Source organism: Callospermophilus lateralis, chromosome 12, assembly GCF_048772815.1.
Source record: "Callospermophilus lateralis isolate mCalLat2 chromosome 12, mCalLat2.hap1, whole genome shotgun sequence".
Lineage (NCBI taxonomy): Eukaryota > Metazoa > Chordata > Mammalia > Rodentia > Sciuridae > Callospermophilus > Callospermophilus lateralis.
Genome location: NC_135316.1, coordinates 86697479 through 86841657, shown reverse-complemented (window position 1 = coordinate 86841657; position 144179 = coordinate 86697479). Strand labels below are relative to the sequence as shown.

At 38.9% G+C, this 144179-nt stretch overlaps 1 protein-coding gene and 2 non-coding genes across 5 annotated transcripts; 2 read left to right on the top strand and 1 right to left on the bottom strand.

Moving 5' to 3' along the window:
• Positions 1 to 147: 147 nt before the first annotated feature.
• On the top strand, positions 148 to 250 carry LOC143411929 (small nucleolar RNA U13). Its single transcript, XR_013092931.1, has one exon. It is a non-coding gene; the product is annotated as a small nucleolar RNA U13 (small nucleolar RNA).
• Positions 251 to 65655: 65405 nt separating this feature from the next.
• Ubl3 (ubiquitin like 3) lies at positions 65656 to 128239 on the bottom strand. 3 transcript variants are annotated; one of them, XM_076872090.2, is made up of 5 exons: positions 127092 to 128239; positions 77302 to 77410; positions 73389 to 73475; positions 68896 to 68973; positions 65656 to 68593 (listed from the first exon to the last, which is right to left on the bottom strand). In XM_076872090.2, the coding sequence occupies exons 1-5, from the start codon at positions 127116 to 127118 to the stop codon at positions 68541 to 68543; spliced, it is 354 nt and encodes a 117-aa protein (XP_076728205.1). In that variant the 5' UTR covers positions 127119 to 128239; the 3' UTR covers positions 65656 to 68540. The 3 variants fall into 3 exon arrangements, with proteins under 3 accessions (XP_076728205.1, XP_076966789.1, XP_076728206.1); XM_077110674.1 differs by lacking the exon at positions 127092 to 128239 and adding an exon at positions 126941 to 127045; XM_076872091.2 differs by lacking the exon at positions 127092 to 128239 and adding an exon at positions 126733 to 126884.
• Positions 80741 to 80814, top strand: Trnaa-cgc (transfer RNA alanine (anticodon CGC)). The gene has a single exon. It is a non-coding gene; the product is annotated as a tRNA-Ala (tRNA).
• Positions 128240 to 144179: the final 15940 nt, after the last annotated feature.

The following is a 144179-nucleotide window of genomic DNA, read 5'->3' as shown; positions in this document are numbered from 1 at the left end:
CTCAAATTAACTTTTCTCATCTAATCATTTAGCTGGTCTATTTAGTCACAGTAGTGAAAAAGCTGACTCCAACAGTATGGATGTATAGATTTATTTTTACATAACAAGAGTGATACTATACAACCAACTTTTAAATGATTATGCCCGATGCTTTTGTGGTCCCTAGGCATGATGATTGATTTTTCTCACCACTGTAAGAGACGTGTCTCCATCAAACCTACTATGATGTCAGCACATTACCTGTTTGACATAAAAAAAAATAAGAAAAACAAATTATTTTTCTCATAATCAATTCTCTGATTTTATTATTTTTCAAAAATTTGTTTATTTATTTTTTTAGGTGCTAGGGATCAAACCCAGAGCCTCACACTTACCAGGTAAATGCTCCACCACTGAGCACATCCCAAACCCTGTTCTCTGATGTTAAAAATAGTAAGTAATCGTGTTAATACCCATGTGGCCCTCGCCATGAGGTTGGTGGAATTCTAGAGTTTTATGTATATTAACTCATTAAATAACAACCTCACAGCAATTCTGGGAGATTTTTTCATCCTCATTTTATAGATGAAGAAAATGAGACACCCATCGGCTAAGTGTGTCACTTAGACTTTTATCCATCTTGATACTTGATAAAGCGATAATGAGTCTGATGAATTTGGGTTTGAACTATACAGTCTTGTTCCCAAATCTACACTTCTCATCCTGATTCTACGTTATTCCACTTTAGTTCATTCACGAAGTGTGAGACCATGGTAGTCAACGTCCTAGACGATGCTCACGTCCTGGAATTCATTCCCTTGGGAAGTCTGTGTGACTGGTGGGACACTGCCGAAGTAGCAGTGTGTGACACTTTAGGTCATGAAAAGTCCCGGGGGAGGTCCGCGGCTGTGCTATGAGGATGTTCAAGCACAGCCATGGAAAGGACCTGGCTTGCTGCCATCTGAGTGAGCCGCGCTGACAGTGGGTCTTTCAGACCCAGTTAAGCCTTCCGTCACTGCAGCCCGGGCTGACAGCTGACGGATCTGAAGGAGAATCTCAGGCAAAGAACGATGCAGTCAAGTTGTCCCAGAGTTCTGACCCACAGAAACAGCGAGGAAAAGGAAAGGTTTTCATGAACTGTTGGTGTTACTAAATTTGGGGCAACTTGTTCTCAGTGCTCCCATTTAGATCTGGAATGCCCCCACGGGTCTCTGTGTTTAAGGCTTGTCCCTGGCCTGGGCTCTAAGGGGGGGCACTAGAACCTATAAAGGTGGGGCCTAGTGGAAGGAAGATAGGCCATTGGGGGTGTGCTCTTGAAGAGAACAGGGGTCCCCAGCTCATCCTCTTTCTCTTTTTGTGTCCTGGCCATGAGATGAGTAGAGTTTTGCTCCACCATGCACTCCCTATCCTGAGGTACTACTGCCTTGCCACAGGCCCAAAAGCAATGGCGCCAACCAACCAAGGGCTAAAGCCTCCAAAAATATGAGTCAAAATAGACTTTCCTCTTTACCACTTTATCTTAGGTGTTTGTTGTAATCATGGAAAGCTGACATACATGGCAATTAGATAATTGTCGGGGGCCGCCCTGGACAGGAGCTATGCACAGGAGCTAAGTCCAGAGTAAAGAGGTCGTGGATTGGAATTGCACCCTGCAATGCAAGTGGACTTTACCTCCGATGGAATAAGAAAGGTGCAGCTCTGGGAGAGGGTGATACCTGATGGGGTTGAATTACACCCACCTGCTTGTTGTAATCCTACCCTTTTGAATGTTCCATGGATTAGCTCCCCCCATTAATAAAATTCAGGTTTGAGGCATGCTCCTTCTCTTTCTTGCCTGCCTTGCCTCCTTTGTGGGAGCTGGGTCAGAGGGGCCGTCCTAAAACCCAAGGAAAATGGTATTTGTCTCTGTGTGCCAGCCCAGTTCACCTGGGGTGACCCTGACTGGTTTATTCGAGTGTCACAACAGATGATGAATACAAAAATACTAACTAATACTAAGAATGAGGAAAAACAATCATTTATAATCATATGATTCCAAAATAAATTCATTTCAACTTGGGTATAATCCCTTCTTTTAATGCTTAAACATACTTAAACTAAATGTATATAATTTTAAAAAAACCTGGAATCATACTGTAAGTTCATTATTATATATTGGTATTTCCCCCTTTGAATGTATAAGTAAATTATTTATTTATCCATGCCATTAGAAAAATGTTCAGAAACATATTTAATAGTTTTATACTACACTAAATGGATGATCCACACGGCGACATATTTTTGGATATTTAAATTATTTCTATTTTTCCATTTTTATAAACATTACCATAATAGATGTCTTTGAAAGACACCATATACTTAATGGTACAGAGCATAGGCTTTGAACTCGCTGTTGTGTGTGCAAATTCTAGTATGAAAATTGTATTCCTCCTTAGTTCTGCAACTTTGAGCAAGTTCCCTGATCTCTGTCTTGTTTTTCTCATTAGTAAAATAAGGAATGCAGTGCCCTTGCCGGCACTTTATTCTTTTTATCATGGTTTAAACATATCGAACATACAATGTGCCACTTGAACCATTTTCAAGTGTATATCGCAGTGACATTTAGTCCCTCCACATTGGTGTGTGGCCATCACCACCATTCACACCCAGAACTTTTGCATCATGTCAAACTGAAACCGTGTACACATTGAACATGAACTCCCCATTGCCTCCTCTAGCAAGCTCCTAGTAACCACCATTCTACTTTCTGTCTCCATGGATTTGGCAATTTTAGGTATAATATTTATCCTTTCATGTCTGACTGATTTCACTTACTACAGTGTCCTACCTTTTAAAAACTGATCAATAGTCCATCATAGGTACGCACCACATTTTCCTTGCTCAATCTTCCAAGGATGGACATTGAGGTTGCTTCCACCTTTTGGTTATTTTTTTTTTAACAACATCCATCCTGATTAGTGTAAAGCAGTATCTCATTGTAGTAGTTTCAGTTTTAATTTCCCTGATGGCTAGTGCTGTTGAGCCTCTTTTCATGTTCCCACAGCCATTTGTATATCTTTGGAAAGTCTATCCAAGACACCTCTCTACCACCGCCTCCGTCTTGAAACTCCTGTCTGCCTTTTCTTCCAACACCAGTCTCTAGCTCTGCCTCCATTTCTCTGCTCAAGTCTTCTAAACTCTTTTGCTGACTGTGCCAAGCCTCACACCCCTTTATGGTAGAGTACCTTACAGTTAGGTCTTGACCCTTCTTTTAGTAACTTTGCACTTGCCACCTATTGGGACAATCTCATGGCTGTTATAAGGTTTAAGGAACTGATTATCAATGAAGAAATCAAATATCCAATGAATACATTATAGAAAAAGAATAAAAGGAAATAAAGAGGTATAATTAAAAATTCAATAGAAGAGGAAAAACTGGATATTGATAAATATTCAAAAGACATCACAACAGGTAAAACCTATCAAGTGGAATAACATGAAGAGGGATCAACAGAAAGAATAGGAAGACGTGGACTTAGCACAAAGATCTAAATGATCACGTTAAAGTTAAGTGGATGAAATGTTTAAATTTAAAGGGGCTCTCATATTGGATGAAAAAAGCCAGATCAAACAATTTTTTTTTTTTATCCTGGTGATTGAACCCAAGGGCTCTTTAGTACTAAGCTACAGCCCTTCTCCCTAAGTTGCTGAAGCTGATCTCAAACTTGCAATCCTCCTGCCTCAGTGTTTTGGGGCACTGGGATTACAGGCACACTTATAAGAGACATATTTTAAATATAGAAACCCAAATAGATTAAATCAGAATTAAATAAAAAAATATGTGGTACACCAATCATAGGAAACACAGAGTGCTTATCTTAATATCAGTTGTAGTAGACGTTGAGACAAAGAATTGTACAAAAACGTCATGCCATCAAGATAAATGGGAAGAATCACCAGGAAGATTAATATAATATAATATAATAGGGCCTGGGTGTGTCCCTCGGTGGTAGAGCACTTACCTAGCGTGTGTGATGCCCTGAGTTTGGTCCCCAGCACAGCAAAACACAAAAACAACAAACAAAAAAGACACATAATAATCCTAAATATATTTGCACCTAGAATTGTAAAATCTATGAATCAAAATCTGACAGGGAAATATACATTAAAGGAGAAAAGACCAATGCACATTATAGTCAGGATTTTAACATGCTTCTCTTGATAATTGATTTAAGCCTTATATAGAAAAATCAGTAAAGATAGGAGATCTGAATAACACTATCCACCAACTTAATTAAAATTGATTTAGCATTCAGAGTATGAATCTTTAGATACTCAGGGAACATTCACAAAGACTGACTACATGTTGAGACAAAAACCAAGTCTCAACAAATTTAAGGCTTTGACACCATATAGAGTTAATACTCTATATGAGACAAATGGAGCCTGTTCCCTGCTCGCAATAAGTTAAAGGACTACCAATAAGATACGTTTAAAAAAAAATTGGGGAAGAAACTAACATACTTATAAGGAACCCAGTCATTGGACAATAAATCACAGAAAAAATAAGAACATAATTTAATTTAACAATGATGATATTCAATTAAATAAACAACATAGTTAATTATAAAATTGGAACTTATGATATGTAACCATAATCATTCTTTGAAGAAAATATGCATTTTTAAAGATTTTCAATAGAAAATCAGTGACCTAAGCATTGATAATAAGAACCTGAAGAAATACAAATTTCAAATACAAATTTCAAATTTCAAAGACGGTAGAAGAATGAAAGTAATTACTCTAAGAGTAAAAATCAATTAAATGAAAAAGTAGGAATAATGATGGAAGTTAAACAATATTATCTTAAAAATTAATTAAATTGATGAGTTCCTGACTACATTGATCATCAAAGAAACTAGAAGATAGCATCTAATGATATCAAGAAAGAGTGGGCACCATTACACATCCTATAGTAGTAAAAGAAAAATGAGAGAATGTTAGGAAAAACCTTATGACAGCTTTGAACTGAACAAGACGCAAAATGCCAAAACCAATAGAGAAATAGAAAATATGAATAACCTTATGTAATTCATTAAGAAGATGCAGCAATTAAAAACATATATGCAAAATCCAAAAGACTCCCAAAATATAAAAAAGTGAAAAAAGACAGAATTGAAGGAAGAAATAGCCAGTTCAATTGTTTTAGTCAGTTTTTCACTGCTGTGACCAAAAGACATTTTTTAAATATTTATTTTTTTAGTTGTAGTTGGACACAATACCTTTATTTTATGTATTTGTTTATATTTATGTAGTGCTGAGGATCGAACCCAGGGCCTCGCACGTGCTAGGCAAGCACTGTACTGCTGAGCCACAACCCCAACCCCCCAAAAGACATTTTAAAGGAGGAAAAGTTTATTTGGGGGTTCATGATCTCAGAGATCTCAGTCCATAGACAGCTGGCTCCATTCCTTGGGCTTTAAAGTGAGCCAGAATATCATGGTGGAAAGGTGTGGTGGAGAGAAGTGCTCAAGACAACACATCAGGAAACAGAGAGAGACTCCATTCATGAGATCCAATATATACATAAACCCCAATGGCCCACCTCCTTCAGCCACACCCTACCCACCTTCAGTTACCACTCAGTTTAATCCCATTAGGGGGTTAATTCACTGATTGGGTTACAGTTCTTATAACCCAGTCATTTCTCCTCTAAACCTTCATGAATTGTCTCATCCAAACCATAACATCAATGATACTAGTTGGAGACTATAATAAGCCACTTTCCATAATGGACGGAACAACTAGACAGAAGATTAACACAATAAATGCAGAATACACATTCTTTGTAAGTGTGGAAAGAGCATGTTCTAGGATAGACCATTTTAGTTCATAAAAGAAGTTTCAGTAAATTTAAAAGAACTGAAGTCATACAAAGAATGTTCTTCAACCATAATGAAATGAGATTAGAAATCAATAGCAGAAACAGAAGAAATTTGGACAACTCACAAATATGTGGGAATCAAACAGCTGATGGGTCAAAGATGACGCCACAAGGGAAATTAGAAAACACTTTGAGATTAAAAAAATAAAAACCCAATATACCAAAACATATGGGATGTAGCAAAAGCAATGCTCAGAGGGAAATTTATTTCTGTACATGCTTATATAAAAAAATAACTTTCCACTTTAAGAACCTAGAAAGAAAAGAACAACATAAATGTAAAGCAAGCGAAAGGAAGGAAATAATGAAGGTGAGAATGAAAATGAGTGAAATAGAGAAGCGATTGAGAAACTCAACAAAACCAAAAGTCTATTCTTTGAAAAGTTACCAAAAAGTACAAGTTTATGTAAACTGAATAAGAAAAAAAAGAAAATAATAAATTATTAAGATCCAAAACGAAAGCATTGACACTATTGATCTTAAGATTTATACAATGAAAACTACAGAACCCTAAAAAGAGAAGTAGAAGAAGATCTTAGAAGATGGAAAAATATACCCTGTTCATGGATAGGCAGAACTAACGTCATCAAAATGGCGATATTACCAAAAGCTCTCTATAGGTTTAATGCAATGCCAATCAAAATCCCAATGGCATTTCTTGTAGAAATAGATAAAGCAATCATGAAATTCATATGGAAAAATAAAAGACCCAGAATAGCAAAAGCAATTCTAAGCAGGAAATGTGAATCAGGCGGTATAGCAATACCAGATTTCAAACTATACTACAGAGCCATAGTAACAAAAACAGCATGGTACTGGTACCAAAAGAGGCGGGTGGACCAATGGTACAGAATAGAGGACACAGAGACCAATCCTCAAAGCTACAACTATCTTATATTTGATAAAGGAGCTAAAAGCATGCAATGGAGGAAGGATAGCATCTTCAACAAATGGTGTTGGGAAAATTGGAAATCCATATGCAACAAAATGAAACTGAACCCCCTCCTCTCACCATGCACAAAAGTTAACTCAAAGTGGATCAAGGAGCTAGATATCAAATCAGAGACTCTGCGTCTGAATGAAGAAAAAGTTGGCTCTGATCTACATATTGTGGGGTCGGGCTCCAAATTCCTCAATAGGACACCCATAGCACAAGAGTTAATAACTAGAATCAACAAATGGGACTTACTTAAACTGAAAAGTTTTTTCTCAGCAAGAGAAACAATAAGAGAGGTAAATAGGGAGCCTACATCATGGGAACAAATTTTTACTCCTCACACTTCAGATAGAGCCCTAATATCCAGAATATACAAAGAACTCAAAAAATTAGACAATAAGATAACAAATAACCCAATCAACAAATGGGCCAAGGACCTGAACAGACATTTCTCAGAGGAGGACATACAATCAATCAACAAGTACATGAAAAAATGCTCACCATCTGTAGCAGTCAGAGAAATGCAAATCAAAACCACCCTAAGATACCATCTCACTCCAGTAAGATTGGCAGCCATTCTGAAGTCAAACAACAAGTGCTGGCGAGGATGTGGGGAAAAGGGTACTCTTGTACATTGCTGGTGGGACTGCAAACTGGTGCGGCCAATTTGGAAAGCAGTATGGAGATTCCTGGGAAAGCTGGGAATGGAACTACCATTTGACCCGGCTATTGCCCTTCTTGGACTATTCCCTGAAGACCTTAAAAGAGCGTACTACAGGGATACTGCCACATCGATGTTCATAGCTGCACAATTCACAATTGCTAGACTGTGGAACCAACCCAGATGCCCTTCAATAGATGAATGGATAAAAAAAATGTGGCATTTATACACCATGGAGTATTACGCGCAGCACTAAAAAATGACAAAATCATGGAATTTGCAGGGAAATGGATGGCACTAGAGCAAATTATGCTTAGTGAAGCTAGCCAATCCCTAAAAAATAAATACCAAATGTCTTCTTTTTTGTTGTTGTTCTTCGGAGAATAGCTCTCTATTTTTTTTTCTAAAGAGAGAGAGAGAGAGAGAATTTTTAAAATATTTATTTATTTTAGTTCTCGGCGGACACAACATCTTTGTTTGTATGTGGTGCTGAGAACCTGGGCCGCACACATGCCAGGCGAGCGCGCTACCGCTTGAGCCACATCCCCAGCCCCTTCTTTGATATAATGACAGCAACTAAGAACAGAGCAGGGAGGAAGAGCAGGAAGAAAAGATTAACATTAAACAGAGACATGAGGAGAGAGGGAAAAGGAGAGAAAAGGGAAATTGCATGGAAATGGAGGGAGACCCTCAATGTTATACAAAATTACATATAAGAGGTTGTGAGGGGAAGGGGAAAATAAACAAGGAGGGAAATGAATTACAGTAGATGGGGTAGAGAGAGAAGATGGGGGGGGATAGTAGAGGATAGGAAAGGTAGCAGAATACAATAGTTACTAATAGGGCATTATGTAAAAATGTGGATGTGTAACCGATGTGATTCTGCAATCTGTATTTGGGGTAAAAATGGGAGTTCATAATCCACTTGAATCTAATGTATGAAATATGATATGTCAAGAGCTTTGTAATGTTTTGAACAACCAATAAAAAAAAAAAGAAAATATTAGCAAACCAAATCCTGCAACCTAGAAAACAGATTATATACCCTGACCAAACAGAGTTTATCCCAGGAATGCAATATTGATTTAATCTAGGAAAATCAATCAGTCAATAGACTAAATGACAAAACCACAGAAATATCATAATAGCTGCAAAAATGGCATTTGACAAAATCTATCACTATTCTTGACACTCGAAAAATTAGGAATAGAAGGGAAGCTCCTAAATTTAATAAAACCCAGAATTAATATTGTACCTAATGGTGAAATATTAAATACTTTCTTCCAACATCAGAATATCTGCTCTGGCTACTTCTGGTCAACATTGAACAGCATTTCAAGCCAGGCTCACTGGGGCCAGACACAGAAATAAAAGCCATCCATATCGGAAAGAAAGAAGTAAAACTGTCTCTCTTCACAGATAACATGATCTTTTAAACAGAATAACCTAAAGAATACACAGCAAGGGCTGGGGATGTAGCTCCGTGGACGGCTGCTTGTCTAATGTGCACAAAGCCTTGGGTTTGATCATCAACACTGAAAAAAACAAAACAAAACAAACCACAACAAAACTATTTGAGTTAATATGTAAGTTCAGCAATGTTGCAAATATAAGATAAATATTTTAAAAAGTTGCATTTCTATACACTACCAACAAAAAAATATCTAAAAATGAAATTTAAAAAATATTTGCACTTACAATAGCATTAAAAATAGAAAAATGCTTAGGAGAAAAATCTTTACCAAGGAAATCTAACTCTTATGCCTGAAAATTGAGAGAAATTAAAGATCTAAATAAATAGAAAGACATCCTCTATTCATGGATTGAAAGACTAAATAATACTCCCTAAGGTCATCTATGAATTCAATGAGATGTCCCTATCAAAAATTCCATTGTCTTTTGCTTTTATTTTTGTTTGAGGTAAAGAGATAAACAAATGGCCATAAGTACATGAAAAAAAACTCAACATCATTGGTCACTAAGGAAATCAAAAGAGTAATAAAATGCTGATTCACATCTACTAGAATTACAATTACTTAGGACAAAAAAAGAAAATAAGAAGTGTTGGAGATGATGTGAAGAAATTGGAATCCTCATGCGTAGCTGTAGGGTATGTAAAATGGTGTAACCTTTGGAAATTCCTAAAATAGCTAAGCACTGGATCAACATATGACCCAGCAATTTCACTCTTAGGTATATACCCAAGAGATTTGAAAGCATGGTCACACAGAAGCTGGTATACAAATGATCATAGCAGCATAGCTTATAAAAGCCACAAGGCGGAAATATTCCCATGTTTTTTCAACTAGTGGATAGATGAACAAAAATGATATATCATACAATGAATTATTGTCGAGCCACAAAATGAATAAAATTTTAATACATGCTTCAATGTGGGTTAGTCTGCAAGACATGAAAGAATCCCAACACAGAAAGCTACCCAGCGTAGGTTTCCATTTATGTGAAATGTCCAGAATAGGCAAATCCATAGAGTCAGAATGTAGATCAGTGGCCACCAAGAACTGGAGGAGAGATGGATGGAGAATGACTGTAAGTGGATACAGGGGCTTTTGAAGAGTGATAAAAATACACTGGAATAATAGTGGTGATGGCTGTACCATACTGTGTAAAATCTTTAGTAAATCATTGAATTGTATACTTTAAAACGGTGAATATGACAATATGTGAATTATGTCTTAAGGAACAGATGTGGAAAGAGGATGCGTTTTCTTACTCATCCAGTGTGGGAAGCCTCACACTGTGATGCTGTTTTGATGTTTACCCTCACTAGGTTATAGTCCAACAATTTGATCAAACACTAATCTGGATTTGCTACAAAGGTATTTTTTAGACGTGATTGAAGCCCATAATCAGTTGACCTTTTTTTGGCAGTGCTGGGGATTGGTCTCAGTGCTGCATGAACACTAGACAAGTGCTCTTTAATGAGCTATGTCCCCAACTTGTTGGTTTGTTCGCTTTAAGTAAGAGAGATGATGCCAGATGATCTGAGTAAGGTGGTTCCATGGGTTGAAAGACCTTAAGTACTGAACTTTGGCTTCCCTAAGGAAGAAATTCCACCGGTGCTCAGCAGCTCCAACTCATGCCCAGAAGTTCCAAATTGTCCTTACTGGTGGCCTGCCTGTCAGAGCTGCCAAGCCAGCCTCCACAGGCACGTGTTTCTTACCATAAATTCAATTCCTTGAATACATCCCTTAATATATCTGCTACGGCAACTTAGCAAGACCTGTCTCAAAATAATAATTTAAAAAGGGGGCCAGGGATGTAGCTTAGCTGTGAAATGCCCTTGGGTTCAATCTCTGGTACCAAATAAAATAATAAAAATAAAAATACATACTCTCAGCAACTAGGAATAGGAAAAACTTCTTCAATTCAACAAAAAGGCATCCACAAAAAACTTGTGTTTACCATCATATTAATGGTGCAAAACTGAATTCTTTTCCCTTAGATAGGGATTAAGATATTTGATATTATACTAAAGGATCTAAATAGTGAAATAAGAGAAAGCATAAAGAGTGGGAAGAAAGAACACTGTCTTTCTTCACAGTTGGCATGACTGCTTACAGAAAAAAATCCCAAGGAATTTACCAAAAAGTTTTTTCAAATCCATAAGCAAATTTAATAATATTGCAGGGTACAAAGTTAATACACAAAAATCAGATGCATTGATATAGTAACAATGCATAGTTGGAAACTGAAATTTAATAAAACAAGACTATAATTTACAATTACATCAAAAACCAAAATAACATTTTAAAGTATGTTCAAGACTTCTACACTAATCAGTACATATATTTCTAAGAAAAATTGAAGATCTAAATGAATTAAAAAGTACGCTAGGTTTATAGATTAGAAGGCAATATTGTCAAAATGTCATTTGTGCTTATATCTTATGTAAATTTAATGCAATCCCATACAAAGTTCAAGAACACCTTTACTGAAGAAATTGACAAGCTCTTTCTAGAATATATACAGGATTGCAAAGGAATTGTGGCTTTTATAAGCTATGCTGCTATGATCATTTGTATACCAGCTTGTGTGTGAACATGTTTTCAAAAGAGCCAGTTTTGAATGAGATTAAAGACTTACGTATTTATTTTGTGGTACTGGGGCTTGAACCCAGGGATTCTGTACCACTGAGCTACATTTCCAGCCCTTTTTACTTTTTATTTTGAGATGGGATCTCACTGAGTTGTCCAGGCAGGCCTCAAACTTGTGATCTTTCTGCCTCAGCCTCCCCAGTTGCTGGGATTACAGATGTGTGCCTAAATTGTCTATAAACTAAAAGGTTTTACAACTTTGAACAAGACTTCAAGGGTTATGATAAAGGTACAATATTCAAGAATATACAACAGAGGCATAAATATATCCTTCTAACATATCCTTCTAGATCAATGGAATGGAATAGAAAGTCCAGAAATACACCCGTAGTTTTGTGATTAATTTACATTCAGTGTAACTGCCAAAGCAATTCAGTGGGCCAAAGAGAAATCTTTCAACAACTAATGATAAGCCTCTGGATGTCTACATAGAAAAAAAAATGAATCTTGATCCCTATCTTACATCATACCCTAAGATTTATTCTGGATGGATTATAAACCTAAATGTCAAAGCTAAAACCATAAAGCATCTATAAGCATGCATTTGAGCATACCTCTGTAAGCTTAGAATAGGGAAAAAATTATTTATCTAAGACACAGAATATCAACCATATAATAAAAACTGGCCCTCATCAATTTGAAAAGTTCTTCTCATCAAAATATATTCTTAAGAAAAGTAATAGGTAAACCATAGATTGGAAGAAAGTGTGTGTGTGTGTGTGTGTGTGTGTGTGTGAGAGAGAGAGAGAGAGAGAGAGAGAGAGAGAGAGAGAGAGAAAGGAGCTGTATTTAGAACATATAAAGAACTGTACAACTCAATAATAAAAAAGATTAATAATCCAATAAGTGAATTAGCAAACATTGTTGAAGATCCTGGGGCAGTATTCACCTTTTATCTTTGTCTGGAGGCTAAGAAATGAAAATTGAACTGTGCTGTAAGAAAATCCACTCTATCATCAATCAGTAAAGCTCTTCAAGATTTAAAAAAAAAAAATAGTTATATAAACTCACAGTCCAGTATCACTATTCCAGCAAGTTTTGGTATATTCTATATAGAAAATCTCCAAAGGTCTTTGGAAAGATTAAGCAGATAATCCTCACTGTTTCCTTAAAAGACAGGCAAGGGAGTGAGCGTTCCACATAATCCCATCAAGAGGGAAAGATCTGCTGCAGCTGGAGGCAGAGCCAGGAACCCAGGGTCCTTGGCTCCTGGCAGATGGACAAACATATTGTGTCATGGGGCCTGGGGCCGAGGATAAGGACTGTAAAGGCCCTGGTGCCATACTTTCTGATTGACACACCCACCCTCTCAGTAAGCAGACAGCTATTGAATCCTGACTCCCTCCCAGGGATGTCAGGGCATGCAGTTTTGCTGTAGGTGCTCACTTGAAAAGTTTCCCCTGCTGACTGCCTCTGGATGTCGTCAGTGATTCATTTCCTGCTCCTGGGCTTGTGCTGCAGCATGCAGCAAAGACTCCCCTCCCAGGGTCTGTATTCCTTCACCCCTCTGTTCCCTGGCCTCTCCCAGGCTTCCAGAGCTCCAAACCCCTCCTGGGCACATTCCTCTTCTTCATTTCCATCACCCCTCAGGGTCCTGGAAGTTGCTAGAGCCAAGTTGCTACTACCAACCTACAGTGCCTACAAAGTTTGGCCATCGGTCTAGCCTCGGAACCTTTGTTTCATCTGGTTCCCTCACCTGGAATGCACTTCTAGTTCCTCATTAGATATCCAGTGCCTATAATTTGACAACCATGTCCCTGAGACCATCCTGACCTTTCCCTCCTCCATACTCTTCCTCTGAGCTTCGAGAACGTAAGGATGCCTTCGGCTTAGCAAGACCCTTCACACGTTTGCTCTCCTTGGAGAAGACAGACGTTTGCTCTTCTTGGAGAAGACAGATGATAAAAGTTGTAAACATATAAATATAAGGATTTAAAATACAGAAAGTGCTCTGAGGAAAATAAAACAGGCTCAGTGACTACTGAATGAAGTGGGGGCTATTTGTGTAGGCCACACAACCTCTGAAGAGGTGAGGTCTGAATTAAGACTTTTTTTTTTTTTCCAATGGTGCTTGAGATTAGAACCCAAGGCCTTATATATGCAAGGCAAGCACTCTACCAACTGAGCTATATCCCCAGCTCCAAATTAAGACTGGAGTGAGGAAGTAGAGCCAGATTTGCAAAGATGTGAGGAAGAAAGCATCTGTGGGGAGTCATAGCACATGCAAGGCCCAGGTGGAAATAAGTCAGCATTTGAAGGAAAGAGAGCAAAGCAGTAAATTTGTCAAGCTTGGGACATGTCCTAAATACAGATCCCTAGTCCCACATACACATCGCACAACATTTTTCCCCAATCTACCACTTACCTATTTTTTTTTTCTTAACAAATACTTTTTGGTGAGAAGTTTTCAATTTGATAAAGTCCAATTTATTTTATGGTTAATATGACATTTCACCTAAGTACACTTTTCCTCCTCTAAGCTTACAAAGGTATGCTAGAAGCTTTATGGTTTTAGCTTTGACATGTAGGTTTATAATTAGTTTTAGGGTAGGTATAAGTAGGGATCAAGATTCATTTTTCTCTCTGTGGACATCCAGTGGCTCTAGCACCAGTTGTGGAAAGATTTCCCTTTTCCCCACTGATGTAGGGGCTGGTGAGTGGGCTAAAGTCAGTCCATTCAGAACTATGGGGAGGGGGTGATAAAAGACAGACTTCATCTAATGATTTCCCATTGTGGAGCAAGGATAGGAGCAAATGTTGTGTGTGCAGGCCCTGTCATGCTCAAGGGTTGGGAAGCCACTTGTAGTGGGCATTTGGTCTTTTCTGCTTAGTCTCTCAAGTTGAGCTCTGTTGGCCAGGCCTGCTGTCAAATCTTCCATAGGCTCCACTGGAAACTTTTATTAAAAAGAAATTAGTTCCCGTTCAGAGGACACAATGAGAGTCTTGCAGATTGAGAAGGTGATGTATCTAGCACTATTGTTAAAGGACAATGGCGGAACATTTTGTAAGACATTCCTTCCTCCTGGCTCCTTCTATCTAGAAAACCACCTTGCATTTTACATAAATTAGATGATCAGGTCTCTGAATAGTTCTGAGGGATTGGAAAAAAAGCCCTTTTAAGGGAGATGGGCTAGAAAGAGGAGGCGCCCATAGTTGAGGTGAATAGTTCATGGTGCTGTTTCCAGTCCGTTAGTGCTGAGCTTTGAAGGGTTGGATAAATGGGTGTGGTAAGCCAATTTTCTTCCCTTTAATAACAATCGCCTGGAAAATGAACACCTGTGAGCCAAGCACAGGGCATGCATCAGCATACCTGGAAAACTTGCCCAAGCCTCACAAGCACTCATTCTTCAGACGGGGCTCCGAGAGGTCAAGGAATTTGCCCATCGTCACATCCTTGGCCTGAGGTAGACGTAGAAGGCACACCATGTCTGATTCCAGAGTCCTGGGTCTGAACTACTGTGTGTGCTCACCCTAAGTGGCTGTGCCCCTCCCGTGTCTGTCTCCAGGCCTCCAGGCCACCCCCTGCATTGGGTGATGCTCCCTCTGAGCTTCTCCCCACCTGGTAGCTGCTCCCAGGCTGGAACCTGTCGAGGCAGGAGCTGCTGTCCCTGAGGTGCCAACCTGCACTGTCAGAACGAAAGCCAACACAGAAGGTAAATCCAGGATTGGCAGAGCCAGGCCAGTCTCTTTTTATGCTCCCCTTAGGGGAAAAGGTGAGGAAATTGTACTTTTTATGAGCAAGTTTAGCTTGACTTTTTTTTTTTTTTTTTTGATACTACACACAAGTTCATCCATTTCTAGAATTTTCTTTCTAGGTAGATGTGAGATATTACCTGAAGAGGGGGAGAATTCCCAACTTATTCTTAAAGTTAGCTCTGTCTGTTAGATGGTGGGTTGACCAAGGCGGAACACTTGGTCAGAGGGGAGGACCCTGGGCCAGCCAGGCCGACTCACAGGTTTTCTGTTATATATGAAATAACTGAGTCCACAGATGCTTTCTTAGATGCAGCAATAGAAAGGATATGGTCAAAATAAATTGGTTCAAAATAATAGCAGGATGTGACACCCAGGGCACCTTTGGTGAAGACAGTTTGCCCCCACATGGTCCACACTTTGACTGTCCCTGTGAAAACTTGCATCCACAGAGGCTGGCTCGGCATGTCAAGACTGGGAACCTGATACGGGCACGGTAGTGTGTTGACTCATGAACCCCAAGAGCAATGGCCAAGTTCTAACCCCTGGGACCTGCGAATGTGAATTAGGAAAAAAGAGTCCTTGAAAATGTCACTAGGCTCTTGAGAGAAAATCATCCTGAACTTAGGGTGGGCCCTAAATCCAATGACAGTTGTTCTTTTAAGAGAAAGGAGGGAGAGGTTTGAGATACAGGTACACAAATAAGAAGGCCATGTGAAAGTGGAAACAGTGGAATGCAGCCAGAAGCCAAGGAATGAACCTTTAGAACCACCAGAAGCAGGAAGAGGCAAAGGAGGCTTATCCTCTGGAGACTTTGGAGACAGCATGGCACTTCCGACATCTTGATTTCTCACTTTTGGTCTCCAGAACTGCAAAAAAATTAACTTCTGTCATTTTAAGCTATTATGTTATGGCAGCCCCAGGAAACTAACAGAGGAGGGCACTGCCCCTGTGTGTCTTACCAGTTAGACCCTTTCATCCCAGAGTAACATGCATGTTTTTACAATGAGAAATGCGCTGAATAGGAGCAGGCTACCGGCTGCCCACTGCATCCTCCCCCTGAAGGCCATGTTCTAGGGAAACAAATCAGAGGCTGATGGTGGATCTTCAGAAAGTTCTTCTGGCCCAGGCACTGGATAGGATCTCCTCCCAACTCTGGGGATAGCTTTGTTGGGAAGATTCTGGAGGCTTAGCCAGCTCTCTCATGACCTGCAGGGGTTACATAACCAATTTGATTTTTCTGACTTTCTTTTCTCTCTTTGCACTTTAGGCCTAGAGAGTCACCCTATGGATTCTTATCACTTTTCTCTAAACGGCATGATCAAGACCCTGCTTGCTACATTATCACCATAAGCCACTTTCCTTCTTGAGTCACCTTGAGTTTCAGGTGGTTCCAATCTCTTTGGTCACGTGTTTACCAACTGTTCTTCTTAGTTGCCACAGATGGATAATTCTGTTTTGTTTTTTTCTTTTTTTTTTTTTATGAGTAGATCTTTTAGTTTCACTGTAAGAACAATTTCCAAGTTCTTGTGGGGTGGAGGAGGTACCGCATGGTTAGAATTCACACTTACTGGCAAGATGGCTGACAGGGTCCTGTGTGGTCTACAGCCCTGGGACAGGTTGTCCTCCTGATGTGAGCTGGGCACCCATAAACAAAATTCTAAAGTTATGTCTTCTAATTGTTGTTTAACAAAGGGCCCAATTGTCATTACTACTCTTTTCTTTCTGTGTGTGTGTGTGTGAGAGGTGTCTGTCTGTCTGTCTGCGTGGAGGTGGGAGTCAGTCACTAGCCAGTAAGTTTCTGGAGTTCTCCAACTGTAAATATAAGGGAGAAACTTTGAAAGTCTCATTCTTTTCACCCTTAGCTTTAAAATCCCAATGTGTTGAAGAGTAATTCCCAAGGGAATTAAACACAGAAAATAAGCAGTTCACAAGCATTTTCAATAGGTGTAGCTCACAAGGGAACTCTAAGCTCACAGGAAAAAAGAAATCTTTCAGATCTCCCCTCTCATTGATTTACCATCTACCATACCTAGCCCTTTCTGCAGAACAGGCTGATACAAGGAACCCACGTTAGACAACATCACAAGCTTTTTTTTTTTGATTTGTTCTTACCACATTTGCCCTTGAGAAACCTTCCAGGTGGCAAGACTGCTGACCACAGAAGGGATACCTGAGGGTGGGTGTGTGCTTCACCACCGTCCCCAGGGTGGGAGCTGCCAGGCGTTGCTCCCAAGAACAGCACGGTCTTATTTTGTCCTGCGTTCCCATTGGTTCCTGACGGCCCTCTGTGTGCTTGCAGATTTCCTTGACCACAACAAAGAGAAATAATAAAACCAAGGACTCACAATAAAGGAAGAAATAGATATGTGGATGTGAAAACACAGAGAATAATATGGTGAACATCTTTCTAGCAGCTACATCCATCTCTATTTCCTCCATTCATGGATGTATCTCTGAGCCCAACAGCCCCATCTCAGATCCCCAAAGAATCAGATGGATGCTCTGACCTGCAGACATGGTGGCCTACTGTGCTGCCTTCCAGGGGACAGTTTCCATCTCATGTTTGCACTCCTCCTTCTTTCTTTTGTCTACCCTGGTTTGGAGAGTAGGGAGGGTGTGTCATCCCCCTAAAATTTTGCCCCTTACAAGGCTAATAGGACCCACCACTCAGACTTTCTCAGTACTCAGCTTCATTCAGAGAAAAGACAAGCCCAGGTAGAGACAACTGGGTGGTCTACAGGAATTTTTGTGTAACTCTCCAGCAAGGGCCAGAGATAATTTTGCTCAGCCCCAATCTAAGATTCCTAGATTCGTTCATTTTCTGGCCTGCCTATGAGCCAGGCATTGTATAGAGCATAGACTGCAGAATAAAACCTGCGTGGATCCTATCCTCAACCAACTCAAGTGGTAGGCTTTCCTTTCCTGATGCTGAGGAAGTGCCCAAGCCGAGAATAGGTTTCTCTCCTTATTGCCCCAAGTATGCTGATATTGGGCCTCTGGGCCTGCCCCAGCTCCTGTATTTGAATGCCCCATCTCTGCCTCTGGTCTACAATGAGCAGAGAGCTCCCTTACCCTACCTTCCAACAGGCTGTGGCCTGCGGATGTAGATTTGTTCTTTAAGGTATATAGCACCCTCTGTTGGTGACCTAGAGTGAGTACCCCGGGCTTTGGCCTGGAAATCGTGCAGAGTTATCATGGGGGTGTTATCTATCTGTCATTCAGCAGTCCATCCACTCCAACATCACTGAGTGCTGGGCCTTATTCTACAGGTTGAGGATAGGAAAATGTATAGGCTCAATTCTGGGTCTTCCCACAGGTTTCCAGGTCAGCTCTCATCTCTTCAAGGAGGATCCTAATGCTGATAGATAAATTAGGAACAGGGATCATGCTAGGCCCCATAATCAATTTCTGAGGGGTCCAAGCATCAGGCGGTCCGTTGGTGGTTGATCTGTGTTTTCCACAGTTCCCAACCTAAGTGGGCAGATCTCACCCACTCTGACCCTGTCCTACCTGTGGAGTGACGGGCTTAAATTTTCTGGGAAGACTTAAGCTCCTGTCCCCCATGCCTCCATCCCCAGACCCCATAACTCTTTCCTTCTTCTCTGTAGATGGGAGCTCACTGGCATTGAGTGAGATGGGAGAAGGGCCTTCCTTAACAGACAAACCCCCATTGCTGGGCTCATTTACTACCTGCTGCCCGCCCCCCTGCTACCCCCCATTTCAAGGCTAACCCCCACTCACCTTGATTCCCAGCAATGACTGTAGGAAAACCCACATTCCTTCTCCTGCTCCAACAAAGGTCACAAAAATATAGGAGTTGTGTGCAAGGAGCCCTCCAGAGGCCAACAAGTGTCACACACCCCTCCATGGAGTAAGTGGCCTCTTCTGGAAGGCCCAACCCTCAGCGTACAGAGTGAAGAAAGAGAATAAGGTTTTTGTTTTCCCTTTCTGGTATTTCTGCGGCTCAACTATTTTTAAACTTTTGTTTTAATCTAACAGTTTTATTGAGCTATAATTCATATGCCATACAGTTTACCCATTTAAACTGTACGATGCAGTGGGTTTAGCATAGTCATATTGCCACAATCAATTTTAGACCATTTTCCTTACCCCTAAAAGAAATCCCATTCCCATTAGTAGTCACTTTCCACTTCCCCTAGGCACCCCTAGCCCCTGGCAACCACTAATCTACTCTTTATCTCTATGGATTTGTCTACCCTGGGTATTTCGCATAAATGGAATCATACAATAGGTCATTCTTTGTGTCTGACTTCTTTCATAAAGCAAGCTTTTGCTCCATATTTTATTTGCACCTTAATGAGAGTGACCATATAATTTATCATCCAAACTAGGACACTCTCAGAAAGAGAAGGATGCTCTCAATAATTACACTGTGACAACCACCATTGCCAGGCTCCCACCTTCAACCAGAATAGTTAAATAATCCACCCCTCTCACCCATTCTGAAACTGCCTACTCCCCTTCCCTAAATCAAAATCACCAAATCACCCTCGGTAACCTCGGGTCTCTCCCGGAATGGAGAGTTAATTTACTTCCAGAGTTGCTAATGTTCTGTTTACAGCTGAAGCATGCTTATGATTTATGGGAGAAATAAGACTAATTTCCCCCAGAGAGGAGAACTGGCAGTTTTATTTTTCATTTTGGATGCACAAAATTTGACTGCATGGGGTGCAAGCAGTGAATGAAAGCAGACGCAGAAGACAAAGCTGTCAGGACAAATGCGTAAGGGATGCCGTGAAGGACGAGCCATCCGCACGAGACTCGAGGAGGCTTAATTGGGTGGGTCACGCATGGCAGCTCTGAAAAGGGCAACATAATTATTTATTGTTGTGCTCTTAAATGCACCTGGCTTAGTGTCATCTCTCACTGTGACGGTCTCTCCCGGGCTGTTTTGGGGGGATATGTTCCCAGTGTTTGTGCAAATGCAGAATTTATTATTTTTTAATAAGTATCTGCTGGGTCCAGATAGAGGTTAAGCCTGTTTGGCAACACCCTGTCCCTCTACTGCTGACAAATGAGCCCAAAATATAGTTCAGCAATGCACGTTTAGCTATCGATTCTCCCCGTGTTGTAGGAAGGCTTGATCAAATAAGGAAATCTCTTTATCAGCAAATATAGTATTGTGGGTCCACTGCACGCAACACATTTTCGCATGGAACGTACATCCACCACACTCTGTCCAAACTGCAAACCAAATATATTTAGACAGCCTTGGAATGTGACATGGCAAAAGGAAAAATTATATATAGTAACCAAGAAATCCTTTTCTGTTAATCTTTCCCTCTAACGAGACCCCTGCACCAGCCTTGAGCCCCAATTCTCTAAGGAATTGAATAATTTGTCTATGAATTATCTGTGTTCTGAATTTATGAATAAGGCCAATTTGGACCACCTGTCCCAGCATGCTCAGGGATTGTCCCATGTGCAAGCTGGAGTTGATAGCTCCTGTTTAGGTTCAGGCTCTGTCCTGGGAGCAGATGTTGGGTCTGGGTGCCATCAAGCCAAGGAGACACTCTGATGCCAGGTCTGGACTCCACATGCAAATGTGCCCCCCTGGTATCCCAAGCAGCCTTTGTTTGTGTGTGTTTTGTGTCTGGGCTCATCCATCTGGCTCCCCTTCTGCCACCTTTTCTTCTGTTTACACCCACCATTCGCAATTTGTCTTCCAGCTTTTTCTGCACCAATTATGCTATAGACAGATTTAGTCAATTTCTGGGACAGATGCTCAAATACATCCTTTTCTGCATTGAAGATATTCAAAGTAGGCTCCCAGCCAGTCACAGGATTTACAGACCCTCAATATCCTAGAAGAAATCCATGGAAACTTTTCTGGTCCTGGCACAATCCCCAAAGGCATTCATCAGGCAAAAAGAAAAAAAAAAAAACAGTATTGATTTCATAGAAGTACAGATGAAAATCTAAACACTGGTCAGTGGACCGATCTCTCACATGGCTGAAAGATGAGTGATTGCTGCGTGTCTTTCCTGATACAGCATTCCTCTCAGACTTGACTGCACACCACTTCTGGGAAGGTTGATGTGTTTTGGAGGGTCTCCCAGTAAGGGGCCAGGCCCATCTCTCAAGCCTCAGAGCACTTCTTTCCCACTCTTGCCTATTCAGATGCAAACTCCACCATATTTTCAAGGTGTGTAGCATGTTTAAGATGGGACCATCATCTCCTGCCTTATCATTAAGTTCTAGGAAAGAGGAGAAAAAGTGGTTTTATCATTCCACCAGAGGGAAACCAGTCCCTTGGCTGGGACTCAGCAGAATCCTTATAAAGCAGGTGTTTGTGCCACTGGGGGGAAAAAGATACAAATGTTCCAGGATTTCTCATTCATAGGACAAGCACTCATTACTTGCAGAGCCAGAGCAGGTACCTTTTGGCCATTCATGCTCACAAAGGACTCCCCTGGCTTCCCACCGAGAAGCTAGTCTCAAAATTCAGTATGCAAAAGGACTCCAATCTATTCTCAGGGATGTTTCTTCAGTGGGTCCCAAGAATCTGCATTTTAAACAAGAGCCGTGGTGAATCTGATGCAAGGAGTTACCTACCAGTTGCAAACTGCTAGCCACCCTGTGTCATGGCCTCCCTTTATCTCCAGGATTCTTGGCTCCAAAGACAGCTGCTCTTCATGCTGCCCAGGAACAATGAGGGATGCTCCACATGGCTTCTAGGTATGGTGAGTCCAGCCAGAGTGGAGCATAGAGCGGAGGACTCTGGGGGCCTATGGAGCCCTCCTTATACAACATACAGCTATCATGGAGAGCTCCTGGTCAAACCTGAAGGCAGAGAGGTTTGACCAGGAGCAACAAGACCCAAGTCACCCGAGGGGCCATTGATGCGAGAGTCTGAGGAAAAGAGAGATCAAATGTAGCCAACAATGGTCCCATCATCACAGGTTAATGCTGAAATCAGTCCTTCTAGAATAAAACTATCTCTCATATGTCAACTGTCAATTATCAGCTTTCCAATAACTACATTTTATATCACACACAAACACACACACATCATACATTCTTTATTATTTAATGAACTTTTACCCTGTGCCACAAGGTGGGGATCCTTCCTATGGAAGGCAACAGCTTTTGTGAAGAACTTGCATAAAACGGAGCTCTGATAACTTGCTACTAAAAGTAAGGTCCATGGACCAGCAGCATCAACGTCACCTGGAGGCATGCTGGAAATACAGACTCTCAGGTCCCATTCTAGATGGCCTGAGTCAAAATCTGCCTTTCAACAGATGTCCAGGAGATTCGTATGAACACTAAAAATTAAGAGGCACTGTTCTGCTTTCACAAACCCCGCAAGCTAGGATATACCAAGCCTCAAAAGGGTTAAATAATTAGTTGCCCATATCTCACCATAGGCGACTGACAGCAGGGGCATTGAACCTAGGTCTGTATTCTAAATCAAGATCTTTTCTGGTGTCTGTCTTAATAGCAGATGTGCCTCAGCCCATAACTTTTTGTTTTCTTTTAAAGCACAAGAACCCATTTCTATTACTGAATGAATTCCAGATAGGAAGTGATTTCCAAAGCCAGAACCAACCAGGCACCACGATGCTTTTGTGAGGTAGGGTAGGAATTAATTGCAGGCAAATGCAGACTTCCCGGCCAGTCAGAAGGGACTGTTTATGTGTTGTTAGCCAAAGTACCCCAACTTCCTAAGGGGAGTCCCTGGAAATCACAAGCACACTGCTCATACCTCTCAACCCCCACATCCATGCTCCTGTGCCTGGCTAATAAAATGGTTTTATACCCCCAGCTGCCCCCTGGCCAGGGCTAGCACCCGGATGGGAGGAAGTCATGCTCATTATTTCTTACCACAGTCTTGGGGCCCAAGCATTTGTCTCCCCCTGGTCTCCACACTCATGAGAGTCTACGGGTGTCAGATGTATCTGCCTCCATTACCAAGAGTCCTTGGCTCCATAGCAAGAGCCACCTGAGAGCAGCCACTGCCATTTTTAGGCTTTGACCACAGTGGAGAAGGCAAAAGAAGAAAGTGGCTTTGCCCAGTGCCTGGACCTGTCTGTGGGGATGGCCCTGCAGGCAGCCCAGGGCGAATTCTCAGGGCTTCTCCTGGGGGGCATTTCTTACACCTACCCAGGGCCCTCTGTTCACCTCCCCACCTCCCCAGGCGGAAGCAGCCTCTTCCCCTCCCTGTGCCCAGATTTCTCTTCTCAATTCCGTGCACCACCAGAGTTACTTTGGGAGAATTCAGCCATTGCTCCTGCCTCCTGTCATCTGCCAGGTAATAAGCGCGTTGGAAGCAGGGACACACTCAGCTCATCTCTGGTTTCTCAAGCAGGAGCCCAGAGGTGCTCAGAATCTTAGAGATGTGTTTTAAAAAGGGCCGAGTTGATCCCCTTATTAAGCTGCTGCCACCGAAATATCCACCGTAGAACTGCCTGTGAGACCTGACAGCAAGAGGGGAGCAGAAGGGGCGAGCTGGTGACAACCTAAGCCTGTAAGCACATAAGCACTCAGGGACCTGACCCTGCGCTCAGCACTCAGTGTCTCTGTCTTTCCAACCAGGGTGTTTGAAGCTGGTGGGGGATGAGTGCCACCAGCTAAGCTGTGACAGGATTTTATTCATCCAGACTTCTGGTCCAACATTTCAACCAGAATAAAGCGTATGTGAGTTTTCCCCATCTCCCTAAATAACAATCACATTAAGTGTGACTAATTGGTTGAAGTGCGGGTTGCAAGCTGGCAGGGGGAGGGTTTCCGTGTTGGCTTCAGAGCCCCAGCTATTGTCCCTTAACCATCTGTCCATACCGGGAGCATTCTCCTGACCTCCCAGCTGTTCCATCAAAGAATAAAGCACCTCTGGACTTGCCTGTTCTGGAGCCTGGATTTCAAACCCTTCCCTGGGCTTTGGAATGTTCTCTAGTCCTGTTCCAGGCTTGCTGGGTCTGGGTTTCGTTGGTTGCAAGCACTCTTAAAATATTATGTCATCGTTGCAAGGTGACAGGGAGGAACGAAGCCTGTCAATAAAACCAAGGGCAGCCGACGTAGGAAGAGTTCAAGGATAGAAGTTATAACCAGAGAGGCGGATAATGACGCATGGAGGTCTTGAATATTTTGTTGGTGCTGCCATTTGGGCTTTTTGTTTATTTTTAGTGGAGCAGAGGGTGGAACCCAGGGCCTTGCACATGCTAGGCAAGGGCTCTACCACTGAGCTACACCCCTAGGTAGGGAGGTCTTGAATTTGTCTTGGGTTGTAGACAACATCTGGATAGTCGGTGGTGCGGGTGGGGAGAGAATGGTGCTCTGACTTGGATGTGTGAATGGACACAAGGAGGCCATTCTGTTGTCTTCCTGGTGGAAGATAGGGCCTACATCAGGGTCCAATGGAGGGAACGTTGGAATTTTCTCGTGGTCAGGTTGTACTGCACCCTCTGTTACCCAGGCCTGCTCTGCTCTTTATGGGGAGCAACTGCCCTCTTGGGCCTGCTCTCTGTAAATGTAACGACAGGCCACCCCCTTGGCTGCCAGGTGCTGTGGGGTTGTCCAGTGCAGCCGTTGGCTCCTGGTTAAAGGAATTTGATCCCTACTACATGTGTAAAGTCTGTCTTATTCTTTTGGTAAGCATTTGGGAAGTTTTTGCTCATTAGACAACCAAAGTGTTTAAAAAGAAATGTAAATGCATTTTAATTATAAATGTACTAGGAAACGTTCAAGGGAAGTTAATTAACCCAAGTTCCAAAGTCCTCTGATAAATGATTGCATGAATTTAAAATAGATTCCTAAGTAAAATACTAAGACTTGTTGAGTTTAACTTCAAAATGAGAAAATCTGGGTTTTAGAGTATGTGACTTTAAAAAAATTTTAAAAGTTGTCTTTTCTGTGCTCTGGGGACAAGAGAAAACCTTACACTAACCAAGGTCGATAGGGAAAGTAGTCAGTGTAGTTCCCCAGGGGAGATTTTTCTTCCATCACTCCTGAGTCATGTTCTTCCCTCACTAAATCTGGTTTCACCCTTCGGAGAAGAGAAGAAAAATTGTGATTTCAGTGTGTTGGAGACGGGAGATTTCACATGCTGAAGTCTATTTTTCTGCTGGAGATAAATTCCTTCCAGTTTATCTTCTACTAATGAATGATCCGTCTCCATCCTGCCACCTTGAAATAGTTCATCTCCTCCTCGACCTCGAGGCTCTGAGGCTTCTTCTTCCAAATACCTACGGGAGGTCCCCAGAGAGCCTGCTGACATCTCAAACTCAGCCTATCGATTATGATCTTCTCCCTGGCCGCCTCCTCTTTCTTCTTGTCACTCGGCTCAAAACCTCAGGCATCTGCAACAGCTTTGTCATCGGTCCTTCTTGTATTTAATAAGTGACTTCTTCCTTAGGAGTTTTCTTACCACTGATACCACCGTCACAGGTCGATGTCTTACTTCCAGACCATGTCGATAACTTTTTTAAGGAAGATGGTAGATTTTTTAAAATAGAGATAGAAGTCACATAAGATGAAATTTACCCTCGTCAAGTGTTTTTGTACACTCATTCATTGTTATTTTCAGGGGACTGGTTGCAGAGCCCCCTTCGCAGATTCTAAAATCCAACAATGCTCAAGTTCCTTATTCAAAATAGTGTGGTTATTCACACAGAACCGATGTCCCTTTCCTGTACATTTTAAACCATCTGTAGGTGACTTCCATGACCTAATACAATGCAAATGCTATGTCAACAAATGTGACACTGTATTGTTTTGGCAGTAATGACAAGAAATATGTCTGTACCAGTTCAGCATAAATGCAAATTAAAAATATTTTTGATCCACAGTTGATGGAAGACATGGATGTGGAACCCACAGATACAGAGGGCTGGCTGAATATTTGCAGATTTGTGAAACCATCACCACCATCTAATTTCAGAACAGTGTCCTTATCGCTAAAAGATCAATGACTTTTTAGTTAGTCTTGTCATTGTGGGTGATTTTTGCACTTAATAAACTGTACCTAAATATGGCTGAAGAGTTAAAAATTGTCTGGATTCAAATCCAGACTGTGCCCATCGTCTTTGCAGGAAGGGTCTGTGGTGCAGTGGTTCAGGGACCCATCCCCAGCTCTGCCACTATCATTGTGGCCTTAACATTTCTAAAATGTAAAATAGGACACCAACAATATATAAGAACAAATGAGCAGGAGCTGATAAATTAACTGGCACAATTGGCACAATCAATGGAATGCATTTTTACATATGCATTCAACAAAATCACCATATGCATCTTTTCAAGTGAAAGTTTTCATTGTGAGGTTCGCATCTATAGTTTTAGGAAATACAGGGATTACTCTGTTTTCCCCAATGATATCATCTTGAAAAACTATAGTAGTTCACAACCAGGATAGTGACATTGACACAGTCAAAATAACAAAGCATTTTACTCTAGGGTCCCTCTTGTTGTGGTTTGGAGCTCCCCCTCCCTCCCATTAACCCTGGGAAACCACTCATCTGCTTCCTGTTTCCATAATCTTGTCATTTCAATGTTAAGTCAATGGAATCATTCAGTAGTTACCTTTCCAGATTGACTTTTTTTACTCAGAATAATTTGCTTGAGATTCATCCACGTTGTTGCCTGTATCAACAGTCCATTTGTGCACACTCATGTGATATACCATGCGTAGCGCCCCGTGACTGGCTACAGCACAGCGATTAGCCATCCACGCCTTGATGGCCTTCTATCTGGGTGGTTGCCGGCTTTGGGCTGTTACAATAGTGCATATTTATTCAGACCTCACGGTTTGGAAAGAACTTTTTCATAGGTCTCGCCTCTTCCATATCATACTTTTAGGAGATGGGCATTACTCGCCTCATTTTATAGTTGGGAAAACAGATTTCCCTAATGTCACAGATTTCCCTTTACACAGTAAAGTTGGCACTCAGATCATCTGAATAAATATCCTGTTCTTTATTTTCTTTTTCTTTCTCTCTCTCTCTCTCTCTCTCTCTCTCTCTCTCTCTCTCTCTCTCTCTTTTTCTTTTTACCATATCACTCTGCTTCCTCATAGAAGCCCATTTAACAAATATACCCAGAGTATTGTGTTTCTGGAAACACAAAGATGCTGTCTTAACAGGGCTTGCAGTGGAGGGGGCAGTCAAACAACAAACACAACAACACAGAAAGATAATCGCTGTGATGTCCAAGAGAGAAGCTGTGTTTGAGTGTGTGTTTCGGGCAGCTGGGCATGATGTGCCTGTCATGGGCATGGGGAGGTGGAGACAGATGTGAACACAGTGGAGGGCAACTGTGTGGATGTCCTGCTGTGTGGGAGCGGCTTTGCTGAAATCTTCCACTAAGAATAAGCAACCCCGTGAAGGTCATGATGCAGGCTGGGCCAGATATTGTGATTTCTGTGACCATTGAAATCTGCAAGATAAGCAGAGCCTGGTAAGCAGAAATGCTGTGGAATACCATTTTCCTAAGATGGCTTTTGAGTGAGTAGGAGGGAGGAAAGTGTGCATTTGCCAGAGAGATGCAGATGCCAAAGGGACACGGAGCCCGGGCGCTGGGGATAAAGGAATGTGAGTAACTATGTCATGGCCTGACTTCTAGGCTGACAGAGGAAAACAGGTACTGCTGCTCTTCAGGTACACAGGCTGGGGGCATGAGAGCCAAGGGAGTGACCTAGCACACACCAGCACGGAGTTGGCTTTGAGGGTGGAAAGGATGCCGGTGGCCGACACTCATGTGATATTCCAGGCAGTGTGCAAAGTGCTTCCCATGTACCATGTCATTTGAGCCCCCTTTTCAAACAGACCTCCAATAGGTTGGAGAACTTGTCCAAGGTCACTTACAGAGAAGGGGCACAGATGCACATCCTGGGGGAATTGTGAGCTATTCTTTACATCACAGACACCTGGAGAGAGGTGGAGAGAGTACAGAGTTCAAGGGCACTTGGCTGGTCCGGGTGTGCCTGATAAGGAAGTCACATGGGGCCAGGAGTTGGGCGACTTTGTCCTGAGCCACAGAGGTCACAAGGCCTCCATGACAAAGACTCTGCCAACATGGAAAACATCTGTAGAACCAACAGCTTGAGGAATGGATTGACCAATGAGGCTCATTGGTTGTATTTCCAGTCAAAATCAGTGCCTCAAGTCTTGGCCCAAGGAGGTCTGCAATGAGACCCAAGTGTTGGCAGTGGCCTGCCAGGACCCTGAGTGTTGTCTTGGACATTCCTCTTCTCATGGCTGGGACATGGCGGGGATCTGGTCCCTGAAACCTGCTGTGCTGGACTTGTCATTGTGAACTTCCCAGGATGGCACAGATGCTGCCTTCCCAGGTGGACAAGAAAATGACTGCAGTGGCACCCTGCACGGCCACATTACTAGCCTGTGACTCTGGCCTGGCCCCATTTCCAGAAGGTGTTGCCCTGTGGCTGCCCTTGTCTGCAAACAGATAAGGGAAAGAAGCAATGTGACATAACAAGGCCATGAGTGTGGCCTCTAGACAGTCCAGCTCCTCAGCTTTGAGGCAGCTGAGGCCATAGAGCAGATGTTTCTGAGGCCGCAAGGCCCCCAGGGCCAAGGGCCTGGGCCCTCCTGAGCCTATGTCCACCAGGGCTGGTTCCCCTCCTGAGGAAGGTGATGTGTGAGATGTATCTCTGAGTTGGGGGTCACCCCCACAGCCAGGTTGTGTCCACGGAGAAGCACTTAGACACTGTGGACAGACTGATGATTTGCAAGCAATACCCTGCAGAGATCAAGAACTTTGATCTTTTGGACTTTGGAGTAGGCGAGGCTGGCTCTGGTCTGGGCCCCCCTGCTTGCAAGCCGCATGATCTTTGACAAATTGCCGAACCTCCCCAAGACTCGACTTTCTCTTCTGTGAAATGAAATACACTGTTCATCACAAGGGTTAAAAAAAAGAAAAAGAAATGCAGATGTGACTTGAATGAAATGCTTCTACTCTAGGTGTGGTATTAAGTGAAATAATAGGATTTTCAAGCTGGCCCTCCAGGCAGGGCCCAGGGTTCCAGCTCAGTGGTTATAATATGGACAAAGACATTTTTTCCCCCTTCCAAAAAAAGTGATTGCAGATGTTGCCCCTTCTTACTTGATTTGACCACTCCAGGATTCTGGCAGACTGTGGCCTTGTGGCTCACATTCCTACCGGTTTTGCTGTATGTTGGTCCATGGTGGGAGGCCACTCCTGGGCAAGAAGTAGTCCAGCTGTGTGTCAGCATCTTTCTGGAGACTTGTGACTGGTAACCACATCTCCCTGGTGGCACAAGTCTGTACCTCCCCAGCCAGGTGAGCATTGGGGAACTGCAGGACCCACAGGCAGCGAGATGAGCAGGCAAGCATTACTGCAAAGGTTTGAGGCTTTCCCAGGGCAGGTGGGCCGCTTCAGCGCTCTGCCCAGGGAGGCTCAGCAGAATGCCGGGTTAAAGAATACAGACACCACCATTCTTCAACCAACTGATTCCGGGCCATCAAATGCTGTGTGCATGTGTGTGCGCATGCTGACATCCATCTGCTCACCAAACATGGTTCTGTGCTCTCCGGGTACCAGATTCATAAATGATTCCAAAGCATTCCCAGCCTGTCAGAGTGACAGACTGACTAACCAAACACAGCCTCTACAGGGTGGCCAGTGTCGTGCAGAATCAGTCCCAGGGAGCCTGAGGTCTGAGGTCATGTTCACAGGAAGTCATCCTGCAACTTGCAGGATCCTGCCTCAAGGGCCCACATGTGAGGTGAGTATTGTAGGAACAGTGTCCACCGTGGCACCGCCCAGGGGAATGGGGGTAGAGGTGACGCTGTTCCCCATTCCGCCCCCACGTTGCCTAGTTAGATCCTCCTGTGGGTCATGATGGCAGTAGCTCCTAGTGACATCAAAACGAGGAAGATGCAGCTTAGTACAGTAGTAGTTGACAGGTAAGTGTCCAAAGCCCATGGTGTGAAGCTCAGTGGGAAGGGTGGGTTCACGAAAGCAGGGAGTGGGCAGCGTCCCCTTTGGAGGGCTTAGAAGAATCTCCACGGAGGTGACCTCAGGAAATCCGTGTGGTGTCACTGCCATCACCACCGTGCTGAAGCTTCCTACAGACAAGGCCCGGATTGCTCCTGGCTGCCTGGAGTTTCCAGAGGTCTGAAGGCCACCAGGGAGCAGGTCAGCAGTGCAGTGCTACCCATAGCCCTCCTGTCACTGTGATCTGCAGACGCAGCTTCCTGGTGGCACTTGCATGAAAAGTCCCCACGCCCCTGATCATCAGTAAGCAATGAAACTCTTCAAACATCCACTGGGTGTGGCTCCACCCCCACACACAGGCCCGCACAGGTCAGAGCCGACTGAGGCTGTTGAAGATAAAGGTGGCCTCAATCTTTGGCCACCCTAGAGTCAGACCATGTGTCTCCCCAGATGCTGACCTGGCCCATTCAGAGTCACCGGGTGGCAGAGGTGCCCTGAAGAGATAGTACTTTGGGAACCACATCTCACCAGGTTCTTTACCTTTACTTGGTAAAGTCAGGGAGGATTCCGGTTAGTGGAATCCTATACTCCACCTGGGTCAATGTCTTTTCTGGACACCTGACAAGAGGTGAGTCTTTGTTTTGTCCTTGATTTTGTTTTAGATTTATGGCAGTGCTGGGGATTGAACGCAGGTCCTCACGCATGCCAGGTAAGGGCTCTACCACTGGGCCACACCACCAGCCCCTTGCCCTTTAAGTGCAACTGAGACACAGTGCACTTATCTCTTCCAGCCTCTGTTGTGTCTGGAGGCTGACACCACTTCTGACCCCATTCTTCACCAAACCCTATTTTGGGGTAAGCACTAACCAGTGCCTAGGAAAGCTTGCAGTGAGATAAGGGCTTTAAAGAATGTGCTAGTGAGCTCAATTCACAATAGCTAAACTATGGAAATAACCTAGATGCCCTCTAATAAATGAATGAATAAAGAAACCATGGTGTGTGTGTATATATATCATGGAATATTACTCAGCTTTAGGGAAGAATGAAATTATGGCAATTACAGATAAATGGACAGAGTTGGAGAATATCATGCTAAACAAAGTAAGCCAATCCCAAAAAACCAAAGGCCGAATGTTTTCTCTGATAAGTGGATGCTGATCCACAATGGGGGTGGGGTGGGGGGGTCAAGGGACGAATGGAGGGAATTTGGATTGAGTAGAGGGGAGGGAGGGAGGGGGAGGAGGTGTGTGGGAGGGAGGTGGTGGAATTAAACGGACATTATTACCCTATGTATGGGTACGATTGCACGAATGGTGTGACTCTACATCATGTACAAGCAGAGCAATGAAAAGTTGTGCTCCATTTGTGTAAAAAATAAAAATAAAATTAATTTTTTAAAAATAGATTTTTAAAAAAGAACGTGCTAATGAAGGAAATGGAGAGGGGAAACTGGCTTCCCTTGTCTCCAGTGCTAAGGTGGGGATCTAAGCAGAGCAAACATCTGAAGAAACCCATCTGCACAGAGGGCATGTGACCCACCCCGTATACGCTCCCTGCTTGCAGGGACAGTGCTGCCCTCCGTTGTCACCCAGCCAGCTATTCTGAGGATTACATGAGGAATAGAATGTCCAAAACCTCTCCACTGGGTCCTTCAGGTTCTTTCTTTGGGATGGGTGACTAGTGTGCTTGGGGCATTTGTAGCCCTGAGGTGGAGTACCCATCTCATTCATTTCCTTTCTACTTCCCTGGTGTGGCCAGCAGGCTGGGCTCTTCTCTGAGTCTCCCCAGGATGTACAGGACAGCAGCTTGTAGGCCACACCTAAACCTTCCTTACTTCAATTTGTAAAGCAGTTTAAGGGCTGGGGTGGAATGACTCCATGCCTTGTTTGTACAAGTTTAAAAAAAAAAAAAAAACCACCATCGATCTGGCACAACCATAGGCATAAGCTGATAAGTTAATCAGCTAATAAGGATGATCTCTCGTGAACTCACCAAATTCAGCAGAAGCATAAGAATACATGAGTGTATCAACTCACATTGGAAAAGTCAGGCCCGTGAGCTTATGGAACACAGCAGACCACCAGACCACATAACCCCCTCACGCAAGACCCACGATTGGACACGGTGGCACCTTGGCCTGGTTACCTGGTCACTCATCCTGAGCCTGACTCAGGAAAATCACTCTAGCGGCAAGCCTCCAAATCTCTGTCCTTGAGCTTTAGCAGAGTACAATTTCTTCCGCCCTTGACAATCAGGGGAGACCCACTCCAAGCGGACATCTCAAGATCACTCCAAGCAAACAGTGTGAAACTGCTGCTGTCCAGACCTTGGCCTAGAATAAGTCTCTGTGCTTTGACGGCTCTCTGCCCTGAACAGATTCTTCAGCTGGTCCATAATCTTACCTGACCACCTACAGTGACTCTGCAGTCATATCTGCTGTCTGCCTTTGCTCTCAGTTCAGCCTTCTGAACCCCGGTGGCTGCCCCTCTATACCCTATGTGTATATAATAGTGTAAAGTGTGAGGGTGTCTTGAAGGTTCCCGATACTAGAGATTAAGATTGGAATAAAAGGCTCTGTAATCGCCTGGCTGATGGCTAACAGGTGGCCACAAGCATCCGTGAACTGTCACTGATGAAAGTGGTGAAGCCTGTGAATTTATTGTTATTCAATAAATTCTGACATTGTGGAAAGACACTAATGTGTTTAGTCCACGTTAATGACATAGCACGACACCTGGTAACTCTGTGTGGCAGCTGCTATCGATTACCTGCTTGGTAGCTTAATTCCTAACTAGAACCCCATCTTGTTCCTGTATTGGGAACAAGAGGCTCCAGGGGGGTGAAACTTGAGTAGTCTAAGGTTAAGCCAATCATGAGAACTCCCGGTTTATGAATGGACATGAGATAGACCTCTGCCCAAGGGGGCGTGAGAAGTCTCCTGGAGGGGCCTCTTGAAAAGTTCAAAAAGAACACGGGAGAACAATTTCCTCCCCCTGCCTGGGTCATGTGGTCAAGATGTGATGGCTTGGACTGGAGCCGCATTAGCCTTCTCCTGATCACAAGGGCACTGGCCTGAGGACAGAAACCGCAGCACTGAGGATGTCGGAGCAAAAAGGTGGAAAGAATCCACGTTCATGCTGACATTGTTGATCCATTGAGTTGGCCTCCCTGACTTCCTGTCAACAAAATAATGGGTCCCGTTATTGTTTAAGCCAAGAGCCAGGAAACTATGACCCATGAGTCAAATAAGCCGCTGCCTGTTTTTGTAGATGACTTTTTTGATACACAGCCATGCTCATATGTTTACACACTGGCTATAGGTGCCTCTGTGCCACAACAGCAGAGTTGTGTATCTACAAGGCAAAGCCTCATATATTTTCTGCTGATGGGTCATCTTTGATCTTTAGTTTTTAGTGCTTCCTTGAGAATCTCTAAACTGTAGTGAATTTGGTCACAAATTCAACAAATAAGTACCAAGGATCTAAAAAAATCAGTGCTAAAACTCAGTAGCATAAAAACAACAGTGTATTGCTATCTCTGTGACTGGGCTCAGTGGGTGGTTCTCACTCGGGTGTCCCACGCAGTTTTGGTAAGGTGGCGGCTGGGGTCACCATCATCTGAAGGGCTAACCAGGGCTGGACATCCGAGACGGTGCACGATGTGAGGGGCGGTTGATGCTGGCTATTGGCTGAGGCCACTCCATGTGACTTGGGCTTCTCACAGCATAAGAAGGTTCAGAGAAGGAGTCTCACAAACGTTCCAAAAAGCAGGAAATGGAAGCCGCGAGATCAGTTAAGGACAATGTCCCAAATGGGTACCATATAATTTCTGCCATATTCCATTGGTCAAAGCACACAAAGGACCTTTCCAACTTGAAGGAGCAGAGAAATAGTCCTCCCCTCCTTTATGACAAAATGGGCAAACTCACAAAGCAGAGAGATGGAGAGGCTGTTGTGGCTATCTTTGGAAAATCTAATCTGTCACAAATCTACCCTCTGGGCACAAGAATTCACATCCTTCCTCAACACTTCAATTTCCTTATCACAGTCTGATTGGCTCTTGTCATTTAAATCAGATCAAGGTTCAAATGAGGTTCCTCAGGTGGGCTCCTCAAAGAGTTTCCCCTCAATATGAGCACCTGGGAATTAGACAGGCCATCTGCTCCCCCTCCCGCCAATGCGCCCAACATACAGAGGGGTATATGTGCAGTGTTATTGTAATGCACAATCCTCTTCACCCTGCAGGGTGAGAAATCATTTTGGAGTTACTGAAGACACAAGTATTTTTGAGACAGCATCCTGCCTGGCTTAATAGAAGTTAGGATAGTAAGGATAGCCCTAAGATTCTTAGAAGTCTTTTGACTAGCTGAGAGGTCTGTGGGCCATGCCCTTAAGCCTTTCTGAATTCTTAAAATAGAGCCACATCCTTAAGAGAATTTTTTTTTTTTTTTTGCTTTTCTACATGTACTTTTTTTTGCATTACAATTCTTAATATACATATATACTACAACTTTTCATATCTCTGCTTGTATATAAAGTATGTTGACACCCAATTCAAGTCTTCATATGTGTATTTTGTATAATGACGTCCATCACAATCTTTTGCTTCCAGGCTTTAGGACTTTGGAGAATAATTTGCTATGTAGGAAGTTTGAGAACATGAAACGGATAAAGTTCGAAACTAGAAAGTTCTGGCTTCTTTTTATGTTCTTTAAATTGTGTTTGAAACAAAGTGATGCCTATTTTAGTACATTTCTCTATTATCTTTCCTTTCAAATACATGAAAAAAAATAAATTAGTTTAAACTTCCAACATTTGGCTGAAATCTCATTAACTGAACCCACTCTCTATCAAATGTATTTTTTATTTTCCACATTTCTACATCTGAAAGATACATCATTCAAATCCTTTTCTCCAGCTTCCAGTGACAGTTTCTTCACTATTTTTACAGTTCCTGGAAACAAGACTGTATAGGCCATGGCCTGTTGTAAGGCAATACTATATGTTTAAATTGTGTGTGTGTGTGTGTGTGTGTGTGTGTGTGTGTGTGTGTGTCAGGGGTGGAACCCAGGACCTCGTGCATGCTTAACAAGTGCTCTACTACTGAGCCAAAGCCCCACCACTGAGTCAAAGCCTCAGCCCAGATGTTGAAGTTTTTAATATCAACAACCTACTCCAGGTACCAATTTTTGTTCTGATTATCTCTTGAGTACAGGATACCATATGAACACTTTAGGGTCTTAAAACAATATTTTTTAATTAATTTTTTTGTTAGATTGGACCCATGCTAATCACACACTCCACCACTGAGATACACTCCAGCCATTATCTCTTATTGTTCTATGAGTTGACTGTTTACAGCTGAGTGGTATTCACTTGGGTCTTTCATATGATTACAGCTAGATATGGACAGTGCTGAGATACAATGTAGAGATATGAGGTGACAGTGAACAGTTACATCTTAAGAGACTAGAATGCCTGATTGATGAATTCGAATTTTATAACAGTCAATAGGAATTTCTAGAAAAATGTTGAGCAAGAAAATAAGGTTACCAGAGAGCTCATCCAAAAGATGAAAAGAAGCATTGTGGGTTAGGGACAAGAGATAGGCCAGGGGGACAGGGGCTGATTGGAAGGCAGAGGCACTGGGTGGGAAGGGTGGGTAGAGAAAAAAAAAAGTGAGGCTGAGACTCATGGACTCTTCCTATTGGTACTGGCCTTCTTCAAGTGTAGGGCTACTCCCAAGCAGTACTCTTCCTGCGTTCCTCAGAGCTCAGTCCTAAGCTCACCTCACGTCTTACTCTATACTCTCTTCTTGGAAACTTGCTTCTAAACTCAATGCTTCCAATATATCTTCCAATACATCTCTGTTCCCATGACTCTTGTAATAGATAGGATTGGATTTGACTACAGGTGACAAAATAACCTCACAGTCAGTAACTTAAATATTATAAAAGTGTATTTTTTTTTTTTTTTGCAATCATAAAAAGCCAGTTATGGCAGAACCGACAGGGAACCAGTCCCTTTTCTCTTGTTGTTCCGCCATTGTTAACACAGGACCTTTACTTCATGGTCTGCATGGGCTCTGGTCTGTATGGACTCTGGTCTTCTTGGGCTCTGGTCGTGGCAGCCAAATTTCTTCTAGAAAGAAGGAATAAGGCAGGAAAATGGCCACGCTCTTCTTTGGTTCAGGATACTTAATGGAAACCATACACGACATCTCTTATATTTCATGGACGAAAATTTAGTCAGGGGAGCACTTTAGCTCAAGGGAGATGTTTCAGTCAGCATTTTTGCAACTGTGACCAAAAGACCTGACAAGAGCTGAGATATAATGTAGAAATATGAGGCGACAGTGAATGTTATATCTCAAAAGATTAGAAGGCTTGATTGACCAAAAGAGGGGGCTCATGGGTTCAAAAGTCTCAGGCCATGAAAGGCTGCCTCCGTTCCTAAGGGCCTGAGTGAGGCAGAACATCATGGTGGAAGTGTGTGGCAGAGGAAAGCAACTAGGAACACGGCACCAGGAAGCAGAGATTGAGACCTCTCCTCTCACTGAGGACAAAATATATACCACCCCATGCATGTCCCCCAGTGACCCCCCTCCTCCAGCCACACCCTACCTGCCTGTCACCCAGTTAATTCCTACCAGGAGGATGAATGCACTGATTAAGGCTCTTACAACCAATCATTTCACCTCTTAAGTTTTCTTGCATTGTCTTGCACATGAGCTTTGGGGGGACACTGCATGTCTAAGTCATAGCAGGAGATATGGTGGCCAGCTAGAAATCACGTGTTCTGATACTAAAGAAGAGCGGAAGGATGTGAAGATAAAAATGGCAGCCTTTGCTACAACATGCAAATCTACACCTCTAGGCCAGACTTCTCTGAAGCTCTTGCGCTCTAGTATCCAAAGGCGTCCTGAACCCAAATGTCCAGTACTGAGCTCATGATCTCTCCCACCCCTGTTCCACTTCTGTGCTGCTTTCCTCAGCAGTGGGCACCACAATCTACCCAGCTGTGCAAACCAGAACCCTAAGAGCCAACTTCAATTCAATCCTAGGAGCCAACTTCGACTCCATCCTAAGAATCAATGTTGATTATTTTTTTTGGGCGGGGGGTGGGTATCAGGTATTGAACTAGGGAGAACTTGGCCACTAAAGCCACATCCCCAACCTTATTTTGTATTTCATTTAGAGACAGCTTCTCACTGAATTACTTAGTGCCTCACTTTTGTGAGGCTGACTTTGAACTCACAATCCTCCTGTCTCAGCCTCCTGAGCCACTAGGATTACAGGAGTAAGCCACCACGCCTGGCCCAACATTGATTCTTAATATAAATGTCTTATTTTTCACAGTTCATTCTTGCCATGGTTTCATGGGGGTAGAGTTAATTCCCTGTCTCTGGGCTTTGCCACTTGATGTCCTACGGCCAAGAGAATATAAGAAGACATGGTGGAGGCTTGGAATGTGCTGTGTGTTTTGGCTTGGCCTGTGGTTCTTCTGCCATCCACCATGGGAGAGCTTGTCCCCACGTGGCTGCAGATCATGGAACAAGAGGCCCATGGAGACACCCTGAGCTTCCCCTGAAAACTGACGCAGAAACACCTCAGTCAACCTGCAGACTTCCTAACAAGAAAAATAAATAACTATTTTAAGCCGCTGAAAATCTGAAGTTGTTATTCATCATTTGAAAGGAGACCTCATTGAGAATGGAAACAAAATATGGGGTATTTTTTCATCTGCTCTGGTGTTGAGTGCTGTTACTGTACTGCAGTAAAATCTTGGAATCCAGCTCTACATTCCATCTTCATCATCTCAGCCCAAGCCATTGCCATCTTTTGCCTAGACGACGGCAGTAACCCCGTCTGTTCTCAGAGCCTCTGCTCGGGCTACTCGGCATTCAGCTCTCCACCCAGCAGCCGGAGTGAACTTTGGAAAGAGCCAATCACAGGGATGGGTTTCTCCACTGTCTCAGCCCCAATGGTTGCTCCTCTCACCCGCGTGCAGACAGTGGGGGTGGGGTTTTCCCCGCGGCAGCATCGCTGCTCATTGGGGTATGTCACTGTTACCATTATCTCTCCAGGAAGGACCCTCGCGTGTTCTATGAGCATTGAGTTAGGGGGACAGTTTGGGTGTGCTGAAGACAAGGTGATGTCACTCCGGCTGGGCAAACGACGATGGCACAGAAAGAGGGCCCTCCTCAGCACGGGCCGTCTCAGGTGCTGTGCTGTCTGCAGCAGGAGAGAGTTGGCAGGTGTTGGCTGGGGCTCTCCAGCAGGTGTGGACCGTCCATGGGCGCTGGCTGGGACCCCACGTGGCACTGACACTCACCACTCACCGAGGCGGAGGCTAGGCCGGCTCTCCGGGCAGTCTCTTCTCAGTTCTCCACGGGGTTCTGATGGGTCAGGGAGGCCCGCTGGCCACGGCATTCATTCCCCTAATTCACTCCTTTCTTCCCCCACAGGCTCGAGTTTATTTTCTGCTCCCTTTTGGAAGCACTTTATCACCTGGCTTTCTTTGGGGCTTTGCCTTTCGATTCACTAAAAGCTCTGCTCTTAAAAATCAGAGGTTTGGCTTTCTATTTCTATTCTCTCTGAAGTGGAAGTCAATGGCAGAACCTTGACCCTGTGTTTGTCTTGGCTTTCCAGGAAAGCACAGTCTTAATTCTCCCCAGGAATAGAAGCTCTGCCCTTGGAGTGCAGACCCAGGAAAGCACAGCGAGGCGTGACTGTACCCTAACACATCTCCGTGCATCATAGCGTCACTGCCCGCTCTTCCTTTGAAACTAGCGAATGGCTTCTTACTGCTCTTAAGATAATGCTTGAGGGGCTGGGGCTGGGGCTCGGTGGTCGCGCACTCGCCTCGCATGTGTGAGGCACTGGGTTTGGTCCTCAGCACCACATAAAAAAATAAATTAATAAACAAAGATATTGTGTGTCCATCTACAACTAAAAAAAAAATGTTTAAAAAGAAAAAAAAAAAAAAAAGATAATGGTTGAGTTTGGATCTTGAATGTCTCCAAAAGCCCATGTTTTGGGGACTTGGTCCCAGGCCTCTGGCATTAGAGGGAGGTGATGGAACCCTTAGGAGGGGGACCTCATGGAAGGGAGTTAGTCAGTAGGAACCTGGTCACTCCTCTCTCTCCCTTTGCCGGCTGCCACAAGGTAAGCAGTTTTTCTCCACCACATACTTCCACCAAGATGTTCTGCCTCACCATGGGCCCAAAAGCAACAGGGTCAAGAGACCACAGACTGAAACCATGAGCCAAAATAAAGCTTTTCCTTTATTAAGTTGATTGTCTTAATTATTTTGTTAGGGTGATGGAAAAACTGACGAACGTGGTTAAAAAATCAAATCTTAAGCGTGACCCAGGCCAACCCAGCTGGTTGGGCGTTTGCCTTCTTCTGTGCTAATTGTTCTGGACACTTGAACTCCAGCCTGCTCTGTGGGCCTCATGCTTCCTCCCCACTGGGTGTCCTGTCCCTCTCCCCGTCCTTTCTCTTCCTCCTCCTCCAGGAGGAAGCCTGGCTTGACCTCCCTGCCGTCCCTCTGGCCTGCGCTCCCACAGCCTCACTCGCTCCTTTCTCCGGAGGGGTTCCCTCCACTTGCTGGACCATTCGGTGACTGTTTCCCTTGCCCCCCACCCCCCACTTCTCCCCCGGCAGCTGTAAGCTACTGGAGAACAGATACACAGTTCTCTGTCTCACCACTGGTCCTTGGTGAAAGAATAGATAGATGGGCGAATAGATGGACGTGACAGTTTCTCATGAAAGACAATCTTGCCACTTTGGGTCCTGATTCAGTTTGGCCCATCAGAGTGATCCGTGGGCAGGTACAGCTTCATAAAAGACCAGAATATAAAGCAGCCTGTGCGGGATGATCTGAAATGGAAAAAATCAAGTCCTCCCAAATCACGTGCTTTCCCCCTCTGGGAAAATCTCTCACCACTCGGTGTTATTCCCCTGAGTTGGAACCTTCTGCTAAAACTCACAGAATGATTCTGTGAGCTCGATCCTCAGGAACTACACGTTAGGCGGCTGACATGAAGGCTAAGCCCTGGAGATTAGGGGACCAGGATGGGAGAGGAGGGAGGAAAGAGAGGTGGAGAGTGGGATGAGACCCCGGGAGGGAAGTCAGGCCTCAAAGCTTCCACGAGTCACAGATCTTCAGGTTCTGATCCTTCTACTTTCATGCTTCCTGATCCAACAAAAACATCTTTGGCTATTTTGATTTTTTTTTTTTTTTAATCCCCTTCAAGGAATAAAGACACAAAGACAAACAGGAGAAACTCTTTAGCGGTAATGGGAGCATATGGACATAGAGGTGAAGTGCTTAGCATGTGAATATATCCTCTTGGAAGCCTTCCTTCATTCATCCGTTTATTCATTCAAGGAATGCCGTTGAGCGTCTGCTGCGTGCCAGGCACTGGAAAGACAGACTGGCCTTCACAGGCGTTGTTATTACCCCACAGAACTGAGGGAACTTCCCACAGCACTTTAAAGATCAAGGCACGTGCTCTCCTGGGTCTGCCCAGACCTTGCCAATGGTAGTTGTCTGGAAGTGGTGGCACATGGAAACTTTGCAGGAGTCAAGGAACAAGTGTTATCGAGAGGTATAGAGATTATTGAAGGGGAAAGAAAACAGTATTTTTTTCACCTTTTTTTTTTTTTCATGTTTGGGGAAAAGGGATGCTGGGCTTCTAGAAATGTCTTCACTATAGTTAGCGATAGTCTGACAGTCTGATGCCCGTCTGAGGCTTTGAAGTCTTGTGGCAAACAGAGTGAAGATGTCTGATTCGCAGAGTTTAACTGGCTGGTGATGTGAGTATCAGTTACATCTGCTCATCTTATTTCATTTATTTCCTTCAGTTCCCGATCTCCAATTTCTCCCCTTATTCAGTTACATAAGAGCTACAATCTTCGTTCCCAGCCTCCTAGGCCCTTAATGAAATTTCTCTTATTCTTTTTCTAACATTTATTACACATCCGTCCCCCTCCTCAGGCCATTACAGAGGGCAGGTACAAAATAAAGCTATTCTGCGATTTCAATAAAAGCCATGTAATCTCTTTCTAAAGCACTGCTCTGCTTTGAAAAGTCAATATTCCTCCATTGGCAATTTCCCATAATGTGGTTAGTTTAACCAAATAAAATCTGAAAAATCAAAGCGTTGTGAGAACAATTGTATTCTTACAAGTTCTCCTTAATTTCCTACCCTCCGATGTTTCTTAGACTTTTTTCATCTCTTAACCTCCTTGCTGGCTCAGTGAGAAAGCCCGTGAGAGTCGGCTTTGAACCATTTGAGAAGAAAGGGTGAATTAGTTAAGGTCTCCAGGATGTGAGTGATGGGAACTCAATTTGCACTGGCCAGAGTCAAAGGAGGCGTGGGGCAAGGGTGGGCGAGTCAGCAGGAGGAGAGAAGTTCTGGGTCACCCTCGTGCAGACAGGGGTTGAATTGTGAAAGATGCTTTTGCTGCTTGAGAAAGTGTCCAGGCTGAGAGGCAGAAAGTGGTTCACTGAGGGAAATGATCCTCATTCTCTGTGGCTGGGGTCTGCCCTGCTCTGCCCTGCTTGGCAGACATGAAAAGTTTTCCGAGGAGCCTTTCAGCAAAAGCCATTCTGCACTTCCTCAGCAGCCCACTTGCACCCACGCTGTGTACCCACCTCCGCACTGAAACTGGGAGGCCAGCTGGACACCAGTCAGTCATTTCCATATTGCCACCTCCACTGGACATTTTGGTCCTTGAGTTGCTTTATTGGATGGACATACTTGACCAGGGAGCATCTGAGCATCTCTCTTGGCTTCTGAGGTACCACCCGGTCCCTGTTTTGCTCCTTCTACCTCATCTCTGTCTTTCATTCTCTTTCTTTGCCCCCCTGAATGCGGGACCCCCTGAAACCTCTGCCTCTGTTCTCTCTTTAAGTAGTCTTATTCGTCAATATTCCCGCTTAGGCGTCTCATTGGCATCTCAAATGAAGTTGTAGAAACAGAGCCCATGAAGCGCCTCTCTGGGTCCAAAGCTGATCCTCTGAACTTGTTTCTATATCAGCAAGAGGCCCCAGCGCCCAGCCCACCTGGTTACCAAAGCCCCTACCTGCTGGGGGCCACCCTGCACTTCTGGCACTTCTGTGCTTCCCTCTCTCACTGAATAGCAAGTTCTGCTGGCCAAACTTCAAAATGCAGCTGGTGTGAGCCTACCGCCCTCAGTCTCCCCGCCGCCTTCGGGAGCCAGGCCACTGTCCTGTCTCCTGTGGTTGGCGGAAACGTCCTCCTAACTGGTCTCACTGTCCCTCGTTTGCCTCCTCCCTCCATTTTTCCCACAAACTGTCCTTTGAAAGTCAGATTATGTCACTTGCCAACTTAAAATCCTTCAGTGATGTTTCAATGCCCTAAAAATAAATTCCCAGGAAGTTCTTCCTGCTCTGACCCCTTTTAAATCTACTACAACCTCATCCCATGACTGTCTCCTGATCTCTCACTCGGCACCACTCACGGGGTCAACCATAAATTCCTGGAATATGCAAAAATCTTTCTTGCCCTGGGGCCTTTACACTCGTCCATTTCCAGCCTGGAATACTTACCTCCATTTTCTTGGTTATGGTTATCTTTTTTTCTTATCATTTATGCCTCAGCTCCACCCAAATATCACCTCCTCAGAAAGACCATTGCTGATCCCACCATTCTCTGCTCTACCACTCAGTTATTTCTCTCCAAGGACAAATCCCCATTTGCAATCATTTGTTTGTAATGCCTCACATTAGATAAGACCCCAAGGGCAAGGACAATGACATAGCATGTTCTTGATCTACTCGTAATGACTAGCAAAATATCTGGCAGGTATTATGTGCTCAAGGAATGATTTCTGAACGAATGTTTAAAGGTATCGTTGATAACCAAGAGTATGGCATTCCAAGCTCTGGTTCTGAGTCCTGAACTATATATATATATTTCTGTTGATGAAACTTTTTTTGAAAGATTTAAATAATATGGGAGTGGGATAATTTTTGCCTTAAGAAACACCTAGAGAATACCACCCTGCATTTGTTTTCAAATAGAACAAAGCTATCTTTTTTTTCTTTTTCCCCCAGTTCTGGAGATCTGTATGATATCTGATCCCTCCCCCATTGCCTTCTCTCCTTTATTTTGCTCTAGCTTAAGAGCAAATATATTTATATATTTTATATATTTTCTGAGTCTGACTTATTTCATTTAGCGTGATTTTCTCTATTTCCATTCATTTACTGGCAAACACTATTATTTCATTCTTCTTTATGGCTGAGTAAAACTCTGTGGTGTATATATACCACATTTTCTAAATCCATTCTTCTCTTGACAGGCCTCTGGGTTGACTCCATAATTTGGCTACTGTAAATCGTGCTGCTGTAAACATTGAAGTGGCTGCATCCCTATAGTATGGTGACTTTAAATCGTTTGGGTGAATACTGAAAAGTGGGATACCTGGGTCATATGGTGGTTCCATTCCTAGTTTTTTTGAGGAATCTAGATGAGATGCTTTAAAGATGGAGTTTAAAGAGATAGTTGGGGTTAGCTAGCTCCTTGTGATTTCTCTACCTAGTGAAAGATGAAAGAAAGCTTTTTCAATGGTTGCAATTTTTTCAACAAAAATACGTTCACTGTTGAACAATGACATGACTGAGTCACTTTGTTTTTTAAGATTAAACTCTGAAAAAACATCAAATACATAATTTTTTATTTTTAATTAAACATGATTAAGTGTTCATTTTATACAGCTTTTCTTTTCTCAAGCACTTCATTTCTAATAAATTTGTCTTTAATAATTTCATGCTTGAATGAGGAAAAAGTGACAATTATGTTTCTTGTTATTTATAATATGCTTACGATTTCTCTGAAATATTGAATATCTGCTTTCACTGATTTTTGTTTTGTTTTGTTTTGTTTTATAAGTTCCACACTGGTAAAGCTATTAGTATTAATTCTCACATTTCATTATAAATATAAATTGATGTTGACAACATGACAACATTTCTCTTTTGTTACAGAACTGTGATTGCTTCCTACCCCTGTCCTGACTGAGATGTGGATTATGTGATGCACCATGTTAATCAAGATATGATAATAGGTGTTTGCATTCCATCTCCTCTGATCTTGACTGGGCTGGTGTATCAGGTCCAAATGCCGATCATACTGTCACATACCCAGAAAAAACAAAGGAACCTACGTGGGGCACATGACTTGTGTCTCTTTTAACCACCACTGTGGCCCTGTGATGTGGGTAGTATCCATACTATTTTTCAGCTGACGACTCAGGCTTCAAAAAGATTAAGTAATTCTTCAGGTCTCACGGCAAGCAGGCGTGAGAACTTAGCTGAGCCCAGGCCTGTCTGACACCAAAGCCCCCTCCACTGCGCCTCCCTTCTACAGAAGGAGCCACCAGACATTGTACTTTTGCAGTAACTTGGCTTCATCTTTTCTAAGAGAAAAGAAGGGAAAGTGGTTTGGGGCCATGTTGGAACGAATATGGAATTTCAAAACCAAAGCCACAGGCTAAGTTGTGATCCCAACCCTTGAACGAGTCACCATTCAGAGGGCCCCTTCCTTCCGTGCTAGCTCCCAGCTGAACATCAAAAGGAGAAGAGTGACTTTTTTGTCTTGTTCTTGTCTCCAAGGATGGTTGGCCCAGTAGGAGGACAGAGAAAAAATCTCATCTATGAGCACCTCTATGGAGTTTTGCCATAAGTTCAAATTCCTGAAAATAGCAAAAAATCTATATGTAATTTTCATTGTGGGTGTCTTATTTATTAAACTGGGTGAGCACTCTTGTTATTCTGTCAATAATACTGCTACTATTGCTGCTCCTGTGAGTCCTAATTCTACAGTCCTTACCTGCAGCTTCATGTGGATCTGCAGAGAACCTGGTGGAACTCTAGAGAGAGGGAAGGGAAGGTTGATGTGAAATGTAAGTTTTTATTTTTTTACTGTGTTCAGAAACACGAGGTTCACATTTTTAATTGATATTGTAAATATTTGAAAGAATTATCTTTAAATTACTAATATTTTTAGTTAAAGTTATATATTTTAACCACCATCTAATAGGTACTTCATACTGTATCAAAATGGCATTAGGACATTTTGTATGCTGTTGCTTTTTTTTTTTCTCCAAACTGACTTTGAAATATAATTTCTAGATTTTCATTGTATTCAGAAACATCCTATTCAATTATTGTATTTACTTTTGTTTTAGACTTCAAATAAAAGTTGTTTATTGCTAAATTGAGCGGGTAAAATGTACAAGGGATAATTGACTGAAGATTCATGGAATGGTTAAACTACTTTGGAAGAAGTTTAAAACAATTGTATGCTCCAAAAGTATTTTAAAACACTTAGAATTTAGTCTCTCAAAGGTAATAGCAGATCCAAGGGGCTGTCACATCTGGTATGTCACTTCAGGCCAACAATAAATCATATCAGCCTTTCTTAGCTTAGAAATTGATTTTAATTTAAAAAGAATTCAGACCTGTACTGGGTTACAATAAAATGCAAATGATTATCAGGCCTTCTACGTCCCCAGGACAATAGCCACAGACCAAAGAAAAAGAAACCCACCAAACTCTGTCTGCTAAACATTCAATCCACTTTTAGGAAGTTAAACACTAATAAATTAGAAATCCAGTTAGGTTTGGATGTAAGTTCTATGTGTTGGAAAAAGTAACAGTGTTCTATTGAAGGGTTCTTTTTTTTTTATTATTCATGCTATAAAATTAAGGAATACGGTTTTACTGAATTCCTAAGAAACTTAGGACTTGAGTTATTTTTGCAATTTTCTGAGGCATGGACAGTTTATTCAAGATAACCATTCTATTCCCCAGGCAGTTTAAAGAAACACTGTCAACTGGACCTCAAGAGTTATGACTTTAAAATAAAGACTTTATTAGCAAACCCTGGAAACCATCTAAAAGTACAACAATAAAGGGGATGTTAAAAATATAGAAAGATCTCAGAGCGACATTACTAAGCAAAAACCAAAGTTGCCAAATGCAACGTGCAGTACCATATTTATTAGAAAGAAATCATATAAATGGACGCGTGGAAACATGACTACACACACACACACACACACACACACACACACAGAGGGGATATATTCATGTATTGTTTTGAAGCTAAACATTAGGAAGCAACACCAAAGTCATCAAACACCCCCACCTCCCCCACAAAAATTCTGAACTAATAACATCATTTAGTCTGCTGCGGCTGCCAGAGCTAGATACCACAGTCTGGGTGGCCTAAACTGCAGAGTCCCATTTTCTCACAGTCGGAAAGCTCAACTCCCAAGTTCAAGGTGCTGGCAGGCTGGTTTCTCCTGAGACCCCTCCTCGGCACACAGGTGTCTGTGTTCTGAATGTGTCCTCACATGGCTTTTCCTCTGTGCCTGGGCATCTCCAGTGTCTCCCTCCTAGGATGTTCTTATCTCCTCATCTCAGAGGACACCAGTCATATCAGATTAAGGCCCCACCCTACAGACTTATCTCTAAAACTGTTTATAATCGGAGATACTGGGGGTTAGGATTTCATATGAATTGTAAAGATAGAATTTGGGCCATAAACTTGCATTTCCATTTTCAATTCTAGATCAAATTACTCACATACCACGCCCTGTTGTTGGTTTCAACAATAATTATGTAGTTTTGTACTACATAGCTAGGTACCTGATTTAGAACATGTAAACAAGGCCTTGGATACCAAAATCCCCCTCAGCTTCACTAGGATACAGTTGAAAGGTTGTGCTTCACTCAGGATTCCAATCTCATTCCTCTGAGGATCTTTCCTTCATGTTCCCATAAAACTTCATTCATATTTCCATTGTCCTGCTCCTTGACTGTCTTCTGGGTTGCAGGACTTGGCCCACCCTGAATTGCAGGTAAATCATGTTAAGACTATTTATCAACTCATCTTTCTGACTCTCAGCATCTAGCACAAGTTTGCCACATAGTGGGTGTTATGTCCCACATCCCAGGTTCATGGTGAAGTCCTAACCTGCAATTTCTACAGATGTGACCTTATTTGGAAGTAGGATGATTGCAGATGTAATTAGTTAAGAAGAGACCACATTGAGGTAGGGTGGGCCCTAATCCAATATGACAGGTGTCCTTATAAAAAGGCAAGATCTGGACACAAACACATACACAAAAATAAACTTGAAGGGTGATGTATCTACAAACCAAGGAACAGCAAAGATTGTCAGAATCATCAGAAGCCAGAGAGACGCCTGGTACAAATTCTTTCTCACAGCTCTCAGAAGGAACCATTCCTGCTGACCCCTCAGTCTCTGATCCTATTATGGTGAGATGATCAAGTCCTATATTGAAGTCACTTTATTATTGGAGGCACTTTATTATTGAGCTCCAGTAAACCGCAGTCGGTATCAAGAATGCATAGGATCAAGGGTGATAGGAATAAAACTTGCTTCTTATACTTCGAAGTGCCCTACTCTACCTCTGATGGTCAAATATTTTTTTGAAGTGCTGCTAACATGGTCATTTGCTGAAAGTTAACACCAGTAACAAGAAATTGTGAGCTTTACGACCAAGTACCTTGGGCTTACCAGAAAGTTCCTGATTGTGGGCACATATTTTTACCCAGCTCAGCATCTGTTCCTGGGCTGGGCACAAGTGGTACACTAACATTAGTTTCTGGCTTTCACAATTGTTTATAATCTTGCATACCATGCTTAACTATTTACAGCTACTGTTGCATTTAGTATTTGGATGCTAAGTTGAGGGATCACCATAATGGTTTTGGGGAACTGAGAGCAGAGGACACATTTGCATTTGTAGTTAATGCTGCTAACCCATTTGTCAAGTGTTAGTTTCTGGCTCTCTTGTTGTTTCAACCTTGGACATCTGAGCAATAATGGGTCAGGCAACACAAAGTCCCATTTTTTTTAAATTTTTTTTAATATTTCTTTGTTAGGCACAGATACTCCATCCACCTCCCAAATGCACCTATGAACACATCAGAAAAAAAAATAGTTGTAGGTTATAAAAAGGAAAAGGAAGGGGAATTCACATGCTGTGAATGCTTACCATATGTTGGGTTCTATACAGATATTAGCTCATTGAATCACAGCAGTGACAAAAACCTACTGGGAAACTAGTTATCATATCTCTATTCTCAAATGGAGAAACTGACATTGGAGAAGTTAAATGATGTGCCCACATTCATTTAACTAGTTTGTGGGATTAACTAGTACTTTAATCAGCTTTTGCACTGCTATGACTAAAAGACCTGACCAGAACAAACTTAGGGGAGTAAAAGTTTTTAGGGGCTCACTGTTTAAAAAACTTCAGTCTTCAGACAGCTGGCTCCATTCCTTGGAGCTCAAGGTGAAGCAGATCAATATGGTGGAAGAGTGTGGCAGAGGGAAGCAGCTCACTTGATGATCAGTAAGCAGAGAGGGATTCTGCTGAGAGCCATAGCCAAGTAGGAATGACGCATGGCATTTTGGTTTGAAAGGTGACCCTGCTCAGGGATTAGGGTGGCTCCAGGTTTAGGGTGGATCCTGCTGGGAATAGGGTGGCTCCAGGATTAGGGTGGATCCTGCTGGGATTAGGGTGGATCCTGCTGCCTCAGGCGCCCACTCCTTTGGAGTTTCCGTTGAGTTCTTGCGGGATCTGAGAGAATTGGTGCGCGGAGCCGGGTAGAGGCAGTGTGTTTCCAGGAAGTGTGGGTAGAGTGCCGGTGAGAGTTCGGGAATAAAGAGTGGCTCAAGTGGTAGTGCGCTCGCCTGGCATGTGTGCAGCCCGGTTTCGATCCTCAGCACCACATACAAACAAAGATGTTGTGTCCACTGAAAACTAAAAATAAATATTAAAAAAAAAAAAAGAGTTGCTGTTTGAATCTACAAGGCTTTGTGGTGGCTCGGTTATTTTGTGCCCAGCCAAACTGTGGCAGGATTCCACTTGCCAGATACAAAACATACCCTAAAGACTCGCCCAGGGACCCTTTACCACTCAGTTAATTACACCAGGGGATGAATTCACAGATTGGGTTAAGGCCCAATCTTTTCTCCTCTAAACCTTCTTATATTGTCCTTGATGAAGCCCAGCCGATGCCAGCACCATGCCCTTGAATCTCCAGAACTGTGAGCTCAATGAACTTCTTCTCTTCATAAAGTTACCCTACTTTGAGTATTTCACAACAAAAAATTAGACTAGTACCACAATTTCTTGAGAAAAATAAACATTCTGAGAAATTTTCTATAAAAAAAAAAACTTTTGTAATTATGAGATCCCATAGAGTTATGGGCAACGCTCTGCATGGTTCAGGAACTGCTTAAGCTCCCTCCTTTGGAAGGTGGGGGTCAAGATGAATCGGCCCATTTGTGGGAGGTGGAGGCTGAGTGGCAATTACTAGAAATAGGGCCCCAGTGAAAGGCCAGGCCTGAGTCAGTACGAACCAGCCAACATCAGATCCCCAGGCTACAGGGGTCTGGGCCCAGGAAAGAGAGAGAGAGAAAGAGACAGAGACAGAGAGATAGAGAGAGACAAAGACAGAATGTGTGTGTGTGTGTGTCTCTGTGTGAAAGAAGGCATGAGTGCTTGAGAGCAGTCACCCTGAGCCAGCTGTACTATTCATGTGCTGCATTGGCTAAAGTAGGACCCATGGCTTCTGGGTTGTCCATGTGAGGTTTGGGTAAAGAAAGAGGTGGAAGCAGTTTCAGTCGGCCATTTGTGTACATTACCTTTGATTAAAGGTAAAACTGCAATCTAGTTCCACAAAGGGATGCCATCAGAGAAATTTGCTATAAAAAACTTTTGTAATTATGGGACTTTGTAATTATGATTAAACTTGTGCAATGTAGGGTCATTGCTTTTCAATAAAAAGCAGGATAAACTTCATTGGAACAAATGAGCATTTAAAAATAGCTGAGCATTTCCCAGGTTCCCCTGCTCCTGGGAGACCTGCTGAACTTGCCTAGAGGGTGCCCAGGGTCATCTCCCCATGGAACCTTGATTGCCCGACCACAACACCCTCTGCCGTGGCGTGGAGATGAGCACATCTTATTTCTCACTCTGAAGGGAAAGGCTGGGTCTGATCTCACACAATGGTCTAGTTGTTCTGCCAAGTCAATCATCCCCCAGGCTCCATAAGCATTTGCTCCTTGGCACTGATGGGCAGAGCTTCTAATGAAGCTCAGCGTGGCCCCGTGTCCGACCTCTGAGTTTGGTCGTCTGCCTTCTTTGGAACATGTACTGAGAGCTTGTTTTGGATCATCACCAATCAGGCCTTACTGTAGCCAGGAGGTCTCAGTAGACAAGCTGGGTAATTGAACATATGCAAGTTGTTTACTTTGTCTATAAAGCAGTGACCACACTCCGAGAAGGAATGACCTTGTTTAAAAAAAAAAAAAAATGATTCTGTTCCTCATCACTTGGTGCTTGCCTCTGCCAGCGGCACAGACGTTCTTTCCAGCAATTAAAATAAACAGTTCCACATGTGCACGGTCAACCTTGCAGAAAAAGGTGTCAGGAAATTGAGATGTCACAGAACTCGAAATGAAAAACCTTCAAGAGCAGCAGGACTCTCTTGAACTGGGAAGTAGCTTTCCTGGAGATTCTGAGTCTTAACTTTAGAATCGGAAGGAGAGTATAGTGTTCATTGGTCCAACCTGCACATATCAGAGTGGAGGGAACTAAGGATGAGTCTTCCCTGTGTCACAACTGGTGGTTGGACGGGCAGAGATGATAGCCCCATTCTCTGTGCTGTGCTTTCCTTTGGGGACGCTCAGTGGGAACCACAGGGAGACTCTGAGAACAGAGATCTAGCTCTAGATCTGGAATGAGAGGACCCAGTGGAAATGGGTCAGGGGGAAAGTGGATGGAAGCTAAGATGCAGAAGGCCAGCAAGAACCCTAGCCAGATGGGTTTTGGGGAAAAGTGGGAATTGAAATTGGATAGTATGTCAGTCAGCATTAATGCAGTGACTTCTTCCTTGACATCTTTGAGGGATGGGTTCCAGGATGCCCAACAGATACCAAATCTACAGATGCTCAAGTTGTTATATAAAATGGTATAACAACCTCCTGTATACTATAAATCATCTCTAGATTACTTATAAAACCTAATACAATGTAAATGCTATGTAAATAGATTACATTATTTAGAGAATAATGACAAGAAAAAAAGAAGTCAGCCATGTTTGGTGCAGGCGTATTTTTTTCATTCTGTCATTGGTTGAATCCGTGAGTATGAAACCCACAGATAGACTCGACCAATGGCAGTTGCAGAAGCCAGGCATCATGATAGCTAGGTCAAGCAGAAGGAACATGGTGGTGTATACTACTCAGATAACGGGAAGGGTAAACAGTTTCTTAACTGAACTTCCAAGACAGACTTCCCTAGACACATTGCCGAGATGGGTGACCAAGAGGGTTCCATGATGACCAACAAGCTGGCCCTTTAAGAAACTGCCCACAAACCAGGAAGTCACCACTTCCAAACCAGAACCCTCTGCCCTTGCTCAACCTGTACCAGCAACATGGACACCTCATATCCACTTTCTCATTCTGCACATTTAGTCTCAGCTGCAAATCAAAATATTACTTGGGAGCATCTAATGGGAGGAACTTAAGGTTCAGGACTCTTAGCTTTCGTGTGAGCTCAGGAAGGAGTGTTAGAAGGGTTTCCAGTGGATGTTAAACCGAGTGATCCAGAGTGTTGATTACACCTGGAGACCTTGGAGCCAGTCGCTGGATGGAAACCTGCACTCAGGAGCTTGGTTCATGTGGTCAGAAGTCGTGACTAATAATTTCTAGTGCAGAGACAAGTGATTGTGAAGGTTTCTCTTAACGTGTTAGGCTGGCAAGATTTGTCATCAGGAAGTCCCAGGGAAAAAGGAATAGGTAGGGGACTGTGGCTGTAATATGTGTAAGTGGTAATGAAGGCTTGGAGCAGGGTGGCAGGAGCAGGCAGCAAGTGGAGAACATTTGATGCCTGAAGCAATGGGGATGAGCCATAAACTGTGAGCAGACACTGTGTCACTTGTCCCTGATTTCTAGCACCTCTACCACCATGTGGCACATGCTTAGCAAGAGAGTGAAAAGGACAAGACAAGCTGACAGTGATCAGCCAATGGCAAGTCCTTTAATAATTATGTAAAGCAACAAGAGTCAAAGGGTTTGCTGTTTCTCCCTCTTTACGACCAGCAGCATAAGGCGGAAATAGAAAGAGCACTTTATAAGGAGTCAAGGGGGGACTGAAGAGATGGAGAGGTAGAGGAGAGGGGGGGAAACGGGAGAAAGTAAAAAAAAAAAAAAATAGAGTTGATTCTGTAGCAGAAATGAGGATCTAGGACTGCACCTGAATTGGGAGAACCATCTGAACCTGGAGGTGACTTTAATCCCCACCCCCACCAGCCAGGTGGAGGGAGCCCACGTCAGCAGAGAGAAAGGTGTGTCTTCTCCAGCAGAGAGGGCACCTGCCACAGCGGAGCCTCCTCCCTTTCCCTTCCCCCAGCCCATTTCCTTGAACTGCAGGCCACTGTAATTAGAAAACTAAGGTGCCCAGTTTAGAAAACCAAAGGATTAGACATAACTGAAAATCAAAGTGCTGACACAGAGAAAAACTGGCAATAAACTAAGAGAAAGCAAATAAAAAAGAGATGTTAAAACAAGCAGAGAAGAGAAAAGATACAGTGCAGAGATGCAGATAAACCAACAGAAGAGTCATGGGAGGCCCTGGGTAGGGGGTCAGTAAGGGGACTAGAAGGTCTGCCAGCTCTTGGGAGGCTGAGGCGGGACATCAATTGAGCCCAGGGTCTTGAAACAGCCTGGGCAATATAGCCAGACCCTGGCTCAAGAAAAAGAAGGAAAAAAGAGGGGGAAAAAAAAGCAAAAGAAAGGGAAAAAATATAAATAAATAAAATCTCCCAGACAGAATTGAATCTGCAGATGAAAAGCAAACCCCATGTTCTTAGAGGTTTCGATACTGAAGGTTCGGTGCCAAGACGCACTAAGAACTCTCCAGGCATCCAGAAAAACACCAATTAGCTGCAACAGAAACAAATGAGGCTGACTTCAGTCTTCTTCCAACAATCAAAGCCATAAAACAATGGAGTAATGTCTGCAAAGATTGGAAGGAAGGTATGACCGAAGATGATCATGTCCTGTCGAGATGTCATCGAAATGGAAGGACAGCGGGTAGCATTTTCAGACAATAACGCAAGTCTCCTTGAAAAAGTGTTTTACAATTAAACCTTACCAACTGGCATGTAAGCCATGATTTAAAAAACGACAGACAAAACTCGTCGGGATTGGGGAACCCTGAAAAAAGACTGGCCCGTGAATAGGGAGTCCACTTAAATGTCTGTACAAATACGTCACAATGAATCTGACCATTATAATGTACAGCTGTAATGTACCAATACAAAATATGGAAAACATATATATATATACTTTTATAAGTATATGCTGTAAAAAAAAAAAAAACCCTAAATAGCTATGAGAACACATATCAAGCCTCGTGAAAGTGTTGAACATCTGGAAATTATTAAAATAATTACAGAACCTATAAAATTCACAGGCATCGGATGGAAGATGTAGTAACATTTTCATCTTTCAGAGCAGAGAATTGATCAGCATTGTCTGAAATTGATGATAGGTTACAAAAGCAAACAATAACCTTAGCCCTTGATTCTTCTCTCTCCCCCCTTCCCCTCCTTCTTATTCTCAAAATCACTCTCTCCTGCCTCCTAGAGGGACCTCAGGAAACAAACCTCTCTGGCGAAGAAGCCCTTATGTGATCGCCAGTGATGCCTTTAGCTTCTTCACTTGAGTTTCTTTTATAAATTCAACTAAAATTAAAAGCAGCTGCTGTTATACGAGTCCAAGTTTATAAAAGTGATTTTGCTTGTTTACCATTTCTATTACCGATATGAATTTAAAAATATCCAGTTGGTGTTCTTATTTATGAGTGACCCGCTTGCGGTAATATGAGACACTTTTATCTCTTCATGCCTGGGACTCTTTGAATTCTTTATAATAAGTATTTTTACAGGAACAATAAAGTAATTCATAATTTATTGCAATTGGAGGGAAGCAGGCCAAGATGACAACAGGAGTTCATCCCGGGAGGTTGAAATATGGACCATTCTTACTTGTGCCATGGTCTTCAGAAAAGGTCCAGACTTCAAAGTCATTGCCAGGGCTTCCGAGAGTCTCCTTGTCATCTTCTCAGTTTGCTTTTTCAGCCTCCACTTTCATAACCTCTCCCCTTCAAAGTCCTGCATTCCATACTCTAGCCCTAGGGGCTGCTTGCCATTTCCTGCCCAGGTCCCTTTCTTGCAATTCTGGGCTTTTGCACTTCTGTTTTGCTCACCCTCTGCCCCTCCACCAGACTCCATTTCCATGGTTAGTGCCTATTTTTGAACAAAAAATATTATTGGGCTGCGACGTAGCTCCGTGGTAGAGCTCCATCCTAGCATGCATGAGGCCCTGGGTTCATTTTCCAGTACCGCAAAAGCAAACAAATAAATAAATAAAATCACATATGTACATAATTTCTATTATATTAAAATATATATAACACATAATTTACCATTCTAACCCTTTTGGGGATCATTAAGTACATTCACAATGTTATACAATCATCACCACTTTCAATGTCCTGAACTTTTTTCTCTTCTCAAACTGAAATTCTCCCCATTGACCCCTAACCTCCCATTCTCCCTTCATTGATTCCTTGGCAACCACCATTGTGCTTTCTGTCTCTGAATTTGTCTATTCCAGGTGCTTCATACAAGAGAAATCATAATGTTAGTCCTGGTTTATTTCACTTGGCAAAATGTTTTCTAGGTTCATCTGCAGTGCGGTGTGCATCAGACTTTCCTTCCCCTACCAAAGCTTAATAATGTTCCACCATGTGTCTGCACCACATTTGGTTTCTGCATTCATGCACCGACAGACATGGGAGTCATTTCCACATTTTGACTATTGTGAATAATGCTGCCATGAACCCCCATATATCATTCCCACTTTTTAAGGGTTCCACTCTGACATCATCATTGAAGATCATTTCTGATTTCCTTATTGAAGGTTGGGGATTGGATTTGTCTTCTCCTGATATCTTGTATATAGACCATACTGAAGGATTTGTCTTCTCCTGATATCTTGTATATAGACCATACTGTTTACCAGGTTATATAAATGGCTGGTTTCTGAGTTCTATTTACCATCTTCCCCACTAGACTACAGGCTCCTTGGGAGCAGGAATGACTTCATTTGATTCAGAATCCCTAGTGGCTCTCCTATTGCTTGGAACACAGGCAGCACTCAGTAAGATTTTGGAAGGGGATTTGTTGGCCAGGGTCACAGCATATGCTAGCAATACAGCCAGACCACTGATGTCAGGGAACATGAGAACCCCAGACGTTCGAATCTGCAGACTTGTCAGAATCCAAAGCTCAGGGCAGGGCAGTGGGGAGAAGAGGGAAAACAAAACCAAAAACCATACAAATAAGAAATAGGGCTGGGAATGTCGCTCAGTGATTGAGCACTTGCCTGGCGTGCACGAGGTCCTGGGTTCCATCTCTAGCACTGCAAAACAAACAAACAAAAACAGTGAGTCAGGGTCTCGGAAGATGACCTAACCCAGGGAGCCATCATTTAGGAGTCTCTCCTGCGCATTGCTGAGTCTTTAAAACTTCTTGAGAACTCTTAGTGGTAGTGGATTAGCAGGGTTCTCCTGAGAAACAAAACAAATAGGATGTGTATACAGAGGAAAGAGGTTTATTACTGGAATTGGCTCACGAGTTCGCAGAGCCTGGCAGGTCCCAAGGTCTGCGGTCAGCATGCTGGAGCCCCAGGAGGGCTGATGTACCATTCCAGTCCTCAGGCTCCAGAGCCAGGAAGAGCTGATGTTTCAGTTTGAGTTCAAAGGGAGGAAAAAGCCAATGTTCCAGTTTGAAGATGATCAGGCAGGAAGAATTCTGCCTAGTCTTTTTGTTGTCTTCGGGACTTCAACAAATTGGACAAGGCCCATCCATCATGGGGAGGGGGATCTCCTTAACCCAGTCTACTAGTTTAAGGTTCAATTCATTCAAAGACACCCTCACAGAAACCCAAAATGATGTTTGACTGAATATTCGATCACCCTGTTGCTTAGTCCAGTGGACACATAAAATGACCCATCCCACATAGCTTCCCATGTCCCAAATATGTTCAGTTTTTGGATCCAACATGAGGGTTCAATGAGGATATAACAGTAAGAGGGAACTAGCCCATGGCTTAGGGAAGGGGACAGTGCTGCTCCCTGAGACATGGACCCTCGGTGTGTCCTCACTACTGTCTCTGCTCACAGCCCATGAGCACGGGCCACCATCTGACTCCAGGGCTGGGGGCTGGCGAGCATGGCTGACCAAGAAAACATGTCCAACATAGCAAACAAAGGGCCCCAAACCCCACTCTTGCCTTCAAACCTTATTTTGAGAAAATTATGCTCTGTAGTTAAGCAGAACTGGAGAAAAGTGAGAATAAAGCAAAGCCATGGGTATAAGGCATCTGACCTTCTACATGGAGCCAAGATCATAGACATTTTCTTTGCAGAACGTTTCTCTGCGGCTGACTCCTGGGAACTAGATGTGGAGTATCCGTGTTGAGTGGAAGAGTTCATTTATTTGTTCCTTAGAGAAAACAAAAATTGAACATACAAAACTAAGGCTTTCTCATGGACAAAGTGTTTATATTTCTGTTTTATAATTAAAGAAAAAGGAAAAGAGTGGGCAGGAGAAGTTTAAAATTTTACCCTTTCTCTTAAGAATTTGAAAGGCCATTAACGTTTTCTTTGAAAAAGGAAAAGGAGAAAAATCTGGGAGAGAAGGAGGTAAAATGTGGTCCAAATAAATGAACTGGAAGTTGCTGAAGCTGGTAAGCGTCCCTCGGAGGTTCATGTGCTAGAGGCTTTGTCCCCAGCCTGGAGCTACAGGAGGTGGTGGAACCTTTAGAGTGTGGGGCCTGATGGAAGGTTCTGAGGTCACTGGGGGTGTGTTTCCAAAGAGGATTTGGGGGGCATTGGCCCATCCTCTCTCTCTTTGCTCTCTGGCTCATGATACAAGCAGTTTGCTCCTGCCACAAGGGGCTGCTTCATCCAAGGTCCAAAGCAAAGAGGTCAACTTGATCATGGACCGGAACATTCTAAACAGTAAGTCAAAATAAAACTTTCCTCTTCTACGTTATCTTAGCTACTTCACGACAGGGATGGAAAGTGACCAAGAGACAAGTTAAAAAGAGTCAGACATGAAGGATAAGAAATATTGTGAGCTATACTGGGGGAAAGGACATGAATAAAATAGAGATTAAAGAATGTAGGAGAAATCAATGAAGAAAAAATATTACTCCACAGGGAAGCAAGTTTTTGTGAAACTGGACCCCTAGAAGCTACTAGAAGGAACATGCATTCACTAGGCACATGACAGAACGGCACATTCTGTGGGTGCCCCCTTCTCCAACAGTCTCCTAATACAGGGATCATCTTCCTTATTTGGTAAGTGGAGGGGGTGGTCTACGTTACTTATCCGAGTTTACCTTGCTGGTTGGTGGGGAAGCCAGGATTCATTCAGGTATGTGTCGAGTTCTTTCCTGCTGTCTTCTGATATGCAATAGGACTGTGTTATGGTTTGGACCTGGAATGTTCCCCAAAGGATCATGGTTAAAGGCTTGGTCCTCAATGCAGCAATATCCAGAGGTAGGGCCTTTGGGAAGTGATGGACCATGAGGGTTTTGACCTCATCAGTGGATGAGGCATTGATAGCTGAGTGGAGACTCTCAGTGGTGGAGCATAGTTAGAGCAAGTGGGTCCCTGGGGGCATTTCTCACCCCCAGATGCTCTCCCTTTCTCTCCCTCTCCTCTCCACTCCAATCCCCTGCTGTGCTTCCCAGCTGCCATGCGGTGAGAAGCTCTGCCCTACCACATCTTTTCCACCTTGATTTCCCACCTCACCACAAGCCCATTCCAATGCAGCCCTCTGCCGTGGACTGAAACCTCTGAAACTGAACCAAAATAAATCTCTCCTTCCCCCACCCCCCACCTCGGGTATTTGTTACAGTGATAAAAAAGCTGTCCAACAGAACCTGTTGGAATCTATATTATTTTCATAAATGTCAAGAATTGCAAGGTTTGATCCAGGCAGTAATGGCTTCTCAAAGATGTCCACCTTCTAATTCCCGGAGCCCACTGCAAAGAGGAGCAATGGCTGCAGTTGGAATTAAGGTGGCGAATCGGAATATGTTCAATAGGGTGACTCCTGCACTATCCAAGTGGCTCAGTGTAATATCAGGGTCTTTAAAAAGAGAAAAAAAGAGGAACAAGATGGGGTCAGAGAGAAGCAACATGAGAAGGACTCAACTTCTTTTCTGGCTCTGAAGACAAAGAAGGAGCCAGCAGCCAAGGAATGTGGGCAGCCTCTTAAGATGGAGAAGGCAGGACAGCATATTCTCCTTGGAGGCTCAGGGAGAGATGCAGCATTGCTGCCACCCACATTCTGGTCCAGTGAGACCCACTGCAGACTTTTGAACTCCACAGCAGAAAGATAAAAAAATTTTGCATTGCTGGGAAAACTAGTTATCCATATGCAGAAGAATGAAACTAGACCCTTATCTCCCACTCTGCACAAAAATCAACTCAATGGATCAAAGTCCTGGAAATTAGACCAGAAACTAGGTAACTCCTAGAAGAAAAATAGGGTAACGCTCCATATATACCTGAAAAAAAGCACATTCTATTCAAGGCACACAGAATTTTCATGACCCTGGGCTAGACCATGAGGCAAGACTTAACACATTTGAAAGAATTAATAATCATAATGATTTTAATTTTTTACTGAGGAGATTTTCAGACTCAAATGGAATTAAATTAGAATTTGGACATCTGTAAAATTTCTATTAGAAATAAACTACCTATCATTAAATAATCCATGGATAGAAATCACAAGCAAACATATAATTTTTTTTTTAACTGAAGGAAGGCAAGAACACAACATAGCAAAGTTTATGGGATGCAACTTGATACACCTAGGGGGAAATTATATTCTGTTTAAAATGCAAGGAGAAAATAATCAATCTAAATTTTCACCTTAAGACATGAGAAAGTACACAGGAAAATTGTAGGAAGACACAAAGAGATAATCAAAGTAAGAGTAGAGAGCCATGAAATGGAAAATGGGTAACTAACAGAAAACCAAAACAACAAAACAAAATGCTCTTGCTTTCAGAGTGATAGAATCAACCAGCGTCAAGCTAATGGAGAGAGAAAGAGACAAAGGTGGGGGTTGGGGGGGGAGACAGACAAAGACAGAGATGGTGGTTGGGGAAGAGAGGGAGAAAGAGGAAGGGAGAGAGGGGAAGAGATAAATATTTAACCAGGCCTCTTCTCTCCCCTCTCTGCTTTCTGGTTGCACCAGGTGAGCAGCCTTCCTCTGCCATTCCCTGCCGCCATGATGCTCTGCCCCACCACAGGTCCAGAGCAATGGAGCCAATTGACCATGGACTCGATTCTCTAAAACCATGAGCAAGAACCAAATCTTTCCTCCTTTTAAGCTGTTGGTGTCAGGTATTCTGGTCACAGAGAGGAAGATCTAACACAAAGACTCTGTAGGTTTTCATTGGGCTACTTTTCACAACTTCTGTTTAGGTTTGGAGTTTTTGAAGTACGAAGTGAGGGAAATTTTAAAAATTTACATTCTTCATGTAATCAAGCATTTGATATTCTCTTTAACAGTCTCTTCTATTGATTCACATGTAGAAATATGTGAAATAGCCCAAATGTCCAAATTAGGCAAATGGTTGAAATCTAGTCATTGCCGAGTCTGTCGAACGACTGTCACTGTATTCCTAGTGCCTTGTATTTTTCCTGACACATGGTAGGTGCTCATTAAATGTTCTTTTTGTTTTGGTTTTGCTGAGATCTAACTTATGTGTAGAAATCACACAAAATCTGTGACTATACAACTCAATTGATTTTTACACACAAATTATAATTTAATTTTATTAATTTAATATACCCATATTAAATATAAATTTAACATACCCATATTAAATAATATTCCCATGTAACTCTAGTTTATTTCAGTATTTAGAACATTTTCAGCATCCCAGAAAGCCTCTTATTCTCTCTCCTAGTTAATAGTACAGCTCCCCCCAAAGTTTGGCCGTTATTTTGATTTCTATAATCATAGACAAGTTTTATTAGTTTTACGTAAATGAGCTCATATAGTACATGTTTTTTGATATCTGCCTTTTTTCCTTGATACTGTTGCATGTATCATGTGTGTTAACTTGTTCTGTGATATTTCATCATAGTAATACTCTATGGTTTAAAAATCCATTTTAAGAGAATAAAATCATGGCATTTGCAGGTAAATGGATGGCATTGGAGAAGATAATGCTAAGTGAAGTTAGCCAATCCCCAAAAAACAAATGCCCAATGTTTTCTCTGATATAAGGAGGCTGATTCATAATGAAATAGGGAGAGGGAGCATGGAAGAAATAAATGAACTCTCGATAGGGCAGAGGGGTTGGAAGGGAAGGACGTGGGCAGGGGGTTAGAAATGATGGTGGAATGTGATAGTCATTATTATCCAAAGTACATGTATGAAGACACTAATTGGTGTGAATATACTTTGTATAGAACCAGAGATATGAAAAATTGTGCTCTATATGTGTAATAAGAATTGTAATGCATTCCACTGCCATATATAAATAAAAGTAAATAAATAAATAATAAAAATCCATCTGGTTATTGATGAACATTGGATTGTGTATGAGTAAAGCAATTATGAAGACATGAAGACTCTTGTGTTATCCTTGGTGGAGAGACATGCTTTTTTCTCTGTTGGCTGTTTATATGGGAGTAGAATTGTTGGATCAGAGGGTAGACATACTTTTAGCTTTGGCAGAAAAATATTTTTTTGCAGAATGATTGTTCTAATTTACCTTCCTTCTAGAAGTATGTTTCTGTTGCTCTGCGTCTTTGCTAACACTTGGTATTGTTAATCCTTTTCACTTAGGCATTCTGGCAGGGATGAAATGGTTTCAACATTGAACCTTAAATGACTAAATTAAAACCATATGCCTACAAAATGGAGTATTACATAGCTATAAACAAATGTTTTCAAAGAAGATTTAGCATTCTGGGACATACTTGTGATATGTAAAGATGAAAACTAATATATAAACTTTACATTTTTATTTTAATATATGCATATTAATAAAGAGGACTTGAAGTAATTCACCAAGATATTGAAGACTAGAAGTAATTCACTGAATCACTTTTTCTGTTCACACTTTCATGTAATCATGAAATGTTCTACAATGAATGAATCTCAACTGTGAAAGCAGGAAAAAACATTAGTCATTTAAAAAAAATAGTCTTTGGGAAATTCAACCTTCTATGTTCTCTTCTGGGCCTGTCTTTCGTCTGTACAGTGGGCCTATGTCACAACCAACAAGGAGTGCTTTTGTTCAGGGAAGTGATGGCTTTTAAAATGTACTACTTTCTGCACTGTGGAGGAGGTAGTGGCCTCAGGGAGAGTTAGGGATGAGGGCGAGAAAGTGAAGGGAACTTCCGGAGAAGAGGCTGGGGCAGTCTGTCATGTTCCTGGTGGCACAGGGAAGGGGGCTCTGGAGTGAGGGTGTGGTAGGGAGTGGGAACAGAGAGTGGACATCCCGGGACCTCGAGGGGATTCCAGTGAGGACATTGAGAGGTAGCCTAGTTGTGTGTGGTTTCTTGAGGTCTCAGGGTGGGGACAGAGAGTGAGCAGAGGGCCAGAGCCACTGAGTATTAGTCCCTTGAGTATCCCGAGCTAGATCTCCTCTGGTGACTTGGACCCAAGGTGGCTGGTTGCCTGCTTCCTTCCTGCCTTCTTTCTCACTTGGTTTCCGTCAGTGTCACCGTCCTTCTCTGTACTCCTGTTATTGAAGAGGCTTTGCTTTCAGTCAGCTGCAAAAAAATGAGGTAGTTGTTCCAATTCACACATGTTCAGGTTCAATTCAGACCCTGGGACGCCCAGGTGAATACTACGAAGCATGACGTTCAGAAATGAGAGCTCTGGGGGTGTCGCTGTTGGAGTCAGGGTTGAGAACCAGTGGTGTGGCCTTGCCTTGTGCTTTTTGTTTTCAAACCTGTGCTTTTTTATTGCTTTCTAACTCGAGGTTACCCCAGGCCTTCCCAACATTATTCGCAGAGCAGTTTGACACTTGACATTTTTGTCCTTGACTTATCTATCCAAACTCCCATTTTCTGCTTGTACCTTTTAAAAAATTGAGAACAATGTACTCTGCCTTGAAGCCACGTGATCTCTCTAGATGCCTTCTTTTTATCATCAGGATAACTTGAATATATAGTCAAGACATTTATTTTTGAAAGATGTGAACAGAGGGGCATCTTCAAAAATTTCTGATCTTTTTGTAAGCTATTATCATAGATGCCTAGGTTAACGCCTAAATTCTCCTTTGTATCATTAGAGACACTTTTTTGACGGGAAGTTGGAAGAAAAAATCATGTATTATTAGATTACCTATCAAGAAGTCCAGAGCCCTGGGGCTTCCTCCTGGGCAAAATAAGCAGCAGTCCCCAGGGGCCAGGTCTTCTATCTTCCTATCCTGCAACTTAATGCTGGGGTTGGGGTGGGCTCTGCTCCCAGGCCAGCGCCCCTCCCAGGCCAGCGCAAGGTGGCTACAGCAGTTTCAATCATCACATCCAAAGAAAACCTCACCAGGAGCAAAAAGAAAGTCTCTTGCAAGGTCTCCTAGGGAGTGAAGGGGCTTTCCCCCAGAAACTCCATCAGCAGAGTTCCCCTCAAGGCCCATTGCTAGGTGTGCGTGTGCAAGTGTGTGTGTGTGCGCGTGTGTGTGTGTGTGTGGGGGGGGTCCTTCCCAGTGCTAAACCAAACACAACAAAGAGAAGTGGTTTTACCCCTGGAGGTGGGATAAGGTCTTACTCCCCTGAGACATGTGGGGGAAGGGTTAATAGACCCCTCCCCTCCAGAAAATCAGAGCTTAGCCCACTAGGAAGAAATGGGCATGTTGGAGAAGCAAACGCAATTGGAGGAGCATCCCATTTTTTAAAAAAAAATTTTTTTAGTTATAGATGGATGCAATATCTTTATTTTGTTTTATTTATTTTTATGTGGTGCTGAGGATTGAACCCAGTGCCTCACATGTGCGAGGCAGGTGCTCTGTCCCTGAGCCACAACCCCAGCCCCAAGCATCTTTTTTTATTCGATTAAGCATCACCCAAATCTGAGGGTACTACCATGTTTCTCTGGAGGTTTCTAACAGTTCCACTAGGATCACTTTCTGCTTGGTCAAAATGAATAGCGGTTTTGTCACTTCTCTCACCCCCACCGGAGGGCAGGAAGAGTTAATCAGACCCTTGGCAAGTAAGGTCAAGCAAGGTTTGTCATCCATCTGCAGCATCGCCACAGTATCCTGCCTCAGTGTCCTCTGTAGGGGGCAAACATTGACAGCTACTGTCTAGTGAAGAAATATATAGTGTAACCCAAGATCACCATCCTGTGTTCATCATCACGCAGACACTCCTCACTTCCCTCCCAGGAGGAAGAAGTCCCAGCAACGTCTTGTTGACGTACTGTGCTGTTTCTACTCGCTTATTCCTCTTTCTTTTGAGCAATGCAGATGTGCAATCCCACCTCAAGTTACCTGCCAGTCGGATTTGTGCCCTCTTGGTGGCACGTCCAGTTCTACTAACTGTCCAGGCTCTACGCCCTGGTTAGCACTCAGCTGAGGTCATGTCTATTTGGTGGATTGCTGGATTCTAACATAGACTTATCTTTTACATTTTCCTCCCATTCTTTGAATACAGAATCATCCACATTATTTTTCTCTGATCTTTTTATAAGCGACTTTCATAAAGCTTCGAGAACATGTTGATGCCCAGTACTTGATTTTCAACTTGTATTTTGACAGGTTTTTCACATTAAGTTCTTAGGCAAAGTGGTGCTCTAAATATTTAAGAATAATCCTTATACCACACTGACAAGAGGTATTATTTTAAATGTTACATATGAAAAAACTGAAGCTCAAATCTTAAGTAACTTGTTCAAAGTCAACTGGCTCAAAGGCAGGCCTGACTCTAAAGCTCAGCTATTCTTGTGGTATTATCTGAGGACTGAATAATATGTTGAATTGTAGATAATTATCAGATCTCAAAAAATGCTTCTGAGAAGCAGTGAGGGCGAATGGCACACTAATTAGTGGAACACAGTTAAGTGATGTCCCCAGGGAAAACCGTGTGATAAAGGGAATGTGAGGGGAGCCAGGCTCAGGAATGCAGAGGAAAAACAGCCATCTTGTCTAGCTTATCTGGGAACTCTTGCCTGAGAATTAAAAAAAAAAAAAAATTATATTCCTGTACGTAATGTCTGACTGACAGTCTGAACCCGAGTTCCCAGGTCTGCTGATGGTTTGTTCCACCTCTGAATCCCGACTTCCCTACACGTTTACAGCAGTTTCTTCAGACTTCCCCAGCCAAATAAGCTTTGAGAAAGAAATGCTTGCAGACAACAAAAGCCAGACATTGCATGCTTGAATTTTACATTAGAAAACCAGTTAGAGCCTCGTGGAACCATTTTTGGAAATGTGTGTTTGCGTATTTACTCAATTCCTTTTTCATTAGTTGATTCATAGAAAAGAGTGTAACATGCCACTTTCCCAAATGTTGATTTATTATGTCTACTTTGTATTTCTTGAAAGCTGTCATTTTTTAAAAAGTGGCAGATTATTTAAAAAATAGCTTAAAGGACAAACATTTAACATCATTGTCAAAGACCACAAAGTTTGATATCAAAGTATTAGATGTTTCTCAATTTTATCTACAAACTCTTTCAGAAGCTCTTTGTATGTATATGTATGTATAAAAGAGCTGCATATATGTGACAGCCTTCTGAGGAAAGTGGGCTGGGGACCTGGTACACAAAGAGTCACAGCCAATCACGGGCTGCCCAAGAGTAAGAATGTCGCGTCACCCTGGCCACGGAAATGGTACCAGGAACCACCAGCAGTCTGAGGTCTTGTTTCAACTGCATTATAAATTACACGTCTCCTCTCAAGCCCTCTCCCCTCCTATCCCATCCAATCTAACATGTGACATATTACCAAATGACAGTGGAAAAAAGGTGGAATATGCCTGTAACAGTCACTGAGGATGGTATGACACATTAAATTTTGGTGGGCCACTTCTCTTTGATTTTTGGTTAAATAGGACAGAGTGAACATTGGCACCATGTTAAATTTTACAGAAGAATGTCATAAAATAAATTGAGCAAAGATAAAAAGAGTAGTATGATAAAGAACAGGAAAATACACCAAAATTCTGACTTGAAGTCATTTTAAAGAAGAGAAATATTCTACAACAGATAAAGAAAGTTTTAATTTCTTTTCACATTAACATTGCTTACCACAATCAGTTAACAGAAATTACTGTAACATTGGTCAAGATGACTTCATAAAACTAAAGATGTTTGTTATGAGAAAACCTCAATGTGAATGATGATGTTAGATACTATATTTTTCATGATAAGATAAAACTTATTTTGAAAAGAAAGCAAATATTTCAGATCAGGGAGACATGCTGAGGTTTTAATAAAAGAAACGCATTGCTCTGTCCAGAATTCTTAAGTCTAGGACACTTCAGGTAAGAGATGAGTCAGAAGCCAAGCGCTGGGCGGGGGCACAGGCCCGCAGTTCAGGCTTTATTTACATGACTGGGTCTATGCAGCTCTCACCTTCAGGTTAAGTGAGGGGCTATTTTTGGCAGAGGATCTTCAATAGTAGCCTTGGATATGGATCAATTATATTTTAACCATTAGGCAGTCCAAGGAATTGTTTTTAAAGGGATAGTTAAGTATTTTCATGTATATACTATTAAGGCATCTAAATTTTTGGTGTTTTCAGTATATAATTTTACTGCTACTTTTTATTCTTTTTCCATTTTGTACAACTATAATATTAGATATTAAGTGACATACTTCTTTCTCTACTAATGAATCATTTTATCCCACTTAGCAAACTCTAAATTGAAGTCTTGCAAAAGGGAAAAATATATAATGTGGAAACACACATAAAACTGTATTGAAAACAAACAGAATTTTTTAACCATCAGAAAAATGTAATCATGATTAACTGATAGTCTTTAACTTTGGAAAAATAGGAGTAATTAGAATCAAAATAAGTCCTAAAAATAATTACCAGTAGTTTGTTTTCCAAAAGAAAAAATAGAGCCATAAATGGTTAATTGCCCAATTAGGAAACTACCAGATTCTTCTTCAGTCAACACTACAGGATTCACATTTGAGCAAGTCAACAAAGCATATAAATATTTAACATCTCGTGAATATAACATTTTAGTATAACAGAGACTACATAATTCTATCCACTGTTGTGACTGTGCACAAATTAACCAGGTTAAATATCAAAGATACATTGGGATTACTCCCAAACCAACAACAGAATATTAATTGAAATGAATTTTAAAAGATTCAGAAATAAAAGTAGAAAACAATTTTAACATGAATGAGACAGTGCTTAAACAATTATTGACCTAATCAACACCTTTAAAATTACCACCAAAATGTACTACAATATATTTTTTTAATTTAGTTTACAGAAGGAATCTATAAGTACAGGTTGCAGAAAGAAAATGTTTAGTGCTATTTACATTCATTTTAAAACTCTGCTCTATACAAATTTAATTCTGATCAGTAGGAACAATATTTTTGTAGATCTACTGCATATAAAGCCTTTTCATCAAAGCATTAACAATGAACAAACCACCTGATTGCATTTAAACAAAGCTGAACATCTGAAACGATTTACACTTAATGTCTGTAAGGGCTGTGAACACTTACTGAGTATAGAACATAATGTCAGCCTGCAACTTCATTTTTAAAAAGGCTAAAGTTATTTATATGGAATCTTGTTCTATATACTACACGCCAATCTATATTGAAGTTCTATATTTAGCTATTTTATAAGTCTTTTATTAAATATATTCTACACATATTTGTAATTTCATCCAGGAAGAATTTCTTCCCAGTGAAAAAAATATAAAATCTTTAATATTTTTTTACAGATTTAGGTGAAACTAGCTCATGCTTTAGTGCTGTGCATTGATTTTTTTTAGCATATCAATCTTTAAATTATTGGTATAAAACAAGAGAGTGGCATCCTTAATTATGTATGCCTTAAAAATCAGCTTTTGATTTTAATATAATTGCAAGCACTAACACCAAATGCAAACTGTATAAAGAAACAAAATTAGTACTATGAAGATTTTTTTTAATTTTAAGAATTCATCTGAAATCTCTAATGAATAAGTATGATGTTGAACACGATTAGGGATGAGCAATAATTATGGAAAATTTCAATTTTCTGATATTCAAATACATAAAATTGATCAGTCAATGAGGTTTTCTAATATTTCTGCACGCTAACGAAAGCCTCTGAGCGCCTGGCATACCTCCCACTTTAAGGCTAGGAGACGCACTCTCACCCCTCGTGTGCTGTCTGAACAAGCACTCAGTGACTAGGACTCAAGAGTGCACGTATCAAAGGAAAAAAAATAGTTTCATCAGCCCTCTACTGAGTGCTTTAAACAACAGGCACATTTTGTTTTTGTTTTTTTCATTTGTTGCAGTGAAAATAGTCACACTCAGTTTAATATTCTGTGCCAGTACAGCCACCATGGCTGACTTTGGTAGAATTCACCCAACATTTTAGTTTCTTTTCCATTTTTTTCCTCTTAAGTTGGCCCGGTAATTAACTTGATTGATTGCTGAGAATCTTCCAGTGTGGAATTGTATACATGAATATTTCTAGGTATAACAAACTGTTATAAATTCTGCTGATGAGGAAAATAATGTCAATCTTTTTTAGTGCAAATTGTATTTGGAACACTTGATTTTGTTAGTTCTGATGATGAAAATTTTTGTGGCAGCAAAATGGTTCTGCTATGAAAGATAACTTGTTAGCTTTTCCCCTGGAGATTGACTGCATTTGAAAACCAATACAATTTAAAACTGCTCACCATAAACAAAAAATATAAGAAAGAAAAAATCATAGTGAAAAATGTTCTTGTTTTGTTTTACTTTCATGAGAAAAGATGACAGTGTTCACGTGATAATTCAGTTCCATGGATTTGCAGGCAGACTGTTCCTAAAGGTTTCTGAAGCTATGTTGGGTCTCCTCTGTCCCAGCAGCATGAAAGACAAAGACTGTGTCACACCACACTAGGCAGACAGTGTTTACAGGATTACACAACAATTACTCTCTCCAGTCTTTTCACGATTCCTCTGACCTAGGGAAAAGGAAGAAACAGCTGGTTTATAAGAGCGCTAGAGCCGCAGGGAGGAAAGAGATGGCACCTAAGTATAAGAAACACATTTTGTTTTTTAAAGTTTGCTTCTTTTTTTACATTAAAAGGCTATAAAAAAGTTTCTTTAATTTTAGCACACTTCAAGAATGTCTGGTTATTTGCTTGACAATCTATTCATATACCATAAACACTTCCTTTCCTCTGGAATTCCAAGAAAAACCCAGCCATTTTTGAATGCCTGTCTTTGTGACTAAAGTGAGATGTTCCTTCAGTGCTCGGCTTACCTTGAGAGTTGGGCTCTGGTAATGTCTCTCTGGCCACCAAATGCATCACTGTTGTTTTGCCAAAAGGAAGTTTTAATGCTACATAAAAAGTAGAAGACAATTTATTAAATATACATCGGAAGGAAGGGGATAAAAGAAAATACACAATTGGTTAAAATCAGTGATCACCTTTAGAGAAAACAATAAAAAGAAATATAAAATTTATTTTAAACATACTTTTTCCTAGACTAGAAAAATGTTCAGATAAAGAGATATGAGAGATATGCTTCTGGGCTGGGGTTGTGGCTCAGTGGTGGGTCGCTTGACTAACATGTGTAAGGCACTGGGTTTGATCCTCAGCACCACATAAAAATAAATAAAATAAAGGTATTGTGTCCATCTACAACTTAAAAAATTATTTTAAAAAAGAGATATATGCTTTTAAATCTAATAACGTTTCAGTTGTCTAGTAAAACCGAATAGACTAAAGACAAAAAAAATGACAAACTTACTTTTAGACATTTATTCTCAACCTTGTACTCTTTACTTAGAAAATAATCTTTAAAAGGTCAAATTCACTCAGTATTATTAATAATCATTGTTTTCTAATTAAGCCTTTAAAAGGTATTTCTCACTCATAATAAAAATGGTAATATAAAATATTTCAGACAGAATAATCCACACACCTATATACTGATGAACCTAATGGAGTAAATACAAACATCAAACTTTCATGGTAAATCACTTTATTATTCTATACATAAAATCAGAAGCAGCCAGTATATCTAACTTCTAGCTAAGGCTGGCCTTGAACTTGTGATTCTCCTGCTTCAGACTCCTGAATTGCTGGGATTACAGTCGAGTGCCATTGCATAGGCTAGGCTGGGCTTAGTAGTATGCTGCTGTACAATTTTAAAAATCCCAGTTGTCTTCAATACTAAGTACTAATCCATAGAAGCAAGGTGAATTTCCAAAGTGCTCCTGAGTAACTCACCCTTAGAAGCTATAAATTTAATTGGTAGGTACTATTATTTTTCTTCTCCATACATGAATTTTAGCCAGAAACACTGGACATTAACACAATAGTAAAGGTGAAGGAAGAGGAATAGAATTAAAAACCGCTTTCTCCTTTCTTCACTGTAGATGCTTGGCTTCCCACTATGACTGGACAATAACCAGAACAAAGGTTTTCAACCTTTAGCCTACATAAAAATAAATGGGGAGTAAAACTGGGAGATGGCAGAGGGTGGTGCAGGCAGAAATATGCAAATGAGTATCCCTGGGGACCAGAGGCATAGCTCAGTGATAGAGCACTTACCTAGTGTGCACAAGCCTCTGGGTGCCATTCCTAGCAACACACACACACACACACACACACACATACACACGCGCACACACACATCATAAACAGAAGAAAATGTTTTGAAAAAAAAATTCCCAAGATGATTCTTATGTCCATTGTCTCAGAACCACCCTTGAAGAAACACTGAGCCAGAATTCACTGACTACCAAAGATTTGACTGGTCACCACCATCTTCTTCATCCTTTAATTAGTAAGGCTGTCACCACATCTTTCTTTTAGTGACCTGAAATTCCATGTAATTATAAGGCTACACCTCAAGAAAGAGGATTCAGCAAGCCTGTGATTCCAACTATTCAGCAGACTGAGGCAGAAAGGTCATCAGTTGGAGGCCAGCCTGAGTAACTTAGAAAGACGCTATCTCAAATAAATAAATACAGAGGACAGGGCTGGGTCTGTGGCTCAGTGGTAGAGCATTTGCCCAGCATGTGTGAGGCTCAGGTTCAATCCTTAGCATCACATAAAAATAAACAAATATAGGCATTCTGTCCATACACAACTACAAAAAATAAATAAATAAAAAGACAGGGGATGTAGCACAGTGGTAGAGCACCCTGGATTCATTTCTCAGTATAGGGCTAAGGCAGGAGGCAGGCAGAAAGGATATAGGGATATGTTTTAAGAGACTTATAACCAAAAATTTAAGCTTGACATTTATTGAGCCACAAAATTTCAAGAATGGCAGAAAAACTGGGCTCAGTGGTATGCTGCTGTAGTCCCAGCTACTTGGGAGGCTAAGACAGGAGGACCTTTGGCACCCAGGAGAAGGAGGTAGGCCTAAGCAACATAGCAAGACCCAAAATTGCTGACCCCCATTTGCTGAGAATGCCTAGGTCTCCTACTTGAATCCCCTACATAACTGAACCCCACCCTGGGCAGTAGCCCCACTATTTTATATTCATTTCACTGCTTGAATATCACCTATAAGGAAGCATCTCAGTTCTTTCAAGGTGGCTCATTCTTTCATGAGCTCAATGGATTCAAACATTTTCCCTTATATCTAATTTTAAAAAATAGGGGCTGGGGTTGTGGCTCCGTGGTAGCGCGCTTGCCTAGTATGCGTGAGATACTGAGTTCGATTCTCAGAAACACATACAAATAAATAAAATAAAGGTTCATCAACAACATATATATATATATAAATGCCTGCCTTTGTTATACACTTTTAATCAAAGGGCTACAAAGAACAAGTCTAGGGCCATATAAAGCAGACCTAAGACTTCTTCCATACTAGCCATTTAAATATTTGACAAACCTGCTATTGCCCTATATGCTGTTCTCCTTTATTGTGGACATCCAAGAATATACAGGGGGATAAAAAAAGAAAAACTGAAACCAAAAACGCAAACAGCTGAATGGCATTTTAAAATTCTGGTCAAACACAATGAGTTGCACAGGTCCTGGCTATGCTCCTACACACTGTCTAAATCACTAAGGCCAGAGATGGCTTATTTTGCTTCTGAAAAGATTAAAAACAACACAGAATGACAATAATAAAAATATGAGCCAACCTGTTAATTATTCTAAAATAAATTCCAAAAAACTGTAAGTAAAAATTGACAATAAAAAATTTGCAATTAAATGGGAATAAGTCAATAATTTTGATCTGAATACAAATTCTATGATCTTTAATGTAACACTGGATCATTTGGGTCACTGCAGAAAAATAATTAAGAAATGGGAGTTGATGGGAAACCGCACATATAGATCAATACTCAGAGGAATGGAGAATCTCAAAATTAACTCATATACTTAAAAGCTTAAATTTCAACCAACATTTACCAATTTATATAACATCTTGTTTAATTAATAAAACATCTTGTTTGAGCCATACAGAATTAAAATAAAAAAAGACTAAAAATGGCTCCATTCTTAATGAATGTACAATACATCCAACACACTCCTAGTCAATCTTTACATGAAGGCTGGTTTATCTAATTATATAAAAACTGTTAAAAAGAGCTACAAACAAAAACAGCTTTAGTTTAAATAACAGCTATTTCTTGTAGGCCACAGCATATTTTTAGGCCAGTTATAACACCAAAACTGAGTTATATGAAAGATTACATGCAATGTACCAACTTGACACTGACTAAAGAGTTGCATGCATCTGCTTTAGTCCTTATCACACACAACTTTTACAGCAGATTGTATTTGTCCTATGTACGGGAGCACCTTAAAAGGAGATTTTATCTTTCATCCCAGAATTCCCAAGATTTTATTACTATCTTGACACATAAGAAGAGTTCAATAAACTTTGCTAAATAAGTGAATAAAACTGTTCTACCTTTAAGGAAAAATACATTAAATACTTCACTGTTAGATTTAAGGGGAAAAAAATCTGACAATAATGAAAAAGATATATTTATATTTTGTCTGCCTACAAATTTCCAATTATCTGAATATATCTGAAATTCTATACTAAAAATAAAACAAACCCTATTTATGGTAGAAAATGCACCCCATAAGGGGGCACTACTGAGCTACCATTTTCCTAATCACACATAAAGAACAATTAATAGCTAATTATTAAAGTGTTTACTACATGTCAAGCACCATTTTAAGGTGTTTGAATATATATACTAACACCCCTCCTAACCTATGAAATTGGCACTATTGAAATCCCTATTACTGATGAAGTTACTGGGACACAGATCTTAGTTGTCATTTATTCATGGTTACATAGTGAAATCAGGGTACAATGTGGACAGTTTGGTTCCAAAATCTGTTCTTTTAACTACTATATTAGACTCATGGCCGTCATTTACTTTTATTCTCATATGATCACAACGATGATCAGCTGCAGTCAAATTAAGAACACTTCATTATATTTGAAAACCAATGATCAGACTTTTTTTCATTTGTCCAATTTTAACTTTAAAAATTACATCTAAACTACATTATCCAGAAGTACAATAAAATTACATCTATTATGTAACAGTATAAACTTCTAACTATACTGGGATAGAGTTTATAAAGTAGAGCTAAAACTAATTTAACAGAATGTAAAGCGTAAAGGAGTAGGCATACTGAAAACCGAATTCAGAGTTGAATTTAGTTGTTTTTAGTAAAATCCAAGACTTAAGCATTTAAAATAAATGAACAATGCTACCATGAGACAGACATGAAATCTCTTTACAAAGGTGACTATTACCTCCTAAGGTGACATTTCCATGTAGAAATCGTCCTTGATAAATAAGTCGTAGAATATTTGGACTGCTGACCTGTTCTTCTTCCCAGTCTGAAAAGAATGCAAGGCAAAGGTTAAGTGCATTTCAATACATACCTGAGGTGCTGCTACTGCATTGTTTTAAAAATCCAGATTCAAGTCAGTTGGAGTATATCAAAGAAGACACTTGGAGCTTCCAAATAATTGAAATAGATAACTATTCATGCATTTGCTGCAGCCTTTATTCTTTCTGACTCTTCCCATTAAATAGCAAGATATGCAAGAGTATATAGTTTTTGCTTTTTAAAGAATACTAAAGTATGTCAAATTGTAGACCTGAAGTTTAAACAATTAAAAAAAAACAGCTTGAAAAAAATCTAATCCCTGTGTAGAGGTATATCATTTGAAAATTAATTTCAATTACCAGTAAATAACAGGCAATATTATAATGTTGCAATATTTGTATCTGTTAAAAAATATATATTCAAGGCTTGAAACAACCCACTTAAGACTTGTTAAAGGACTTAAGATAGTAAATAATGGACACATATTATTTATCATCTTTTTGAGGCCAATAGGCAAAAATTATTAATGACACAACTTTAGCTCACCTTTTCCATGATAAATACTTAGAGCAAACTCCCCAAATAATATGTATAGAAGATACTACATAAATATGAAAGCTAGGAAAGTACACAAAGAAAATCAAAAGCAAACTGGTAACAATTTATAAAATGGGTGACAGAATATTTAATTTTAGCATATAACTTATGTTAATAGTAAAATATGGAATATCTGTCCATGAAAATAATGGTTTAAAGACACTGGTATTATGGCAGGAATGGTGTTAGTAATTTTTATTGAGTTGTAGATGAACAATTTAAGCTCTGGTTTTGATAACAATTTAAGAATTCCTTTTTCATCTTTGTCAGCAATTCTAGTATGATGTTGTTTGTTTCCTATGGAAGTTCCTATTGTCAGGAGATAACTGTTGACTCAAAAATAATTTAAATACTCCAAAAACAGGAGATAAGGTAAACATAGACTTTCCTTTTTGACTTTTTGAAAAAGTTTTCAAAATGATCACTATGAATGTGAGAAAAATCACTGCCTCAAAGTGACTCAGGCACAGCAGAAATCAGCAGAAGTGCCTCCTGCCTTTTCTCGCTTCCGCCTGGTAACAGCCTTTGCTGCCTTCTGACTCCACTGATTCTAGGGACCTCCTTTTCTAGAAGAAAGATCAAATAAGCTGCATTAATATGACTCTGAATTTATCACTTCTAAAATCATTCTTTTATAGAATATTTCTGGTCAAGATTTAAGTGTTCCATAGATAAGAAGGCAAATGACAGAACCTGTCTAAATCACAAGGGGAAGGAGGGAAGGCTGGTATTCTAAAAATCTTTTAAAAACTTTTTTAAAATGCAAAAACTTAAAGCCACATAGTTCATTATCTTATACAGAGTCTCATTACTTCCATGTACTTAATCCATTTAATAAGGTATTTCCCCTTCCCTCTCCAAGGATCTAACATTTAAAGAGACCTAAAAACAAACTGGAATTTCAGATTTCAGGTATTACTAACCTAACACGTCTGTTTTTACTTATTAGCAATATTTCCACAAAATTGCATAGAGTATACTAAAGAAAACTAATTCCTTCTAGAAGTATATGGAACACAAATTATTTTCTATTGATCTGATATTTATCATACCTTGGTTATGAGCATCAAATATTTGTATTTACTAAATTTAAAGATATTACATAATATATACATACTTAAAATTTTAATTTAAGTATTTTATATGAAATAATTTTTTCTTAGTGGTAGAGCACCTGCCTAGCAGTATGAAGCCCATGCAAGTAAGTAGCATTCAATTGATACAATCAATTTTTAATATTGGTAGATAGTTTGTTCATTTAGGATATGATTTAATAGCAAAGACCTCCACTTGATTTTTCCCTTGAATTACAATATTTTAAGGCATTAAAACTAATTTTATTATCTAAGTCAAATGCTTATGAAAGTCAAAGTATTTCTTTTTTTTTTCAAAGTATTTCTTTTACCTCAATTTATAATATTGTCCAAATAAAATAAATTTGAGTGGGATTACCTTTTTTGTCTCGTTACCTTTTCTACAGTATCTATATCAGAAGTCATCTTTGTTTCCCCCCCCCACCCCTCCCCCCGCAAAAAACAAACAAAAAAGATAAATTAGTTTTTTGTATCATACCTAACACAATATCACTCTTAGGTACTTAAAAAATGTTCTTCATACTGATAGTTATCTATCCTGTCTGGCTGTAAAAAAATTACAATATTTTTAAAGTCCCAAGCTTTTGTCAAATTCCTTGAACCTTTAGCTTCTCTTCCTTCCTGATTTAGGAACTAGCCCCTGGGTTATCAATGTGAAGAAAATTCTAGTAGTTCCACAGTCTTTGCTTAAATCAGTTTCTTAAACTCAGGCCTATAAACCCACAAAGATATCTCCATATGGCCTAAAGGTCCTCTTTAAGAATTTTCAAATTGCATAAATTTTAATGATAATCTGGAAGAGTTCTCTAGATGATTCAAATAATCACTTGATAACAGGTGCACCCTTGGGATTTTAGTACCATATATGCTTTGGGTTTATGGTTGAACTGGTGCCAAGCAGTCAGTACTTCTTTAATTGTCAAGTGATTAACGAAAAAAGAAGAGAGGGTGACTTAATATTTAAATGATGCATTCTTTGTAGAAGACTGAATGACAATTTGGTACAGAGTATGAATAAAGGTTTTGTGGTGAGCCTGCAGATAAACGGGTCATCATACACCATGCAGGAACACAGGCATGCCAAATTCAACAGTATTCATGGTGCAAACAATGAGTTGGCTTTAGCAAAAATATATCATCTGGCACATTCATGTTCTTAATTTGACCATTATTGGTTTTAGAGTTATATTTGCATTTTCTTTGTAGATGCATTTTAGTTCTGTGCTTTTTTATGGCTTAATAAGGAATTATAATTGGGTTTTATGCTTCTATATTTTAAAACATCCATTATAATAAAAATAAGTCAGTACTAGGGAATCTGTAAGAATTTTCTTTCTCTAAAAAAGGTTCCTTATGTTATTTAAAGTTGAGAAACACTGACCTAATTGATTCATTTTGTATACACTGTGGTCTTTGTTGAAACAAGCCTTGTCCTTTAAAAGTTCAAAATGCTTTGCTAATAAAATTTAATGAAATCAGCTGAAACAGACTTATCCCTATGGTACATGCCATAAAAGGGTCATGACGACACTTGGGGAAGTTCAAAGGAAGAGCATAAACTAAAGATTCATTTAAGGGAGGCAAGACAGAGTCTTTCTTAGATGGGAAAGAAGCAGAGAAAGAAGGAACACCACACACTCTCCAAAATTGCTCGTTATAGACACTGGCTTGAAAATGCAAAGCATAAACGAATTTTCCCCTTTTTTAACCTTGTTCAGGAAACACATGAACTGGCATAAATGAGAAGTCAACTTTGTTTCAAACTTAATTTTAAATAGACTTTGTATGGAGTAGATAAAGAGAATGCATTATAACCTGTTAATGATAGTTTTTTTCCTTTTATTTTGTTTTTGTCATAAATAGCAATCTGTGTATTAATTATTTTGTGTTTTTCTATTTAAAAAATATTTTTCATTTACACTAAAACAATTCCAAGGAAAAAGGAGAACTCTGCATACTGAGCTCCTTTACAATTTTGGAATGAGAAAACTCAATGGCACAAATCTAGGGAAGGATACAAGTACTCAATTATTTTTCTTCTTTTTCATTCGATGCATATATAATGTTGACAAAATGTTTGTAAAACAAGGGACAGCATCAACAGTTAACAGTGTTCATCCTCAGGAGAAAAACGCCACTTACCCATTGGCCAATTGTCATACACATGCTTTGCAATGTCAGACGCAGAATCGTTGGGAGAAAACAGGAACTCTTTTGTTTTTCCACTCACCAAGATGAGGCGCAAATTTATCTGAAAGAAGACAAGTATCCTCTTAATAAAAGTCTTAAAATTTGAAAACTTACCAAAAAATGACTTGTATAGGAAAAATGACAAGGCAAACCAAATTTAATTATGCTTTTAAATTTAACTACTTTGACAATGTTCAGAATTGAACTTTTGCAAGGTTATCACTACTCCTATAGAATACACATTTTTCTATTGAGAAACTAATAAGAGTGTAGACCATGTGGGTCTTATCACTTAAACAGGGCAGAGACAATAGTCTGAGGTCCATTGGACTCCCATTTCCAAGACAATATATATTTGCTTATAGCATTCTAAACATCTTTTTTCACAATGTTCACTTTTTAATATTTTTTGCCATAATTAACAATGCTATTTTTAAAAATCACCCTATCTATTCATTTCCACATAAGTCATGGAAATATAAGCATACTTTTCTACAGCTCTGGGCTTCTGTAAAGCATCAGAAAAACTTCACTATAAGTTGGGTCTAGTTGAGAGCTGAGCCCTGGAACTAGGCAGTCTAGCCTAGTGCTGTTATATATAAAGAACAAAGAATGGCACTGTTCCTGTTCAAGCTGTGCCAAGTCCCAGGTTATCCTAGTTCTCTTCAGTTACCAAAATATGTATTTTTATTATTAAAAATACCAGAGAATCTGTAAGATACTTAAGCCTACAATGAGTAAATTGGTAGCTACTGCAATACCATGAAGACACCAGGGTCACAGATTTACTACTTAATCACACTCAGGATTAATGTCACTCTAGTGCCTCACTCCTATGTTGAAGACCTAACTCCCAAAGCAACTGTCTTTAGGAGGAAATAGGGGTTAAGAGAGGTGCTAGGGTGGGGCTCTGATTCCTACCACTACGGTCTCAGAAGAGGAGAAAGAAGAGGAAGAGCACTGTGTACTCGCTGGCCTGCAAGCCCCTCTCTCACTTTCTCACTGCCCACTGCCCCACAGCTCCAGTGAGGACAGAGAGAAGGGGCCCGCACTAGAACCCAACCATGTTGGCCTCCTTATCTTGGACTTCCAGACTCCAGAACTGTGAGAAAGAAATATTTTTTAAGCTGTCCAGTCTGTTTGTTGTGGCAGCCAAAGCAGCCAAATACTTTAAGAAAGATATAAGAAATGTGAGACTACCTTTAGGAAAGAAAACAACATTGGATAAGATAGAAACTAAAACCAAATTATTAGAAATAAAAAACATTTTGTTTATTTAAAAAAAATCCATGGGTTGCTAATCAAATAACCTGTTTATTGGTAAGGCTAAGAAAAGGTATAAAGTAAGGTTAAATTTATACTGTAGTTTTAACTGAAAAGTCAAAATTTTCTATTTTTGTTTTCCTATCTTTCTATATTAAAAAAATGAGGACTCTCATCTAAGTTCTCAGCATTTCCTATTTTAAGCTAACATATATCAATATCACAAAGAAACTGATAATATATTTTTATATTTCAAAGATCAATGGTCTAAAACAGTTTATGATGTAGATATTCAGAATATTAGAAACTTTTAGTCTTTAGATGCAGGTTTTAAAAGAATTAAATATTTTTTCATGTTTATAAGTGGGTATGAATTTTCAGTTTGAAACAGAGCTGACTAAGCCTTCCTCATGGACACTGCCCTGCTGCATATGCTTAGTACCCCTGCCCAACTCCAGTAAACATCCGAATTTTTAACTCATGATAGAGTTTGAATGTGGCTCTGAGCTACAAAATGAGAACAAACAGCAGGTAACACTTTATTACAGCCTTCTACTCAGAAGGAACTTTAATCATCCCTCTGGGTGAAGAAAGGAGAGAATATAATACTTTTAAGACTAAAAATTTCTATCAAATCTTATAGTTAGAAGTATCCTAAACTGAAGAGTTAAAGGCTCTTTAATGGAAACAGCTTATGTTCAAAATTAAAAACAGTAGCAGTCTATCCAAACATTAAATTTCAGGGCAAAGGAACCCAGTGCCTGAAACACCTGCAGTGCCTGGAACAGTGCCAGGCACGTAATAGGTTTTTAACCAGTGTTTGGTCACTGATTCATATTTGAGCTTCCTCAGTATTAAGAAGCAAGTGGAAGTGCAGACTGGAAAGGCAGAGGCTAAAATTAAAGCCTGATCAGCACACTGAGCTTTGTTTTGAATGAATAGCTCAATATGTAGAATGGGAGTTAGTGTGCTTTGGACAGGTGGGTAATTCAAACAGGTGGGTAATTCAAACAGGTAAGTGCCTCAATCTTTAATTTTCTGGGAACAGGATCTTTATTTGTCAGCACCATGACACAGTTAATTTAAACACTATCATTCAGTAAGACACTTTGAGAAGTAAAATTAATTCTGGACTACATATTAACCTACATGTTGGGCCTGGTTTTCAAATAATGATAAAGACTGGGTTATTGATATAGAAGATGAAGAGACTGGTCTCAACTTGGTTCTATGCTTCTGTGTATGAAATAAACTTGCTCCTAGGCTGTATATTTTAGGCTGTAACATTAATGGAGGAAGACCCTAAATTTCCTAATTTTTTTTAGAGGAAATTTTGAAAGCAATCACCCAGATAAACACTTACATACCCAGGATGGTCAGCAGTTATTTTTCCAATATTAACAGAATCTTCTCAGACTTATTCAAGATAAATAATGTTAATCATACTTCCTCTCAGTTAATGCATGGCAACTTCTACAAATGTGAGCCAGTAAGCTTTAAAATACTATGAACTTATCTAAATAATTACTAATGAAAGACATTTTTACTTCTTTGAAGCCAAGTTAAGTCAATCTATAAAATACTTTTAATAAAAATCTCTGCTTGTGGGCTAGTGGGATCCTTCATACAATAAGGATAATTTTAAAATAAGACTTTTATTTACAGTTTAAAATGTGATATACTTTTGTGTACATACTTGTCTAAAAAGAAAACTGTTATCAAGACTCTGAATGACTTGGTATGAGATGGAGTTCCCATTATGTAATGAATTCCAAGGGGATGGCATTTAGACCATCTAAATGAATTATACATTTTATAATTACTTTTGAGGCAAAACAAAGACTATTAGTAAGGAAAAACTGCCATGATCATTTCCTGTAAGGCCAATGGAACAACAAGAACTCTTCAGTGCATGTAATTCAAGTTTTAAAAAGTTTTCAAACTGCCATTTCTACTTGCTAGATTAAATCAATTTGGAATTTAATCTAGAATTTAATTCATACAATATTTTTTTTAATTGGTCAGTATGGAAAAATGAGGGGAGAGAAAGAGGGAAGATGGAAAACAGAACTGACTGGAACAGTTTTGAAAATAAAAGACAATTATAGAGATGGACAATGTCCTGGGCTGGGGATATAGCTCAGTTGGTAGAGTGTTTGCCTCGCATGCATAAGGCCCTGGGTTCAATCCCCAGCACCACAAAAACAAAAACAAATCAAGATGGACAACGTCCTTTAAAAAGAAATATGACTGTTTTCTACCAAGAAACTAACATGTTGATAAAAAAAAAATATCCCCACTTCTCCTCTGGGAGTCTGAGAGAGAGTGATTACCGGGGTTCTCTACTTTATGGTTGAATTTTTAGAAAACTATCAGCAGAAGAACATTTGACCTCATATCTGCCTTTTCGCTAAATGGCAAATGGGAAAGGTGTTAGACCCTATTTGCAAATCACTTTTTAAAAGCCCTTAACTTATCCCAGGGGAATCAGGCTGAGTGAAAAAAAAGCCAATCCCAAAAGGTTATACACAGTATGATTCCACTTAAATGATAAGATTCTTGAAATAACAAAATTACAGTGATGGAGAACAGATCAGGGGTGGCCATGTGTTAGGACAGAGAAGGGAGGAGGAAATGCTGTGTCCATAAAAGCTTGGCATGAGGGATCCTTGTGATGGCACTGTTATGAACCTTGATGTGGTAATGCTCACAAGAACTACATGTGATAAAACTGCACAGAACTAAACACACATACACACATGGGCTTTGTAAAACTGGGCAAATCTGGGTAAAGTCTGCAGATTTTATCAATATCAGATTCGTGTTGTGATAATTGTGGTCACGGAAGACACTACCATTAGGGAAAACTGGGTGAAGAATATATGGGATTTCTTTGTATTATGCCTTCCAACTGCAAAGAAATTTATAATTATTTCAAAATAAATTTTTTTAAAAGCCCTTAGCTTCCTAAAAACTTACACATGGTATTTAGTATGTATCTGTCTGTAGTTATTTTTATTTCCACTTGAAGATGAACATCTTTTTTTAAAAAAAATATTGTATTAAAATAGCTATATTTTTTCTAGAAAAAAATAAACAAATTTGAAAATAGATGAACATTTTCTTTATTCTACAGTTATAGATTTGTAAATGGCGTATTTCAAATTTTTATTAACTCTACTGAAAAAAATGATGGAGAAACTATTTTATTTTTCTAAATAAGATTGATTTTAAATAGAAATTATTCAAGTAACTGTAGTCTTAATATAGTGATGATATATTTCATAATCTTTCTTTTATTCACTCATTTATTCAAGCATTTTCTGACACACACTCTGATGTCTGGATTATAAAGATCTGGCACAAAAACTCGAGGATTTTATAACCTTGAAGCTAATTCAGACAAAGAAAGAACTATGAAAAAGAGGGGTAGTGAGGATATAAAATTATTTACAATGCTCAATAAATGTCTGCCGAATGAAATTCAAAAATAACAAAAAAGGAAGTATCTGAGGGGCTGAGATGTCCAGAGTAAGATGTAGAAGAGTGAATTTAAAAAGTAAAACCAACAGCTTGCATTTACTAAGTGGCTTACTTATTATATTTCAGGTACAGCATTTACTAAGGCCACCCAGCCATCTCTCAAACAGGCATTACTACCTCCATTTGAGAGCTGTGGGAAAGGCCGGGGTTTTAGTATCTACCTACCTGACCAGTCTGCTAATGACACTCAGCAAATTCTTACTGGGACCCCCACAGTCCTATTTATCCTCCAACATCCTCTAGAACACTCTTGCCTTCCTTATGTTCCAAAAACATACATGCCTACATTTGGTTCTTAAAACTACCAATTCTTCCTGCCTTAAGGTCTTTACCTAACTTGTTCTTCTGCCTGGAATATTCTGTGCTCTGCATTCCCCATCCCAAGCCACACTTCCAAATCTCAATATACTTTACTACTCAGAGTCTTAGTCCGCTGAACACCCTCAATGGTTTACATATGCTTGAAAAGGATGGCATAAATCAATCCTCAATTTAATCATCCTAGATGAAATAATGAATTTAATTTTTTGAGAAAAAGAGTTGGAAAATAATTTAAAGGAGAATTGGAGAAGCCAAGAAAATATTGGTATCCACCCTACCACCAAATGGGGTTGTTGCAAGCAAATCTATATTTTTGAAGAAATTTTAATAAAAGACAGCTGTGAAAACAGATTTTAACCCATAAGAAAATACATCTGAATTCCTATCTAGGAATTCACTCATACTCAGTGAACAAAGGCATGGAATTACAAACTAAGGTACACTGAGATCTGCTAAATCCACTAAAGCTATGGGATCTTTTTCTACATTCCTTTAGCACTTAACATGTTGTACATTCTAACATATTACATACTAAAAACTGTTGTACGTGGGAAATTCAGTGGAATACCTTATTTGAAAATGTAGAAACTTCTACCTGTTCTAAGAAAAGCAGAGAGGTCTCTAACTTAAGTTCCTAAGTAAATTTTTCTATCTCCTCATTTACTAGGGATGTGAATTTCTGGAACTATATTCCAAAGTAATATTTAATATTTTTGAAATTATGAGTCATTTGACTACTTATTTTAAAAACACTTTGAACACAACATGAAGAAGTTTGATGGGTTATAAAGATGAATGAATAATAGTGAATTAGCCTACATGCTTTCTATGCAGATTGATTTTTTACTCCTCATCAGAGAAAAAAAAAAGAAAACTTGGGGTTTTTGTAAGTACATTTTAGAATCAAAGTATGCAGTTCAAAATTTATGAAGCATTCAGTGTCTGGTACACAGTAAGTACCTAATTAGCTATTATCACAAATTATCTACCATCACAGTAAGAGTTTACTAAATTACAAAATACTACTATATAACATTTTATATAGTACTTTATAATGTACTTTCTTAGTCCTTTATAATATACTTTTAATTTAGAATAAGTTTGGGAAGCAGATAAAATTAAACTTCCATGAAAAGACGGACAATTCATGGCAATTCTTGTAAATTATTCCTAATATTATTAATTTTTTTCAAGTTCCAAATCCTATAAAACTTCCTATAAAACATGTGGCTCTGAAATCAAGCTACAGTTTTGTATCACTTTAAAACCTGACTATATCCTTTTAAGACCTGCAGATAGGATACAAACTAGCTGCTTTAACTGGATTTCAACTTGCTAATGATAGTCTAATTCCTATATACACTATCAACTAAGTAACAAATCTGAATGAAGCCAAAGCACCCACTGCGGGGCACTGGCTTTGTGTCTAGGGAAATCTTTGTTCTGAGGGATTTTCAGGTCTCCTGGCTCACTAAAGTAAGAACTACTGGATTCAGCACAATTGTCCTGAGAACTAAATGCTAAAGATATTAAACTAAAGATAGAAGAAAAGGAGCTGGCAAAGGAAATAACAATATAGAGGACCCTGGGGGGAGAGTACATTTTTCCCATATTCATGATATATTTTTATGTATTTCAGGGAGATGACAACTGTCTTTACTCTGCCCATCTCCCATTAGTGGAAACACAATGGATGGTAGATTTTTGTGAGGCAGCCTGAAATCATACGGAAGGAAGCTAATGTTGACTATCAATAAGGTGCCAGGAAGTTTTCCTCACGTATATTACTTAATTGGAATAGTTCTTGCTTGGGTCATATTTCAACACCTAGTTCAGTACTTTCTATTTTTTCTAATCACTTAATTACACCAGTAAATCCAGATATGACACAGGATGAGTTTCTCAAATGTCTGTACTTAAATCTGTCTTGGCTTCGTACCATTATTTAACCTTCCACAGTATTCCTTTTGAGCTAAGTGTTTGCTCCTTTGTGTCCATTCCCAGATTCTCTTCCTTCTACTTATTTTATACTATTATCAATTTCTCAATACTACTTTAAATGCTATGCCTTCACAAACTCCTCAATCCTTCAACACAATAAACTTTTAAAGCTGAAAGGGGCTCAGAATTCATCTAGTTCACAGCTAGAGAATGGACCAGGGAAGAGAGCCCAAGAGGCCAGTTAGTGGCAAAGAACAATTAAAAAATCCTAGTTTTCTCTTAGGTTAGAGTTTTTTCTAGCATATCCTCAACAATACCCTCTTAACACTCCCTTGAGATCCTTCTAAATATCTGATTCCAGTCTTTTCCAAATAGCTACTCTAGAAGGATTTGATTTTCTCTTAGGATTCAAATAACTTTTCAGACAAAAAAACTCCTTAATCTGCTACATACAAACTGAAAAATAATCCTGTGTCCTTCTGAGCCAGGAAACTCCTGAGAAATAGTTACTATGAGAAAAAGGGTTTTTATTTACTGTGAAATAAGTTTGGAAATGTATTTAAAATTTCAAGTAACATGGTGCCAGAGCCTAGGGGGAGGGGATAATGGGAAGTGATTGTTTAATGGGTATAAAGTTTCAGTTTTGCAAGATGAAAGGAGTTCTGGAGATGGGTGGTGGTGATGGCTGCAAAACATTATGAATATATTTAATACTAATGAACTATAATTATTAAATGGTTAACAGCAAATTTTATATGCATTTTACAATATAAGAATTAAAATAACTGAATGTTTTTGCTCTGTTTATTTCATTTTGTATTTTCCTTGTAAACCTTTTAACTACTGCATGTTAGTGTTTTGTATAGGTACTTCTAAAAAACAAACAAACAAACAAACAAAACTGGGTTGAGATAATAAGCTATCTCCTACAGTATATATACAGCTGACTACCAGTACTAATACTGACCCCAATTAAAGGAAAAGGGTAACTGTAAAGTAATAGATATTCAAGTTATAACTTGTTACTCCCTCTATACGACTGGTGAAACTGGCTTGCTGGGTGTTTAAAACTTGGGAGACCAAAGTCAAGGAAGTAAAAAGACCAAGAAAAAAGCAGCCAACATTTTGGCCCTTGCCCTTTTTTTTTTTTTTTTTTTTTTTTTAATTGGTTGTTCAAAACATTACAAAGCTCTTGACATATCATATTTCATACATTAGATTCAAGTGGGTTAGGTCAGCCAGGACCCAGAGAACAACAGGACACCTCTCTGGTTCCTACAACTCCAGTGAGTCACCAGATCTGCTGATCAGGGAGAGAGAGAGGACCCTAGAGAACAGGAAGCCAATCAGTGCACATCCTGCAAAGAGGAGGGCCATTGGAGACAGAAATGTCCCCGATTCTTCCAAGAGAAGCCTCATATGGTCAGCAGGACCCTGACCCATCCTGGAAGATGGCACTATTGGTAGAGGAAAGCTAAAGGAGCCAAGAGGCTTTGCACACATCCCTAAGGTTATCTCTGAGGAATCTCAGATGACTCTTCAGAGTAGATAGGAACAAGGTCAGTTTTCACCAACTTGATCCTAAACATCTGGCAAGAGAGTATAGCCTGAGCACAGTCCTACATGAACATTTAAAAGGAAAAACACTCTTTAAAAAATGTAACTCAAGATGTACACCGTGTCAGCCATACCAAAAGTTAAGTAAAGCTGGAAGCTATAAAGGAAGGGGCCTTATGTGGGAGTGCCTAATAATAATGATCACAAAGTATGTTAGAGTTGCAAGTTTGTCCTGAGTTAATTTGAGTCTGATCTATAAATCTTCTTACTCCTACATTGATAAATTTGATCTGTTTTTCACTCATAAGATATTAGTTACTTATGTCTTCATGGTTTTCAGAGACTGGTTGAAATATGAATTGCTTTTGTGCTAATTATTCATAAAAATGTAATGCTTTGCTATCTTGTATATTGTTGTCTTAGCATGATCCCTGCCCTATGTATGCCTGGCTAGTCACTTGACATCTGCCACTGTGGACCTCAGGACTGCTCCGATGCTGAATGCTTTAACTGTCCATGCCCCACTGACAGAGAAGAAGGACTTATTACTTCCCCCAACTTCACTGTATTTCAACAGGAAGCAGTTTGGAGATATTGTTGCCCATTTTTCCGTAAAAATGGAATGTAGAAATAGAAATTGACAGGAAATGTAACAATGGTTCACTTTATGCTATGAATATAGCTCTTGCTGTTTTGCCACTGCAACTTATTTTTTTAAAGGGAAATGTTTCTCTTCCTCTCTCCATGCTCCTCTCTTCCTCCCTAATCTCAGAGGAAACAGAATGACCTTTCTTCCCCATTTTATGCAGATTTATCTGTTCTTGAGTACACACCCACCATGGGAATGAAATAATACGGACTTTGGGGATAATACTAGAAGATCTCAGAAATAACTTCTCCAAAATTAACAAGTGAATTACAACTCCAGAAAACAGTGGAATATAGCCTTTGAATAATCTCTATAAAAGCCCCATCCATGCCGATGGGCAGAATCACAGCCTTTGAGACTGGAGTCCCCTGTGCTTCTCCTTTATTAGCAAAGTAATAAAACTTCTTTTCCTTTTTCTCAAAAATAATAATAATTTTTAAAAATTCAAACCAGTTTCTTCAACTGCAGAATCTTTCACATTTCAAAATTTTCAAGGGGCAAGGAGGCCTAGGGTGGTCAAGAAAGACTGTTCTACTTTCAGCTTACTCTTCATAAGACTGAAAACATTAATGTGTGTAAAGACACTAGGCTAGATGCTGTAACAAAAATGATTCAAACACAGTCACTAATTCCACAGTACTCTGGGTTGGCTATAAGGCATTCCACAATCTCAGGAGACAGGCACAAATAGGTCACTGAAATTCAAGTTTGTTTAGAGATTTTAAAATTTGTTGTGTATTATATACTGATGTGAGAAAAAAATTAGTTGTAATGGAAAGTAAACCATCAGTTCTATGGTATTGTATTTTTTAGAAAATGCTGAAATAGCTATAATTAAAATAATCTGCTTAGACCTATTGTCAGAGAATGTTAAAGTGACTTTTTACCTTTTATAGCAGCATAATTGTGAATTCAATATTTCTCTGTTTTATAAAAGAGCAAAATATACACAAAGATAGTGTTTTTCTTTTTCTTTTCTTTAAATCCAGGGGTGCTTATCCACTGAGCCACATTCCCAGCCCTCAGGGTCTCACTGAGTTGCTTAGGGCCTCGATAAGTTGCTGAGGCTGGCTTTAAACTTGTGATCCTCCTGCCTCAGCTTCCCCAGCTGCTGGGATTACAGGCATTCACTATCTCACCAGGCTACCAAAGATGGTCTTTAATATTAAACCAAGATTCACATAAGATGGACACAATACAAACACAATTGATTAGGCTTATCTTTCTCATATACTTTTTTCTTTCTTTTTCATACATTTTAAAGAAAACATGAGGAAAAAAAAAAGGTTTAGAGTTGATAACTGTAACTATGACCTGGAAAGAAGATAATTTTAATGTGTACCTTTACCCTATGAAAAGGAAAACTAGTGATCCTCAGAGGAATTGTTCTAGATGACTGTTAAAGTCCTTTCCAGTGTAAATATCATAGAATTAACATTTAAAAAAAGGAAAATTATTTTTTTCATGAAAATAATATTTTTTAAATTATTTATTCTAATTCATTATATATGACAGCAGAATGCATTACAAAACAGCAAATTATTTAGAAAAATAACTTTATTATATATAATAAAATAATATACATGGTACATACAGATGTTCAGTAATGAACAAGTCATCCCTATCAGTTGCCTTTATACTTGAGTTAATAGAAGTGGAATGACGTAAACCACTACCTTTTTAGTTCCTTATCACTGTCTGTGATTTCACTACTGAACTGCAGTCTTACAGGTCACTATGATCATCTACTACAAACATAGAAAAGCTTGTTCTTGTTTCTCATCTTCCTTTGTCTCTCCACAACATTCTACACATCTAACTCCTTCCTTTTTGAAAATTTTTCTTCATTGGGTTTATACAATTCCAAAACATGTCTTCTGGAATAGTAATCCCTATAAGGTATTCCAGGGAGAAAAGACTTCGGCAATCAGATATATCTGTGAAACGTGACTTCATTTATTTCACTTCTGGAGATTTTTCCTGTTTGTTTAACAAACTAAAAACTCAGAGAATAGTGAATTCATTCATTTAGTCTTTAATACAACTGTAGTATTTAGCCACAGAACCATTTTCTTTCCCTGTTATCACCTCATAGCTATACCATTTGGTAAAATCTACTTTGGGAAGACTGTTCCTGCTTTAATTCTTGGATCCTCTTTTCTTTCCCTCTTATAAATTAAACATGTACTTTTCCAAAATTCCCTCACCAATCTCTCTTGTGTCCTGTCCCCTATCTCTGAGGGATCTTACCCACTCCCAAGGCTTCAAATGCCACCTACATAGAATAGTCATCTGTGTAGTAACAATGGGCCCATATACCATGGTGGCCCCATAAGATTTAATGGAGCTGAAAAATTCCTATGACCTAGTGATGTTGGAGCCATCATCACATCATAGAATTAGATCACACCAAAAGCATTAGTCACATGTTTGTGGTGACACTTGTATAAACAAACCTACTGCACTACAAGTCACGCATAAGCATAGCACAATTATGTACACTACATAACTCAATAATGATCTTAAATGACTATGCTACTGATTTATAGTTTATGTATTTACTATACTATACCTTTGATCATTATTTTAGAGTGTGTTCCTACTTTTAAAAATGTTGACTATAAACACTGCGCTGTGTTACCCCAACAGCGCCCTCCTACACCCTGTGCTCACCATCTCTGAACTGCATCATTTTCTTCTGTGCTTGACTTATCTCATACTGCTTTGTTTATCATGGTCTTAGGAGCAATGGGCTTTACTATACAGTATGTATGCATCCTAAAGCCATAACACATACATACACACACACACACACACACACACACACACACACATCATATAGAGCTAGGTGTGTGACAGATTTTTTAGAACATTCTATAGTGTTCATGTATGACAAAGTTGCCTAACATCACACTTCTCAGAACATGCTCCCATTGTTTAGCAATATGACTATAATCCCAACTTAATTCTCCATGGAGTACCATTTTAATTTCTCCAATTGCCAGGTGATCATTTCTAAATAGGTATCCTGGTGTCCCCTCAAAATTGATATATTTAAAATTGAACTCACTTTTCATAAACAACAGGTATCTTTCTGCTGAATTCTCCTATCTTCCCAGTCACACAGGCTTCAAAGATTAGAGGCATCATTTACTTTCATCCCTCTTTCTCACATGTCCTTTATCCAGTCTTTAGCTCTCAGATTCTGCATGTTGTCAATTTCTCAGCCTAATCCACCTTGTACATTCTCAAACACTCTAAAAAAAAATGCAGTCCTAATATTTTGTCAGTATATTCTAGACAGCTAATGTTTATTGATTGCCTATGCACAGTACTTTGTATAAAGTACACAGTTAAGCATCATACAGCCAACAGTATGAGACAGGAGTTATTATCTCTATAGGTGATGGGAAACCAGGACAATGAGGTTAAATAACTCTTAAGATTAGCCAGTTCATAATTCAAACTCTTCAGTCCAACTACTATTATTTTCCCACCAAATCAATACATTTATTAAAAATTCCCTCCTAACAAGAATCACCAGAATATATTCCTGATTGCTCATGGTTAGTTCTAAAGCCACCATTCAAACTTAAGTCTCAATCAAGCCTACACTACTTATTCCTTACTGAGAATTTCCATCTAATCACTGGCATATTCAATCTCTGTTCAACATGCTTGCCTGGGACAATTCTAATTTATGCTTATTATGTCACTATTATTATGAACAATGTCTCCTTTTACTCCCCAAAGTACCTCAATATAGACAATAAATTGTAAGATCATGCTACGTATATGACATTAATTATTTTATGTAGCAAGATATAGTTTTATGAATCTTAACTCACCAGTTAAGTCACAGTCTCTGAGAGCAGAAAAAGTAACCTTAAAACTTTCTTATTTCACGTTTAGCACCAAGCCTGATGTCTTACCTATGTGGCTACAGAACAATTTTAAAGATAAATTACTTTTGTGTTTGTTTCAATTAAATCTTGCTTTTAGGTTTAAAAAAAAGTATATTTTAAATTAATTCATACAGATGACTCTAGAAACTAACGTAGATATTTAGTATACTGGAAGGATGCATGAATAATGTACCAGAGTATATTGGACTATAGTCAACGTTCTAAACTATTTCAGTAATATACATGTAACAGGATACTAGATATAACCAGGAAATAGATCTACCAAAAATGACCAAAAACCAAAAACAAAAAAACAAAAAAACAAAATGCTTTCTACTATTTTTATGTAGTTAGGTGATAAGAAGATATTTTTCTACGTACAACTACCATGGAATATAGGCTCTAACACAGACCACAGTGATGACAACACACACACACATAAAAAAAAAAAAAAAAAAAACAAGACATGCACAGTTGCCTGAAGAATGGGGAAGAAAAAACAGTTTAAAAATCCTCCTATTCTTTACAATATGTTTATCAGTCAACTCATTATTCAAAAGTGAGAGCAAGCTCTCCTGTTTAGGAATAATACACTCTGTCTGCCTATGAGGAAAACGATTGTCTCATGCTGTCTGTCTCTGCAGTCCTATTCAGCTTGCAGAGACAATTTGCTTCAACCTGTGACTAGTGATACTGTCACTTAGTGGTGCCCCAGAAAACCATGACCTCATGTGCTCTTAAATTGAGGTTCTTATTTATAAATTAATGTCTCTTGAATACTGATGAGTTCTTACTTAAATACAATGGTGTTTTATTAATTATATTATTAAAATTTTAAATCTGAATATTTATCAACATACTTTGGATTATATAACAAATTACTTAGCAGGACAGCTCTGCATAACAACAAGCAGGCAAAGAGACAAGTGAAAATGATAAATGCATCAGTGTTGCTGTGTCATATTAAATACAAGCATCAGCAAAATAGAGCATAAAGCTCTGCATCTATGCATACTTTCTAAACTAAGATTAGCATAATCACTAGTCATTGGAGATAAATGCTTCAGACCATTATTTAAAAAAAAAAAAGAACCCTGAATGCTCATAAACTATAGTTGTTACAGACTATAACTATAAATCCAGCAGCATCAAAACATTTAGTATTATAATAATTATAATATAGAAAGCAAAACAAATTGTATTGTAATACAGAAAGCAGATGGTTTCAAAAAGGGGATTATCAATAAGAGAAATATAGATAGTGGCCCATTAAGATTTCTTTTCTACTTTGATAAGAGTTTAAAACTTTCTATAATGAAAACTAAAAGTTTTAGTCTCTCTAAAAAATTAACTCCTTGGGAATCATACTGGTATTCTTGAAACTGCACTTATTTTAAGTAAATAAATTGCCCAAGATTGCTCCAATTCAACTGGTCCAAGAACAAGTTAAACTAAAATACCAAGATCTCTAACAAGTCAAAACTTCCAATTATATGAAAAATCAATATCTGGGGTCATTTTAAAAAATGAGTATTGATAGTAGTGAGAAGTGTTTTGTTTTTTAGGAAGGAGGTTTATCATTATTATTATTATTCGGTGGTACTAGGGCTCAAACCCAGAACCTTGCACATGCTGATCAAGAGCTCTACCACTGAGTTACAACTCAAGTCATCAAAGTTTTTATTTTTAAAAAGGTTCTGTTGTTTGTTTCCTTTTATAGAAAGCCACTTCACCGCCCCCCAAAGAAACCACAACCCAGCTCCCCAAACAGAAGATCCATTGCAAAAAAAGAAAGGTTAAAGCTGGCCTAATAGAAATAATAGATAATAAAAATTAAGCATTTACCAAAAGGCTGAAGATCCCTCTGATAAGAATGGTGTCCTCACTGTGAAGAGGACAACCTGAATAACGGTGTTCGAACTCTGCTTATGTTACCTAATTTTTCTACTGACTTAAAGAAATCTGTAACCCTTACTCTAGTGGTTATGCCACCAATTCGATTTCATATTTTTCTGAATCTTAAGATAAAGAATGTCTTCTCATTTATCTACACAAGAACTCTGAATATGCTAGAATATGTATCTTTTCATTTTATTATCTTTTAGGAGATAATAAATAATTTAATCTGCTCTCTTTCATTAGTTGGTCTGAATTCAGACAACAGATTGGTCATTCTACTAAAAGGTATTATTTGCAGATTCTTTTAATGTTTCACTAGATATTATTGTAAATTCAGCTGTTAATCCTCAAAGGCTTTATATTCTAGATTTAGAGAAATTACAGGAAGACTTTGGGGAAAAATTTTATATAAAGAAGTATATGGTGGTGACTGGGGTTGTGGCTCAGTGGTAGAGCACTTGCCTTGCACGCATAAGGCACTGGGTTCAATCCTCAGTACCACATAAAAATAAATAAAGATATTGTGTCCATCTATAACTAAAAAAAATATTTTTAAAAAGAAGTACATGGTGTACAAAGAGAACATGGTTTATAAAATGTCTCCTCAATCTTTAATCAGTGACATATCAATTATAATGCCATGGAATAAACAGTTTATATATTCATAAATTAATATATATACACACATATATCTATACACACACACACACACACACACATACACACACAAAATTGGTAGAAATGTTTTACGAAAACACAATTTTATCAAACCGGTTGTAAAGAAAAACTTTTAAAATTTATTTTTCTTATTTTATTGCCTATTTTCTGTTGATTTGTTTATTTTCTGCCTCATATCAAAACTACATTTGTTTAGAGCAGAAAAGGAAAATAAGAAAGAAAATTATGAGCTGGGCACTTGGCTACCTTGTGAAAAAGATGTGATGTCATGGTTAGGGAAAAAGACATTCTTGGATGAATGAAATGTGTTCTGAATAGTACAGACAGGATTTAAAATTAAAGGAATTTAATATCTACAGAATATTTTCATACTGATGCAACTACTTGGTGATCCCCCTAATCCTAAGGCCTCCCAATACATTTACTTCCACTAGCTAAAACAGCACTGGAGAGAGAACATTTCTAATTCCACACTAACATTCCTCCAAATAGTTTCACAACCTCAGCATTTCCAAATGTATAAGTTAATGACATTAATCAGTGACATATCAATTACAATGCCATGGAATAAACAGTTTATATACTCATAATGAACTTGGGATGCACTTTACATAACTGTTAATTTACCTTTTATGATCACTGTAAAGATCAAAGAAAATAAATACGAACATTTGATGTAAATTCTAAGTCCAAAGACCCGTTATTAGTCTTAGATTTACATGTGAGGAATAATTAGCTTTAGAAAATTGCTGTCCTTGACTTGTCCTTTACCTAACCTTCACAATTACTTTCCACCTTACATACAAAGTTATACTGGAATATAATATACTGGAAGGATGCATGAACAGAGTATGCTGGACTATAGTCAACGTTGTAAACTATTTCAGTAATATACATGTAACAGGATACTGGACCTACAAATCCTCTGAGTATTAAACATACATAGGTAAATCTCTTCAAGTAGACTGCAAACTCCTCAAGGGCAGAATCACAATGCCTTCTGTTCCTTCTGTGTCTTTCTTTGCTTCATTCTTTTTTTCCCCACCATTAGCCAGTTTTTCAGAGTGGATATCTGTGGTAGCACATTAAAGATCCTTAATGAAGGCATGTACAAGGACTGAACCAGCTAATCATCCTCCCTAAAGTGCGTCAATAAAATCATCAGGGGGCCATTAGAAAGGAAGAGAAAAACAGGATTACCATTTTCACAGATAAAATCTCTAACCAAGCCACTGCAACTACTGAAGAGGTAACCCCCCAAAGAGGCTACAGTCCACATGCTTACTATCAGTTCTTATTCCAAAGATGCAAGGTCCTCTAAGTGTCTGCAATCACCATATAAAATTTTTCCCAGTATTTAAAATCATTTTGGTGATTTAAATGTGAATAAGGTAGACTTAAAAATATATAAATAGAAAATATGTAGAAGACAAAAACTTCTAACTGGTTTACTTATTACAGTATAACTATTGAGGGAAATTAGCAAAGAAATCCCCAAATTTTAAGATGGGTATAAGTACTCATCAGTTTTTGTAATGTGTGATATTATTATTGGTGGTGATAAGAAGGACAATAATATGTACTGACTGCTTACCATGTGTTTGAAACTGCGTTAACTACAATTATACAAGATAGTTATTATCTTTATTTTCCATGAAGAAACTAAGGCTTAACTAAGGTTACAGTTTACTAAAGTGAAAAATTTAATATAGCTCTATTTCTGAACCCAAGACAAGGTTTTTCAATCTCAGCATGACTAATATTCTAAATTGGGTAATTCATGGGGGTAGGGAGGTGGGAGTCCTGCCTTGTAGGATGCCTACTATCATCCCTTATCTCAAGGAAGTAGATACAAGTGTCACTTTACCCCCACCCATGGCAATTCAAACAATGTCTGCACACATTGCCAAGTGTCTCCTAAGGAGCAAAATCACTTTGGTTGAGGCTCAAGAGGTTAAGCCCTTTAACTTGTTGAACCATCAAGATATTTCTTGGAGAAATCTAGGGCAATAAAATGATTTTGCATTTTAAACTAAGCAGAAAAGGATATTGCAAGGGGCTGGGGTTGTAGCCCAGTGGTAGAGCACTTGCCTAGCAAATGTGAGGCACTGGGTTTAATCCTCAGCACCACATATAAATAAATAAATAAAAATAAAGGTTCACTGACTACTAAAAAATTTATTTAAAAAAAAGGATATTGGAAGTCATTTGAAAATACAACTAACTGAAGACATCATATGGTTAAGTAAAAGTGTCCTAATGGTATCCAAACTCAATAATTACATTGGTGCATATATCATTTTGTTTCCATAAAGACCATAAAATCATGAGTCTTTTTACATGCATGAATATGGTTCTTCAATACTTCCCTTTGGAAGATATACAAAACTGCTACCACTGCAGGTGGGAAAGAGTCGAATTCTATGTTTTGGAAGTATTTTCAAACTCAGTTTAGAACTACTTCCCTCTTTGGTTCTCCATCACCTCCTTTCCATGTTTTATCCACATGTAAATCATACCTTCTAATAAATCACATTTGGCTTTTTCTAACCCTAGAATAATATGCAGTTTTTTACGACCACATTGTTTCAGACTTAGTTTTGAATGATTTTTGCCTGTTTTCAAAAGAAGTCCAACTCTAAAAGGACAAAGTTTACCACTGAAAAAATAAAAGTCCAAAAAGTGGAAGCATTTTATGCAGTAGCAGAATCAATGGACTGAGGACAAAATCCCTAAGCTGACTAGGGGTTGGGGGCAGAAAGGTAGGAATGACTACACTACTATCCAAAGGCTTCAGGAATTAATTTTTAAAACCTAATTGCTGAACAGTTGTTCCTTTTATATTTATCATTATATACAAATTTTATTTCAGGAAATACTCTATAGTCAATTTAAATCAAGAAATCATTGACTTTCATATATAATTTAAAAATATAATTTGAAATACTAGTTTTGACATCTTCCTCTGAATATATAAGAGATACCAACAAAGTATTAAGACTGATGGGGTTTAATTTCAGCCTCTGGGTTTAAATTTCAGTCTCTTGTTTCACCTTCTAACCCTGATCGCATGAACTAATGAGTTCTGATGGCCAGGGGGTAGACAGATTTCAGAAGAGAGGTGAGCTTGAAATGTTACTGTCAACATCATAAGCTGTCAAAAATGTCCTCTCTTTAACAGATTCCATTCATAGAAATTGATTTGATAAAAATAATTCAAAATAAAAAAGAAAGTTGTGACAAGTGTTTTCTCCTAAAACCTAACAATGATAAAGAACATGTGAATGGGTTTGATACATTCAGAAAACAGGAAAAGGTTATGGCAGACCAACTTGATAGAATATTAATGTAGCTGCAAAAATTTGCAAAATGTGGAAAAATATGGATGGAAGAAGTCAAGTCAACCTTTTGGTGGGATGGAATGTGTTCATCTATGAGACTGTCAGAGCAGCACCACCCTAAATGACATGTATATATTCAAATAAACAATGCTCTTTCAAAGAGCAACAATCACACTAAAAGGCTTAGGAAAAATTCATTATTAATTTCCGGACAGATACTAAAGGCCCACTGCTTTTAAAAAAGATTATTATATAGTCTCAGTGTTTTAAAAAATATTTTTAGTTTTTTCCTTCAGTGTACGACAAGGGTTAATTTATACTTAACAATCTGTTAGTGAGCCTGTGTTAGAAACTGGAACCGATGAGGAGGCAGACAATCAACCTAAACCTGTTGACCAAAGCAGCCTGACTGGACCAGTTAACATGGAAACTTCAACTCAATGGCTGTCATGTGTGTATGTTGAAGTGGAAAGATTTTTAAAATTTAAACATACAAATTCAGTAACTAGTTTGCTGTGATGAATTATTCCAATGTAAAGTCTTTGTTTTTCACTTTTCATGAATGAAAAGTCTACATCAGATTCATTTACTACTTAAGAGGACAATGTTAAAACTGGAATTGCTATTAAAAGCTGAATTTTGGGGCTGGAGGGAGAGTGCTTGCCTAGCATGAGGAGAGGCTTGGGTTTGAGCATAAGCACTGGAAAAAAATTGGGGGAATTTATTTTTTAATTTTTATTATTGGTTGTTCAAAACATTACATAGTTCTTGACATATCATATTTCATACATTTGATTCAAGTTTGAATTAAAAATTGGGGGAATTTTGTAGTTTTATTTTTTTAATTGTTTAAAACCAACAAACAGCTAGATACTCTAAAAACTCAGAACTTCTTAAAGTAAAAGTTAGTTAAAATTTTAAGAAAGATGTATTCTACAATGAAAGAAGGGTATTAACCTTATAACCTATCAGATTGAGGTAAAATAGAACATTAAGCTATGATTAAAAGTCTTTAAAATAAGAATTAAAACCTACAACAGAAAAAAAAACATGCTATGGTAAAGTGGAGACTATGAGTTATGACTACTTTTTTAAAAAATTATGTTCATTCAATTAATAAATGTTAGGAGAGTGAGGGAAAATCCAGAGGCAAAGAATGAATACAGTAAAGCTACCTTCACAGACAGCTACCTTGGTACTTGTCAAGGCATACCAAGGGCCAATGGGAGGCCTACAGAAAAACAAGTCATCAAAACTAGAAATTCAAGAAACAGGCTGGGTGATGAAGAAATCAGTTCCCCAGACCAATAAATATTTTGCTGACCCAGAATACTACTTGTTTCATCAAGACTTAGATTGGACTCAGGGTAACTTATAAGACCTTTCCAACTCTACAGGAACGTCTGTTTGGTGAATGTTTATTACTGTGTCAGGCACTATGCTAAACATCTTATACATGTTTTCTTAAGATAATAAAGCTCAAGAAGCTGCTTTTAAAAAGTATTTAATAAAATGAGAAAATACCTGTTCCATAATACCAGTGCAAAACATAAAACTATACACAGTATGACAGAAAAAAATAAGGGAATATGTAGAATATTAATAGCTATTATTTCTGGATAAGAGGATGAGAGATTTAAAATTTCGGCTTTATCTTTTTCTATACTTTCCCAAATTTCTACAATGAGCATAATTTATTTTCATATCTATGAAGTCATGAAAACAGAATTTTCCTGGTACAGCCACCCCACATTACAATGATTCGACCATACTCAATACATGGTATGTTGCCTCACATATACGTGCACAAGCACACACAACTAGTTACATGTAATACTGTATTTCAGGCATCGGAACTAGCTTTAAAGAACCAGAAAATTAAATTTCAAAACTGCCTTCTGATTCAGAAACATGGGGCCACTTAAGTGAAACCAACTATTTAAAACAAACAAACAAATAAAACCCCAAAAACTCTTAAAGAGGCTACTCAATGATTAAAAAGTATTTAAAATCCTTGGGTAACTCCGCTTAGAAAAGGGCCTTATGTCATCAACACCACCTTCTCTTTGAGAAACATGGCTATCTTCATCTTTTCATAAGAAATAGTCTCCTTTTGCTTGGGTAAGGTATATTGTTCCTTAGTACAACTGGAAGAACAATTATGAACTTCATTGCTCTTTTTTTGGAGGGGTGCCAGGGATTGAACTCAGGGGTACTCAACCACTGAGTCACATCTCTAGTCCTATTTTGTATATTATTTAGAGACAAGGTCTCACGGGGTTGCTTAGTGCCTCACTTTTGCTGAGACTCACTCTGAACTCATGATCCTCCTGTCTCAGTCTCCCCAGTTGCTGGGATTAAAGGTTTGCGCCACTGCGCCTGGCACATTGCTCTTAACATCTTCAGAAAATGTGTCCTTAAATGTATGATATGTCAAGATCATTGTACTGTCATATGTAACTAATTAAAACAAATTTAAAAAAAAAGAAAATTTGTCCTTACATATTTTTTTATTGTATGAATGGTTGAAACAAATATCACAACATTCAAGAAACTGAGATGACAGACACAGTTTTAAATATTCATTATACAGTAATTTCATGCAATTACCAACATAAAATCATCCAGACTACATTTAAAAATAAATTCTTAAGCAATCTATCATTTTTTTTAAAAAAGGATTTCTAAAAAAATCATTAGAAATGCCATTCTACAATAAACTGCTACACATCCAAAGCAGCATCTTGCATTCTATATCAACAAATTATAAACAAGTCATCCAATTAGATAAAATTATGCCATGGAGAAAAAGTTTTTTGCTCAACTAGTGGTAGTTATCTTCTGTTATATGAAGATTGATTGATGACTAACCTTTATGTTAATCTACTTTAGAAAAGAAAATAATCAGAAAATATCTAATGTAAGGCTGCAAAATTCTATTGATTTATAGTGGCTGCCAAACAAATGCTCCATTAAGGATTCTGAAGCCATTCTAGGCTCAGCATAAAATAAGTTGTTCTTATCCATGTCTGCCATGAGCAAAGGACAGCATGGGGAGTGAGGGTGGGGGAGGAGTGAGGATGGGTACAATGCCAATCTGTAAGGGGGTCATATGTGCAAGGAATCCAGTCTAATGCTTTTTTTTTTTTTTTTAATTAAACCAGATCTTTGTTTCATTATATAGACTAAGTAAAGAGTTCTTTGGCTTAAATACAGACTGTACTGAAAAATTTTTTATTCAGTCCAAAATTTCCTTCATGTGGCCTAAAGGGATATATTGGTCTTGGTTTTATTATCTATCTTGATCCAGTGATATGTCCACATGCTCATAATTCACTTTATTGTTTTTCATAATCAGCACTGCTTTACTTAGCAGATTATGTGTTAGAGGCAAAGTTTTTAGGCCTTATAAAACAATCTCTATCTTTTTTCTCCCTTCTGTGGGGTTGTATTTCCAAAATAATATTTAATATATACCGTATTATTTCAATTGTAATTATCAATGATTCTAACATGCAATATATCTTAAAATGATGAAGTCACAAAGAAGTGGACAGAATCTGAATTTAAGTGTTTGAATCTGAAAGTTAATAGTGTTTCACTCCCTTACCACAGAAATCATGTATAATTTATTTTCTATAAAGTCAGCCCCACTTTTTGCAGCTTTGTGTATACAAAGACAGCAGAGTAAACTGGAAGCCTTGGATTCCCTTATGCCTGGCTTTTACACTAGCTGGCTATACAAGCTAGAAACATCATTTTCTGCTGAAGTCCCAATTCCCTGGTCTACAAAATGGAGAGTTGGACAAGAATCTGGATTACCAATCTAGCTTCCTTATTGCTTATCTTATGATTCTAGTTCCCCACTCTTCAAATCTCATTGCTTTTATCCCTTTGTTTACTACCTCTACCACACTGTTGGTTTTGATCATAATTGTACATACAGCCTAATTCTATGAATTTTTGAAGCTTTTTCATTTGGTTGTTATTTTTCCCCGTAACTGCTTTTACTACTGTTCAATGAAGTATGAATTAGTCTAATAATTGCAAACATAAAATCTAATGGAGACTCCACATGGCATAATTTCTTCTTGGAAGGCTTTATTTATCTAACAACCATCAGATATGCTTATTTGTCTGGAAAAACAAACAAAGCAAAAAAATACCCACTGAAGCACTTTGAAGAAGAGAAGGAAAAAGTTCATTCAAGATTTACCTTTAAAGCTTATTTGCAAAATTGGCAAGAAATAAACCAAAATAACTCTGATGATTATTTCTGGGTAATGCCATTTAATACTGTCTATATTTCCCAAAATTTTAAAAAGAATTATCTGTTACCATTTTACAGATTATTATGTAACAATCTATTTTCTGAAGTGGGTGAAAACCACAATCATCATTATAAACACACATCAAACAGCTTTCATAGTACTTCTAGGAAGAATCAGGTCTATGATAAAATTCTCAATGCCTGTTTACAAAAGGGAAAAAATGAGGGAAACATTTTGGGTAGCTTTTATAATGATCTACTTTAGATCACTAAAATCATCTTCCAAAAGCCCTTATAATTTTTAAGATGGAAAAATTTAAATAATAACAATTTAAGCAATTTAATTTTGTATCAAATTTATGAAAAGATGTCATAATATGCTTTTTCACTGTGGAGACTCAATGCACAAACTGCAAATATGTACATATGTAATAAACTTAAAGCAATGATTTCATTATTTTAAATAATTACAGAATTTCAAATATTGTAGATGCATCTTTATAGATACAATGCTGACCATATTTTTATTTACTTAATTCTAAGTCCTTAATTGGGGATGCAATATGACATTATCAAAGTGAAGAAATTTCTAATTTATTGTATGGTTCCTGGGAAAGTACATGGTAAAAAAGTAGGGCTTACCTACCTAAATACACATCTGACAGACATTATATTATGTTACTACACCAACTCTTAACGTTTTTTATTTTGCTATATACAGCCTGGGTTTGGTTATCAACCATACCACTTAACAGCCGTGACATCCGAGTCATTGTTCCAGTAGTTAAGTTTCTCAGTTGTAATACCATTACTACAAGTTGAATATCTATAATCCAAAAATCTAAAATCCCAAACACTGGAACCTTTTCTGAGCACCAACATGAAGCAACAAATGGAAAATTCCATATCCAACTTCATGTAACAGGTCTCAGTCAAGATGCAGGCACACTTAATTTTTCTTTAATCCAACATTCAGACTATGTGTGCAAAGCACATATGAAACATAAATTTCTTGTTTAGACTTGGGTCCCATCCCCAATATATCTCACTATGTATATGCAAATATTCTAAATTCTGAAAAAAAATTCAAAACATTTTTTTCTGATCCCAAGCATTTCCAATAAGGGATATTTAACATGTATGAATTATCTGTTTTGTACTGTAGAGTTTGTAAAATATTTTCATGTATATTAATTCACTGAATAGCCACACCACTCTCATTTCTCATTTGCAGATAACTTACCTATCCTCTACACTCAAAAGATTATTTTGAGTGTGGCTCAAATGAAGCAATATTACATAAAAGTATTATGTAAACTCAAAAAAGTTTTTTGTAAAAACCGTAAGTGCACATTATCCATCCCCTTATTAAGGGAGTCATTGGTTGCGTTCAATCTCCAAAGTTATGTATAGAGACAATGCAAATAGAAGGGTTGTGTTTTGTTACTATAAAAGTTAATTTTTAAAAACTGTACTCCAGCTGGGTGCATTAGCGCACACCTGTAATCCCAGGGTCTCAGGAGGCTGAGGCAAAAGGATCTCGAGTTAAACCCAGCTTCTGCAACTTAGCAAGACCCTGTCTCTAATAAAATATACTCTTTTTTAAAAAAGGGCTGGGGATGTGGTTTGGTGGTTAAGTGTCCCCTGGGTTCAATCCTAGGTACCAAAAAAAAAAAAAAATTGGATTCCAAACACCTTAAGAATATTAACTCTTTTAACGTAGTGAGATAATACTCAAGAGATATTAACTTTTCTAAATACTGTTAAGCATCTGTCCATGGTATTCATCATGCATTCAGAAAAAATATTTTTTGGAGCACATACTATGGATATACTGGCTAAAGAACAGATAGGTCTCTGACAATATGAAGCTGATGCTCCAAGAGGAAGGCAAACAAACCAGCAAAGACACCCTGTTGGAAAACGCTATAAGGAAAACAGCAGCTCCAGTAGGGAACCTGGAGGAGGCAACGGGAGCAAGCAAGCCCTCTGCAAAGCCCTCAGAGGTCTCACCTGCACTGAGACCTTAAGCCAGAAATGCAGAATAGGAGGTAGAACGTTCTAAGCAGTAGAAAAAACAATATGTACAGATACTTCAAGACAGAAAAGGAAGAAAAAAAAAAAACCTGGCATATTTGAGGAAGAGAAGGCAAACAATTAAGGACAAAGAACTACCTTTTCCAAAGTCATAAAATCTTTCCTTTGAAACAAAGAAGAAAATTATCCTCCATAAGAATCAGAGTTTGGATAAACACTAAAAAACAATTTAAGGCAAAGGCAAACTTATTTAAGTAAAATATAAAAAAGTTGTATTCAATTCCTCAAATTGATATCTTTAAATTCACTCAGCTTAATTCATTCTTTTCAATGAACATAAAAGCAAACTTCAAACACTGCACAATGCTCACATGCTTTGGGGAAGGAGAATCAAAGTCACTTTTTGAAATAAGATGAAAATCCTCAGAAGAAAAAGATGTCATTAGTGAATATTAGTGGCACTATTCTGATTTGCTAATGAAATAATGTTCAGAATCACAAAAGAAGAAATGCAAATAAGGCTTCCTCAATTTATTCAAGAGAATTAATTCCCATTCTGAGTGATTAGGTCTAACCTAAGAGAAAACAGTAATTTTAGAAACTTTTTAAAGATAAAAAGTGTGTAATGTTATTTTGTTATAAATTTTGTGACATTACCTCATTTACTTTACAGGCAATATGAATAAATACCAACTGTTTTAATTACCTCTCAATAATCATAAGCAATAAGGTCATTCAGCAATTACATATTTTACTTTTTAATTGTTAACTAAGTGTGTATGCTAGCTCCCAGATGTTATCAAAGGAAAGCAAATCTAGAAAAGAAAATCATGGCAACAACATGAAAGCCTGATAAAAACTCCTATTATTCACACAAAGAAACCATATAATATACAGAGATATACACCAGCTTTGCAATGAAAAACAATGACAAAATTTTGGTTTTGAGGCTCTAGGCCAAATTTTGCATATGAGAGAAGATAGACTAATACTCTTCCAATAATTATAAATACAGGCTCAAAATATAAGGCTGAATAAGATAGACATGTTCCACACTCTTTTAGCACATGGGCCAGTGGGAGAGACTAGAATGTTATAAAATGTGGTGAGCTGTTGTCTAGAAATAGATATGTAAGTACCACAGAATACTCTGTGTGGTAGCAGGCAACTGGAGTTCCAAAACTGAACAGTAAAGAGATTTTAACCAGAATCAATAAATCTTATTTTCTAAATTTAAACGTCTTCTGCTTCAGAAAAATCATAAAGAGGAATTATAATTCCAAAACTGGGGAAATGTTTTATCTAATTATTTTTAGAATACATAGTTGCAAGTAGAAATGAAATAGTAAGGCATCTGTTTCTCTATGGAAATGCTCTGAAAAGAAAATCAGTTTACTCCTTTTCAATTAAAAACATGTTGAGTAAACATTCAAAGAATATCATCATTAGATTCCCAGTGGACATGATTTGGCCTAACCCTGTCAATCCAGTATGACTAAGTACTTACTACAACAGAACTCCTGTGTCACTGGGGCACATCATATCCTAAGAAATCCCTTATGAAAGGGACTCCTAAACTGAGACTTCAAATAGGAGTTAGTCAAGCAGGAAATAGGAGGAATTAGCTCTTATAATAAATCTACTTCAAATTTCTCAGATCCTCTAAGTCTGAATGCTACAAAATAGTAAATGGGCTGGGGATATAGTTCAGTTGGTGGAGTGCTTTCCTTGCATACACAAGGCCCTGGGTTCAATCCCCAGCATCACAAAAACAAACAAACGAATGAATGAATGAAAATAAATGGCCATGAATTACCAATTTACCCATGTATCAAAACACCAAAATTACTTAACCCAAGGTAGACATTTGTTAATTAACTTCATGAAGGCCAGAAGATACAGAATATGAACAACCCATTTTTTTAAAAAAATTATTTTTGTTTAAAATCCTTATTTTACTTTTGCTATTTCTGATGCCACTTTATGTGCAAATATATACTATTTTTCCAGTCCAGAATCACAGAACAAAACTTCAGACAACATTACTGATACTTGGGGAAATTTTTCGGCGTACTTACCAAATTGGCTACAAAAAAAAATCTACCTTGAGTTACTAGATGAATTTCCATACCCAATGTCATTTACAGGGGGAATGAACAGATTCTAATCTCAAGAGAAAAACATGCAATGTGGATGTCTACGAGAACACTCTTATTGCAATGAAGGAACTGAACTCATGCATTCCTATCTTAGTTTTATCTTCTGGGACTATGTCAATTTACGAACAGTTTAATAATCTATACATTTCCAAAGTAGATAAATTTCTTACCCTTCAATATCTGCCAAATAATGACTTTCTACATGGAACCATCATAAACATCATTTATCATACACAATGCCTTTAGCATCTATTAGGTACCTGCTCAGGGACATTGATACTTTTCCCTAAACTTTCAGGATGCTATGCTAGAGAGAATCTGCCAGCTTGTTGGATCCTCCCCCCACCCTACCCCCACTGTCAGCAGACCCTGACTTGGAAGAAATGATATATAAATGAAAGTATGTTAACTGTGGGGTAGTCTGTAATACACTACAATTGCATTAGTATTTTGAAAAGTATTTGTTATTATTATTATTACGTTACTTTGTGTAAAGTCCCTTATTTCCTCTCAAAGCAATTTGAGAAAGCAATTGAACAAATTGACTAGATTACATAATATAACCATGGAGTTTAGAATATTTACTTTTGGAATCAACAGTTTTTATAATAGAATAGCTTTTATCATAGAAGTTTACTGTTGTGGTTATCCAAAGCAAATCTCTAACTATAGGCTGAGACTATTTAAATTCTTTATCTAAAATACCAGCAAATTTGTCTAAAATAAGAGAAAATGTACTCTATATATTGAACTCTGGAAACCATCTGGTAGTTAAGTTTATAAATTTGGTTTTAAGAATTTATGTAATATTTTTGCTGTTTGGAGAACTTTGTTATTTCCCTTGTCTTGGCTAAACTGTATAGGGCAGAGATTACTGTATGCATTAGCACTAGGTAAATTGAGAGTTATCCCTCATATCTTGATCCAACATGTGGAACATAAGCTATCTTGGCTGTTTCCAACCATCCCTTAAAGACAAAAACCATGGCAGTGCTGCTTTGCTGTTATTGTCTGAGGGGTAATCTGTAATTCGACTCTAAAAGTAGAATGTTATCATAGATAATTTAAAACAACAACAAAAAAAAAAAAAAAAAAAACTTCCAATCAGTGGAAAATCAATGTTAAAATCAAGTTTGCTGAACCAAATATAAACTCATATACACATGAGCACAGGCACATATAAAATTGTGCATAGAGTCAACTCCTATCTACTCCAATCCCAAACTGAGGCAAGGTTCTAATAGATGGAGAGTACACAGCGGAGTGAATGGCAACCAAATACAAACAAATGTTTTCTCTACAAGCCAAGGATTCAAAAGATTTGATGTTTCAAACTTTTTTTAAATCAGTTCAGTTATGGAAAATAACTCATTCTAGCTTGAACTATTGGCAGAAGTTTATTTTTAAGATTGAATGCAACTTAACTGCCAGTTTATCAAATTGGTGCAGCTCATTCAGAAATTTTATTTTAGGTCCGTATCTCACATCCCTAGAACAAAACATATTATGTGCAAATACTCTGGCCTAGAAGCTGCATCACACCCACATTTAGCTCTGTGTTCACCTTTAACTACATGAAGGAGCAAAAACAAGAAGTTCAGAAGCAAAAAAAAAAAAAAAGTTAAAAATAAGAAAAGTCATACAGTACCACTCACAAGCTTTCTAATTCATGATCAACAAGTCTAAATTTAGACTGAGGAAAAAAAAGAAAATATCACACACATCCTTTTCAGTCAGGATGAGAAAGTTAATATCTGTAAAGCCTTCAAACCACAGGAATTCAGAAACACTTAACATCAATTATTTAAATAACTCCTAATCTCTTAGAGAGCAAAGGAAAAAGAGAACTGTTTAGATCACTTGACCAGAGGTATAAATACTATTTTATTTTCTTCCTTTTCGTTTAATAAAAAAAGGAAGACAGAAAACTAATGATTTCTCAAATAAAGCCAATCAATTACCTGAAGGAGATTTCTTTGTTCGAGAACTATTTCTAAAGTGTAGATGCCCCTTTTTTAGAGTTTAAAAAAATTTTATACGGTATTTAAAAAGTTCTTATATCACATGAAATGTATGCTACATATGTGTGCATGCTCAACACTGGTGGCCAATGTACAACACTTTGATAGCTAAAAAAGACTTTTTACCTCTTTTAGTGTAAAAATGAACACTGGAGACCTCTAAGATAATCTTACCTCAGAATTAAGAGAATGTTCCTATGCTTCTTCCTTTTCAGTGTTCACAAGACAAACATATTTGAAATGCTGAATTTTCAAAGCCTTCATTTCCAATTGCTAAAAGACAGCATAAAAATCTGTCTTTATATGTTTTATATCTCTACATTTGATAATATTAGGTAATTACTGCTAATTTTAGGTGCAATAAGAACACTATGGTTCTTTTTAAAATCAACCACTATATATTATCTTAGAATATATATCTATAAATATTTATGAATAAAATGATTAGTGAAATTTATTTCAGTATCATTTAGGAGGAACACACATGGCAGACAGGGATACAGATAAAACACTATTGGCTATGAGCTGATAGCTGCTGAAGCTGGGACATCGACACATGGGGGTTCCACTATAAGATTCTCTCTACTTCTATATGTTTGACATTTTTCATAAAAATGAACTGTTTACAAAATCCCCTCAGTGACTTTTTGAATGGTAAAGTCTCAAAGATGGAATCAAATCCCATGTAAAGATGGTCATTTAGCTTTGGGTCAGAAAATGATAAATACTCAATGTAAGATGGAGGTGAAAGGCCAAGTAAGACTTTGCTGATATAAACATACCAGAAGTCTTGAATACAGAAACAAGGTCACAGAGTTCAAAGGCAACAGCCACCTGTGAATCCAAGATTTGGCCAAGTCCATAAAATAAGGAAGTTGTTACAAACGATTCTTCTACCAATCCATGGGGTCTGAAGACTTGATATAATAAAGCAGTTATTGTCTGTAACTATCTGTATCCTGATAATTACTAATTATTCATGGTGAATTAAAATACTAGAACACTGTAACATGTGTAGATTTCATTTTTATGAGTATTAAAAAAAAAAAAGTATTCTTGTACCCGAAAGGCCACCTTTTTTTAAAAAAAGGAAAAATTAGAAGAGAACCAGATTAGCAATTTAGAAAGAATCCAAGGATGCTCCCTCTCCCCTAAAGAACTAATAACAACATTTATTAATGTCAAAGAGTGGGTTAAAAGACCTGAGAACTTTGTTCGAAGGGATAACTCAAGGCTATTAATCTCTTTTGCTACTCTCTACTCCCTCTTCTTTTCTTTTTTCCCACTCCCTCTACTTTTTTATAGACAATTCTAAGGATAAAATCATTTCAGAAATATAAAAGGTTCTACAAATAAATTTTACAGAATAATTTATAATGTTTAGATAAGCTTAATAATGTCTCTTAACTCACAGTAATTCCAACGCATGGCATTTTATTGCTTTTCTGGAAAGAAGCTTTTCAAATTAAGTCCCTAGTGACAGTAGTATGTTAGTGACCTGAGAAAGACATGTACCAGAGATGAGCAGAATCTCAGTGAGAGGTCCTCAGCCGCTTTACAGTAATGTGAACTCTAGGTTTAGAATAAGCCTCAAATTCCTTGTGATTAGGGAGTTTTTCACTCATGGGTCCTATAATTTGAAATGGTATTAAACATTTTAAAATATTATATTAAGACTCCCCACCATGAATTATTTTCCATTCTACTTTTGTTCCTTCATTCTAAAGAACTATGAACATTGTTCAAATCAATAAATTAATTTCTGCCCATTATACACAACATTAAACTGAACCAAACACTACAGATATTTCAGTTGATCCTTTAGCTTATGTACAATTATTAAATGAATGATGTCTTTTGCTCTCTAAGTTTACAGCATGCATATATAAAATGAACTGCCTCATTTCTAAAACATGAGTATTTAAGAGCATGCTACACCTTCCTAGAATTCTAGAGATGTTGCACGGTCACACAATAGGCTCTGGAAATAGAATGCTCTGCCAATTGCCAGCAAATTGCTTAAAAATCTTCAAGTTTCAGCTTTCTTATCTGTAAAATGGGGATGATAATATCTAGCTCATAGCATTGCAGGGAAATTTTATTACTATATGTGAAGCACTTAGAACAGGGCTCGCTTGGGCAATAAATACATGCTAACTAAATCATATTTAATTATTGAAAATAATCCAAAACAAGAAGGCTTACTAACTTAGGTACCAAAAGGATCCATTATAAAAGACTATGAAATCTGAACAGTGTTTTCATGTATTTATAATTTAACTTGGGTCTGGGCATGTGGCTCCGTCATAGCGCGCTTGCCAAGCATGCTCAAGGCTATGGATTCTAACCCTTAGCACCACAAAAACGACAACAACATTTCTTTAATTTATTTGCAGACTATTTATCTGTTGGATTACACTAAATTCATCAGTGAAAAAGTCTTCCTTATGACATTGTATGTGTTTGTTTTATTAAACTAAATGCATCATAGAGAAAAAATGAAATCAAAGCAGTACACAGGACTGAATTTGTATTTACTGTTTATAACTCTACTATGTCATCTCATAATAATCACAGTTCTTAAGTAACTAATCAAATTGCTCATGAAACCAGATGCAATGTCTTTTGCAGCCATTCTGCAAAAGTTAATTGGTAGCTCTAACTTTAAAACCTCTGAAGTCAGACTGAGCTATATACTGCTTTGCAGACACTAAGGACTATCTGGCCATGAAGATAGTCTCCTTTCCAAAATAATATTCTAACTTTCTCAGTTGAATTTTCTAACATTCTCTGTGTGTACCATTTATTCCACAGATAGCAACATTTAGCATGCCAATAAAAACCTTTTACTTGTAATACAAGGTCATACAAAAATTTTTGCTTTAATCTTATAAGGTTTATGGTGTTCCACCGATACATAATCTGAATGATCTAATTGCATATAAATCCCTAAAATAGAAATGGTGATGAACGGTGTTTCTCAAGGAAGTCAGACGAAATTAAGAATTATTTTATAAGTAGTTACCCGGTGATTTCAACGGGCCTTTTCATGCATTCAGTTAAATTATTTGAACTAGAAGATACAGAAACATGCTCTCTTTCAAGGCTTTTGAGAAAGCATTGATATTCATAATTCTGGTATAATTAACAATACAATACCATCAATAAAATATTATCTTGGTTAAAGATACCTAGCAGGCAAAGTAGCTTATAAACTGTCAAATACTAAGCTCAGTAAATAAATTTTACACAAATGTGATTTTTGAAAAATAAACTGTAGGTATAAAATTTGTAAATTACATATTTAAAAATGTTTTTTCTTAATATTTACTTTTTGGCAGGTGGAAGGGGAATAAATAACATACATATATAATTTAAAGCATAAGGTCTTCGAAAAAAATCTTGTGTTCTATAGATTTTTATATAGCTACCACACATGTATTTTCAAAGCTAGCATCAAGATAATGCCAAGCACTATCTGGAGGGGAGAAAGATTACAAAAGGTAAATGCTTTGTGAAATTAAAGAGATATAAAGTGCTCCTATAAATGTCAAATATATATAAATTCAAACTCCTTTTTATTCTACAGAATTAGAGTAGTCTGGTTTAAGTGAGTGTTATTTTATTATACTTTCATTTTAGTAGAATTACTGAACTAAAATTACAGAAAATATTTATAGTCACTGAAACACTCATTAGACTATAGAATCCCCAGAAAGAGTGCTGCATTTTTAAAAAGAGACGTGGTACAGATAAAGTATGTGAAAAAGAATCCAGCTTCATCCTTTAGGAAAATAATGAAGACTAAAGGCTTTTGTTTGTTTGTTTAATGAATGAAGATAAACTGTCCTATAAAAGGACAGTTAAATTTGATTTTTAAGACTTCCCCAAGTTAGAATATTTCAAAATAAACCATCCAACTATACACAAATATACTCACATATACATCACACAGAAAAGGTCCAAAGTGTAGAGAAGAAAACATTAACAGTGTGTGTATATACATACATATACATACATACATATATATATATATACACACTCACACACACATTAGTACTTTTTAAAAAAATATTTTGTTTTTAATAATCCTATTGTTTTCCTAAATAGTTATAAAACCAGAATAAAATAATAAATTTAGATTTTTAAATGCAGACAGATAAAATAAATACAGTATGGCAAAAAAAAAAAAAAAAAAATGGGACAAGCCACATAAACACTTTCCTTTAGGAACTACCCAGGCAAGGGGTTGGGGGTGTACGTCAGTAGTAGAGAGTGCTTGCCTAGAATGGACTGGTTCAATTCCCAGGACAAAAATAAGGAAAAATAGGAACTAACTGATCAAGTATACTGAGAGATCACAGAAAGGATAAACATGCATTTTACTATGGAGGATAAGTTCATATATCTAAACTACTTAATAATGCATAATTTGACTATGTTTCCCTTTAAATAGTTTAATTTTGAAAATATTAAATTTTTAAAGTGTATTTTATTACTTTTCAAATCTATAAATTATTATAAATAAGTAATGTACGGTTATTTTGTATTAAGTTATTTTAAAAATAATAAATTTTAAGACAAGGAGGGTCAAATTAGGAAAGTTACTCTTCTAGCTAAAATTAAAAATATAATATATATTTGGGGCTGGGGATGTGGCTCAAGCAGTAGCGTGCTCGCCTGGCATGCGTGCGGCCCAGGTTCAATCCTCAGCACCACATGCAAACAAAGATGTTGTATCCGCCGAAAACTAAAAAATAAATATTAAAATTCTCATATTCTCTCTCTCTCAAAAAAAAAAGAAATATGTATATATATATATATATATATATATATATATATATATATAAAACCACACACATACTAGCTATCTTTTCAAGTACAGTAGAAGTGGATTACTACTGTTCTTGTCTATAATGCCAATGTATCAAGGGAACACCTTCATTTTATACCTGTGGTTCTCTCTGATGTTATTTCTCAGGTAATTGTATCTTGTGAGAGTTATACAATTTTCACTTGGGAAGCAAGAAAAGGGTCTTGCAATTTCAGGGTAGACTGTTGTCCCTTTTGTCCATCTTGGGATGGCCACTTGAATTACTTCAGAAGTAGGAAGACTGTTTTAGTGGTTCTAAGAAATTAGATACATAAGCATTTCTTTCAGAAATGACTCAAATGTTGGCATAATTCACAAAACAAAAATACAATAATAAGCTTACATCTGCACTCTGTATTATATACAACCCTGCAAGTGAACGCAGAATAAAGATTAGTTAGAAAAATATCTTTCCAGCTCTTTATTTTTCTTGGCTGTCTGTCCAATCCCAAAGGAGTAAGGCTGATAATACTTTGGGGAATAAAAGAGCCTTTTGCTTGCTTCCTATGCCACATGGAAATCAAACAGCACCTCTGAAAGGCAAGCTGTTCCAATTTTTAGTAAAACTGTACTTCTCTTGGTATGGAGAATTTAATAAGAAATAATGTCCCTAAGTAAACCCTGCATATAAGCACGAACTGAATGGTCACTACTGAACCAATAACATTACTATTAGGTAAAAGAGAAATACACCTGTGCTAAGTTAGAAAGGATCAATTTCAAAACAAAAAGTACTACTAATGCTTATCTAGATTATATATAGTAGCTAAGCAAAATAGTTTGACAATTAAAAAGTGATGAAGGTACATAGAGACACAAAAATTGAAAAATTAAGACTTCAAAAAAGTAGACACACTAAATCTTTCTATATCTAGGAGGCCAACATGGACAATGAAGAATTATATTAAAAACACTCTTTTGACCAAATTGAAATATTTGGCAATGTTTTAAAAGCCATATAGCCTTCACTGAAATTATACACAAAATGGCTAAAATCCTTTTCTTTTCCCTGAACCATCTGCGGTTGCTGGCCACCCTGCTTCCTTGAGTTCCTCCTGGTATGGCTTTCTCTGACAATTCAACCTTTTTTCCTGTGTTGCTATAACTATTCCTTTTCTCACTTTTTTTTTTTTTTTAATCCCTCTGTCCCAAACAGAGCCACTGAACTTTTGGGCTGTACTCTCTTCCTTAGTGAATTCATCTACGTCATACTGATACTTTTTTCTTCAATTGAACAACCATACTCCTATCAGCTCTTTCTCCCTTACTGATAACTAATTTCACATTCTTACTGAAATTAAGGGAGGTCAAAACCGACCCGGATTCCTCTACTACTTACTCTTTTAGTAATTACGGGCTTGATTATGTGTCTTTCTATTTCATAGTAAACCAAAATCAGAAAAGTTAAAAGAAAAGCTAATGACAGCATAATGACAGAAACAAAAAATGGATGAGACATCAAAAGGGGAAAAAAAAAGCAGAAAAATCACTAAAAGTAAAACCCAAAGTTTAGCAATCTGGGATCATTTGTAATACAAGTCCCCTCTCTGTCCCAATCCCCCCCCAAAAAGAACGAAAAAGAGAAAAGTTGAGAGAATGATTATATAAATCACATAATTGCCATATAGCTATTTTCATTAAAATTAAATATCACTAATTCAGTTTCTCAGTCATACTAGTCATATTACAAGTCTTTGAAGCCACTGGCAGCTTGTGGCTACCTTACTGCACAATACACAAGAACACTTCAATCACTGCACACAGTTTTACTGGACAGTATTACAAGGCTAATTCACCATCCTTTGAATATTCCCTATGTATCAAGTACTGTGCTAGGTACACATGAGGCTTCTCTCTGCCCTCAAAGAGCACATAGCTAGTAAAGTGGAAAAAACAGATAAAAATAATTTACAATTGCTAAGATAGAGATAATATTTATGAGACAACAATTGATTCTGCATCCCTACACTGAATTCCAGATCACTTAGCTAAGATTTTAGTCCCTTTATCTAGCTTGTAAAACCTCCCTTTCTGCAGACTTGGCTGTATTCATTTCATTTAGCATTGTGATGATACAGCAACTGATGCAGAGACTCAACTACCACCTAGAAATCCCGGACCATCAGAGCCAAAGATGCTGACACCCGAACAAGATTTCTGTCCCTCTGAAGTTGGTGCTCTACACTGCTGACAACTCCTGAAGGAAAAAGCCATCCTGCCACTCTGGCTATTATTCCCTGGTCCCTCCCAGGAAAATACCTTTGCCTGAACCATTACTCTTGGTTTAGAGCTCCCAGCATGTGCAAGTCATAAGACAATACCAAGGAATTAACACTGAAGTTGAGGAAAAATCTCAAGCACAAATGGAATGAGGAGAGGAGAGGCACTTTCTAAACCAAAAGGAAAGGCACTGCAAGGATGAAAGAGAGAAGCATAAAAGTAAACAGAAAGATTTGTGGATGGTAGGGGTTCACTACAAGTCAAACACTTCCTACAACAGGAGGAAATAAAGTGGGATTGTGGCCCAACTGCCAAGAGCTTTCATGCCTCCAAGGTAAACCAGCTTGGTCTAGAGTGGCCTGTGAGTGATATGCAGTCATTATTAAGTAGAAAAGTCAGATAATGAGATCTGTTTCCAAAAGACAAATGTGGGAAAAAGAACGAAGGTACATAATAGTAGATGAATAAAGAGGAAAGAAATCTAGAAGGAAACGAAGATAGTAGAAAAAAATACGGGGAAATAAGAGGAAAATAAGTAGTCCAATTATTGACACAATCTATCCAGCACACTGGCACCCAAAAAATGTTTGTTGCCCAAATTTAGTGAGGATAATGAGACTACTTTAGATCACACAGAAGGACAGAAAGCAAAAACCACTAGCAACACAAAAATGTTAAGGATTGGTAGAATAAACAGAAACAAAGAGTGAAATGAGACAATAGTCACTACTATCTAGAATACTATTCCAAGACCAGCTGCAGGCTTGCTCCCCATTTCCTTCAAGTCCTTGCACAAATGTGAACATCTTAGTAGGCTCTTCCCTGGTTGCACCATTTAAAGCTACACACACAGGCATACTCTTAGATTCCCTCTGTAGCACTTACCATCATCTAATATAATACATATTTATCTTGTTTACTTTGTTTAATGTCTGTATCCCTATTATTTAAAGATAAGAGGTATTGGGGGAGGGTCCTCTTTCATTCATCACAATACACCAAAGGCTAAAAAAGTGCTTTGAGTGTGGGAGGTACTCAACACACACTTGGTGACTGAGTAAAAAATGGAGAAAAATGAAAAGTAGAATTATTATATGTAGACTAATACATATAGATATAAATTATATCTAACATGGAAATTATTTTAATTTTTTTGAGACCTAAAATTTAAAATGTGCATAACTAAACAGTTCTTTAAATATAAAAGGCTCAAAAGATGTTTTCTTCAAACACAAATAATATATCTGAACACATAAAATTAATTAAACAGGTCTTTCTGCTTACAGTCAAAAAGTAATGAGAGAGGGCTGAGGATATATATAGCTCAGTTGGTACATGCTTACCTTGCATGCACAAGGCCCTGAGTTCAATCTCCAGCACCACAAAATAATAATAATAATAATAATAATAATAATAATAATAATAATAAAGATCAATAGCTTGATTAATCACAATACTTGACAGCCACACAAGAAATCACCACTTCAAGGATTTAAGTCTTATTAAAAGCACTAAATCTCAGATAACACTTTCTTAACTTCCATTACAAATTTCTAGTTTCTTTTCTTTGGGGTATTATTAAAGATTAAACAAAGGCAAGAAGCTAAAGTTGAAATATCAGAATATTACTATAAGCATAATCATTTGCTTCAAGATGTAATAATGAGGATCTGACAAAGAAAGTGAAGAGCGATTGAAAGATTAGAAAGGTAAAAATAAAGAAGCACAGAAATACCCTCCTAGTTAGCTGGCTTCAGGAAAATTAACAACATCATTAAGCTTCACTTACCTCATCAGTAAGCAGTTAACAAACTAGCACCTACGTACCTCACAGGCTTATTCTGAGTGTTTTTTTGGAGGATTAAGTCTGTTTTAAGTAATGAGCTTAGCACAGTGCCTATTAGTCATTTACTCCTTTAATCCACAAACATTTATAAGAGCCTACTATACAAAAATCACCTTCCAAAGAGGCCAAAGGAAAATATACACCTACCCTCCTGCAAAGGAGAATGAATTACAAAGTGTAATCAGTGCTACGGAGGCCAATAAGGTCCTGAGACAGAAACCAAGGAAATTAGGTCAATCAACTTTAGATATGGTCAGGAAAAGTAGTTGCACAGAAAAGCTAAGAAGGCAGTGTCCATACACAAAGGGTATATAAGCACACTGATAAGGCCAAGGGGCTGGTGTGTCCAAAGGCTCAGTTCAGCTGTGGGGAAGAGCCTGCAGCTTGTCTGAGGATCTGAGGGGAACTTAGTATAACAGAAGCATATTAAGTCAAATGGGATGAGATCAGAGATAGGTAAGAGCCAGATTATGCAGAAGTCTGAAGAGTCATGGTAAGGATCTGTGATTTCATTCATGGGAATTTATTCTTCAATGGCAACACTCAAGATACTTCTGGAAAAAGTATTACAGAGGAACATGGATGGAAGTAGAAGTATTAGTTCCAAGACTAACGCAGTAGTCCAGGAAAGACAAGGTGCTTGTGCTGGAATAGGTGGTATGATGGAGATAAAGAAAAGTGGATACACTTTTCAGATATACTTTGATATACTTTTTAATTGATTAAAAATGATCAATGGAAAGGAAAAGTTAAAAAGGACACAGGTGGAAGTAGAAAAAATAGCAAGATCATTAATTAAACCCAAATATTGTAATACACTCATGTAAACCCAAATAATAGTATTTTAATGTAAAACAACAGAGATTATCAGATTTTGTTTAAAAAAAAAAAAAAAAACCCACCAACTATGTGATGCTTAAAGAGACTCTTCTTAAGACCAAAGAAAGATTTAAAGGAAAAGGGTAGAAAGAGAAAAGGTGATAAAAATAATGAAAGGACTGCTCTAGTAGGAAGATACAACAATAATAAATTTATTTGTAGCTTACCCTCAAAGGATGTTACACAAAATTTGAGAGAACCAAAAGAACACGTAAACAAGTCTTCACAGCTGGAGATTTTAATGTGGTCTCTCAGCTGAGTGAAGAAAAAGACAAAGTCAGCAGCAGGCTAAAGGCAAAGCTCAGCTCAGGATAGAGGGCTTGCCTCGGGGCATAAGGCCGTAGGTTGACACACAGCACTGCAAAGGATGCTTTTATAGTCAGTAACCACATAGTAGACTGAACATAATAAACTTGATGTCATTGATGTATATAGCAAATCACACTCAATTTTCTAAAAATGACCATACAGGGAGGAGTCAGCAAATGTACTCACAATTTATATCACAGGATGAATGGTCCCAGACAATAACATTCTTTCTAGATATCAATAATAAAAGTATAGCTACAAATCCCCAAGTGCTTAAACATTAAGCAGTATATTTCTAAATAACCCATGGGTCAAAAAAGAAACCACACAGAAATTATTAAAACTTTGAATTAAATGATAATAAAAATAATACATATTGTTAGACGCATGAGATCTAGGTAGAGTTTCATTTAGAAGGAAATTTCATATACCTAAATGTAATCATTAAGAAAATAAAAGAAGCCAGTATTTCAAGGCACATGCTTGTAGTCCCAGGTACTGGGAGGCAATTCAGAGCCAGCCTGGGCATCAGGGTGAGATGGGGAAAGGGGGCAGGGAGCAGTGAGTAAAGTAAGAAAGAAAGAAGAAGGAAAGGGGGAAAAAAAAAGGCTGATAATTAATGACTAAAGTACCCATCTCAACAAACTTGAAAAAGAACAGCAAATTAAATTTTAAAAAGAAGACATAAAGGTAAAGGCAGAAACCAAAAGAAAGTAACTTTTAAATCTAAAAATTGGCTCTTTGAAAAGATGGGAAAAAAAGATGCACAAATTACCAGCAAGCAGAGTTTGAAACAAAACAGCAGGTGTCATAGAGACTCTGAGATAAAAATGATAAAAGGATATTGTGGAAAACTTAAGTCAACTCAGAAAAATTATATGAAATGGAAAAACCCTTAAAAAAGTAAAACTTGTCAAGTCTGACAAAGAAATAGAAAATGTGAATAGTCCTGTATATATTAAAGAAATAGAATCAATGGTTTCCACAAGAAAATCCCAGGTGGCTCCACCAGTAAAACTTTTTAAGCATTTATGGATAATAAAATCAATGTTCAAACTCTTCCAGAGAATTAAACATTCCCCAGCTCCTTTTAAGAGGTCAGTGTAACCTTAATATCTTAATCTGCCAAAGATTTTACAAGAAATTAAACTGCTAGTCAATCTTTTCCATGAACAAAAATGCAAATATTTTAAATGAAGCATAATCTAGCATAGTAAAAGGATAATGCATAATGAAAAGGCCAGGTTTATCCAGAAAGTCCAGGATGCTTTAAAATTAGGAAACATATAGCCTCCCTCCACCCACCTCATCACCAAAAATTAACATATATATTTTGGGCACAGCAACTACACTCCTAAGAATTTTATCCTGAGAGAATAATCTGACAAGGGACAGGGATATGTCTAAGTATATCCATTATAAAATTGTTTGTAACAGCTTTTAAATGGCTGCTATTGTTTAAATCTGTGTCCCAAAATTCACATGTTGGAAACTCAATCCCTAATGTCGCAGGACCTTCTAGAAGCAATAGGTCATGGAGGCACTAATGAACCAAGGTCATTATCAAGGAGTAGGTAAGTTACAGCTCCCTATTCCTCTTAGCTTCCTACTCTTTTCCCTCCCTCTTGTCTCCTTTACCCTGTGGGTGGTTCTCTGTTATAGCATCAGGAAAGGAACTAAGACAATGCTCATGAATATGGAATTAGCATATATATTTTTACCAGAATCATTTCAAAATTATAAGGTGGTTCTGTACTTGTTTGTATGGGTGAAGTTTTTTTACAATCTTTTCATTTATTAAATGAAAAGAGCATGAATATTTCTAAGGCAAAACCAATACATTTATACTGAAGAAAACTAAACATATATCTTGAGAACATTTTGTACAGACACAAGGAACTGCCATTTTAATTTAAGTTACAAGATAGAATGCCAGACTTCAATAATTTTCTCAAACTCTAGTCATAAAAAAAAATCTAGTCAGAAAACCATTTTAAAAAAAAACTATCAATTTGAATCAATCAATAGACAATCTGCATGATATAAGCAGTTAAGTAAGAAGAAAAAATAAAATGCCCCAAAAGTATGAACTCCTTTGCAAAGTCCATTTGTTTCACATTGTTATATATATAAAACATTCAAAGAGCTCAGATTACAGGAAAAATCTAGTATGTACCGAATATGTACAAAAAGTTCCAGCAAGTTTAAAGGAATCTCCCTTTAATTTTGGCAATTAGTAAGAAAACCAACCTTTACTAAAATTACCATCCAGAGGTGACATGGTATATTATAAGGTACATAAAATGAGTTTCTTCTCTTATACTGCTAGCTCAAAGTAATCAGCAATGACTGCCTGCAGTAAGGTGTTTGGAGGGAATCAGAAGCATTCTACACAGGAAAATGTGCTTGAGGGATTTAGCAATGTTTGTTGTCAGGTATACCAGCAGGGAAGGGTGGGCAGAATGTTTATCACTATGTTATGAGAACCAAACTTCTACCCTAACTAAACTTCTTCCTAGTTATGTAGCCTCAAATAAGTTCCTTACCCTCTCTGAACCTAGTTGGGAGAAAATATATATATATACACACATACACACACACTTGATACAAATCAGAATATAATGTCTGATAGATACAAAAAAAGCCAACAAAAGACCAATGGGTAACAAAAGTTTCTCCTAAGGCCACACTACAACTTCAAAATAACTAACAATCTTCTTTTCTGACTGATTACCACTTTTCAACATTGATTCACCCAGTTCCCATAATTTCTCCTGTCTCCTAAACAAAGACTGTTGAGAGACTAAATTACTAACCCACCTTTACTTTAATCCAGGATTCCACTTTCCCTAGTCTCTAATTTAAAGCATTCAGCAAGGACCAAACTCTAGAATTCCTCCTCTCTCCTCTGAGACTCTGCAGGGTTCCCCCCGCAAGGGCTCTCCCTAGCTGGAAATCACTAAAATCACTACACCTAAGCTGGTGGTCTTCACCAGGTGAGTATTACAGTTTCTATACTTATGCAGGGTCACTCTGAGAATTAAATAAAATACTATCATTTAGAAAATGCCAAACACTTACCTGGTAAATAGCAAGTACACAAGAAACATTAATTCTCTCCTCTATTAGATCAAAGTAAAGCTATCAACAGGCAATTTTATATTTTAAATCATCTACCTAGTCATTCACTATCTAGAATCTTCTATTTCCCTGGGCATAGTGACATATTTCTGTAGTCTCAGCTATTCAGAGTTAGGGCGGAGGTTGAAGCCAGATGATGGCTAGAGGCCAGCAGTTGAAGGCCAGTTTGAGCAACATAGTGAGATCCTGTCTCAAAATTAAAAAAGACAATCTGAGGAACTGGTAGAGCCTGTATTAGTATGCACAAGGCCCAGGGTTCAAACTCTAGCATCAAACACACAAAGAACAACAACAACAACAACAACAAAAAAAAAAACAATAACACCTTATCTCTGCAAAACTCTGCTAAGAGCCAGAAAATTAAGCCCCCACATAAAAAGAACTCTAAGCAACCAAAATAAATATGAGCAAGTCCATAAAATACAGACCCTGCTACTATGCTATAGGGCCTTTTACTTTAGTACTCCTAAAACTCCTACTCAGATATCATTTACTTTTTTAACACATACTTTAGAGAACACTGGTTTCTACACCCATCGCAAATTAGGATCAACAACTATAAATAGAGAAGGATAGGCAGGCATATGACCACAGAAACAAATAACGGCTCAAGGCAAAAGCTACAAATATCAAACAAAAAGTTAAAATGCTCAGAAATCTGAAAGTCACTAAATTTAGAAGCCACATTTTAAATTGACTATCCCACTTATAAAATAAATGAGTGCATACCTCTACCATATGTGTATTCATTTATAAATCATATATTTCATATGCATACTATAAAACTTATACGAAAACAAATTAAAAGAAGTTTTAATTTCATCATATTATTTAAATTAACTATTTTAAATATAAATTTGTTTAAATCTTGCCATCAAAAAAATTATTACTATTAATGTATTAAATGAAAGCACTATTATTGAATATGCCTCTTTATTTAAAACAAAAAACAACAACAACAACAAAAAAACTTGTTTTTCCTAGTTTGTGAAGTTCTATGTTGACACTGGTTTTAAGAGCTGTTATCCTAAGTCATAAATGAAAACCCTAGCTCACAAAGATGTACAGATCCATAGAAAAGAATTGTTTACTAGCTTACTAAATCATACTACTTTTCCATTCCATCAAAGTCATCTATCTGATACGTTACTAAAATTTTGTTTGTACAGATTGTCTATTTTTTTGTGAACTAAAAAAATGTTTCACTTTTTGTGTGTGTAATTCCAATAAATGGGTCCAAATTCCAGTGTAATTCTCTTCAAGGAGGATTTTCAATAAATTGAAAATAATCAAAATGTCTTCTCCAAAACATTACTTTCTTCTGAAAAGCAGGCACTTTCTCACTTAGGGTTAAAGTGTCAGTATTGCCTTTAAAGAGACAACTTAGCGTTTGTTTTCTCAAAAATAGCTGCTTGGAAAACACACTAATTATAGCCTCTTCTTATAGCCTCTTCTTATGACAGAACAGATCAACTTTTTTTTTTTTTAAGAATTATAATTTTTTGTCATAAAAATGTCTAATTCATATTTGAGTTCTACAACTCAAGTTCTTTGACAGGAAACTTCTCTTTGCCATCTCAATACTAAATATTATAGATTCTTCCTTTTAAAAATATTTTTTAAATAACTACATAATAGAAAAATTGCAAAAACTTAAACTCATGGTGCTGCTATTGGACCCTACGTTACAGAATTCCCACTCTTCTCTCAGCAAATCACACTCACTGTGACCACCTGAATGTGGATCTAGGAAAATCTCAGAGCCTCCATATTAATTCAAAAGTTTACCTCCACCCTTGGCCATAGGGGCACAAAATAAATAAACAGAAGTTCTGATATTTTTATTCTCATACCTCAATTAACATGCCTCCTCTCTGAGTGCTGAGAGCATCAGTTATAACTTAATGAATACTACATTAAATAGACAGGTATGCAATAAACACTAATTGAGCAGAATTAAACATTATTCAAACGATGGCTCTCAGTCACCAAAAAAGAGCTAAACCATACATGGCACATTCTATTTAAACAATTTAGATAGTAATCTGAAATTGTTAAGGTAAAGCTATTTCAAAACATAATCTTCATGTGTTCAGAAAATTCACTGATTCAGAATGACTTATTACCAAGGTGTCCACATCACTAGCCATCCCACTTCATTTTACCCCCAGAATAAGAGAAATTAAAAATCAAAGAGGATATTTAAGAGTGGATACATCAGTCACCTAAATACACTGTTTCATATTATGAAAACTAGGAGAGTCATCAGTATTTTATCACTAACTTAAAATAACTTCAAGCTCTAATATTAAAAATTTTTTCACATTCAAATTGATAATAGAAGCAGTCATCATATACTTGATAGTTTCTAACAACACAGAACAATATTTCTTCTACCATAACAAAGACAATAACACTTATGAGTCAACAGAGTCACAATAGTTTTTAAATGTTTACTGTTTTAGAAAAAAATGGAAAACATAACAAAAGATACTTATGTCCATATAAATTTGATACCAATGTAAGAAGAATGCCAAAAACATCGAAGTAAAATGATTCACAGGAAGGAAAGTTCACTATGGGCTAGAATAAACTAAACTATTTCACAGATGAGAGGACATGAGCTGGGTTAGAATTCAGAACTGGAAAGGAAAAGAGCTGAAGGAAATAATTTGTTTTTTCAATTAAAAAATAATAATCTAGCTGTGATGGCGAATGCCTGTAATCCCAGTGACTGGGGAGCCTGAGGAAGGATGATCATGAGTTCAAAGGCAGCCACAGCAAAATTGAGGGCCTTAGCAACTCACTGAGACCCTGTCTCTTTAAATAAAATACAAAATAGGACTAGGGATGTGGCTCAGAGGTCAAATGCCCCTCAGTTCAATCCCCAGTACTCTGCACCCCCCCCCCAAAAAAAAACTTCTAATTCAAAACATCAACTGTAAGGCATATTCAAGTAAAGCAACTTAGAGAAGCATTCAATTAGAAATATATTACTGATTAAGATGTTCATCTAGTCACATACACATTTGCAAACAGTGCTTAAACTACCCATTAGCTTCATAAAATCTTCCAACTTAAGACTTGAAAATAAAGAGTACAGCAGAAGAAAAATAAAAAGGAGCTGTAAGAGAAAAATCATTTGTCATCAGATCTCAATGTACTTCTCTCAATGTTAGAATTTTTATTTTCTCTGGATTTTATGCAGCATGGCATTCTCCCCTGGTATGCAGATCATATTACTTTATTTTTTTAATATTTGTTTTTTAGGTTTTTTAGGTGGACACAATATCTTTATTTTATTTTTATGTGGTGCTGAGAATCGAACCTGGGGCCTCACGCATACTAGGCGAGCACGCTACCACTTGAGCCACATTCCCAGCCCAGGACATATTACTTTAACCCAGAAAAGTGACAGAAATTCACTTTGAAAGGAAATTCATTTTAGTAATTTCCTGTCCACAAGAGGGCTCCAATATTTCTTCCATGAATGAAATAGAATTAAAATTACAATGAAAATAGTCTAATTAAAGCACATAAAACATACTAAAAAAATTTTTTTGAATTGTCATTATCTCATTTAACCCCAGACTACAAATTGTTACATCTACATTAATTATTTTTAAAGACTCAGGGCTTTTAACTGTTTTATCAACTACAGTGTTTCAAATACAAGCAATGCTTTGCTATTGTCCTCACAGTTTCTTTCCTAGGTAGAGTTTTTAATGAAATAGATATTATAAAGTATAATTTTAGTCCAAAGCCTTCAACAGTACCCCAAATGTTTTATAAGCCACTTTTCTAAATACAAGAATGTATCTCTTGATAACTTTCCCACTCCAGAAAACAAAATTACTGCCTTATCTACCCATTCTTAGGCCTTACTACTAACACCAATGATCATTGTCTTCTTACAGAAAACCTACAACCACTAACATAAATCATGATATACTTATAAACAATGAATAATGCCCATCATATACTATGATGTTGGTTGGAAAAAAATAAAGGAAATGAATCATTTAAATATAAAATATTGTAATGATACTATTCAGATATTTTCAAATTTCTTACACATGTTACCACATTAAAATGTTAGGAAATGTAGTTCAAACTCAATCATTCTTAGAAAAAGAAAAACCAGCACTTCATGTAAACACACTTATAATATTTATAGGACATAACAGAATGTTGATTGGAAGAGTACCAATGCAAATTATTTTTTTAGTAGTACTACAAATCCACTTACTACAGGGCCACTATCCTCTTCAAACAACTGACTTAGTATGAATTATAAAAAGTGAGACTCCTAATGATAAACACAAAAAGTAAATGCTTAAAAACAATTTTAAACATGAGCTCCACTTACAAAACAAAAACAGATGCTAAAAAAAAAATCAATTTTAAAGTAACAACCACAGTCAGAAAAGAATAACAAAATATCAATTGAAATTACTGTAGCTCAGAAAAAGAATTAATGCTAATGAAAACAGGACAGGGGTTATAATTTCACTGCCCCACCCCAGCTCCTGGATAGGATTTCCTATGGAGCTGATGAGCACCATTAAAATATAAAAGAGCATAACATTTGCTTTGAAATAACACATTCGAGCTATCAACTCATGGAAAGCATAACATTTTACTGCACCAAGCAAAAAATGTATATATTCACACTTGCAAGGTTAGAGGATTGCAACAGCACACAGATCCTAATCGATTTAGTTATGTTGTAAGGGAAATATTAGTTTGTGGAAAGATGTAGGAGTGGTGAGACCAGCTTTTCAAATTCAGAGTGGTTAACTGTTCTCACTTTAAGTCATGAATGTGTATTCAATTGTTAATTATTGGTATGAAGAATTGAACAAATATGAAGCATTTAATCAACAATTTCTAACCAATTTTATTATATTTCAAAAAGTTGGGAATTCTAAGCATATATCCAATGAAGGCACTTCTTAAGCAAAGATGAAAATAAGTAACATCAAATGAATGTTTAAAAGACTTTCACAAAGAAAAACATCTTAATTTCCAACAAGTTGAACCTGAGATACAAAAAATGTCCAATAATCTAACCTGTTCATACCTCAGTACATCAGAGCATCACTGGGGCATTATATGTTTATTACATAATACTGCTTTGCCCTTGCATATCACCTTTAATCAAGTGATCTCAAAGCACCACAGAATCATCAAGGCCTTAACATACAGTCTAAAACAGATAAGTAGTTATATTTTATAATCGAAGCTATTAATAAAACCTTGCCCCTATTCCCCAGGCCCCTGATCCCAACATTATCTTCCAATCCCTCTCTCTGACTTAGAAACACCATTCCCCAAATCATCTCAATTTGTCACTGATGCTACGCACATTCCAGCTTTTCATTATCATTGGGCCTAAAGAAAGTAGTGGCTCTGTTTAATGACACAAATTTATTGCATTACAACTTCTGTGACAGAATAAATGGTACTTAGGTGAACATATCTTGCCTAGTACATGAAGATATAAAATGGAGGCTTTACAGAGAGCAAATCTTTGCCAGAGGCGATGAGCCCACAGAATCACTCATCAAACAGGGGAAACAGCATTTCCAAGCACTGTCTAGAGACCTCTCTAGGCAACTTCAAGAGCAGTGTAGAGCAAACCATGTCAACCACTCTTACCAGGTTAAGGAGACTATTCTCAAGTGTGCACACCAGGAGGGAAGGAAAAAATAAAAGGACAATGCATGAGTTTTAAGACTCTGGAAGGAAAGTGTAAGGCTGCCCTATGGCCACCCCAGAGACAGAACACTGTGGTTGCTTTGCATTTATAAAGCATATTAGAAGTGAAATCAAACATAAGCAAAATGTCTTTAAACCAAGGTCAAAATACATCATTTAGAGTACAATTTTTCTTATTTTAAAATTTATAAAGGTGGTGTCGTCCTACAGAAATATTTAACATTTTAAAATTTAATCATCAGCAAAGTTTAATTTTGTTTTTTTCACTGGAATGCACGAACACTCACATGTCAACTTAACACATGTGAACACCATTACATTAACTTCAATTCTTTCATCAATAGGATTATTCGTCTTCCTGTTAATTGCATTAGGTCTGTCCTTAGCACTGCAAAGTGTAATTTCACACTCCCACAAACCCACCTCGGCAGCCCAGAAAAGCTACACAGTAACTGTAGTCAAGACTCAAAACCTTCACCTTTATAAACCAAAACAAAAGCGCAATAAACAAGAGTACTTTTGTTTCAAGTTCTCAATACTCAGTAGCCAAGGCTCAAGAACGTGTTTTAAAATATCCGTCACTATAAAGCTCTAGAATACTCATATAAAAGTACCGATATACGGTCAGCCTAGATTTGAGAAAATTCCCAAACAACTTAAAATGTTTTTGTTCATCAAGACCCTCAAAAAAGCTCACAGCAATATACTAGTACACTTTTTTCAAGAGACCCCTGCTGTTGAAAAATATCAGTTATGTCCCTACGCATGATCATGTGTGTCACTGAGCAAGATTCCCGTTTCCTTGTCTACCTGGGTTTCCAGTGCGGACGCCCGTCCTCAGCTCTGCCCACTGTCACTGACGTTTGCAAAAGCGTTAAAATACAAGTGTTCGGAGGCTTCTAGCCAACAGGGAGATGTATTCTCCACTTCAAGCCCCTGCTACATTTCCCTATTTCTCCGCTGTCCTCAATGACTTAGAAAAGAGCCAAAATGAGAAAACCTATATTAAAAACAGTACTTTCTAAAAGGAGGAAACCAGAAGCTGCAACTTCTCCAAACCGGCTTTTCGACAGTCCCCAGCAAACCTCTGCCCCACGCCTGCGTCCTTTCTGATTAAATAAGACTGGCAACCACAATTAAATCAGAGTGTCATAACATCGTTCACTTACCATATCCGCCGGGACATTACTGGACATCTTGCCGTTTGAGATATACCCAGATATTTACGCAGAAAACAAACACAAAAGAACACAAGTCTTCAAGCTACAGAAATAAACCTTCACAATTTTGCTTGGTTCGTGATGTGCTTTCCAAAAAACAAACAAACAAAAAGTATTAAAAAGAAGTTATTTTGGAGCCAAAGTGTCGGCCTGGCCAAGGTTCTGGAGCGAAGAGGAACAATCCCCAGGAGCTGTGTGGCCAGAGCCAGAGGAAACTCTCAGGACAACAGCGGCAGCCCCCGTCGTCGTCTCCGTCGTCAGCAGCAGCAGCAGCAGCAACCCCAGGACCGGCCGCGCCAGGTGGACCGAGCCGAGTGACACACGGACATGGAGCGGGGTGGGAGGGGGTTAAATCCTCCTTCCTCCTTTCCAGCCCCAGCAATGATTCACACTCGCTCCCGAGTCAAGTCCTCATTAAGCAGGAGAAAAATGCCCCGGCTCGAGTGTTCATAGATAACTATGTGGCTACACATCGACGCGTGAGCAGCGAGTGCCCGGAGCTGTGGTCGGGCGCCGGCAGCGCACCCTCGCCCAGAGCCGCGCGCAGGAGACGGCTCAACTCGCGCCGCCGGGGCGGAGAGCCGGACCGCGGAAACCCGCGCTCAAGGGCATTTAACTAGTTGGAAGCCAAAGCGAAAGCCGGGGGCGGTGACCCGGGGCGCGGGGCGACGATCGCCGGACGCTCGAAGCGAGCAGGACCCCCCCAGGCCCCTCCGGGCTCAGGCCGCAGGCACCTCCGGACAGCAGCGGAGATCGGGGCGCATCGTCTCCGGCTCCTCGGGGCTCCTCCGCTGCCTCCGCCTCCCCCGCCACCGCCTCCCCCGTCTCCGCCTTCCCCTCCCCTCGCGAGCTCCCTCGACGCCGACTTCGGCGGGTCCCCGGAAGCGGCCGGGTCCTCCCTCTTCTCAGCCCAGGAATGGTTCCCTCTCAGAGCTTTCTGTCTCCTCCTCCTCCTCCTCCACTTTTCAGTTCCACACGCCGCAGCCGCCTGTCATCGCCTCTCAAACCAACATGGCGGCAGCGGCGGCGGCGGCAGCGGCGGCGGCTGCCTAAGCGCGAGTAGGGGACACTGGGAGAGCGCCCCCCCTCCTCGGAGCCCGCAGCCGCCGCCCCCCCCCCCGCCTTCACTCCCTTCCACCGCGGACACCAAGTGCGTCACTACGGAGACCACCCTCGAGCATCATGGGAAGTGTAGTCTACGCAGGTGGGGGGAAGGGGCCCCCTACGCGGCCTTGCTGGCTCCAAAACCACGCCCCCTAGCAACAGTTGCTAGAAAAGGAAAGCTCCCTTTCCTTGCTTGAGCTCATCTACTGCTCAGAGTTAGGAGATACCTGCTGTCACGAGTACTGTGATCGTGTTGGGGGAAGATAATTCTGCACGGAGAAATCCCCTTTTGCACAATATGCACTCAGAGTTAAAACATGGTGTTATCTCCAAAGAGAAGCATTCATTTTAATTACAGCACTCTCTCCACATCCTGCAATCTCAAACCATTTTGTAGAGTGATTTCATCTAGGTCTCTTCAACATTGCATTTTGAAGAGCAGAAGCAATCATTGATTTCCAATAAGGTCACAGAAGTTCAACAGGAACAAGGATCTCATTAAGCAGTGAGAATTTCGAACATATGTTTCTTGAAGAGCAGGGCCATAAAGCTACAATCTAGATAATTGAAAATTACCAAAAACTGTATTAGATACAATAGTGTTATCATGCCAAATCTATATCAGGAAATAGCTACTACAAACTGTATGTGGATTCACCAGTTTACCAAGCTGGCCTCTAACTTCTGTTGTAACTCGTGATGTGTAATTGAATAATGTCATTATCGAGAGATTTAGGTGGAAAATATGTCTACCCCAGATTTAGGAATGGAATATAGGAGCTACAATTGTCTATCTGAATCCTTATTCATATCTTTCTTAGTCCTTTAGGAAGGGTAGTCTCAAAAAGGCACCTGTATTAAAAATGCCAAGGGATTTAGAATCTGGAAACTACCTGTCCAACCTACAGCTGTGTGACCTCATGTGTAAAGCAGTCTTGCCTATCTTTCAGGAATAAAGTAGGGCCATTTGTGAGGATGAGTTCATACACGGGAAATAAATCACTGTAAATAACAATGCATCATTTGACGTGAAATGTCACTACTCACTCTCTCATTCAGCAAACAAATGTGCCAGGCACTCTGCTAGGCACTGGGAGTTTTAGAATGAACCATCCTGTGACTGCACTTAGGGAGATCATTGTCTAAGAGCCTCTGTCATTCCCTGTGCAGTCTCTCCAGTCAGGATTGTCTCATCCCATGGAAACTCACAAGGGTACCTGCCTCTTGAGTGGCCTGGCTGGATAAATTCCAAGCACTCCTAGAGGCCTACATCACCCTGAGGAGGATAGATCAAATTCCTAAAGAATTTCCCAATGGTAGAGGAAACAAGGGGCCCAGTCTTGCCACGATTAGGCTTCAGAACTTTGAGTCTGTAGTTACGTGATTTTCCAGGGCCTCTCCATGTTCAGCAACCACAAGCCTCTCTACCCTTCCACCAGTCCTCCAGGAAATCATGGCAGACGAGGATGCGTCAGTTAACCATAAACATTGGAACAAATTTTGCAGGCACTCACTTAACATCAGTCCTCCTCCCCACCCCTGGACCATAACTTTTTGCCTGCCCTGGCCATGGCTCTGCTGGACCTAAATGCTATTGTAAGTAGAAAGGAGAAGCATAAGCTGGCAGGACATATCAAAGCACCAAATTGCCCATTCTTGATGCTTGCCACCAATACACCAGGGACATAATGACCACCCACTGCCAGCCTAAGACCTTGGCATTTCTGCCACTTGGAATTGCTGTTTGCTACCAGTTACCACTGTCACCTCTACAAAAGGCCACATCTTTCAGAAGTAAAAACACTGCACCTGTGTTTCCAATTACTCTTCTAGGAGAGGTTGAGACATTATTCTCATTAAAACTCATTATAACTTCTCTCTGACACAGTTAAAGCATGAAGGAACATTATTGAACACAACTGCAGATTTTTCTACTCTGTTCCCTTTACTCTGTGCTTCCTGGCTCAGGAGGATGAGATGGGGAGGCTGCAGAAAGAAGCCCAGCTGTCCACAGCAGGGGAGGGTAACATCTTCTCCATACCAAGAACCTATTGTCAGCATCAGTCGGAAGGAAGTGAATGACACAGCATTTTTGTTATGGAAAAATAACTTCACAAGAAATCGAAAACCTGGCTCTACTACGAATTAGTTGTGTGACCTTCGCCAAAACACTTTGCTCCTCTGAGCCTGGATTTATTCATCTAAGGAGTTTGAACTAAATCTCTACAGACCCTTGAAAGAATCTGTGAGTGTCAAGTCCTAAAAAACAGAGCATGACACCCATGCACTGTTAAAAAATAGATCCCCCAAGTGACCACTCTGCGTACAAAAGGTTTTGGAGGGGTGGGATTAAGGGGATGATGAAAATATTATAAAATTAGTTTATGGTGGTTGTTGCACAACCATAAATATTCTAGAAACTACTGAATTGTGTGCTTTAACTGGGCAAATATCTTATGTTTTAAATTGTGGCAAAATACATGATAAAAATTTAGCATCTTGCTGGGCATGGTCTTGCACACCAGTAATCTCAACAATTCAGGAGGCTGAAGCAGGATCACAAGTTTGAGGAAAGCCTCAGCAATTTAGCAAGACCCTAAGCAAGAAAAAACCTGTCTCAAAATAAAAAATAAAAAAAGATGGGGATGTGGTTCAGTGGTAAAGAGCCTTGGATTTGATCTTCAGTATATTAAAAAAAATAATCATCTTAACCTTTTTTATGTATACAGTTCAGTATATTGTTATGAAGCTATCACCACCATCCAGAACTCTTTTAATCTTGCAAAAGTAAAACTGTACTCACTAAACATCTCCCTTTCCTTCCCCCACCCGGCAACCACCATTCTACTTTCTGTTTCTAAATTTATTCACTATGTTAGGTGCCTCATACAAGAGGAATCATACAATCTTTGTCTTTTTGTGACTGGCTTATTTCACTTAGCAAAATGTCTTCGAGGTTCATCCATGTTGTTGCATGTAACAAAATTCCCTTCTTTTTAAAGGCAGAATAATGTTCCAAAGTATTCATATCTGTAGTTAGACACCTGGTTGCTTTCAAAACCTTATGGCTAGTGGATGGATTTTTATAATATATAAATTGTATTTCAAATAAAGCTGTTTCAGAAAATGTCTCCCCATCTGCCCTGGAAAGGTTCTATAAGGATTTCCGTCTTAGGGTCGTTCCTTAAGTGTCTTCTCAAGAAAACTTGTGAATTTAAAGTAGATGGAAACATTGCTTTCTGTGTGAAACCAGTAACCTTTACCAGGCATTTCCTTAGCGAATTATCTCTTTATGCCATCTATTGTCATTTACAAAGAATCAGGGTGTACAAAAATGCTACAAGAGGCAGAGAAAGGATACAAAAATGCCTGGTGGGGGACCTCAAGGACACCCCATGCACTGTGGAGACAGAGACAGGGCCATGAAGATGGCCTTGGCTACCTCCATCTGATTTTGCCCAAGGTTGTCTGGCCTTCAGGTGCCCATCATCCCAGGTACAGTCTGGGATTTCTTAACAAAGAGCAGCTGGCAGTGGGGCTCCTAATGTGATGATAAGCAGGACCCTAGCCACACCTAAAGTTCTTACACTAAGTGTCTCCTTTGGTTGCAGCCAGAGAGTCACTTCAAAGGTTTACTGTGTAAAAATCACACTATACTGCCGCAGTCTGGCTGGGCACAAATCACGAGCCACTCAAGCAGGAACAAACTTTATTTTTGAACTCCACCAGCACACCACACACGCTTCCCAGGAACTCTCCGAACGCCACCCACATGGCCCCCAGGAACACCACACACCAACCGGAATTCCATCCCCTGGGCTGTGGGCCCATTCACTCTATGAGAACTCCACGGGAACTCCAAAGTAGCCAGCGGCACCCGAGGCAGCAAGAGCTGCCCTATTACTGGTGTAAAGGTCTAATATACAATTGAATCAATCCAGCATCATCTTAATGGCTCGCCTCTCAACCATTACTTCTGGCAAAATGCCAGGGGCCATTCTGACTGGCTGTGGCTCTCACTATACTCATGCAACATGATGACTGACTCAAAACTCACAAACAAAAGGTACTATTGGAGTTCAGAAGTCTTTTTCCATCCTGTCATTAAAAAAAAAAAAAAATTATCAGGGCTTTGCCTAGCTCAAAACTTCTAGGTGGCCCTCGTTGTTATCAGAGGAAATCAAACAACTCATCCTAGATCACAAAGCCCTGGGTGATTTGCCTCCAGTTTCCCTCTTCTGACCCCAGTCCTACCCTATCTCTCAAGCTGCCACCTGAACTTCAGATACTTGCCCTCCCTCAACCCCTCCAGCCTGGAGTCTTGGTCCATAAGTTCCCTTCCTGACACCCACCTGTTCACCTGGATTTAACCTGCTTAAACTCCACACACCTTAAGGCTGAGTTGGTTTTATTTCCCATACAGGATAAGGAGCCGTCAAAGTGCCTGGTGTTTATTCCAACAGTAGTGTTTATTAATTCATCACTTGTTTTTTTAATTTTCACCTAATTTCTTACTGCCTCTGAGCAAAGGAGAAGGGCATCTTGGGACGAACTCATACCACATCAAGGACAGGTGGATGTTTTAGTTACTAAATGAATGCAATGGTGGCCGGGGAGGAAATGTGATATGATTATTCCATAAGCCACCGAGACTGTGGCCACAGGTCACCTTTACAAACAAACTATGATGTGAACTGGCCAGTCTAAAAATTCATAGAACGCCAGAAAAGTAATTGTTATGTTTGTCTCCTGCTAATGGCCTACCATACCTTTCTCCCTAACCTGATCCCAAATTTGGAAAGTGGAGGGACTACTGGGAATTAAACCCAGTGACTCTGAACCCAAAGAGATACATCCCCTAGCCCTTTTTATTTTATTTTGAGACAGGGTCTCCTTAAGTTGCAAATGCTGCCTTCAACTTTCAATCTTCCTGAATTAGCCTCCTGAGTAGCAGGGATTGCAGATGTGTGTGACCGGGACCAACCTGACCTCTCTTGCACATATGATGGGTTCATTGAATCATCCAAGACTGGAACGAGAAGGGAGCTTAGAAATAATATCATCTCCTTCTTTTTCTTTTTAATAAATGAGGAAATAAAGACTTCTTGAGAAGCAGCCACATTTTCTTTGTAATTTTGAAATGTACGTGAGAATGAGTCTCCTCTAAGATGTTCCAAGAAACAAAAAGAATCATTCCTAACAGCACTATGTAATTATTGAATTATTATATAATGTATGATAAATCATGATAACTATGCCAAAAAATATAGAACTTATGACCAAATTGGTATCATAAAGCACAGTTATTATTCTCGGTTTTCATTGCCACAGAAATCAGCCCACAATTTTTTTTTAAAATTAATGACAAAAGTAATCAAAGTATCCAAAATTTTTCAAAATCTATTTAAGCATAATAGTTCCATCAGAGCAAGTTAATTTTCCTTAACACTAATCTCATTCTGTGGGTTCTAAATCCTATTTATTTTGTACCCCAATAACTTTTAGCATTGTCATGGCATATATTTTTGGGTTTTGATTTCTGATTTTGATAGATCCATAATTATTCTACAACTTCAAGTTGTGTTTCTCTGTATTCATCAAGAAAGATAGTGGCATTATCAATAAACATATTGAACATTATATTAATATTTAAGAGAGCAACATAAAAAATCAAGAAGCCTGTGATCACAGTGGCTTGGGAGACCGAGGTGGGAGGATCGCAAGTTCAGAGCCAGCCTCACCAACTTAGCAAGGCCTAAGGACTAAGTGAGATCCTGTCTTTAAAAAAAATAAAATAAAATTTAAAAAAGGGCTGGGGATGTCGCTAGGCTAAGCACCCCTGGATTCAATCCCAGGTACCAAAGCAAACAACAAACAAGCAGAATCAAGAAGTTTCTCCAAAGCTTCAAGTTTGCCCTCGAAGGCCATCTGCATTGGCAGGGAAGTTACCACTGTTGGAGAATGAGTGTCGCCAGAAACATGTCTTTGTCACTCCTGATTCAGTTCTTGGGTCAGGCCTTATTCCGAAAGCACCCACATGGTTGGATTTCATGGCCATGCGTCTTAAGATGAATAATGCAGTTAAGATTACATCTTCTAGAACACCGACTAGAGACTTCAGGAAAGAGCTGGGCCCTCGGTGTCTTACAGTGGTAGCAATAATAAAAGGAACCAATTACCCCATTTAACTTGGCCTTTAGTCTAGAACGTCAGGAGCCTTCATATCAGATTACCAGCTCATCTTTTTTGTAAGTTTCAGACAGGATTAATTTATCACAATGACAACCTTTGCCTTAATGTCACTGAGAAAAGAGATGGCCTGAAATGAATTTAAATAGACTGGAAAGTGAGAGAAAGAGAGAAAGAATATATTGGGTGAATTTGGCCCTAAATTCAAATCCTGGCTCTGACATTTACTAGATTTGGAAGCTTTGAGTAAGTTTCTCATTTTCCTCATCTATTAAAAAATTAAAAAAGGAAATGATAACATTAAAAGTAGAAAAGTGCATCCATTTAGAATGTTATATCAAAACATACAAATTTAAAACTTAGAACATTTTCTAGCAGAAGCTCTCAATAAGCTCCTGTTGCAATGATCCTCATGAAATGAGATGTCACTATTTGCCTGGGACAGGAGCATTACTATGCTAGTTATTCTTAGAGAATGTGCTTTCAGTTATTTGTTCATGCTCAGCACAGGTTTCTATCCACAGCATCTGCCTTTTCTCATAGAGACCAGGGGAACCACATTTACCAAAAGGCTTGCCCCTGACTAACAGAAGGTGGCCACTGGGCCTAGGAATTTGAACCCCAAACAGTGACCTCATGTGTATTTACTTCACAGAGAAAAGGAGTCAATTAAGGAATCTCACAGATTTGTATCCATCCTATTACCTCTTGGTACCCACACTTAACTTTATCACCCTCTGCTTCAAGGGAAGCCCTGCCTGGAAGCCCTCCTTTCCAGGGTCAGCCGTCTACCTGTCCAATAAGCTCCTTCTCTGTCTCTGGAAACTCATTCCAACAAATGATCCTTCTCTCATTCTTCCGTGTGCTTCTCCCTCTCTCTCGTGGTTCTTCTACCTAGGGTTGACCATAGACCTTGTAGTCAATGGTAGAGGAAAGGTGACATTACTAATACATAAGCAGGGAGAAACAGGTAAGCTGAGACTATTCCCATCTACTTCTCCATAGAAGCAATCTCTCCCCTCTTTCTTCTTTTCTTTTTTGCTAATGGGGATTGAACCCAGGGGCACTTTAACCACTGAGCCACATCCACAGCACTTTACTGTATTTTATTTAGAGACGGGGTCTCACTGGATTTTTAGGGCCTCGTTAAGTCGCTGAGGCTGGCTTTGAACTCTCAATCTCCTGCCTTAGCCTCCCGAGCCGCTAGGATTACAGGTGTGTGCTGCTGTTCCCGGCTCTTCCCTCTTAAAAACCCAGCCTATGCATTTCTCAGTGCTCTTCTCCAACTCCTCCCTCTCTGTTCCTTTCCTTAACGTCAGACTTCTTACTCATTCAGGGACCCTCTGTGTTCTCAGATTCGATCAAGCACCATAGCCAACGCTCTGGTTCCTTGACACTTTTAATAGAAAACATTTGGGAAAAAAAAGTTACATCTGTACTATACATATACAGACTTTTTTTCTTTTCATTATTCCCTAAACAAAACAAAATGACTACTGTTCACATAGTATTCGTCATTACAATTAAACAAGAGATGCTTTAAAGTGCACAGGAGGACGTGTGTAAGTTCTGAATACTATGACATTTTATGTAAGGCATTTGAAAACCTGGGGATGTGAGTTCTCTGGAGAGGTCCTGGGAACGATCCCTGGGGAATCCTGTGGGATGACTGTTTCAGGGAGTATAACCCATGGATTCCACTTCACGCAGCTCCAGGAGTGGTTCATGTTGAAGTAGACATGAATTTTTGCCTCTGGAGCTGAGCAAGGCACATCTGTGAAGGCCATACCTGGGGACACTACCCACTTCAATGTGACATCCTCCTTCTCTGTTCCCTCGAACTTCACCTGACTCTCAAGCTGAGATTTTCAACTGCCAAACGCCATAGACACCTGCCAGAACTTTTCACCCTTGGCCAGTGCTTGAGTCCTTGACACCACAGGCCACTCCCTTGCCCTTGACGGGCTCTGAAGTCAGGCTGGACTCTAGCTCTGCCACTCACTAGCACTGTGGACAGGTTCACTGAATCTGGGTGAAATGAGAGCGTCTCAAGCATAAAATATGACTAGTAGCACTATCTACTTTAGGGCTGTTGTGAGGCCCGGAGGAAACAGAGTCTGTGAAGCACTCAGCGTAGTGCCTGGTAGAGGTAAGGTATTCTAGAAAGGATTGAGGTCATTGTCCTTTAAAAAATGACAGGGTTTTCTATGAGATTACCCTTTCCAGGTTTTTTTTTTTTAAATATTTTTTTAGTTGTCAATGGACCTTTATTTTATTTATTTATATGCAGTGCCGAGAATCGAACCCAGGGCCTCACACATGCTAGGCTAGTGCTCTACCACTGAGCCACAATCCCAGCCCTTTCCAGATTTTCTGACCATCTCTTTGCTCCATCTCCATTTCCTTCTCTAATTTCTATATCGTGTCTGATCTTTAAATGTAGATGTTCCCCAAGTTGCTAAGTTTGGCCTCTTTTTCATCTCCTCCCCTTCCTTGCTTTTTCCCTTCTCCGTCTGCACGCCCTTCACTCCAGTGGCTTCCAACATTTCACTGAAGCTGATGAGGTCCAATTTTGCATCCTAGGCCTGGGCTGCTTCTCTGGGCTCCAGATCATACATCCCCGCTTCCCATTAGACCTTTCTATGCGATCGTCCAGCTGGAACTCCAAAGCCAACGTATTATAAACTAAAGGTCCATCCCATGCTGGTCCATCTAATCTCCCCCATCTTCCCATTGTCCGACCTTGACCTTTTCCCATCACTCATCCCTGTCCTGCTGAATCCCCCTTTTTTATATGTCGTCAGTTGAACACCCACACTTTCACACTCTTATTCATTTCTTCACAAGTTCTCTCTGGAACCAATTGTTTTTTATATTGCCTCTCCACACCAGGCCCACACTCTCTAATAAAGTCTGAATATTAGAGATTACCAAACACCAAACTAGGATAGAATGCTCATGAATCTAAGGGGAAGTGTTGAAAATCATGCAATGTGCATTTCATAAAGTATAACTTTTCAATTTAAACTTTTCAACATTCACCTTGTTTTAAGAGAGCATTCTTCCTACGTTGATGTTAAAATGATATCTTAGGAAATGGTCAAGAGTACATCATCTTTAATACATATGCGTATGCATGTATACATATATTTACTCTTTACACACAATACAAATGCATTCTTTAGTAGCCACAGATCAGTCCATAGGCCAAATGGTGATGTCCAGGACCCAGCCTCTTACCTCTCATTCTGACTCCAACAAGGAGACTATGTCACCTTCCCACACAAGGCCTTTCACATTGTGAAAAATGGAGTAGTTTGTGTCACCCAGAAATTCCACACACACTTGTGCACACTGTTCTTTTAGTGAGTCCTGCCCAATGGTGACCCTGTCCAGCTTGATGGGCTACATAGTGGCTCACATCACTGTGGTGGCATGGCAGGGGTCTCATCTGATGGAGAGGATATAAGTAGATACACAAAGACATAAAAATAGATGTTTTAAGTTGACTTTCCTGCATTGGTCTCCAAATTTTCTCAAAAACATTTTATCCAATTGTATACTTAAATAGGTGCATCTTTTTGTGCGTAGGTTATACTTCTATAAAGTTTTTTTAACTGTTTTCTTTTTCTGTTCATAAAACCTACCTGTCAATGTCTGCTTTGCAATTATGCTAGAGGGCTCTTTCTAAAATGTAAAATAATCATGCTAATCCCAATACCGACCATCAAAACTAAAAATCGCACACTCCTATGGGCCTACAAGAGGGCTACATGACTCTGCAGGTGCGAATCTTGATAACACATTGTGGGTGGATTCTATTCTTATATCCACTTTACAGATAGAGAAACTGAGGCTCAGACAGTGGCTCACAGAGTGGGTTTGGATCCAGCTTGACTGCTCTGTTTTCACTTGCCTGTCCCTGATCTTATACCCCTGATTCAAAGTGAGACTAGAAGGACTTCACTGAGCCCACCTTCTCATGCAGAGATAGTAACAACAATCTTGTTAAATTTTTAAGCCCCCAAGAACATTTCATAATGATTTAGTGGAATGCTTTTCTGCCCTCTTTAAACAGAATGGAAATAACAAACTCTCTTATTTAGCTTGAAAGTAAAAACACATAAGTTCCAAATCAGCTTCATGATTTTCTATGAGTTCCTACTCATAGAAAATTTAATATGAGGAATTTCCCCAAACATTTTATTTTATAGAGCTCAAAACACTGCAATCAAAGATACACTAGATGATGTTCCATGTCAGCCTAAGGTTTGAATAGTTAACCCCAGCAGTTTTCATTATGATTGATTGCAATCTCCATTGTTGGTTATCTTTTAACCAAGTTATCTTTGTCTAAATCTTAGGGAGCTCAGAGCATACTTGACTCCAGAAACTCTGGGTGCTGCATAGAATACAGGTTGATCATTAACAGCAGGGAAATGGGAGATTGAGAAGCAGTATACCCACACATAAAGTTGCAAAAGATTAAGCTCACTGAAAAACAGCAGCAATAAATGGATGCCCTGCCCAGGGCAAGAGGCAGAGGAGGATGCTAACTCCCTGAGGTTGTCCTGCTATTTCTCTAGGAGCTCGGGGCAGGTGACCCTCTCCACCCCTTGTAGTCCCCAGTTCCTGCATTGCACATTATACCTGGGCATAAGTACCTCGTTCAGGGGGAGTTACACCAATTGAAAAGGCATGAAGATGAATTGATTGGTGAGGCTCTTTAACTTATAATTTCCCATTTTTCACGGGTTTTTGATCAGGCAGCAGAAAAGAGGGAAAGAACATGGAATGTGCCCCACCAACCTTGTCGGACTCTACCACACAAATGCTGTATTAAGGATGTAGAAAGAGAACCAAATGAGGATAAGACAAGAGGAGAAGGGAAGGTGGGGCAGTAGATGACAGCAACTCTCTCTAGGTGGCTTCCCTACGTCGCACACCATGTGGGCTTCACCAGCTTTTTTTTTTTTTTCATGTGACCGTTTCATCAACCCCATGAAGTCACATCATTGTGCCCATTTTTATGGATGCAGAAAGGAGAGTCAGAAATTAAATACTTGTAACATGGTCCTGGAATTCAAACTCAGGCCTGTTTCACTCTGAGAAAGATTAAGGACAAGGGAAAGGGACAATTAGAAAAGGTGTCATGTGACAATTTGCCCTAACTAATACAGAGCTGAATTAAAATCCAGAACATGAGCTTCTGTTTCTAGCTCATGTGTGTGCACTTTTCTTCCATGACAGAAAACAAAAACAGGTAAGGAGCTTCCAGGACCCAGAGATAAGATATAGCTTAATAAAATGCTGGTCTTTCGGTTTATGTTCTTAAAGGATATGATGTATCCACTCTTGGATTTATCTTATTCCTGGAGAGGTCTTCTTACCTTTCACACAAATGTGATTACAGGCCATTCTGCATCTCTAAGTAGTAAAAAAAAAAAAAAAAAAAAAAGAATTTGAAATCAAATTTTATTTTATTTTAAAACCATTAACATTTGTTAGTATAAAATAATGGCAAGCAGGAGATGTGACTCAGTGGTAGCGTACTCACCTGCAAAGCCCTGGGTTTGATTCTTCAGCACCCCAAAAATCAAAAACAGAAACAAAAGTGTCAAGTTCAGACCCATCTCCTCACACTATGAAACGTTTGGCAGACTGAATGCATCTAGTGACTTTTATCCTCCTTCTTGCCAGCTCCCTCCCATTAGGACACAAGCAAGTGGCTCAAAGCTCTTTTTCTGTTTTCAAGTGCTCTAAAGAAGTGCTTGTCAAATTTCAAATACAAATTTCCTTCCAAGCTGCCCATTGAACAAAATGAATGATGATCTTGTTGGAAGGCTGATTGAGCTTCCCTCCCACCTGGTGGTTCCACTGGGCTTCAACTGCATAGCAATTCAATTAACAGACACTTAATAAGGTCATTCCTTTGGAATACACCAAATAACAGTTATAAAAATACTTTGGGAAGGGTTTTCTTGCAAAGTTTTCATCTTTTCAAAAAATCCAACTCCAATTATGTTTGCGTACGGGCACGTGCTATTTTGTTCCAGTTCCTGTGATAAATCAGATGTGTGAAAGCTCGAGTTGACAAATAAATCATATTAGTAATGATTCTTTTGAGACTGAGCTTCAAATTAAAATTCTTAATTATAAACCATTGGTACCTCCATTGTCAAGGGCATGCAGCAATTCTCTAAACAGCTGCTTATGATCCTCTGTGCTTTGGTAGTGTTGGTATGCCTTTGAGAGGTCTCTCTTTTTCACTATTTATAGCACCATGGGTGTGTTTATTTTCATTCTTGTAAAAAATTATTTATTTATTTGATAGCTTTCCTATCAAGGACAGGGACCTACCATTTGGGGAATGGATCATTTTTTATGGGATGATTTACCAGGAATTCGTTAGATAAAGTGTATGCTCACCTTTATTTTTACTCTTCTTTTTGTTTTGTTTATTTGTTTTAGCCTTTGTTTTTAGCTCAGATAACCCAGCTGGCTGTGGATCTTAAATTCATTTTACCCACATAGACTAATAAAAAAAAAAGAATGTTCTCGGATAGAGGGTGAAATTTTTTTTTAGTTTTCAATCAGCTGACCTGTTCTAGTGCCCTCCAGAATCATAGGATCTTAAAGTGGCAAAATCCTTCAAGGTTAAACCAGTAGGTTTCCTGATTGGGTTTTTTGGCACAAGGGATCTGAAAATATGGTGATCGGGAAGAGCAGAGGGAGGAATCCTTGAGATACTTTCAAAACTTTAAAAAAAGTTAAAAGGAATTCTGTGTTTATGACAGATATGGCTATTCAGGGAACTCAAATAACAGATTCCTTGGATTTGGGCTGGGGCATACTCAGATACCCATCTCATGGGGAAATCTATCAGTAAAAACTTTATCGATGCAGTTCAGGAAATAGAAGTCTTTTGGAAAATGGGGTACATTTGGAGAAATGTAATAAAAATTATGCAAAGCCACTGACTGTGGATTGCTTTAGTACAAACCCTTGGCACTGTCCATGAATAGACATAGCAATGGGCATCTGGGTGACATCAGCAAGCAGAAGACACAAAATCCCTGCTCTAGTGAACCTGGAATCCTAATATGGAGAAATGAAAAACAAACAGGTGCGCCAACAAGCAAATAAATATCTAAAATAAATAAGGTCACTTCAGATTGTGCTAAGTGCTGTGAATAAAATGACCAAAGAAAGACAAAGTGATGGGACAAGGCTACTCAGGTTGAACGGTTGGGAAGTTTTCTGTGAGGGAGGATGTTTATGCCGAGCGGCAAGCAGATGAGCTGTAGAAAGAAGAGGTTGAAAACTGAGGTCCAGAACCCAGATTTTGGTAAAGTTACTGAAGAGATGTCACCCAAAAGGCATAGTGGGGGGCCATGAGGTTTTTTCCCCACACAAGACCCTTGGCCCTTCATTATACATGCTGTCAGACTTCAAATGGTTGCAAAATGCTTTGCTAAACAAAATGTAAGTATTTTGGAAAATAATTAGGTATGGTCATTGTTTTAAAAACTATAGCTTTAAAAAAATCTATAACAAAATCAAACTTTTAAAAAAAAAAGTAGGGAGTAAGGGTTTTCTCAGCAAAGCCATTAGCAAGTGCTAAGACCCCAAGATGGAAGCAGAATTGGTGGGTTCCAGAGAGAGGCAGAAAACTGGGATAGCCTGAGCTTGATAGCTGTGGGAGGGAATGACCTGGAATGACCTCAGAGAAGTCAGAGATGAATAGGTCATGCCTCGGAGGCCCAGCAAATGCTTGGGGTTGAAGTTCATGCACAGGAAAAGCATGCAGGTTTTAATAGGCAGGCGTGTTAGTCAGCTTTCCATTATTGTAACAAATGCCTGAGATAATCAACATAGAAAGATGGAAGGTTTATTTTGGCTCTGGTATTAGTTCACGACCTATTGCTTTGAGCCGGTGGCGAAGCAGCACATCATGGAAGGGAGCTCCGTGCTGGAGTCAAGCTGCTCACCTCGTAGCCAGGAAGTGGAAAAAGAAAGCAAGGAAGGATAATGGGAACTGAAGTCCCATTAACCCCTTCAAAGGCATGCCCGCAGTGACCTGAAACCTCCCCTGAAGCCCCACCTCTTAAAGTTTCCAAAACCTCCCAATAGTGCTATTCTGGGTCCAAGCTTTTAGCACATGGGCTTTGGGGAGACACTCCTATAGCAGCAGGGCAGTATCAACAAATGAGTCATATTTTATGTAAATTGCTCTGGCTACTATAAACATAGAGGGACGTTCCAAGAAGCAAGGAGATCATCCGGAGATTTTTATCATAATCTAGGAAAGAAATGACAGTTGGTGAACTGATAGAAACAGAGAATAGAATTGTGGTTGATAGGGGACAGGGGACAGGGAAATGGGGAGACACTGGCCAAAAGGTATAACAAGACGAAGAAATTCTAAGGATCTAAGAGCAGGAGAGGCGACGATGTTATAATCATAACACAGGTTGTATATTTATGTCAAGTCATTACATTGAACATCTTGATTATATTCAATCTATGTCATTTAAATACTTTTTTAAAAAATGATGATGACTTAGACTATCTGGGTGGGAGGGAGCAGAGGAGAACTGGGGGTCGATTTTTGGATATGTTTAAGGTAGAAGTGACAGGACCAACCAAATTGTCCCCCTACAGCAGCCATGACAGGAGGTCACATAAGGGAAAGGGTTACAGAAGAGACAATAAAGATACCACAGAGACAAACTACAGATTGAAATGTGAATGTTCACATTTATTAGCATCACTGCTTTGAGCAGGTAGTATGAGCTTTTGCTTGGAATTCTTGCTCCTATCCTTGCTAAGATCTCTGTACTTGTCTCCTTTGGAGGCCACCACGGGGAGAGCAGCACACATGCTTGCCAATCCATGCAAGTGTGCTGATGGAAACGACTCTCCTCCCGATGGTAATCAACCAGGGTGCAATCTGGCCTCAGGCAGGTGGTTCTAAGTAATAAAACAGAGTCAGTTTGATTCAATGACTCGGATCCCAAGGTGAGGATGGCCCTGTCCAGCCACATGAGTCAGGGCTGCTTTTATCAAGTGTCACCCTGACTTCAGCAAGACTCCTTCAAACTCTGAATTCTTGACTCCTACTCTTCCTGTTCTAACTTCAGACGGAGCTAGTCTTCCTGATTATCAGAGCACTGTTTCTGCTGGGCCCTCGATTCTAGTCCCAGTTCTGGCAAATCTCCCAGTTAAACGTCTCTGACCCAAAAAAAAGAGGTCTCTTCTCATGCTTAATCTCTGTGCAATAACAATTGAGTCTTTCTTTTGAAACTGTCTTCTGTTTTCTGCCTGTATTTCCTTTTAAGTTGTTGTTCACTAGACTGTAAACCATCTGCTTTTTCCTGGAGGAATTTAAAAAATTAAATTTAATACTCATTAAAATGTAAGCTTTGGTAATCAATTACAGTCATTTAATACATATGCAATGTATAGTCATGTGTTGCTTAACAACAGGACGTGTTCGGAGAAGTGCATCATCAAGTGATTTCATCATTGTGCAAATATCATAGAGTGTACTTAACACAACTAAGATGGCTATGATGTCACTAGGGCATATAATTTAAAAATTTTTTTAAAACTTGTTTTAATTAGTTATACATGATAATAGGAATTTATACACTTTGATATATCATACATAAATGGGATATAACTTCTCATTTTTCTGATTGTGCATGTTGTAGAATCACATCAGTCATGCATATATATACA

Excerpts from the sequence above, each read along its gene's own strand:
- Ubl3 (XM_076872090.2), bottom strand. The coding sequence starts at position 127,118 with ATGTCCAGTAATGTCCCGGCGGATATG. Across the intron at positions 77,411-127,091 it reads GTAATGTCCCGGCGGATATG|ATAAATTTGCGCCTCATCTT; the intron begins GTAAGTGAACGA and ends GTCTTCTTTCAG. Across the intron at positions 73,476-77,301 it reads GTATGACAATTGGCCAATGG|ACTGGGAAGAAGAACAGGTC; the intron begins GTAAGTGGCGTT and ends CATTCTTTTCAG.